General features: G+C 48.6%; 3 protein-coding genes and 1 long non-coding RNA gene across 8 annotated transcripts; 2 read left to right on the top strand and 2 right to left on the bottom strand.

The window, feature by feature from the left end:
- The first annotated feature begins 24,990 nt into the window (after positions 1–24,990).
- ECHDC3 (enoyl-CoA hydratase domain containing 3) lies at positions 24,991–48,656 on the top strand. The gene is made up of 5 exons (XM_025445198.3): positions 24,991–25,151; positions 29,232–29,353; positions 31,572–31,669; positions 37,155–37,355; positions 43,615–48,656. The coding sequence occupies exons 1-5, from the start codon at positions 25,006–25,008 to the stop codon at positions 43,924–43,926; spliced, it is 879 nt and encodes a 292-aa protein (XP_025300983.1). The 5' UTR covers positions 24,991–25,005; the 3' UTR covers positions 43,927–48,656.
- Positions 48,657–88,720: 40,064 nt separating this feature from the next.
- Positions 88,721–92,180, bottom strand: LOC118353906 (uncharacterized). The gene is made up of 3 exons (XR_004813463.2): positions 91,969–92,180; positions 91,406–91,469; positions 88,721–89,070 (listed from the first exon to the last, which is right to left on the bottom strand). It is a non-coding gene; the product is annotated as an uncharacterized LOC118353906 (long non-coding RNA).
- A 1,702-nt stretch (positions 92,181–93,882) lies between these two features.
- LOC125752948 (uncharacterized) lies at positions 93,883–96,292 on the bottom strand. The gene is made up of 3 exons (XM_049096667.1): positions 96,255–96,292; positions 94,814–94,917; positions 93,883–94,655 (listed from the first exon to the last, which is right to left on the bottom strand). Exons 1-3 carry the CDS (start codon positions 96,290–96,292, stop codon positions 93,883–93,885), a joined length of 915 nt encoding a protein of 304 aa, XP_048952624.1.
- On the top strand, positions 94,120–134,530 carry PROSER2 (proline and serine rich 2). 5 transcript variants are annotated; one of them, XM_049100868.1, is made up of 4 exons: positions 94,120–94,166; positions 116,097–116,315; positions 129,364–129,619; positions 131,640–134,530. In XM_049100868.1, exons 2-4 carry the CDS (start codon positions 116,178–116,180, stop codon positions 132,656–132,658), a joined length of 1,413 nt encoding a protein of 470 aa, XP_048956825.1. In that variant the 5' UTR covers positions 94,120–94,166; positions 116,097–116,177; the 3' UTR covers positions 132,659–134,530. The 5 variants fall into 5 exon arrangements, with proteins under 5 accessions (XP_048956825.1, XP_048956819.1, XP_035568898.2 ...); XM_049100862.1 differs by lacking the exon at positions 94,120–94,166 and adding an exon at positions 94,196–94,242; XM_035713005.2 differs by lacking the exon at positions 94,120–94,166 and adding an exon at positions 94,331–94,355.
- The last annotated feature ends 7,374 nt before the right edge of the window (positions 134,531–141,904 follow it).

The raw sequence follows: 141,904 nt of genomic DNA, 5'->3' as shown, positions 1-141,904 counted from the left end.
GGAGCTTCTGGGGGGCACACCACACTTATGCCAGGGTGCTTAAAGAAACAGATCTATCAAATTAGAATCTGTGGGGTATCACTAGTACCTTCATTTTTAAAAAATTTACTTATTTGTTTTATTGAGAGAGAGAGACAGGGTGCAGGGGGAGGGGCAGAGGGAGAAGGAGAGAGAAACTCAAGCAGAGTCCCCGCCCAGTCCAGAGCCCAACACAGGGCTTGATTTCAACAACCCCAAGGTCAATCCCGAGCCAAAACCAAGAGTCAGACACCCAATCAACTGTGCTACCTGGGTGCCCCTGGTACCTCCATTTTCAACAACCCCCCAGGTAGGCTGTAGGTATGATGAAGTTTAAGACTTATTGGCTATTACGGGTTGAATTGTAACTCCCCAAAATTCATATGTTGAGGTCCTGACTCCCAGGGATAGCATGTCCTCCAAGCACAGAGAGCATCACCCACAAAGTTCTTCAAGTGAATTAACCTGAGAGCAACAGAAAAACCAGGGTTTGTTTTCTGGGGCAGGCATGGAGAGATGGAACAAAAGGATCTGGCCCGAGGAGCCAAAAAAAGTGGACAGGAGACAGTAAGATTAAAAGTTGAAAAAGTGAGAAATAGGGATCCTGAGAGAGAATGGGTTTTGTTTGTTATTTGTTCTTAACTTGTAGGCTGATGCTGTAGGGCGTCTTCTTTCCTCCACCTGCAGGAGTTTAAACACTGGGCTCTGTTGGCCTCCTGAGCAAGCTTGCTACTCTATAAATAAATGCTCCCCTGAAGGTCTCCTGGGTGGGAGTGAGCACCCACAGGGTTCTCCAGGATCCTGGCTTGAATTCTGCTCTAGGGTCTCTGCACGGGAAGGTGGAGGTATGGGCTGGCAGCCCTCTGGCCTCCTAGTATCCATCAGAGTCTCTTGTCCCTGACAGTTCTTCAGGTTTCATGCTTCCCTGGAAATCTCGCCCTTGAAAGAAGAGAGGGGCACCTAAATGGCTCAGTTGGTTAAGCATCTGACTCTTGATTTTTAGCTCAGGTCATGACCTCAGGGTTGTGAGATTGAGCCCCATATTGGGCTCCATGCTCAGTGTGGCGTCTGCTTGAGATTCTCTCCCTCTCCCCTTCTCTCTAAAAATAAATAAATCTTAAAAGAAAAATTATCCTCTCTGTCTCCCTCTCCCCCCTCCCCCAAAGAAAAGAAAAAAAGAAAGAAGAGAGCACATGGGCTTCTTAAGAACCATCATATCTGTCCCTAACTTTATTGATAAGAAATACAAGGCTCAAAGAAGTTAAGGACATCGTGTCTTGGACAATTAATGGCAGTGTGACAACTACAGCCTGAGTTTCCCAGATCCTGGCCAGGGGTCAAATTCTAGTCCCACAACACACTGGAGGGTGGGAAGGGGTACGGAGGAGTTCCCTGATCAGATTTGTTTTCAAACCCCTGCAGAGACACCCAGCCCTTGCCCACTTGGGATCTTTCCATAAACTGGCCTCCTGCCTGAAATGCTCCACAGCCACACCCCTTCCACTCGGTACACATTCTTTTTCTTCTTCAGATCTTAACTCGAAACTCATTTCCCCAGATGAGCCATTACCGATTCCCCAGACTCAATCATGTCCTAATGATAAAGGCTCCCTCACTCCCTGCTCTTCCCCTTTGGAGTACTTATTAGTATAATTGCATTCTTAGCGGGTAGTTGGTGATCTCATGCCTGTCGGCTGCTACCATATAGACTTCACAAGGACACGTTTTCCTTATCCCGACCTTTTATGTACCTTGCACAATACCATGCACACAGCAGGCAATCTATAGATAGGTGCTGATGTGAGAGCTGAATTAGCCGTTTAAAGACTCTGAGAAGTTCTGCAATAAAGCAGTCTGTATAACCTTGCTTTTATTCAGCATTTTCCAGCCCCACTGGACCATGGAATGCTTCTCTTGAGAAACGGGAATCTGAGGAACTAACTTATCCATATAACGAGGGCACATTTGGGGATATACTATACTGTGCTACACATGGACTGCCCCCTGCCCCAAATAAAAAGGTTCTGATGCTCCCTGCACCCCTATCCCAGAGAAAACTTAGCATGGCTTCTTGACTACAGATAGAAGCAAATTTGAACCACAGTCCCCACTACCTTCACAGAAAATAAATACATGGCCATCATGCCCAAATTTCATTCTCAGGTCATATAGATTGATCTTCAGAATCTAGGACTCTTTAAAGTCCAAAGTTCCATGATTTGGCTCTGACAGTAGTGAAGAAAGAGATCTTAAGTGCCTCTTGAGCTATATAGCACTTCCAGAGAAGTTGGGATTTTTCTCAGAAACAAGTGAAAGAAGTGTCAACTGTGAGTTCTAGACCAGAGCAGGGCCTGACTCCCAATCAACATGGAAGAGAAAGGTAGATGTTCCAAGTGTGATGGTTAATTTTGTATATCAGCTTGATGGGGCCAAGGGATGCTCAGTTAGCTGGCTAAACATGACCTCTAGGGATGTTTGTGAGGGTGTTTCTGGAAGGGGTTAGCATGTGGATTGGTAGACTGAGTAAAGAAGATGCGTCCTCACCAATGCGGATGGGCCTCATCCAATCCGGTGAGAGTCCAAATAGAACAAAACGTTTGAAGAACCGGATCATTAGGCTGTGTTTTGCACTGTGGCTGGAGATACCCTCAGGAACATCTTCAGGAGATCTCTGAACTTAAAACCAGAATCCGGAGTGCCCTGTTTTCTCACATCCAGCAGCCAGTGGACCCCAGACACCCGCACAGCTCAAGCAGAGTAATTAGCACCCTAGGCTTTCCTCTGTGCACTCCCCATTCTGCAACCTCCCGCTGGCAGCCCCTCGCTCATGCTCTTGGCATCACTCCAAGGCTGCGTGGGACACAGTCATGCCTGGGAATTTTTTCAGTGTGCATGGAGGCACCTCTGGCCTTGAATCACTATAGACAGCTTATGTTTTCTCTCCTGGTTAAAAGGCTCCTTAAAAATCACAAAATCCTTGCTGTATGCATTTCCTTTGAGAAATATCTGCTATTTCGGGGGTCCCAAGGTACCCCGCTGCCCTCTGAGAGGTTGACTGCCATGAAGGTGTCTGCGTATCCAGAACACAAGGTCCGGTAAGAGCGGGCGTATATGCACCGCACTCATGTGACATCACAGGAGCAGGCGTGGAATCCGCAGGAAGCCTAAGCTGGAGTTTGGACTTTGTTTCAACTCCTACCCCTGTGAGTGTGCAAACGCTGGTGGAGGAAAGCAGGGTAGGTGTGGCGGTCCAGACTGCTCACACATTCGCACACGCTCTCAGAGGAAGCCCACAACAGACTTCCACCTCACACCTTCTGACCTTCTGTACCCTCAGCTGGAACTTTTTTTTTTTAATTCTCTTTTTTTCAGTAAGTTCTACACCCAACGTGGAGCTTGAGCTCCGAACCCTAAGATCAGAGTTGCACGCTCTACCACCCGAGCCAGCCAGGCGCCTGCTCATCTGGAGCTTCGTGAGAGTCACAGAGCGCACTGCACATCTACCACGGGAGGTGGTGGAGAAACAGTTTACGACCACCTTTGCAAGACTTCAAGATCTTGGTTGGAAGGACGCCTGGGTGGCTCAGTGGTTTGGCACCCACCTTCAGCCCAGGGTGTGAGTCTGGAGACCCAGGATCGAGTCCCACATTGGGCTCCCTGCATGGAGCCTGCTTCTCCCTGTGTCTCTGCCTGTGTGTGTGTGTGTGTGTGTGTGTGTGTGTCTGATGAATAAATAAATAAAATCTTTTTTTTAATTTTTTTTAATTTTTATTTTTTTATGATAGTCACAGAGAGAGAAAGAGAGAGAGGCAGAGACATAGGCAGAGGGAGAAGCAGGCTCCATGCACTGGGAGCCCGATGTGGGATTCGATCCGGGGTCTCCAGGATCGCGCCCTGGGCCAAAGGCAGGTGCCAAACCGCTGCGCCACCCAGGGATCCTAAAATCTTTTTTTAAAAAAAGATCTTGGTTGGAGAACATTCCTGTTGGGGCTTAAGGTGGCAGGAACAGCTTGGGAATTGGGGCCTGAGAAGTAGAGGCAAAGTGTTGTTTCAACAGTGGCCTGCATCCCCGCATCTGACTGGTACGTACTGATACCTTCCTCTGACGTTACAACCTTATAGCCTGGTAAGCCTGTGAAGCCTTCTGGGGTCTCCCAAACCCAGGGTTCCGGGACCCGAGGAGCGAACCCCAGCAGCCCAAAGGCAAACCCAAGCAGAAACCCCGGGCTTCCCTTCTCCCACTCCTCCCAGCCCTTGAACTGCATCCCAAACCGCAGGGGTGATGACTTAGCACCGCACCCAGGCCCTGGGCCGAGGAGCGCCTCTGAGGAGGGTGGAGGGCAAGCTGAGTGGGCCCCACAGAAAGAGCTTCCTTTCATAAGCGGAGCTGGCGTGGCGGGAAGTGAGAGGACCGAGGCCCGGCTGGCGCTGGGGAACAAGGAGGGAATGTCTGGGCTCCAGGCACCACCCACAAGGAGCCTGAGGGGCCGTCTTTGTGTCAGGCCTCCCAGGGGCCCCCTCCCACCCCATCGGAGCAGGGCTGAGCCAGTGCCAGACAGCAGGGGAGCCAGAAGGAAAAGGCGGTCCAGGCCCTTGACCCAACCCCACGACAGAAGTGCCCTTGACACAAAGATGATGAACCAAGTCCTCTGCCAATCACGGTACGTCCGATCTCAAAGAAAAAGAATGCACGGAGAAGGGAAAATGTACGAAGAGTAACTTTTTTTTCTCCAAAGTCTAGAAAGGGGGGGTGCTTGGAACCAGCAAACAATGACGAGAGAGAGAAGTAATGCTCATGGGTGTCATCCAACGAAGAAAGAAGCATCCGCTGGCACCTGAGCCGGCACAGGATGCACCTGCTGAGAGCAAGGTGGGCATCACTACAGAGGACCCCGTCTGCAGGTCCCATTAGAGTGGACGGAAGGCCAGGGAGGGGTGGACGGTCAAGGTCCATGCCAGTCGTGGCAGCCGCAGGACCTGACCTGGGGGCCCAGCGGGCGACGGCGGGAGGAGGCCTCCAGCCAAGAACAAACAGCAGGATCCAGGATGGGGCTGGGCTGGGCCCACCCCACAAAAACCAGGAAAGTGCCTCTGCGGTGGGGAAAGTGGGCGGGGAGGAGCCAGCGGGGGGGCGAGGAGAGGCTCAGCTGTCACAGGACGACCTGTAGGGACCCGGACACCCCACCCGACTTCGGCTACCCAGCAGATGTTCCTGTCTAGGGAAAGCCACCCTAGGCCCCCCGGGGTGAACAGCGCCAATAAGCGTCTCCTTTTCCTTGGGGACGCTGTGCAGTCACCTGAATGGGGCCTGTTGTCCACCGAGAAGCTGACTTTTCAGCTCGGTGGTAGAAAAATGTGTGCACAGGGGCAGCCGGGCTGCGGCAATAGCAGGATTTCCTTCTTTTGAGGCTGAATGAGATGCTAAGTGACAACAGCCAGACCCAGAAGGACAAATCCCGCGTGATGCCACTGACAAGGGGAAACTAAAATAGTCCATCTCAGAAGCAGAAGTGGAGTGCTGGTTGCCAGGGCGAGGGGGAGGCAAATGAGGACAGGATGGTGGAAGTTCCAGGGCAGGCAGGGTGGGCAAGTCCTGGAGATCTACCCTACGGCAGCGTACTGGTAGCCAACAGGATTATTTTGCACACTTGACATCTTGCTATGAGGGTTACTCTTATGTTAAATGTTCTTATCACCAAAAAACAAAACAAACAAACAAACAAAATACCACCAAGAGGGTGGGAGAGAACTTTTGGAGATGAGGCTATGTTGAAGGCATTGACTGCGGTGACGAGTTCATGGATGCACACTTACCTCCAAACTCATTGAGTTCTACACATTAAGAATGTTTACATTGACAGGTACAAATAGGGACAGCTTTTTGTGTGTCAATCATACCTCAATAAAGTGATATTTTTAAAGAAATATGTGTACACTTCAGGGAAGGCCATCAAGACCCTGTAGACGTGGCACTTCTTTGAGAGAAATGCTCCTTTTCTCTCCCTGGGTTTGGAGAACCCTTTGCAGGAACTGTTGCTTACTCTCTTGTTTCGAATGTGGGCTATTTTGTTGTGTCGTCATTGTTGTTGTATTCTGTGAGTTGTTTCTTCCTACAGATGCCCACCTCCTACCAGAGGAGAGGCTGTGAAAGCCACCAGGTTGTCCTTGATGCCCAAAGGACTTGGAAGGGGCTGGTTTGGATCACTGGGTCCTATTGGAAGTTGCTGGGCAAGACCACGCCCCCTGAGCGAGGGGTGGCATTCGGACTGTCCATCCCCCTGGAAGAGGTCCATCCTGGGGTGAGGAAACAAGGACCAAGAAGGGGGTAGGAGGCACAGCTTCCTCCCATTGGTCCCTTCAAGGCTGAGGTTGGGCCCAGACTGCAAGGTTGGGATTGGTTCAAGGGGACATTGGTTCCCACCTCACAGAACCTCACAGGCCGGGAGTCAGACAGTGTAGGCTCCGGGCTGTGGGCGAAGTTCATTTATTCAGCAAATACCCATTCAGTACCCACTCTGTGCTGGTCACTGTCCTGGGGTTACTCTCTGTGTTATACTCTCCTAAGAATAGCACCATGCCAAATTCACAACCTGAATGGAATTGGGGGACAGGGGAGGGGAGCAGGAAGGGGTCTGTGCCCACCTTGGGCAGAAGTTCCAGAAGCTACGGGAGGTACTCCCACAGAGTCCCACAGTGCTCACGACTCACCTCAGGGTTCTGGGGCAGGCCCTAGGCACCCAAGGCCCAGGAGCATGGTGAGCCTCAGCCTGCCTGGGTTTCTGGGACGCACTGGGATCCTCGGAAAACTCGAGAGGAGCCCCTAGAAAAGAAGCTGATCTAGGAAAGCAAGACAAAAATGCAGCCATAATGCAGGGGAGGTACGAACACATATAGGAGGCCTCACCTGTAGGCGATGGTTGGGGCCTACCGGCTATAACAGGAAGGATAGTCTGTTTCTGAAGGAGCATGAAAGGAGGAAAGCAGTACATCCAAACACACACACACACACACACACACACACACAACCTAGTTCACAAAATCTAAAACCTCCTACCGGGACCGATGGCAGATACGTCTGCAGCTCTCAAACCCCATAAAACGGGAAAGGGTTCTTGACACGTGGGTGACACATTCTACTTGGCCCCCAGTCCCTGGCCCCTCTGCTGAGGAAGTTGGTCTGGGAACAACCAGGTGACCAAGAGGAAGTGACAGCTGCAGCCGGAGAGCCGGGCCACCAAGCAGCAGCTCGATTTGCCGTGACCTACATCCCGCTGTTTCCCCCTCGCAGTGAGTGGTGTGGCCACAACCACAGGGGCAGCCGTGTGTTTGTTCCCTTGGCCTACAACATCCTTGTGACTTGATAGCAGCAATGAATCCAGTCACTTCCAGGCCACCCACGTGCATCCCCTGGCTTCCCAGTCACTCTGAGTCAGTCGGATGATGGGCTTTTCCTTCCCTTGCGTCTGTCCAGACAGAGGTCCTCTGGCCAAGAGCCATAGGCCGGGGAGAAACGGGGCCTTGCGGAGACGTCACTTGCTCTGGCGGTGGTGACCTCTCCCCAGGGCTTGCTGCCTCCTTGGGCTTCTCTAGATAATCCAGGCGCAAGTCATTTCTGCCTGAGAACCTTCCAAACCTTCCTCAAATTTTGCATGCTGAAACCTTTTAAAGTGTCATGAAATACACATAACTGAAAAAATACCATCTTGATCATTTTTTTAAAGATTTTATTTATGAGAGACACAAAGAAGCGGAGACACATGCATAGGGAGAAGCAGGCTCCGTGCAGGGAGCCCGATGCGAGACTCGATCCCAGGGCTCCAGGATCACGCCCTGGGCCGAAGACAGCTGCTCAAACACTGAGCCACCCAGGAGCCCCATCCTGACCATTTTTAAATGTACAGTTCAGTGGCATGAAGTACATTCCTATGGTTGTGAAACCATCACCATCGTCCACCCCCAGAACCTTTCATCTTGCAAAAATGAAACTCTATTCCCAAGAAACAATTCTCCATCCTCCCCTCCCCCAAGCCGCTGGCACTCACTGTTCTATCCTCTATGTATCTATACATTTAACTACTCTTGATGATCTCACGTAAACGGACTCATGCCGTATTTGTCTTCTTGTGACAGGCTTATTTCACTGAGCGTAACGTCCTCAAAATTCACCCATGTTGTAGCAGAGGTCAAGAGTCTGCATCCTTTTTAAGGCTGACTAATATTCCACGGTGTGGGTAGACTCTGTTTTGTTTGCCCCTTCGTCTGTTGATGAACACTTGGTTTTACTGCTTTTTGGCTGTTGTAAATCATGCTGCTGTGAACATGAGCGCACACATACCCCTTCAAGCCCTCCTTGCCACTCTTTCCGACCCATACCCAGAAGTGCAGCTGCTGGATGGCATGATAATTCTGGGTGTGATCAGTTGAGGAGCTGCCGTATTGTTTTCTGTGTGCGCCGCCCCATTTTTACAATCCTGCCAGCAGGGCATAGGGTTTCCAATATAGCCAGTCCTCTCCAGCTCTTGTTATTTTCTGGCTTTTTGGTAGTAGCCATCCCAATGGGTGTGTCCTCATGTCTCATCGTGATATTATCTTGAATTTTTAAAAAAGTACTTCCAATCCCCTCCAGGCTCCAATAGGGAAAGCCCTGTTGAGGGCTATTTTCTGCTGTCTAGACATTATTTTTTGTATCTTTTTTATGGGAAACCTCACTCTGGCACCAATGGGATCCATCCCAGTGTCTTCTTTATTTGGCAGAGCTGCCTGACGTTGGGCAGCAACCAGAATGAAGGAGGTAAGACATTGATCCCTTCACCCTTTAGGTGGTCAGTCCCCCTGGATGGGTGGCAGTGGTATTGCAACTAGACTCTACAAATAAAGTATTGCCATATTGGAGGGGGGGAGGGCAGCTCTGCCTCCTGGTATAATCTTTGCTGTTCTTGGGGCTTTGCCTTCTGGTGTTCAATGTTAGATTTTTGGAACTCTAAAATCCTTCCCCTTTCAAAAAAATCTGTTTTTTTTTTTTTTGTTTTTTTTTTTAAATCTCAGTTCTTGTAGATGAAGTGAGCCTGGGCTTTAAGTCATGAACTATGACAATGAGTTTAGGGGTTACCTGAGGCACCAGGGTGGCTCAGTTGGTTAAGTTTGTGACTCTTGGTTTCAGCTCAGGTCATGATTTCAGGGTCATGGGATCAAGCCCCACACTGGGCTCCATCCGTGCTCAGCATGGCATCTATTCCTCCCTCTCCCTCTGCTCTTCCCCCCTTCTCAAGCTCTCTCTCTCTCTCTCTCTCCCTAAAATTAATAAATAAATCTTAAATGTCATCTGAAACTCAGTTGACTACTTGGTTGTCTCTGGGCTATTCTGTGAGGTCCCTCCCTTTGGAAGGAAAGGCAGCAGACTCTGGGGAGGTTGTGGGTGGGTGGGGGGTCAGTAAGGTGTCAGCCGTCACTGACTGGCTCACAGGACAGGTGTCATCACCCTCTTGGGAGCCCGAGAAGGTGTGTCTCTTGACCCTGGCTCCACCTTTCCAAGCCCAGAGACTGCCCTGTTGGGCACAGCAGCCAAACTGTGCTGGCTGCTTTCCCAGAAAAAGATAAAAAGAGGGAAGCGCTCTGGGTGCCATCAAGAGATCAGAAAAGAGAAATGAGTCTCCTCACAGTAGGGTAGCATTTAGCAAGAAGGGAACCATTTTTAGGAAGTCCTGGTCCTTATTCCCTCCCTCGGATACACAGGGCCGGCTATTTGAGATCAGCTGCTTATCCTTACTTTGAGTGTCCTAGTTTTTTGTCTTCCGCAGAAAGACACTAATCATACTACAGCATGTGTTGTGGAAATGGATGAATAATCAGGGCCTCCCACAGAGGATGAATGCCCTAAAATGCAAAGTCAGGAGTGGGGATGAATACTTATCACCGGGAAGTAGGAGAGACAAGCTCCAATACCGAATTTCAGTGTCAGCTATGTAAATGTGCTTAAAGGAAGGGTCTGTCCTCGAAGGGTGTGCTTCTCACCAAAGGCAGCCTGAGCAGAAGTAGTTTCTGTAATTCATAAAAAGCCTCTCTCCCTCCTGCAGAGTTCCCTGGGACGTCTGTGAGGATGAAAATCCAGCCTTTAGCTCCCTGGAGGCCTACTCGGAGTCCTAAAATGGTATGTCTGGAAGTATCTTCTACACCTTTTGTGGTTTCATGGTCTTCAGAGGTTGAAGAAAAGGTTCTACTGATTTCAAAAAACCAACGCATTTTGGATAGAAAGCAATACCTCAGACAGCTAAGAGTGGAAGGATTGGGTTGACAGTGAGATTGGGGCCATCCATGGGGCCCCTGGGCACCGCCCCCTGGCAATCCACAGCCCCAGGGGCCCTCCTCAGAACTCCCAGGGCTTCTCAAGACACAATGTGAAAACATCCTAGCGAAGATTCGCTCCTCAGCCTAACCTTCCCACCTGGCTTCAGCTTTCTGACACCCATGTTTGTTTGTCTCTGTATTGTCCAAGGATCCTGCTAATTTGGTTTAAGGAGAATCCCCAGCCTTCATACCTACCCCCTACCCCCACCCCCCACCCAGGATCAGGTCAGGTCCTTCATCCTCCGGGATGCCCCACCAGATGTTAGACCACCCTGGCCTGGCTTCAGCGAGAATCCTGTTAGGTCAGTTCACCCCTGATGTTTCTTCACAGTAATTTCCACCCACTGAGCCTGCCCCTGCCCCATGGCTAGAAACCCCCCTCTTGCCCACACTGTATTCAGATTGAGCCTGGCTCTGTACTAAGGTCTCTCTTCCCCTATTGCAATAGTCCTGAATGAACTGTGTCTTACTGCTTTACCTGCTGTCTGGCTCTGGTTTTTCTTGAGCCACCTCAATCAAGTTACCTCTCCCATTTGACAGATGAGGAGACAAGTCAACTGAGGTTAGGTTCCCAGAACCTGAATGTCTTGATTCCAGGCCCCATTCATGTCCCTTTAAGTGATGCTGAGCATGGTGGAAGCCATTGATAATGGTGCAGTGGAAGAGGTGATGATGGCTGGGTGTCATAGCAGCGAGGCAAGGGGAAGAGAGAGAGAATGCAAAAGATGGATATGAGCAACATTTCTGCAACAAAAACAACAACAAAAACCCAGATGGCATATTTGACTGAAGAGGTCAGAGGTGGTTTCTTCATGTATAAGAAGCAGTACAAAAAAAAGAAAAGCAACCCTTTTCCCATGAGTTGGGAAGAGGGGAGATGATGCTGTGCTGTTTCTTTGGGCAAAAAGATCAAATCTCTTGTGTTTACAAAGGAGCACAATTTTTTTAAAAGATTTTATTTATTTATTCATGAGAGACACAGAGAGAGAGAGAGGCAGAGAGAGAAGCAGGCTCCATGCAGGGAGCCTGACGTGGGACTCGATCCCCAGTCTCCAGGACCATGCCCTGGGCTGAAGGCAGGCGCTAAACCGCTGAGCCACCCGTGCTGCCCCACAAAGGAGCACAAATTACTGAGACTGCCAATTACTGAAACAGGCATTTCTCAAAAGTATTTCTTTCTTTTCCTTTTTTTTTTTTTTTTTTTTTTTGAGAGAGTGCAAGCAGGAAGAGGAGCAGGGAGAGGGAGAAAGAGAATCTTAAGCAGGCTCCATGCTTACTGTGGAGCTCCATGCAGAGCTTAATCTCACAACCTTGATACCATGACCTGATCCAAGATCAAGAGTTGGATGCTTAACCAACTTTGCCACCCAGGTGCCTCTCAAAACACTTTTCCTTAAATCAGTGACCATCTAATCTGGAAGTTACAACATTTGGCTCTTTCTCTGGAGCTTTTGCTAATTAATCTGTGAATTATCTGGAATGGTTAAACAATGCAGAAAGGTTGTAGGGATACTTGACTTACCTGTTCACCCTCTGCCCATCCCATTGTGTGTGCCCACTAAGCCATAATTTTCTTAGTTGTTATTAATGCAGAGGAAGTCTTTAAAATACCTGGAAAACCTGGGGATGCCTGGGTGGCTCAGCGGTTGAGCATCTGTCTTCGGCTCAGGGCGTGATCCTTGGTCCAGGGATTGAGTCCCACATCGGGCTCCCCACAGGGAGCCTGCTTCTCCCTCTGCCTATGTCTCTGCCTCTGTCTCTGTCTGTCTCTCATAAATAAATAAATAAATAAATAAAATCTTTAAAAAAATAAATAAAATAAAATAAAATAAAATACCTGGAAAACTCTTTATTCTACAAAGTTGTATGTACCTGTCAGTGTAAAGGCATCCAGTAGATGTTTTAATCTTTGTGGAGCCAATTTAACTATATCAATAGGTGATTTCTAAGTCTAACCCAAGGTCACATTCTCTCCTTTTAAAAACACCAGAGAGGGACACCTGGGTGGCCCAGTGGTTAGGCGTCTGCCTTTGGCTCAGGGCGTGATCCTGGAGTCCCAGGATGGAGTCCAACATTGGGTTCTCTGCATGGAGCCTGCTTCTTCCTCTGCCTGTGTCTCTGCCTCTCTCTGTGTCTCTCATGAAAAAATAAATAAAATAAAATAAAATAAAATAAAATAAAATAAAATACACGAGAGAGAGGCACCTGGATGGCTCAGTCAGTTAAGCATCTGACTCTTGGTTTCAGCTCAGGTCATGATCTCAGGGTAATGGGATCAAGCCCCTTGACAGGCTCCATGCTGCATAAAAGTCTGCTTGGGATTCTCTCTCCTCTCCCCTCTGCCCCTCCCCACTCTCCCCCCAAAATAAATAAATAAAATCCAATTTATTGATTTGAGAGAGAGCATAAGTGGTGGGAAGGAAGGGGGTGGATACAGGGGGAGGAAGAAGCAGACTCCTTGTTGAGGACCCTGAGCCACCCAGACGCCCCAATAAATAAATATTTTTTAAGTTTATCTTTCTTTTTTTTAAAGATTTTATTTATTTATTTGAGTAGGAGAGAGAGATAGAGAGAGAGCATGAGCGGGGGGGGGGGGGGGCAGAGGAAGAAGGAGAAACAGAGTCCCCGCTGAGCAGGGAGCCAGATGTAGGGCTCAATCCCAGGACCCTGGGATCATGACCTGAGCCGAGGGCAGACGCTTAACTGACTGAGCCACCCAGGTGCCCCCAAAACATAAATTTAAAAAAAAAAAAAAAAAGCCAAACATCAGATAGAAGAGGAACAATGTTTCTGCATGACAATTTGGCAACAAATACCAGAGGCCAACAAGTATGCTTCTAGAAATTCAACCTAGAGAAGTATCAGAGATGTGCAGAGAAAATTTCCAAAAGGTTGTTCATTGTGGTATTACTAATAACACTAAAAATTGGGAACAGGGCATCCAGCTGGCTCAGGCAGTGGAGTATGCAGCTCTTGATCTCAGGGTCATGAGTCCGAACGCCATGTTGGGTGTAGAGATTACTTAAAATCTTTTTTAAAAATTAGGAACAAAAATTAAATTAAATTTAAAAATTAGGAACAATTTAAATGTAGGTCAAGACAGATTGGTTGCATAAATTATGGCAAAGCTCCATGATAAAGTAGCATGATGTTCCTTAAGCCATTTGTAGGAGAATACTGTGTCATGGAAGTATTTGTAATTTATTAAAGAAAAAAGTAAGCGGTGAAACATCCCACTGTTCCAAGTTTATGTTTTATGTTATAGAATATACACATGTAGAAAATATGTGTACCTTAGATATAAGCTGGGACTTCTCTGCTTCTCGAGATGTAGTTATAATTGGTTTGGTTCCGCCTGGTGAATTCCACGGATTGTGGAAGTTCCAAAGCCTTCTCCGAGATTCCTGCAGCTTCCAAGTAGGAGGGGAGGGAGAAGACACATGTTTTCATGGCCACATCATGTTGACCCAGATGTGAAACTCAGCCCTGTCTTTAATTTATATACACATATGATTGCGCACAGACACCCACACCCAGAGACACATGCACACAATAGCATGAGGCACTTGGGTGGGTGGAGGGAGGGAAGAGGAGGAATGAAGAACAGGAGAGGAGTCGTTTCCATTTCAGCTTGTAAACCACTTTAAGTTGCACCTGAGACTTTTGTTCATTACATGCCTCTGAATTCTGCGCATGTATTCAGCTTTTTCAAATTCAGTTTATCCAAATAAATAAACATGTGAATGTAAAAATGTGAAGGTCTTAGAGTAGATGAATGTGATGAGAAATCAGGAAAACAATGCTCTGACATCTGTAAACCCACGCATAACAAAGTGCCCCAGGTAGCAGGGAGGTGCTATTGGACATCCCTGGATTGATTACAGTTGACCCTAGAACAATGTAGGAGTCCGGGGCACAGGCCCAGTGTGCAATCGAAAATCTACATATAACTTGATTCCCCCAAAAAACTTCACTACTAATAGCCCAGGGTTGACCAGAAGACTTAACAATAGCATACACAATAGATGAACGTGTTTTGTATGCTATCTGTATTATATACTGTATTCTCATAATAAAGTAAGCTAGAAGAAAAAGGTATTAAGAAAATCATGAGGAAGGGCAGCCCTGGTGGCTCAGTGGTTTAGCGCTGCCTTCAGCCCAGGGCCTGATCCTGGAGACCCGGGATCGAGTCCCACGTCAGGCTCCCTGCATGGAGCCTGCTTCTCCCTCAGCCTGTGTCTCTGCCTCTCTCTCTCTCTCTGTGTCTCTCATGAATAAATAAAAATCTTTAAAAAGAAAAGAAAATCATGAGGAAGAAAAAGTGTATTTACAGTACTGTGCTGTAAAAAATCTACACTTAAGTGGACCCACACAATTCAATCTTGTGTGGTTCAAGGATCAACTGCATAATGAATGCTTTGCACATTTAGACCAACAGTGGGGGGCAAAGTCAGTTTAGCCAAGGTAATGGAGCTCAGACTACCCATTTCCAACATAACACCCTGACATTAAGAATGGAAAAGAGAGCCGGCACCTGGGTGGCTCAGCGGTTGAGCAGCTGCCTTTGGCTCAGGTTGTGATCCCAGAATCCTAGGATTGAGTCCACATTGGGTTCTCCACAGGGAGCCAGCTTCTTCCTCAGTCTATGTCTCTGTCTCTCTGTGGCTCTCATGAATAAATAAATCAAAAAAAAAAAAAAAAAGAATGGAAAAGAGGGGCTCCTGGGTGGCTCAGTCAGTTAGGCATCCAACTATTGATCTCAGCTCAGGTCTTGATCTCTGGGTCATGAGTTTGAGCTTCACACTGGGCTCCTGGGTGTGGAGTCTACTTTAAAAAAAAAAAAAAAAAAAAGGGAATGATGACATTCAAAAATGGAAGTTAAAGTCTGGCCCAAACTAACAAAAGAGATCTGCCACTGACATACTGTTAGGAAAGAAGAGAAGAGTGGTGCTTTCTTATTACATGTAAGAGAGATTGTCAAAGCACCACCGCATATATAGTAAGAAAACAAAATCAGAGGCTCATAGGAGCTTGAAAGTCACTTGTCTGTTCCTGACAAATGTTTCAGCATTTTTTTTTTTATCAAAATATCAAACTGTCCGTGGAACAGCACAGAGCATGGAAGGCAGCCCCTTTCTGCACGTGACATGTGGTAATCTTCCTGGGCTGCCATAACCACATGCTCGGACTGGGTGGCTTCAACCACAGAGATTTACTTCATACCATCTGGAGGCTGGGCTTTGTAGATCAGGGTGAGGCAGGAGGGCCAGGTTCGTGGTGGGGGCCCTCACCCTGGCCTGCAGACGGCCACCTTCTCACTGTGTTACGCACAGCACAGACCAAGTTCTGGTCTCTCTTCCTCTTGTAAGGACACTAATTCCACCTTGGGCCTCACTCCTATGACCTCATCGAAACCTACTATCTCCCAAAGTCCCCTCTCCAAATACCACCACGCTGGGGGGTTAGGGCTTCAACATAACAATTTTGAGGGGGCACAATTCAGTCCACAGCACAACCCCCAGAGCTTCTTCATTTGGAGGACCATGACCTCCATAGTCTGTGATCACAGGACCCTTCACTCAGAGAGAGCAGGTGTGTCTGGCCTTGTCCCTCTGACCATACGTGGTCTCTGGTTTTGATTTACTAATCTTACTTTGCCCACTAAATTGTCCTTTGCCTTTCCTTCCTGTCATCCACAGCTGATCAATACAACCAGTGAGACAAGATTCAAAAGAAGCCTCATCATCTTTAAAATAATTTAGAAATGAATCCACCTAGAGCAGCCCGTATAGTTTTGCTTGGTTAGGGCACCCCCATGTGTAGATAGTAGGGAACTATCTACAGGAAAATGTCTACCTTCTAGAAAAACTCCCTTAGAAAAATCATCATCCCTTTGAATCAATAATCCATAATAATTTCTTGCCTTCACTTAGATAGAGCACCTGCAACAGCGGAAGCATTGTGGGGGCAGATACAAAGGTGATTAGAACATGGGTCTCGCCCTTGAGAAATTCACGGTGTAGTAGAAAATCAGACATGCAGGAAGAAACTCGAAAAAAGAGGTGGAACGTGACAAATTTCTCTCATGGCCACAGAGGAAGTGCTCTGGAAGCTCAGAAAAAGGAAAAATTCATTCCAGCTGGGGGTGTCTGGACGGCTTCATGGCAGATGTGACATTTGATGCCCTTGAAGACTGGGTATGATTTAGAGACAGTCATTAATTCACCCATGAAATATTGTAAGTAGTGGTAAAAATAAAGCCCTCAAGGCAGAAATGTGCCGGACCTGTGAAAAGAACAGCAAGGAGCTTTATGCTACTGGAGTGTGGATTTGTGAAAGCTAATGATGTGAATTTAGATCAAGCAAACTTAGGTTTTTCTGGGTGATGTAGCGGGAGCCAGGGAAAATTTATGAGCAGAGGAGAGATGCTCATCTATTCTTTGATTTATCCAACAGTCTCATTTAACAAATATTAGCATGCCTACCTGTGCCAGGCACAAGGCGTCCAGTACACAGAGGTAATAAGAGCACACGCGGGCTCTGCTCTCACGGAGCTTATAGCAGAGAGGTGACAAAGAAGTATTCATGCAAGAAATACCTGATTCATGATCATGATAAGGCTGATAAAGAAGAACAGGACCTTATTGGAGAATAATGAGGGGCTGGGGACTTTATTGGGACCAGAGGTCAGAGACCCCCTCCTTGAGACAGTGACATCAGAACTGAGATCTGAAGGTCACTTGCTGTCTGCAAGGTAAGGATTCAGGAAATGAACCTTCCATATTGGTAGAAAGGCCCTGGAGAGGGATCCCTGGGTGGCGCAGTGGTTTGGCGCCAGCCTTTGGCCCAGGGCGCGATCCTGGAAACCCTGGATCGAATCCCATGTCGGGCTCCCGGTGCATGGAGCCTGCTTCTCCCTCTGCCTGTGTCTCTGCCTCTCTCTCTCTCTGTGTGTGTGACTATCATAAATAAATAAAAAATTAAAAAAAAAAAAAGAAAGAAAGAAAGGCCCTGGAGAAGTCAGGAGTCTGCTGAGCCCAGGAGACTGGGCAAAGGCTGATGTCAGTGAAGGGTCACAGCAAAGGAGGGGGCAGAGGGAAATGGCGCTCGCCTGTGCTGACCTTATAAGTCAGGGCAATGACCTGGGTCATTGCCATGGAGAGCGGGGAGCAGAACTTGACCACACTTGCATGTATAAATATCACTCTGGTACAGTATGAGGAATGTACCAGAAGGGGGTAGGGGCAGCCCTGGGACGCCACTGGTAAGGCTTCTGCAGCTGCCAGGGCCAGTTGTGCCAAAGCAGCTGTCGATGGGGGCGCAGAGAAGGTTCCCAGAAGGCTGATCTGGTCTCAGTATAGATTTCGAGGCGGAAAGGCTAGAGGCAGGGAAGCCACTGCAGCTGTCCTAGTGCAGAATGGGAGCGAAGCATGAGAGGGAAGATGGGCAGTTTGTAGTTTGGAAAAACCCCACCCAAACTCCCAGGATGGGGAACCCCCAGCCTAGGGGGAAAGCAAGGTTAAAACAAAAAAGGCAAAATAATAATAATAATAATAATAATAATAATAATAATAAAATAAAACAAAAAAGGCATTCATGGAGATGCGAAAGCTTTGAGACTGTGCAGGAATAAAAGGAAGAAGTGGGATCGAATGAGGCCAGAGGATGAGTCTGAATTGGATCTCCCAACCCGGGAGGAAGGATGACACCCGACTAGCGACCTCCAGGAAGGGGTGAGGAATGGGGTGCTCTGCTGAGTTGTAATTCTTTATCTTCCGACCAAGCTGAAGTTCCCTTGGGGAATGGGACAGAACGATACCCTTTGGGGAGGAATGTGAGGGCACCACTGTGGGGAGGGTCTGGGGTTCAAGAGAAAGACAATGCAAAGGCAGCTCCAGTGGAAATTACCTAAAATAACTGCCACCTATTTTGAAATTCTATTGCATTGTGATAGAAAAACACCAGCAGCTAACCATGTCCTGAACTTCCCAAGCTCCTATTACATCCACATGTGCGTAAATACATTACATATGTATCATTTAACATAGAATCAGCAAATATTTATACAGAGCTTGCCACACACCTGGCACCGCTCCCAGTGCTTTACGTTTATTCTCTCCCTGGCACCTGGTAGGTGGTATTGTCAGCACCACTTGGCAGGCCCAGGCACTGAGGCAGAGATGTTAAGTAAAATGCTCCAGGTCACTCGGCAAGCCGGGGTGAAGCCAGGACCTGAACCCGGCCTGTGTGGCTCTGGGTCCGGGCCCATCAACAATGTTCGACGCCACTTCTCAGAATATAGAATCCTCATAACCGCTCTTGGCATAAGATAAGCGGCTCGGGGCAAGGTCCGCAGGCATCCCTGACTCCTCTCCTTCCCTCACAGCCAGGCTGACCCATCCGCACCCTGTCCACTCTGCCTTCAAAATATATCCAGACTCTGCTGCTCACCTTCCCCACCACTGGCGGCACCCTGTCCCTCCTTACCTCTCGGGGGGATTAGTGCCACTTCCTTGCAGCCTGTGCCCCCCCACCCTGCTCAGAATGAAACAGCCAGGGGCTCACTGTCACCCAATTCAAAGGCCAGCGCCAGGCCCGCCACCTCTGCTTCTGCCTCTACTGCCCTACAAGCCTTCCTGCGCCCCCCATCAGCCTCTCTGCTTGCCCCCCACCCATCCACCCACCCATGGGACACTTGCAGGACTCCCTCTCTCCCTCCCTTCTGGCCTCTGCTCCAACATCATCTTATCAAAGATTCCCTGACTCCCCCCCACCCGCCCTCCTGTAATAAAATAGCGCCCCCTCCCTCCTCCCTTACCCTACCCTATCCTTCCTCATGGCATTCACCACCATCTGACACACTACTCACAAGTCTGTTTCTTTTCCACTCCCCTGCACTAGAGTTCAAGCCCTCTGGGCTTAAGCACTGAGATTTATTCATCTGCTGTTAGCTCAGTGCCTAGATCAATACCTAGCACACAACACGCTCAACGGATATTTTTTGAAAGGATGAAAATATCATTTCCCCCATTTTGCAGATGAGGAAGCGGGCTCCATGGTGATGTGCTCAAGGTCATCAAACTGGTGATCTAGAGACCATCAAAAACTAAACCTGCCCCCCGCCCCCCCACCCCACCCTAGCAACCAAGTGGAAATCATCCCTCTTCTTACAGTGAAGCAAACGCCCCCTCCTCCCCTCTCCCCACCACTCCCTCCTTAACTGTCTGCTGGGGCTATCTGGAATATTCAGGCAATAAAGAGATCTCTCCACACAGCGGCATGTTCCCCTTGGCTGGTAGTTAACCTGCTTGAAGCCAGGATGTCCAAGGCTTTTCCTTTCCTCTCAAAATACTGAAATAATAACGTAACCTTCTTTCCATGTGGCAGGATTATAATTATTTTTTTTAAGATTTTATTTTATTTATTCATGAGAGGCACAGAGAGAGAGAGAGGCAGAGACACAGGCAGAGGGAGAAGCAGACTCCATGCAGGGAGCCCAACACGGGACTCGATCCCGGGTCTCCAGGATCACACCCCAGGCTGAAGGCGGCGCTGAACTGCTGGGCCACCTGGGGCTGCCCATGGATTGTAATTATTGCTGGGTGTGGTGAGAGGCAGGCGGGGCAGCAGACAGCAGCCACTGGGTTCCCTGCCCTGCAGTGGCTCTGTGACTTGTCTTCCAGAAGCTGGCTTGCTCTGTGGCCTCTTGTCCCTTCCTCATCAAGGGGCATGAATAGGGATGAGCCGCATGGCCTAAACTTCTCTAGCACCATTTAATGGATCCGATATTGAACACTCATCTCCCAAATGACCTCATGGCCTCCAGAAAGGTGCTATCAATGTGCACCTATCAATCAGAATCCTTTCACTTAGCAGGCTCATTCAAGCTGGTACCTCTAGCCCCGACACAGTGCAACACACGCCCGTCCAGCCGGACCCCTCTTCGGGAGTTACGCAGCTCCTTTGGTTCAAGGCATGGGAGCAAACTCAAGAATTTGTGCAAAGGGGGGATAAAAGGAGCTTAATTTCATCCATGCACTCCTCCTCCCCCCGTTTAGTTTCTAAGTTATCAACCCCACTTGAGGTATGGATTCTTCGAAAAGAAGTTTCAGGCTTGGAAAAGGCATCGGGATAATGACCGGTGGATTTTAAATAAAATATAAAATAATAAAATCGGGGCATTGAAAAGCATCTGCAGCTGCGTGAGACACATTTCTGGTTTGTGGGGGACGGATGTGGGGAGAATCGGCGGGGGGGGGGGGCTGGAGGGGACAGACCTGTGGTATCAGCCCGGTTCCAGGGGGACCTCCACTGAAACTCGGTCCCGCTTTCACATCGTACCTCTGAACTGTGTCATTACACTGCTTGCCTTAGAAGAGCCTGAAATCAATAAAAAGAAGAAGTTCAAAAGCCCACTCCATAAGCTGCAGAAAATCTGCCCTTCACTTTTCTTTCTCTGCACCCGGAGGAGCTCTAAACCTTCCTTCATTCCTACCTCAAGCCCGAGACAACCAGGCTCCCTAGAACTCTCTTTTCTTCTGCATTATTTCTGCAACGTTTTCCAAGCATCCGCGGGTCTTTAAAGCAAATGTGAGAAGGTAGCAAAGACACAGCCGTATGGCCAAGACATGTGGCACAGGGAAGGCGCACATAAATCAAAGCCGGAGAGAAGCCTGCTAGCAACCTGGAAATCAAATTGTGTCAGGGAGAAGGCCCGTGTGGAAAATAGATTAGAAGGGCACTGAACGAGAGAGAAGAAAGACAGGCTGCCCCTACCGAAGTTAATGAGAGGCAAGGAGGCCTGGAGAAGCTGGCTGGCGCTGGTTAGGGAGGGATGGGAGGTGCTCTGAGTCCCCCTTGGATAGGGCGATGTCTGTCTCTATGCTCAGGCCGGGGCTGCAGGCTCAGAAAGAGATGAGGAGAGTAAGGAGATGGGAGAGAGGGAGGGGAGAGCAGGCCTAGGAATTTCGAGGAGCATAGAGTGACAAGCGCAGGCCCTGACACCGAGGGGGTGGGGGTGTGTGTCTTGAAGAGCCACTGTTACTATTATTAAATAAAATCTAGGGGATCCCTGGGTGGCTTAGCGGTTTGGCGCCTGCCTTTGGCCCAGGGTGTGATCCTGAAGTCCCGGGATCGAGTCCCACGTTGGGCTCCCTGCATGGAGCCTGCTTCTCCCTCTGCCTGTGTCTCTGCCTCTCTCTCTCTCTATGTCTATCATGAATAAATAAATATTTTTTTAAAATAATAAATAAATAAATAAAACCTAGAAGTGGTGGACATTGTTTCTGGAAACTTCCATCTTCTTCTGTGACTTCCAGGCCCTGAGTGTTCTCATGCTTCCTTCTTTTTCTTGAAACCCTAAACTCCAGATCTCTCCTGCATTCCAACTGCTATGTGAGGATACGGCAGGCAGTCTCTTCATCTCCCCACCAAACTTCCCACCCTGCCAACAAAATCAATCTTGGGGAGAAGGTGAGCAGTGTCTCCCGGGGGTGGACTTTGGCTCATGGTGGTGATCATTCTGATCTGGCTTTTGGATCCTGCATGATCCGCTGCCTCAGGTAGCATGATCTGCCTTTTTTTTTTTTTAAATGATTTTATTTATTTATTCATGAGAGACACAGGCAGAGGGAGAAGCAGGCCCCCCTAGGGAGCCCAATTCTGGACTTGATCTCAGGACCCCAGGATCACGGCCTGAGCCAAAGGCAGATAGATGCTCAACCACTGAGCCACTCAGGTGCCCCTGATGTGCCTGTTCTGCGGGACTCGACATGACTAACGGAACAGATACAAATCCCAAGTGCACAAACCCAGTGTTCAGAATTCTAAGTTCATTTTGCATGTCAGCTTAATTTCTCAAATCTCCATTCTGCCTGGAGGCAGAAACTTAACCTAAGCCAATTTGGAATTTGATCACCAATCCCTGAATAAATGTAAGTTAGTTTATAACACCAAACCGAGGCTCTGTGCCTGGGCGGTCATGGTAGTCATTAGGAATTCATCGCTGGAAAAGATTCTGGCTCCATTCTTCCAAACTCATGGAGGATTGTATTTCCCTACAAGCTAAGTGTGCCCATGTGACTTGCTTTGGCAAGTGAAACATAAGAGCAAGTGTCATTTCCAGAATGAATCTTTAAATGCCAGTTCAAGCTTTTCCTCATTCCTTTTTTTTTTTTTTTTTTTTTTTTTTTATCCCATCTGCCACAGAGACTGGCAGCTTTCCACCTAAACACTGCTCCAGCACTTCCTGGGGTAAGGACAGTGCTGACCCAGCACAGAGCTTTCCCTGATCTTCAATCAACCTGTAGTGTGAGAAAGGAGTCTTTGTTATTTGAGCCACATAGACTTGTTTTTGTTATTTTTGTTGACCTGGATATATTCTAGCCAACCTGAAGGGTACAGGTGATGCATCCATCTGAGACATCCTCATTCCCACCTTGTCTTCAACTTGGCGATCAATCCCGAGCCATCCTGCATTCCTCACTCAGGGCCTCCTGGTGTCCAGACCTTTGTCAGGTGTTTCTGAGCTCCTCTCCGAGGACAGGAACCCATCTGTTGTCACAGCATCACACAGTGGGCCACGGGCAGTTCCGTGAGGTGTTCAGGCCCACTGGCTCAGACATTCCATGCCACCTGGAGTCTTGTGACTCCCCTGGGGTGTTACCAAAGAAGAAGAGCAAGCCTGCTTCTGTCTTAGCTAGGGTGTCTCACCATTCCCACCTCTCCTCCAGGAGGCTTTGGCCCAAAGCTTTTCCTAAATTCCATAACAGTTGCCTCTTCTGGCTTTTCCTACAAGTCCTACTTGCCCTATCCTTTCCCCCCAAACGTGGGGGGGACCCAAATCTGGCCTCAGGCTGGAGGCCTCATTCTTACTCACCAGCACCACCCTCCCAATTCTATTACGCCTGTTTGGTGTTCTTTCCAACCCCCAAATGCTTACAACTCCTAAGCCAAAATGTGCCTCCCCTTTGTCTCTGTGTACTGCCAGACCCCCCTCTTCCTTTGAGACGATGAATAAGAAATACCCCAGCTGCCTAAGGACCAGGGAGATGGAGTGGTGGTGTAGTGCTGATGCAGATCTCAGCTGGTATTTCAGAATATTGTTCTGTCCAATTATGAGGCTGAGAATTAAACCCAAGTGCATGACTATTTGAAGCCACTGTGCAACTGCAATGGCCTTATTTGAATAGGCCTTTTTAGAATTGTGATCCTTGCAAAGCTTCTCAGTGTGAAGGGGTGGAGGGTCCTGGGCACGGTGTCTCCCCTAGAGACTGTAAGATCCTGGACAGCTGAGCCCGTTTCTCCCATGTGTCCTGCCAATCTCCAGACTTCCATCTGTTGTGTGCCTGGCGCATGAACAATAGCATAGGACAGGCTGAAGGAGCAGGGGCCAGATGTTGCAGCAGGAGGCAGAGAAGTGGCCTGATCATATTTTGAAAAGATGACTTTGTTGACTCAAATACTTGGGACAAGAAAATAGTGGAAGATAGAAGTCTATGTCCTGTGACCAACGTGAGCGACTCCGTCAGAGGATATCTACTTCTGAAAATGAGCATGTAGTCAATAAAAATTAAGTATTTAAGGAAATGTTTTTAGACCCCTGGACTTGGAGAATTTAACTAATAAACGACAATGAGGATATTCTCATCCAACGTGAGCTTTCAGGGACAGGTTATGCTCCGTCTCTGCCTAGTGCCAGCCATTTAGATCCTGAGAAGATCTCCTTTTCCCTCCCAGATGCATTTGAAAACCCGAGAGATAAGCGTAGAGTTTTCCAGGAGAGGACACAAAGCCCTTCAAAAGTCAATGCCTGGGCACCTGGGTGGCTTTGCCTCTGCCTTTGGTTCAGGTTGTGATCCCGGAACCCCAGGAGCGAGCCCACAGGGAGCTCCCCGCAGGGAGCCTGCCTCTCTCTGTGTCTCTCATGAATAAATAAATAAAATCCTTAAAAAAAAAAAAAGAACAAGAACAAAAGTCAACGCCTGTGTGGGATACACCGCAGGTTGTGACCTGTGATGGTCTGCAAGGCCAGAGGGGTCTGCTGGGGCTGGGGTGCAGTGACGTAGCTCACGAAGTAGCTCACGAACCAGTCAGCGCCTGTGACACTCCCTTCCTAATCTTAGGCAAACCACCACCTGGGGTTGGGGCGGAAAGGAACGGGCCTCCCCCGAGCTCTTTATCTGGCCTTGCCAGGGCAAACACTCTCCGCGCCGCAGCCCAGGCCCACCCCTCGGCTCCACGGGGGCGGGGCGGCTCGAGGGGGCGTGGCGGCGCGGAGGGGCGGGGCGGCTCGAGGGGGCGGGGCGGCGCGGGGGCGTGGCGGCGCGGAGGGGCGTGGCGGGGGGCGTGGCGACTCGAGGGGGCGTGGCGGCGCGGAGGGGCGGGGCGACGCGGAGGGGCGTGGCGGCTCGAGGGGTCGTGGCGACGCGGAGGGGCGTGGCGGCGCGGGGGCGTGGCGACTCGAGGGGGCGTGGCGGCGCGGGGGCGGGGCGGCGCGGGGGCGTGGCTCCGGCCCGCGGGACGCCTGGAGCGGACGGAGCGAGGCCGGGCGGGGCTTGGCGGTCCTGCGGGCGGCGCGGGGGCAGCGGCGGGCAGCAGCGGCCCTGGGGGCGGCCGGGCCTCCGGAGCAGGTCCCGGGCTGCCATGGCCGCCGCCGGCTTGCGGGCCTTCGCGACGAGGGGGCCGGGCTGGCGCTGGCGCGGCCGGGGGGCGCCGCTGTCGGCGGGCGTCTGCAGCAGGTCGGAGCCCGGGGCGCGACCCACCAGCGCGCGGCAGCGGGATGGCATCAGGTCAGCGGCGGGGCCGCGGGCGCCCTGGGCCGAGCGGGGCAGCTCCCGGGGGGGGGGGGGGGACCCGGGCGGAGGCCGGCGGGGGCCCGGCCAGGGCTCCTCTCCGCCCTCGCGGACCCGCTTGTCGGTCCCGGCCGCATCCCGCCCGCGGCCCGGGGTTGCCTGCCGCATTCCGGCCCCTGCAGGACACGGAGGCTCTCGAGTGCGACGCGTCCGAAGGCGCAGCGCCGCCCCGGGAGCCCCAGGCCGCGGAGCAGCCGTCGTGCGCTCAGCCTGGGCGGCCGGGCAGGCGCCTCCCCGCGGCCTCCGAGGAGGGCTCTGGGCCTCCCGCCTGTGGGCCCGGTTGCCAGGCCAGGTCCTCAGCCGAGCTGCTCCTTGGCCCTCCCCCAGAAGTGCCCGAGTCGGCGCAGGTCAACATGCAGGATGAAGGACACATTGTACTGAGCTCTGCCCTTTGGCGCAACAAGCCTAAAACCCTTAAATCAAAAAACAAACAAAAAAGCCCAGTGCACAAACTCGAATTGCAAGACGAGGTAGCAAAGGCTGAAGGACCCCTAGCCCCATGCGGGCCTCACCCTGTTGTTGCCGGGCCAGGGCCAGGGTGCAAAGACAGTCCTACCTAGAATGCTAAGTATTTAAAAGTTACGAATCAAACCAACAGCTATTATGTTTTCTTTTCTTATCCTGCCAAGTGTACCTTCCCAAGACCTGGAAGAGCATGTTTGAATTTATAATCCTGAGGCTCCTAGGAGTTCCCCCAAAGCAGTGAAGAGCCAGCTCCTGGCCTGCAACTTTTTTCTTTTCTTCTCACCCTATGCTCACCCCTTCTCGCCTCACCACCCTTCCTTCCTGCTGCTTTGCCAGGGACTTAGCACACAGGTCTGCAGACACCCCATCCAGCATGCCTATGTTCTCTCTATCCCCTCCCCACCTAGAAACAATTGCTCTTGGCCACCCCATGGGCTTAAAGATGCCCCCTGCAAAGCCAGAGAATTTCAGAGTCTCAGGTAACTGCAACAGGGTTTAGAAGGGGGTGGTGATTTCCAGGTGGGCACATCATACTATTCAAGTGGACTCCTTGCTCACCTGGCAGCGCACAGCTGGAAGAGGGCCAGAGCAGCGTCCTCGAAAGTGCAGGGCCCAGGTAGGGGTCCTTCTTCCCATTTTCAAGGGCAGTTCTGCATCTGCAAATCTGGTTCCATCTGGTCAGAACTCTGACTTCTGGCCTGGCAGCCAGTTGATCAAACAAAGAAGGTCTGGTTGAGTTCTCTGGGTCTAAACATGAATCAGAGAGGGAGACCATGGGAAGAATCCATCCATCATAAACGCTCGCAATCAGTACGTAGGAACCTCCAAGTCCATCACTAAATCAGTCGTATGTTAGGCGTTAAGTAGGTGAGCTTGAACGACTCTTTTCGAAGAGTTGGCATCCCTCTGTTCCTCTCAGCAATAATGCTGGTATGGAGTGAAGAGCAGCCAGGAATTGGGTACTGTGCTGTCACTGTCCAGTCGCTACCCCTAACCCTTCCAAAGCCCGCGAGGTAGGGGACATTGTCCCCATCCCACAGTGAGGAAGCAAGTTCAGAGCCATGGCAGCCGGCTCAAGGCCACACAGCCGGTAGGAAAGAAAGCCAGGAGGCAGGAGAAGATCGGTCTGCCTCCAAAATGGTTTCCACTCCGTGATACAGCTCAGTGTACTCACCAATGAGATTTAAAAGAAGTGGCAAAAAAAACTAGATGAGGTGAAAATTTAGTGATGAACTAGTGGAATTGGCTGTGAGAAATCAAAATGCTATTTGGGGTCATTAATTTGGTCAGCAGGTGTCTATTGAGTGTCTCCTCTGTGTGTGAGCATGACAGTTCCTCATCTCAGGGACCTTCTGGTGGTTTACAATGATGTGTTGGGCTCCAGGGGGGCATCCCCAGGGTCCATCTCTTGCCTTGCAAACAGAAACATTGCACCTTTCATCACATGCTCTGGTGGTGACCTCACTCTTAGTGATTTCCCTCTTTCAAGTGGTGACATTGCTGTAGCTATAGGTGCAAGGCATCCCATGTTTTGGCCCAAGACAGCCATTGAGGGGCTTCAGACTGGTAAGATCTTTAGGAGGTATCACCAGCCAGGTTTGATGGCCACTTGACCAGGGAAGAAATAGCAGTCTAAGATAGCTTTCAATTTCTGGCTTGAGCAACTGAGTGGTAGCATTAAGATAAAGAGAAGGGGGGGGCAGCTTTGGGAGTTGGGGTGACGTTGCCTTGGAAGAGTATGGAACAAGTGGAGCGCAGTAGGGAGCTATGAGGATCATTTAGGGGTGAGCAGAAGGTGAGGAGCCCCTTGAAGAACTAGAGAAGGACAAGCAGACAGAAGGAGAGCATGATCCAAATGGCCATTGGATTTGGTTCTGGCAGTTGGGAGATTCTCGGCGAGGACAGTTGAAGTGGAGTAGCAGGGAACGAAGGCTGGCTGCACTGGGTTGAGAAGGGAACTTCGCAATTTAGAGCACTGTCAGGGTGTGGAATGCGAGAGCCAAAGCAGGATTAATGGGCCACATGTGAACAGACACCGCCGTGCAGCAAGGGCATTTGGGCACTGGCATCTTTTTTACACAATTTCACCTGAGGCCTTAGAATTTAATTTAAGCATATGTCACTGATGGGATGGCAGCTCTTGGGTTTGCCACAGAAAGCACACTCGTTATCTTTCTGGAAGGTTCATCAGCACTTCTCTTACCGCACCCCCAAAATGTGGGTTTCATAGCCTATCAGCTAGCTACAAGTCATTCTGGCACTTAGGAGGAAACAGGTTTATGAGAAACAAAACGATGACTGTCACAGCCACCTGAAGATGGCAGCAAAGCCGGAATGATGTTCCAAAGAAAATGGTTATTCTTACAGCGCTGAAATAAAGTCAGTCACCAAAGTGGTTTTCCAGAAACCAGTGGCGCAGAAGGCTACCTAAGGATGATCCGGGCCAACACGTAGCAGTAGGAATGTCAGATTCAAAATGAAGAATGAGAAAGGCCGAAAGCATGTAGATGGAGACCCAGGGGAAGCAGATAACCTATAGAACAATAGTCTGGTGTTTGGCTCCCCGCCCATTCCACATACTAGCACAAATAAGACATTTCTGTGTACAGGCAGCCAGGTGACAATACCGGTTATTTTCATGAGCGTGTGGGATACCTTAAAACCTTTGCACGGCAGCTTTGTTGGATGACATGTCCAGAAGGGCCCTCTTGCTCTACGCTTCTGTCCCTCTGTTCTTCACACGCAGCCTGTTCTCTGCATGAATTATTCTGCAGAATTTCAAGATGCCACTACAAAAACCAAAAACGGAAAAATGTTGTCTATATAAGACATATTGGTGTCTATATAAGACGTATTGGTGGCTGTAACTGCGCTGCCTCCTCTGTGGGGTGCATGGGAGGAGATTTGGGGCATGTTTTCATCCTCACCTCCTTCCCTAGCCTTATTCTTTTGAAGAGCAGCAGAAAGAAGTGGAAAGGAGCCACAACGTGGTAGCTTCCTCTGGCTCTGGACGACCCTGTCTTACAAACCTCCCCACCCCTCAGTCCGGGTGTGGTGATTGGGGGCTGTCACCTGCCCTTTCTGGGGAACTGGCAGTCATTGACAGCAAACATGGAGAAAGAGAAAATCAGGGAAAGAGGGAGGAAACCCAGCCCACCTTTCAGATAGTCTCCTTGTTTTTTTTTTTTTTTAATTTTTTTTTTATTTATGATAGGCACACAGTGAGAGAGAGAGACAGAGAGAGGCAGAGACACAGGCAGAGGGAGAAGCAGGCTCCATGCACGGGGAGCCCGACGTGGGATTCGATCCCGGGTCTCCAGGATTGCGCCCTGGGCCAAAGGCAGGCGCTAAACCGCTGCGCCACCCAGGGATCCCTAGTCTCCTTGTTTTGACTCAGCTGTAGCTCCAGATAGTTGGCAGGCCCTCTGAATTGCCTCTGAGCACCTGTAATTCTCTTTTCTGGTGTTTTAAAAATAGGCCCCAGGAATTAACGAGGGTCCTCACTTATTTTGACTCGCGCCCAACCGAGTAATTATAACATGTTCTTCCCAGGAACATTGTCCTAAGTGATCCCAAGAAGAGGAATGCGCTGTCATTAGCAATGCTGAAGTCTCTCCAGACTGACCTTCTTCACGAATCTGAAAGCAAAGATCTCAGAGTCATTATCATTTCAGGTATTCATCTGATGTCCATCCTCAGTGTTCTTGCAGGACCTGGAAGGGGGTTCCCAAAATTCTTTGGTTAGCTGAGGCATTCCCATACTTAACGGGAGAAGTGTTTTTCGAAACTCCTTTACAAGAACCTTTTGAAAAACTCCTGTGTAGTTCACTGTGGAAATTATAAGATTACCGTGCAGTGAGAATAGGTCTTTTTCTTTTTGTCGGATGTGTCAGATACGAAACCTTGCCACCCTTGGCCGTGCTGGCCTTCTTAGCAGAATCAGAGAACTGATTTCTTCATGGGCCTGATAAGATGGGTTTAATCACAAAGGTTTCTGGTAGACTACCTAGTTGGCTAGGACAGGCTGCTGGGGCACTTGATCGGTTTGTTGGTTTTTGTTTTTTTCTAAGATTTATTTATTTATTCATGAGAGACACACAGAGAGAGGCAGAGACACAGGCAGAGGGAGAAGCAGGCTCCCTGCGGGGATCCCAGTCCTGCACTCGATCCCAGAACCCCGGGAGCAAGCCCTGAGCCGGAGGCAGACGCTCAACCACTGAGACCTCCAGGTGCCCCCAGTTGGTTTGTGTTCTTACTAAGCTTTCAACTGAGATCTGTGGTCTTCTTCAATGGTGCCAGACAGCATGCTATATTTTGCTCATTTCTTTCCTTGCCCTTTTTCCAGTAAGAATTTTTACCAAATCATCTGGTGATGATGACAATGGTATAAATAATAACAGTGCCAGCATTTTAAAACCACCACAAAAATAAAACAGATGATGTCCTATGATGCAGTTTTTTATTTTTTATTTTTATTTTTTAATTTTATTCATAGAGACACAGAGAGAGAGAGAGAGAGAGGCAGAGACACAGGCAGAAGGAGAAGCAGGCTCCATGCAGGGAGCCCGACATGGGACTCGATCCCAGGTCTCCAGGATGACCCCTCGGGCTGCAGGCAGTGCTAAACCACTGCACCACCAGGGATACCCACATTTTTTTTTTTTTTTTAATTAACAATTGGTGTTCTGGAGGCAGATACTCAGAATGTTACCTTCTTGTCTGTGGTTGAATATAAATTTTCAACTTAAAATTTTTTTTTAATTTTATTATTATTTTTTAAAGATTTTATTTATTTATTCATGAGAGACACACAGAGAGAGGCAGAGACACAGGCAGAGGGAGAAGCAGGCTCCATGCAGGGAGCCTGACATGGGACTCGATCCCGGGACTCCAGGATCACGCCCTGGGCTGAAAGCAGTCGCTAGACTGCTGAGCCACCGGGACTACCCCATTTTATTTTATTTTATTTTTTTGTGAGAAAGCATGCATGCATACATGAGCACAAGCAGGGGGAGGGGCAGAGAGAGCTAGAATCTCAAGCAGATGCCATGCTTATCATGGAGCCCGATGTGGGGCTCGATCTCATAACCCGAGATCGTGACCTGAGCTGAAATCAAGAGTCAGACGCCTAACCAACTGAGCCACCCTGGCGCCCCCAAATTTTCAACTTTTTATATGGCAAAGGGAAAAGAAATAGAACAAATATTGTCCATATGGGGTGTAACCTGGATACAGTAAGGCAGCGAACTCTGAACCACATGATTTTCTCACTTGTTTACAGGGATTAATATGGTCTGTCCCAACAGCCACAGCAAAAGGAAAATGAGAGGGAGTGTTACCAGCTGATCAGTGCAATTACGTCTGGTTGTTGTTGTTAATAACAACAGTAACAGTAAAAGCACGTCCTCAGATCCCTCGTAAAAATAAGGGGTTCTCTTCATACTCTGACCTTCCTGATTCCAGCCTGTGTGGGTGGCTGTTATCTGTGGACCAAAGGACAGGGACACTGTGGGAGGCACAGTGGACTCGATGGGCCCACATGAGTTTACACACTCAGGCCAGACCACGTCCAGAAACAAAAGTGTGAAACCAGAGGGATAACTCTGCAAAGAGTACCTTTGTACGGAGTACAGAGCCTTCTCCTTGTTGGGATTACATGTTCTCGCTGGTTCCACCAAAGACCTTTGAGAACAGATGCCTCACCTTATTTTGTCACCACAAAATACTGCTCGTCCCTTTTCAAGCTAAATGGAATTAATTCTTCTCAAAATTGAGCCATGAACTTTCTCTAAGTGTCCACAGCACCAATACGATTGCTCGCTGAATAAGTGAACATTGAGGCTCTAGCCATTTACATTTCTTTTTTCTTTTCTCAACTGGAAACATTTGCAGCTGAAGGACCTGTATTTTCTTCTGGGCACGATTTAAAGGAACTGACGGATGAGCGAAGCCCAGATTATCATGCCGAAGTATTTCAGACCTGTTCTGAGGTAAGCCAGGATGAGGGTCGACATTGCAAGCCCAAAAATGATAGCTACGTAAAATACTGATTTAGGCTTCCTATTTACAGATAAAGTCTTATCTATGCACCTAGTCACTGCAGACTGGTCATTGGTGCATCCTTCACTCAAGCCACCATTTGATTTTGATTTTTAAGAAATGATCATGGTTTGTGATTGATCTTGTTATACACAAAAGAGGTGCTAATTGTTGCCACCTCCAGGATCAGGGGGTGTGTCTTGGTAGCTGTGTCTTAAGAGGTAAAGGGTGGGAACATATATCTTTAGAGGGGAAGAACCTAAAATTAGTATAGTTTTTTAAAAAAAAATTAGTATAGTTTTTTTTTTTAATTTTAAACTAACACAACTCTGTTAATGTGATAGAATATTTGTGAATGGAATAACAATAATGATCTTAAAGATTCTTTCCAAACCGTTCTCCCAGCCAGCCTTTGTAATCACCACCTCCAGGTGGGAAAACTAACCCCTTCACGTTTACTTCTTACTGTCTGGCTCTTTAACTATATGTGAAGGAGAGACATCGCCAGCAGAGAGGAGGAAGAGGAACAAAAAGTGTGTGATGATTATAAATATACTAAGTCACCCCCTGGATAATCAAAAATTAAAGATAGAATACAACTTTATTTTATTTAAAAAAATTATTTATTTATTCATGAGAGACACAGAGAGAGAGGTCGGGACACAGGCAGAGGGAGAAGCAGGCTCCCTGCAGGGAGCCCGACGTGGGACTCGATTGTGGGTCTCTAGGATCACACCCTGGGCTGAAGGCAGACACTCAACTCCTGAGCCACCCAGGCTGCCCAAGATAGAATACAACTATCGCTCATTTCATAACTCTTTATTGAGCACTACTGTATGCATCATACTTGCAAGGCACTCGGAAAAAGACAGGAAAACAGGTTTCCTGCCAAACTGGAAATGTAGGTGAGAAGCAAGACATAAAACAGTTTCAGGGCCACCTCGGTGGTGCAGTCGGTTGAGTGTCCAACTCTTGGTTTCGGCTTAGGTCATGATCTCAGGGTCGAGCCCTATGTCGGGCTCCATGCAGAACATGGAGGTGGAGGTTGGCTTGAGATTCTCTCTCTCCTCCCTCAACACCTCCCACTTGTGTGCTCTCTCTCTCTCTCAAATAAATAAATAAATCTTAAAAAAAAAAAAAGACATAAAATAGTTTCATACCTGAAAACTTAAACCTAACTTTTCATTCATTCATTGACTTGCTCATTTATTTAGCCATTCATGATTCAACAATATTGAATGATAACCTTCTACATAGACTAGAGGGAGGGAAGCACCAGAGAGGCTGACGGGAAGGTGACTAAGACACCCTCCTGACCACTGTTTGTTTCCCTTGCCCTGCTAAAATGCCATAAGGAGATCCAAGTATAGTTTTCTCATCTCATGGAGGGACAAGCCAGAAAAGCAATCGACTTGAGGCTTCATGAAGAGGCAGAAGCAAGCAAGAGCTGAGGCTTAGGTCTTTTGTTTCACGTTAATGATGTTTATGTAACATTCTGCTCTTGCGTCTGCCGTGGCATGGCACTTTGAAAGGTTTTTTTCCTACAAATATCCAGTATGTTTGGCTAAAACAGAAAATTATCGAAGAGAACCACTAGAGCCCTTCCATCCTCCCTAAAGAGCCTGCTTTTATCACTGTGCTGTGGTGTCTTCATGAACCGAGGTCTAAACAGGTTAGCAAAAGGGCTACAGGGGAGCCAGAGCTTCTTCAGAGGATAAAGGCCAGATTTCATGGAAACTTGCAACCCATGGATGCCTCAGGCTCCCTGAAAAAGACAGTGCATAAACAGGACCTTGTCCCAACACAGGGAGGTAGGAGTGAAAGTGTATTGATTTCCTTAATGCTTTTTCTAAGGAAATCACATTGTCCTGGATAAAAATGAACATCATTAACTTGTGCAAGATTTCAATTTCCAAATGTAATCAACAGACAGACTGGCACAGAATGAGCTAGATATTTCACTGTTGGGTTCACGCATGAGAAAATTTGACTTTAGAGAGGAAAACAGAGAATCACGAATTGGCTTAGCATCTAAACTGTAGCAGATTCCTTACAGACCATGAGTACCACCTGCTAGTTAATTATTTACAGATCAGGAATAGGGTAAATTGAGAATGAGAAGAAAGACTTGGCTATGGGAGAGCAAAAGTAACCCTTTGTGGAGCTGATTTGACAGATTTCACTGGAGACCTACCCTTGGTGTCTCTTCTTTTGTCCTGTTGAAGTTTGAGGGTGGAAACCCCAGTCCAGAAAGAGACTCTTCTCTTTCTCCTCACCCCCACCACTGAAATGGCCATGGGACAAGGCCTCTCACAGAGCTCTCGATAATGCTGTTGAGTGAGGCTAAGGTTTATGTCACGTTTTGAAGCAGGCAGAGTCCTGGAAAAATATTTAGTTCGAGAAGGTAAACTAGGACGGATAATGACTTCTTAACTACCAAAGGACTGATTGCCCCTGCTGATTTATTATCTAGCTTGCCCTTGTCTTTCCTGAATTGCTTTCTAACTTTATTTAAAATACATTTTGGGGGTGGCGTGGTTGGTTGGGTGTCCGACTCTTGCTTTCTGCTGGGGTCATGATCTCAGGGTTGTGGGGTCAAGCACCATATAAGGCTCCTCACTCGGTGAGGAGTCTGCTGAAGATTCTCTCTCCCTCACCCCCAGTGGTGTGCGCATGCATTCTCCCTGTCTCAATTTTTTTTAAATCCTTAAAACAAAACAAAACAAAAAAAACAGGGGCACCTGGGTGACTCAGTCAGTTAAGCATCTCCCTTCAGCTCAGGTGATGATCCCAGAGTCCCAGGATCAAACCCTGCATCGGGCTCCCTGAGGTCTCAAATAAATTTTTAAATCTTAAAAAACAAACAAACAAACAAACAAAACAGGGACACCTGGGTGACTCAGTCAGTTAAGTATCTCCCTTCAGCTCAGGTCATGATCCCAGAGTCCCAGGATCAAGCCTCGCATCGGGCTCCCTGCTCAGTGGGAAGTCTGCTTCTCTCTCTCCCTCTCCCCCTGCTTGTTCTATAAATAAATAAACAAACAAACAATCTTTTAAAAAATATTTAAAAATAAAATACGTGCTAGGGTGCCTGGCTGGCTCAGTCAGTAGAGCATGTGACTCTTGATCTCAGGATCATGGGTGCAAGCTCTATGTTGGGTGTGGAGCCTACTAAAAAAAAAAAAAAAAAAAAGGTTACTTAAAATACATTTTAATTATACAAATAATAGGCACCTATTATGGAAAACTGAAAATCTAGAAAAACAGAAGGAAGGAAAATAAACTGCTGGCACTAGACTATCATCATACCATCCAGAGAGAATGCTAATATTTAGTATATTTCTTTCAAATCTTGTCCCATATGGACCTATTTGTCTGAATAATCATACGTAGATGCAATTCAATTATACTGTATAATTGTATAACAGGATTATAACACTGAATGCTTACCACATGCCAGGTAATGTTTTGAATACCTTAGACATATATAATTCTCATGTCCTATATGGTTGGTACTATTATCATGCCCATTATTATACCCAGATGTGAAGAGTGAGGGTTAGGCAGTGGGTAAGTGGCAGACTGGGCATCAGACCCCAGGAGCCTGGCCCCAGCCCACTACACAAGGCCCAGACCACCACCGCACCGCACTGATATGTCTTGTGGAAAATCTCATAGTGAGAACACACCATTCCATTAAATGGACAGTTAGTTTACATAACCATTTTTCATAATTTATTTTTATGTATTTACATTACTTATTAGTTTTTCACTATTATAAAATAATTTTTTGACCAGACAGCTTTTTACCCTATCTCAGGATTATTCTTTAGAAGTAATCCCTAGAGGAGATCCCTGGGTGGCTCAGTGGTTTAGCGCCTGCCTTCAGCCCAGGACGTGATCCTGGAGACCCGGGATCGAGTCCCACATTGGGCTCCCTGCATGGAGCCTGTTTCTCCCTCTCTCTGTGTCTCTGCCTCTTTCTCTCTGTGTCTCTCATGAATAAATCTTAAAAAAAAAAAAAAAAAAGTAATCCCTAGATGAAACATATGAATATTTTTAATATTGTTGGAAGCTACTCTAAGTATTTTCTCGCCACATTATATAGAATCCTAGTGCTTTGTACATAGATGGCGCACGGGAGACACAGACTGTTCAATGCTAATCACGGCCAAATGACTTTTCATAAGGAACCAGCTCATTAGGTGACAGATGACACTCAGCCAAAAAAATCTTTCTTTGCTGCAAGACGTTAGAAGTTCCTGAGCGTTTTTCTCCTTGCTGTTGCAGGTCACTGAGAATTAGCTCACCTCACCCTCACCTAGAGTACTTAACCCCCCCTAAATCCAGGAGCCGTTTGGGGTGTGGGTATATTTATATGTATTCTTCCGAGAGGATTATGAACATTTATTAGATTCTCACAGGTGACTCCCCTAAAGAAAGTCTAGAACCACTACTATAGAATAGGATATCGGATCCCTCAATATATAATTAATTATTTTATAATAAAACCGACAAATATAAAATATTTATGGGTGCAAAAGGCTGAGTTCCTTGGGCAAAATCTTCAAATCAATGAAGGCCATGTTTTTCGGAGTTGCCACAATGGGAAACAAGCCCAGATGTAGGAGTTCCTTGCCACCTGCCCTCCTTCCCTGCCAGGGTGCAAAGTTCAACTCTTTCTACATAGAAGTTACCATAGCAACACAATCTGTTTAGAGCAGCATGAAAAAATGGAGAAATAAACCAAGTTATTTCCTAAGCTGCAAAAGTAAGTTAAGGTTCTGGAGATTTAATGGGGTGGGGGCAGGTAGGGGTCCTATGAGCGAGCTTTCAAGCTGTTTTGGGGATTGTATTTATTCTGATGACAGCAGGGTGGCCCCCACCATTGTAATAGACTTGGGAGAGTGTTCATGGCCATCCAGCTCCTTTTCCACCTTCGTTTTTCAAGGAAGTGCCAAATACCGGTTTCAGACTCCCAGCAGGCACAGGCCCCCAGAGATCACAGGCAGCTCTGTGCTTCGGTGGGGCTGCTGGGGAAGCAGGCAGAGGGGACCAGGGGACCGTGGCCTCACAGAGGTCCTGCCGGCCTGGAAGGACCGGGGCTATGCAGTCAGCCAGATGCAGGTTCACACCCCTCCGCCTCTGCTTGCGGATCCCGCCACCTGGGCGAGTTACTTCCCCACCCTGAGCTTTCATGTCCTGGGTGTAACGGAGGCTTCCCTCCTGCCGTGGGTCTCAGGAAGACCCAACAGTCCAGTCTGGCTTACAGTTGCTATTTAATGCCCAGTCAGTTCTCCTTAGGCCTCCTTTCACCCTTTTTTCGAGAATCTGATACAGTGATGCGCAGCGTAAGGGTGAAGTCACATAAATGATACGTGTTGATGTCACCTTTCACTCTTGGATGGAAACGAAGTGGTGTGCTTGCCCCTCCAGGTCATGATGCTGATCCAGAACCACCCGGTCCCCATCATCGCCATGGTGAACGGCTTGGCCACCGCTGCCGGCTGTCAGCTGGTCGCCAGCTGTGACATTGCCGTGGCAAGCGACAAGTCCTCTTTTGCCACTCCGGGTGTGAACATCGGGCTCTTCTGCTCCACGCCTGGGGTGGCCTTGGGGAGAGCGGTACCGAGAAAGGTAATTGAACTCCAGTTGTGCACGGGATGACGGGTTCCAGAATTTGCTTGTTACAAGCACTGTTCGAATCAGGACATCCTGCCTGAGGCGTAGTTGGCTGGATGTGCCACCATGGCCCTTCTCATGTGTGGGGGGCGGGAAGGGCCAGGTGCCTGCTCCTCCGAAGCTTCTACCGTGGGCTTGTCTGTCACTCCCCGCATTTCCCTCTTGCCTCTCCCTCAGTACAACTAGTTAGGTCTCCTACTTGTTTTGTTTTCATAAAGGCACACGTTCTTGTAATCTTACTGGCAAGACAGTTGAAACTCAGTTTGATTGTACCATCAGGTGGCCCCACGAGATACAATAGCATGGTGACCTGTGCCCGTATCAAGAGGCCAGGACACTCGTGTCACTGGCTTATTGTTTGCCAGCAACCTGTCTTGTTCCAGAGAGGATTGAAAAGAGCTGATACACTGAGTGCGCCAGGTGTACAGTGGTTACATTTTAGGAGCAGGACCAGCCTGTGCTTTGTTTATAGGATCTGCCCCAGAAGGAGCCATATTACAAAAGGTATTTTGTTGTCACCAACCACAGTGAAGTCCATTTCTTCACCAAACTTTCTTCCTTCCTGTTACATCATAAAATAATATTTACTAAACATCTCTTAAGTATAAACTAGGAGTTTCCTTGTTCTAGAAGAAAAAAAGTCCTCATTCTCAACTGGAAATGTGTTTTCAAAAAGGGAAGGGGAACAAAGCTGTGTACCATTGCATGTGGGGGATCTAAACTGCTTTCTAGAGTTTATTATCCATTTTAGCATCAACTACAAAAATTAGCAGTTGCCCATGTACCTGAGGCACAAAAGAAATGAGACCCAAGGGAAATCCGGCTGCAGGATCAAGAAGTTTAGGGAAGCACTCCTTTCTTTTCCGGTGCCTTCTTGTTAGTGTTTGCAGAAATGTGTATTTGTGAGGAAGGTCTGGAGACAGAGGCCTGTGAGTCTCAGGCACACTGGCTGACAGTGGGCAGAGGTGAGCTGCCAGACAATTGCTTGCTCCAAGGTTTGCAGACTAAGGGGGTTTTATCCTGTCAGGATACACGTTCACCTTAACTGTACATACGGTAATTCAGTAAATGCTTCCTAAACCCAGGCTTTGTGCCAGTACCTAAAGTTGAGGAGCATTTCAAGTAATTGCCAGAGCTCATTAATAAACTACCTTACAATTGTGCAAACAAAATCTCTCTCGCATAGTATAAGGCAGTTGTCCTGGTTACCCTATGTGCAGCTGTTCATTTTCTTTAATGCCTGATATTCTGGAAGGTTCCACAAGTAAGGTATTTAAATCTTTGTATCAGCCCTGCTGTCACAATAGGAATCCATTCTTTCTTAACACAAACTATTCCAATCAAGTCTTCCAGCTGAGTCCTAGAATTGCAAACATTGTATCACATTTGTTGAGTTTCAAATTTGTTTTTGAGAAAAGGGCAAAAAAAAAAGAAAAAAAAGACAAATAGAGGCCTTAGGTTTCCCGGAAGTCCCGTGCTCAGAACCACCTTGCATAACTGCCCAGCATGACCGATGACGGGGCAGGACGTGGCAAGAACCAAAGTAGCTTTTGTCCTCTGCAGACAGTTTTGGCAAGGACCAGGCCTGCCTGGAAAATAAGGGCAGAGTCTCCAATACCGTCCCACTCAGCTCCCTCCTCTGTGCTCCTTGTGATCTGATCCCCTGGGTTTCATCCTACTTAGCAGTCTGAAAGTAGTGGAGAGCTGTCAATAGATGTCCTTGCCCATCGGGTTCATTACTGCACGGAGGCATGAAGCGGATACACGGGTCGGGGTCAACACTGATGATCTGAGATCCCCATACCGATAAGGGGAATTCAGTAGGAAGGAATGTCTGTCAGAACTTAGGGCCTTCGCCAGGTTGCAGGAGCTGCAGGGCTCACCTGTGTGGCCCCTGTTGGAGGCAACAAAGAATTCATCAAAATCTAATCCTAACCACAAATACCCCTCCCTGGCATCATTGCTTGATTGCAGCCCTATGAACACACCCACTCGCTGGCCACAGGGCCCCGGGGGGCGGTGGGCACACCCCCACCCCCCATGCTTATCCACAGGGAAGCAAGCAGGTGCTTCTGCAAACAACCTGGCCGGGCAGCCCTACCCTCCGGGCCTCGGCCGCAGCCACGTGTGTGGGCCACCAGTGCCCTCTGCTGGTCCCCGGAGTCGGAGGGCTAGAGGGCTGCGGCTCTTTCTGGGGGCAGAAAGGATGGGGTGCAGCCCTTGTGTTCAAGCCACACCCAGCAGGGCAGGAACAATTCACATTTGTGTGTGTGTGTGTGTGTGTGTGTGTGTTTTAAGATATTATTTATTCATGAGACACACAGAAAGAGGCAGAGACACAGGCAGAGGGAGAAGCAGGCTCCATGCAGGGAGCCTGACATGGGACTTGATCCTGGGTCTCCAGGATCACACCCTGGGCCGAAGGCGGTGCTAAACCACTGAGCCACCAGGGCTGCCCAGTTCTCCACATTTGGAAAGCATTTTTCTCCTCAGGCACAAGTAAAATAATGCACCTTCGCTGCATCCTATAAACAACCTGCCTCGTTCAGGCACGGGGGGCCAGTGCCTCAAGCAGTTGGTGTCACAGGGGAGCCTGTGAAGGATGCGAACCCCCCCTTCCCGGCCCGTCATCTCTCTGTGGTGGGGACGTTTGCTTCCACTGCTTTGCCCACGGTAACTTTGTGTATCCGTGGAATCCGATTTCCTCGCAGGCCAATTAGAACAGAGTGGAACTTCCAAGCTGGAAAGAGGGTTAGAGCCTTGCTGCCACCAGAGAGCCTGAGAAATGCAGGGTCCCAGGCCCCCCGGACCCACCACATCAGAGTCTGCACTTTGATGAGATTTGCACAGCCACCGGCCTCGGCACCTTGGAGAACATGCAGTTCAACGCCCCACTTTACAAGAGGGCCTGGGGGCGGGGGGGGGGGGGTGAATCAGGGCCTTACCTTGTGTCTCCCAGCAACGAGGCTAGCCCCTCGGGGAGTTTCCTTCCTTCCCGAGCTGTTCCTGCATCTCTAGCCAAGATGCTGAGCCACTACCAGCTGGTTCTTGTCATAGATGTGACTCAAGGGCCCCCAAAGACCCCAGTGCTATATAGAGTCACCCCCTTTCAGGGCTGTGGTACCTCAAAGCCAATAAGAGATCCATACCCGGGGACCCTTTCCTCCCTACTCCTGTCTAGTCAGATGCATCCATCTTTCACAAGAAGGAAGCCACTCAGCCAGCCACCTATTCTCTTGACTTCCTTGCTTTCAAAAACTGGGGCGCCTGGGTGGTTCAGTCAGTTGAGCATCTGCCTTTGGCTCAGGTCATCATCTTGGGGTCCTGGGATCGAGTCCCACATTGGGCTCCCCACAGGGAGCATGCTTCTCCCTCTGCCTGTGTCTCTCATGAATAAATAAATAAAATCTTAGGGAAAAAAAATACAGAAGGAAGGGTCAGAAGGCTGGGCTTGAGGACTTGTGCCATCATGGGGACAAGTGGACTGGCAGTTAGGGGCAAGTATGCTGGGCCCCAGCTTCCCCTCTGCAAAGTTAGGGGATGGACTACATCCCAGCATTATCCAGTTTGGGGAATGTAATGACTTTGCATTGGGGGCAGCAGGTACGTGATGCCTGTGGGCAGCTCCAGAGACCACATGTTAGTTACTGACCAGGAATAGTATCCTCAGTCCAAAGCAGGTTTGAAGGCCCTGATTGAACACAGGGCTAATAACCAGGTCCTACTGATGCAGGTCTGGTAAGACCCCACTGAAGACACCTGGTGGGCCACATGTGCTTCTCTGCCTGAGAAGCACATGTCAGCGGGGACCCAGGTGAAAGCAGGCTTCACTGCACCTTCCAGCCTTTCTTTTCCTCCATTCACGCGGGTGCCTCCCAAGAAATCCCCGTGGGCCACACCGGCCTGCCCTGCTACTGTCTGGTGGGTGTGAGAACTGCAGTATTGGCTCGGGGGGGACATCCGGCAGTGTCTGGAGACTTTGGTGACAGTCACCGCTGTTGGGGCGGGACGTGGAAGTACTGGCACCTGGCAGATGGAGACCAGGGAGGCTGATAAACATTCTACAATGCACTGGACAATCCCACACTGCAAAATATTATCTGGCCCAAAATACACAACGGCACCAAGGTTGAGAAGCCTCGCCAGTAGCACTATCTAGATGTTCAGGACTCCCCAATTTATGTCTCACGCTAGTCCCATTATCTGTTACTGCCCAGCGAACCACCCATAACTTAGTGGCTCAAAGCAACAACCGTGATTTGTTGAGCTCAGGAAGCTGCAATGCGGACGGGGCCCAGTGAGGAGGCTGGTCTCTGCTCTGCCACGTGTGTGGCCTCAGCTGGGGGGGACTGGAGGTGGGGGAGCGACAGCGGGGGGGCGGTCGTCTGAGCACTCCAATGACACACCTGCGTGTCTGGCTGTGAGGCAGCCTCTTGGCAGGGACCCCAGCTGGGCTGGTCACTGGGACGCTTAGCACAGCCTGTCCCATGCCTTGGACCTCCCCGCACTCGGCAGCCTGGGTCCAAGGCTGAGCGGCCCAAGCAGAGGAGCCAGGCCGGAGCTGTCACCACCTCGCCCAAGCCTCTAGAGAACGGGAGCATCCCTTCTGCTGCACCGTCTGCTTTCGCTCTCCCTCCCTCAAATGACTCATCGATAAGTGTTCAGTAAGCTGCCCACTGGATGCAAGGTGCCCCTCTGGTGCTGATGGCACAAAAACAGTGAAAAACAAAAATCTCTGACTTGGTGGAGTTTACCTTCTAGCAAAGGAGATAATACAGTAAACAAGATAAATGTGCCCAATATATAGTGTGTTCATGGGCGCCTGGGTGGCTCAGTTGGTTAAGCATCTGCCTTCGGCTCAGGTCATGATCCCAGGGTCCCGGGATCGAGCCCCATGTCGGGCTCCCTACTCAGCAGGGAGTCTGCTTCCCCCTCTGCCCCTCACCCTGCTCATGCGTGTGCTCACTCTCACTCTCTCACTCAAGTAAAATCTTAAAAATACATATATATACAGTGTGTTAAATGGCAGAAGCACAAAGGATGAAGGTATAGCCAGAAAGGGGGACAGTGCTGGGGTTTATGTTGCAGATTGAACAGAGTGGCCATGGCGGAGCTTGTGGACAGGATGACAGGGGAGCTGAGACCTGTAGTCATGAGGACGCTTGGGGACGGAGCACGGCAGGTCGGGGAACGGCCGGTTCAAGCACCATGAGTGACAGCAGGCCTGGCATGTCCGAGGAACCGCAGAAGGGTGCCCCCCTGCCTGCGTCTTCCATGTGCAGCAGGAACCCCTCTTTTTATTTATTATTTTTTTAAAGATTTTATTTATTTATTCATGAGAGACACAGAGAGAGGCAGAGACACAGGCAGAGGGAGAAGCAGGCTCCATGCAGGGAGCCCGACGTGGGACTCAATCCCGGGACCCCAGGATCAGGCCCTGGGCTGAAGGCGGCGCTAAACCACTGAGCCGCCAGGGCTGCCCGGAACCCCTCTTTTTAAATCACGAATTTAAATCTCGAGAGGTGGGGCTTGGGAGAATTACAGAATCAAGGCACCGTCCGCCGCAGGCTATGGAATAGAGCAAAGCACAGAGCGTGGGGCACCTGCACCTGTCGTTCTGCAGGCCTGGAACACGGGGTGCGACAGGAGCCGTAGGAGGGAGGCAGCATCCTCGGCGACTTACCCGTTGGTTAGTGACATCGTGCAAGGCCCCTGCGTCTGGTCCCCGCAAGGCATCTCCTTTCAACCCCTCCTCCTCTGGCTTTGGGAGGCTGCCCTCTCAATCAGGCTCAGGTGGTGGCATCTGTGAACATTTCCTTCTGGAAAGCAGCCACTGCATTGGTCTGTGGCAGGCCTGGGGCTCGCTGGTGCGACGGTTTCGCTCCCCCCACCCCCATCAGATGTGGCTCCTGTCCCATGCCTGGGGAGCTCCTGGCTTGGCGGGGGCTGGGAGATCAGCTCTGGGGAAGGAGCAGGAGAGCATGGATACTCAGGCCCCTTCCTGGGCACTTGTACTGTCCTTGCTCCTGGAAGGTCCCAACCCTGTCCTGGAGGAGTCTGGGTGTGTGGCAGGCCTGACGGATGGCATGTTACTTGAGGAAGCAGAGAACTGGGCTGAGGTTATAGGGAAATGAGCTGGGTAGGAGGGAAGGCAGGGCATGGCGAGCAGGGGCTCACAGGAGGGTACCTCAGTGACACACGTTTCTTCCCTCAGGTTGCCCTGGAAATGCTCTTCACTGGGGAGCCCATCTCTGCCCAGGAGGCCCTGCTCCACGGGCTGCTCAGCAAAGTGGTGCCAGCAGAGCAGCTGGAGGAAGAGACCATGAGAATCGCACGCAAGATCGCCTCCTTGAGCCGTCGTGTGGTGTCTCTGGGCAAGGCCGCCTTCTACAGGCAGCTGCCCCAGGACCTTAGGACGGCCTACCACCTCACCTCCCAGACCATGGTGGACAACGTGGCCCTGCAGGATGGGCAGGAGGGAATCAAGGCCTTCATCCAGAAGAGAAAGCCCATCTGGTCGCAGTGAGTGGCCTCATCAGAGGAGGGGAGGGCGAGTGAGCCGCCACCCCAGCTTCCAAGGCCCAGACACTGCTGCTGCCTCGAGACTGTCTCGGGGCGGCCGGCGTCCCACAGAACTAGTGGTTTCCATGCACATGGGCCGTCGGAAAAGCTGTGATCCCACGGGGGCAGGGGGAGCTGGAGAATCCAATGCTGGCTAGCTGCGCTGGGAGGCCTGGTCCTCCATCCGCTCCTCCAAAGGCCTTGAGGGAGGGATCGCCTGACCTGGGAGACGGTGGGGATACCACACAAGCTCTGCCTTCACAAGTGTCCCCAGAGGTGCCCAGGGGCGGCCACATGTTTCAGATCTCCCCAAGATGTTCTCTGCGCTGAAAATCTTCTCGATTCTATTTCTCAATAGAAATGGCCTTGGACTAATCTGGTGTGATTTTTTTTTTTTAAGATAAAAGATTTAGAGGGACTGGTAATGTTATTCTTTCCCCAACCAGACAGCAAGCTGTCCGAGGGGGGAAAAAAAATCATTGAACTCCTTGTGTGCCTGTATGCATGGGCGTACACCAGGGGCCCGAGGTTCCTGTGATGAACGTCCTAGCCTGTCAAAGATCCTGAAACCGGGACCCTGGGCCGGACCTGAGGGAGCGACAGAGAACACCTGTTCTGCCCATGAAACACCACCGGCTCTGGACCCGTTTCCAAGCTCTGCTCAGCCTTGGACAGGCTGTACAAACCAGCCCCGGGCACTTGAGCTCCCCAGCTGAGCAGATGTGTGGATTAGGGCTGAAACCTGTTCCTCTCTGGCTTCTGGTCGAGCATGGCCCAGGGCACGTTCTAAATCCCTCGTCCTCGAGCTTTCCCATAGGGCTTACTGTTTCTTAAAGCCAATTTCTCTTCCTCAGAGTAGAATGTGGCCATAAATGTGGTCAGTACCAAGACTGAAACAGAAAAGCATGTGGCTCTACCCCGTGGTCCTCATCGGGGGCTCGCACACGCCGCAATGGATGTCCCCCAGTGTTTCCATAGGTTTCTGTTGAGATTGACAATTTTTTGCTTGGCCTGAGTTTAGAAAGGTTTTTTGTTTTTGTTTTTTTGTTTTTTTTTAAAAAAGAGCGTTTTCTTGGAAGGAAGAGCTTGTGCTAAGATGCTCATCGTGTGCAGAGGTCATCAGAGCTACCATTTACCAGACACCTGCCAGGTGCCCTCTGTGCATTCTCATTTCATCCTCAGCAGACTCAGTGGAGCAGGTGCTACCATTGTCCCCATCTTACAGATGAGTCGCTGAGGCCCACTTTTGTCCTAGGTCAAACAGCTGACACTGGGTGGAGTGAGGGCTCCAAGCACTGTGTGCCTGAAAAAAGCCACAGACACACTTGCCCCTGGCCACACAGCCTCGTGGGAGAGCCTGGGCTGGTGGGACACCAGCCCTGGGCAGTGACTTCCCTGCTCCGCGGCAGCTTCCAGGATGAAGGAACGGACCACATGCTCCATGCCACAGAACTCAGCGAGGGCCAGCGGATTGGAGTACTGGCCGGCCACGAGTGGAGTTTTTACCACGAAGCTAATAACAGGCTGGCTGAAGTTTAGACTAGACTGTGAAGGACTGCCTGGGCTGCCACGGTCTGCCCCAGGATGCTGCTGCTCGTGGGGCTCCTGCTGAACCTTCCCACCCCAGCGGCCCGCCGTGGAAGTGCCTACTGGACAGATGACACACGAGCGGCAGAGGGTGAGAAAGTGACAAAGCCTTCTCACACACACGTGTGGCAAATGAGAATCAAAAGTTACTTCTCCGTTTCTGTGCAAGCATGCATTGTACCCGGAAACCGTGAAATCCTCGGGGCTCTGGGCCAGCTTCCCAGCCCGAGGTGCACTCAGGGACCACCTATAAATCTTAATCCTTGGCTGTGGAGAAGACAATCCAGGAGGAAGATCTGCCCCCCGCCCTCATATAATTCATCCTCAGGCAAATATAAATTCCGGGTTCATTTGCATCCCTGCTCCCCTCCATCGAGACACCGAATGAAATTTTTCTGATAACCACACACGATGATTCCTTTTGGAAAGTCTAGTATATTTGTCTTTCCCTCTGTACAAATTACTTCGCAGGGAGCTTTGCTGAGCTTGGCCCAGCGGACTGCAGCCCCGCAAGGCAGGTGCCGGGGTGACAGTGGACCAGGGACCCCTCCTGCTCGCTCTGCGTGAGAGGCCATCCCAAAGGCTAGAGCCCTGCAGGATGCAAACAAATGGAGTGATGCCAACCCCCCGACTAGCTTTACACCAGTGAATTTGGGGTGGTGGCCACCCAGGAACCAGTGCTGATTTACGGAGCCGATTCCTGCCAGGAGCCCTGTAAGTTAGCTCTTACTCCCGCCCTGGGTAGGAGACCCAGAGAAGTGAAGGCATGGGCTGCCGTCAAGCCTGTATCTGGGTTCAGACCTGTAGGCCCCCGCAGTCTGTGCTCCTGACCACCACACGATATTCCTCCCAAAAGCTTGCTGTTCCCGCCTGGGGAGACCATGCATGTGCTCAAGGGGAACCAATCAGAAACTCCTCCTGCTGGGCGCCTGGGTGGCTCAGTCGGTTGAGTGTGTGCCTTCAGCTCAGGTCATGATCCTGGAGTCCCGGGATCGAGGCCCACATCGGGTTCAGCATGGCGTGGGGGTGGTGTCTGCTTCTCCCTCTCCACTGCCCCCCTCGTGCTCTCTCACTCTGTCTTTCTCAAATAAATTATCTTAAAGGAAAAAAAAAGAAATGCCACAGCCAAGGGCGGCACGGTTTTGCTTACCGCAGGAGATTGGGGGAAAGCAGGGACCTGAACACCAAGAACGCCGCCTTCTGCTTCCAGGTTGCAGGTGATACAACTCCTTTCACCGCCCAGCTGCTCCATCTTTTTTTTTTTTTTTTTTTGGTCAGTTTTTTCTTTTTACTGGTTTATAATAATCTTAAAAACCCCATCACACCCCATAAACCACCACAGGTGAGAAGATGAGGGAGATGGAGAATGAATGCTACAGTATGTGGACAGCATAGGGAATCCAGGTATTCCCTAGGGGCAGTGTGGGATGGAGGCAGGGAGTGTGGACAGGAGGCCCTGGCTTGGACCCTTATTGCTGGTTGGGGACTGGCTGGCAGAGAAGGGAGAGGGGCTCAGGGTGAACTAGGAAACATCTCACACCAAAGGCAAGGGCAGTTGGGGGGAAGTAAATGGAGGGGGGGGTCACAGTACATTTTCCATGCAGACTAGGGATGGGAGTGAGAGCTTCAGAAATTTGCACCCCTGCACAGGAAGAGATTTGAGGGTTTAAGGTTTTTGTGGGGTTTTTTTTTCTGATTTCAAGGCAAGATTTACTACTTTACAAACACAAACACAATACTTGGTCTTTTTTTTTATTTTTTTTTAATTTTCTTTTATTTATTTATGATAGTCGTAGTCACAGAGAGAGAGAGAGAGGCAGAGACACAGGCAGAGGGAGAAGCAGGCTCCATGCACCGGGAGCCCGACGTGGGATTCGATCCCGGGTCTCCAGGATCGTGCCCTGGGCCAAAGGCAGGTGCCAAACCGCTGCGCCACCCAGGGATCCCGATACTTGGTCTTAATAGAAAAATGACATCAGGTACACCCAGAATATGTTTAGCATTGGGATAGTTGCCAGTCTGGCACAAAACATACGTTTTTAGGAGCAGGGAGGCATGAAGAGATTTGAGGGTTTGAAGGTTGAGATTTGAGGGTAAAAATGATGCCAGTGGACTCTTCTTGTCCTTAGTGGTGACATTCCAGGCTCTGCAATACTGGGATTTGGGAACTTGCCTCGGAACTTGAAACAGGGCTTTTGCTCAAAGGAAAAGCTTTTTTACAAATGGGGAAGGTGAGCGTTCCACCTGGAGAAGCAGCAACCATCGCAAACAGCTGAGCACGTTTGAGACCGAGGAATCCATCACAGATCCTCCGAGCTTCTGCGGCCACATCTGCACCTTTGGGAGGTGTCCCCTACGAGAAAGCCTGGGCCCGGGGCACATCTCTTTCAAATCTGGCAGTTACCTTCATTTTGTCTAGGCGCATTATTCAGCCAGCAAGCCACCCACTTCCCCACCCACCCCCTTTCCTCTCCTTCCTCTGAGAAGTGCCCCGCACTAAAGAGTAGCATTTTCCAGGTGTGGCCCATGGGTGACCTGGATCTTCAAAGGCAGATTCCTGAGCTCCTCACCAGAGCTACTGAATCACAAATTCAGATTTCTGAGGCCCAAAAATATGCATTAAAAAAAAAAAAAAAAAAAAAGGTTTCCAAGTGACTCTGCTGTGTTCTAAAATGTATGAACACCTGCACTGGGGTGGAAGTGACCCAACCTTGTCCAGCCATATCCGTATTATCCAGTTGAGCCAGCACGGCTTTTACGATGAGGATGTGGGCAGTCACTACTGGCTCGGACAGGAATGTGAGGCTTGAGCTCTTCCAGAAGCCTCGTGCCATCCTCCCCGTGGGCAGATTGAAGGGCCTTCAGAGGCCCCGGGTGCTCGTGCCTCCGGATGCCCCACCCCATCTCACGTGAAACCTCAGAATACACCCATGTTCCACACTGAATGTAATTCTTCTATGTAGGGAAAGGAGCCCAATGATTGGCTTTTTAAATCATTTTTAAATATGTGATTAATTATTATGATTTCTTGGCAATCATCGAGTACTCAGGAGTTAAATTCAACATTATTGCCTTGACGTGTTACAGTTAATAAAATATTAAATTTCAGTCTTGCCAGGGTTTTTCTTTTATATTTCTGAGCCCAGAGTGTATTTTTCAGGTCCCAAAGAGAGGCCCATGGAAAGCTGGCAGGCAGGGTCTGTTGGCTGACATGGCCCCACTATCCCCTCCAGCTCCCTGGTGTAGGGGAGGTGGCTGTTCCACAGGGATGGGGTGCGGGGGAAGGGGTTGTGGGCAAATCCAGTGTTACGAGGTCTATGCTCCCAGTGTGGCAATCCTGATAACCTTAGTGATTTTAGAGCAATAGTTCCTTTGGATCATCCTGTCCTGCCCAGGAATGTTTAAGCACAGACTCTGAAACCAGCCTGCCTGTATTTTTTTTTTTTTAAGATTTTATTTATTCATGCAAGACACAGAGAGAGAGAGGCAGAGACACAGGCAGAGGGAGAAGCAGGCTCCATGCAGGGAGCCGATGTGGGACTCGATCCTGGGACCTGGGATCATGCCCTGAACCAAAGGCAGACGCTCAACCGCTGAGCCACCCAGGTGCCCCAAGTGTATTTTTTTTTATGCATTTAAGCAATCTTTCTTTTTTATGTTTTCACTATTTACCTTACCAAAAGAGATAATAATTACCAATTTTAGAAATTTCTAGAAATTTAGAAAAAGAAAAAAAATGCATCAGTCAGGGAGGAATGTGACTTAGAATCCAACAAGACTTAAATTTATGTAGTGATTGCTCTGCACCAGGCACCGTTTGCAGCGTTTTGCAGATATTAATATGTTAATCCTCACAAAATCTCTATGAAGTAGGCCTTCTGAATGCCACTATACAGTCAAGAAACCAAAATACGAAGTTCTTAAGTGACTGGCTCCGTATCACACAGCTAGGAAGATGCATCTTTGGTTACGACTTCACTAAGACTGATTAAGGAAATGTAGTCTGAGGATTTCAAAGACCTCTCTGTATCATGTGTCCTGTACCGGGGAAGTGTCTTTTTTTTTTAATTAATTTATTTTAAAGAGAGAGAAAAAGAGCGCACACCAGTATTCGTGTGTGAGTGGGGGTGGGGGCGGGGTAGGGACAGAGGGACAGGGAGAGAATCTCAAGCAGACTCCCCGCTGAGCATGAAGCCAAGATGTGAGGCCCATCTGAGGACCCTGAGACCATGGCCTGAAATCAAGAGTCAGACACTTAACAGGCTGAGCCCCAGGCACCCCAGTGGAAGCGAGTTTTGAAAGGCAGCGGGTCTAGTTCTGGGGCACGGGTTTGTGGTCACTGCCCACGTGATCCTCCTGCCCCAACTCTTGCTGTTAGGTGACCGCTGCGTTGCATCATGTTGTAGATACTTCTAGTGTGCAGGAAGCACGTTAGGTTATTTCTTTTTCATTCATAGTCTAGTGTCTTGCCCTCCCCGCCCCCCAAGGAAGGTATGAGTTCCTGCAGGAGCAGCCAGTGCTTCCTCAGCTTGTCAATCCTCGGAGGCCAGACACGGCTCAGCACAGAGCAGGCCTTCAGTAAGATCTGCTAGGGCCAGGTAGGCGGCCAGGGCACGGGCTCCATGATGCAGACGGGCTTTTTAAAATTCGCAGTTCACCTTCTCTCAATCAGTCTTGGAAAGTGAAATTGCTGAGCAGAACATGAGTAGGGGTGCCTGGGTGGCTCAGTGGTTGAGCGTCTGCCTTCGGCTCAGGTTGTGACCCCGGGGTCCTGGATTCGAGTTCTGCATCGGGCCCCCTGCAGGGAGCCTGCTTCTCCCTCTGCCTGTGTCTGCCTCTCTCTCTCTCTCTCATGAATGGATAAATAAAATCTTAAAAAAAAAAAAAAGGAACATGAGTTAATTCACTGTTCTCTTTGTAGATCCAGGGAAGCTGGTAAGCATCTCTCTGTAAATATAGGTCAATCTTCAGGAGTCACATTGCTCCACTTAGATGAAATCAGTCCCAGGCGTTCTGGAAAGCCTCTTTTCTTTCTTTAAAGGCAGAGCTGAGGCATGTTTTGGTCTCCAAACACTAACACTTCTGGTGACAAAACACTCTTCACATAGAGGACATATAAAATACATGGTTGAGGGATGCCTGGGTGGCTCAGTGGTTGGGCATCTGTCTTCAGCTCAGGTCATGATCCCCGGGTCCTGGGATCGAGTCCCGCATCGGGCTCCCTGCCTGGAGCCTGGTTCTCCCTCTGCCTGTGTCTCTGCCTCTCTCTCTCTCTGTGTCCCATGAACAAATAAGTATCTTTAAAAAAAATACATGGTTGGTTGGCAAGGGGTGAGGATATCTAATAGATCTGCATTTGATAGAATCTACCCAAATGGTTAATATGCTTATTTGAACCTTAAGCCCAAATTGTCTCGTTTGTTACTGTCGTCACAGTTACTACTCTGATCATGTAATTGTCCCTTCAGATAGCAGCCTGCCTAGTTCTTAGCAATGAAATCTCAAGGCCCCTTAGTTCCTGTATCAGCAACCTCTCCCCATCCCTGAGGGAGGACGGACAGTTGCCCGGCTGGTTGGTTGTGTCCCTCACCCGGCCCATACCCTACAAGGACCATCACGCCCTTCCTCCTGTTAGGCCCCCAGTGTGACCCGTCCTTCAAAGGTTTCCACGTTTCCGTGAAAACAGTTTTAACTTCCTTTTAGTTGTATAGATTTCTACCCCCCTCACCCTTGGATCTATTTCCAAAAGAAACAGCCAAAAGGTGATTTTTAAAACACCCAATGCCTATATTTATGAAGTGTCTACTTAATTGCAAAGTCTGATGCTAGGCCCTATGGGATGGGTTTTGTTGTTTTGTTTAAGTATAAGACAATTCCGACCCTCCAGGAACTGAGTCCAGGAGACAAGATAAATCATGAACACGTTAAAATTCAAATACAAGAGTCATCACGGGACAGGAGTCAGAGCTGAGTGACCTCTGAGCTCACCCTCCTCACTAGCTGTGCGACGTGGGGCTAGTCGTTCAACTTCTTTGAGCCTGAGTTTCTTCGTCGTTATGAGAGGGGTGATAACACATAGCTGCTAAGTGGGTAGGAGGATTACATTAACATACGTGTCGCAACATTGTGGATGGCCTACCCGTAACTCCATATCCCCATGACCCCCCGTTACGGACTGAATTCCACTCCCACAAAACTCATATGTGAAGCCCTACTCCCCAGTGTGACTGCACTTGGAGAAAGGGCCTCTAAAGAGATAGTAAGGCTTAGGAGGTCATAAGGATGGGACCGGAACCTAATAGACAGAAAAAGAGCTGTATTGTGTGTGAGTGGGGGTAGGGGGCAGGGTAGGGACAGAGGGAGAGGGAGAGAATCTCAAGCAGACTCCCCGCTGAGCATGGAGCCCAGATGTGGGGTCCACCTGAGGACCCTGAGACCATGGCCTGAAATCAAGAGTCAGACACCACCGATGTGCACACACAGCGTAGGTGCCATCCGAGGACCCAGCAGGAAGGCGGCCGTCTGCAAGCCACGGATGGAGACCATGGGAGAAACCCAACCTGCCAACACCCTGACTTCAGACCTCCAGAACTGTAAGGAAATAAATTTCTGTTTTTAGGGTCCTCCCCCCCAGTCTGTGTTTTGTTACAGCAGCTTGAGCGCTAAGACACCCCCTCCCGCACTTCCGTCACTCTGTGCCTCTGCGGGTGAGCTCTGGCACCCCGGAGCTTGCTCAGCCTTCCACAGACCAACTGGGGAGTGCGGGGAGTTAAGGCCTCGGGGGACACCCCTGGAGCAGCAGACGCGAGTCCATGGATAAACGCCCCCACCCTGGTTGTCTGAGGGGACGATGCTGAGGTGTGGTGCTATCTTTTCTCAACAGGGCCCAGCAGGCTTGAGCCCCATCACCCACAGCGCCGAAGGTTCCTTTATGTGAACTCTATCAGCTTTTCTCCATCCCTGCCCTTCCCTCCCCTGTCCCACAGCCTCACTTGGGCTTCCTGAGATCACTTTCCAAGTAAACGACCGCCCCCTAAGTCCTTGACTTGGGGTCTGCCTTTGGGGGAAAGACCAAACTTAAGTCAACAGACAGATTGACATTAGCCTTCAGGGAACATCCTCCTCCCCTTAACAGAAAGGTGGAAACAAGGGGCACCTGGGGGAGCTCAGTGGTTGAGCGTCTGCCTCCAGCTCAGGTCCTGGGATCGAGTCCCACACCGGGCTCCCTGCAGAGAATCTGCTTCTCCCTCTGCCTGTGTCTCTGCCTCTCTCTCTCTCTCTCTCTCATGAATAAATAAATAAAATCTTAAAAAAAAAAAAAGGTAGAAACAAGATTGAGCCACAGGAGACAGGTTACAACGAAGCAATAGAGCTGGCTGCTAAATGAACATCAGAGGCAGTAGGGGATTACAGGATTCGGGAGGAAAAAACCCATTCTGACTCACTGGGGCACAAATAGGATCATTAAATAAAGCTTCAGCTTTTCAAGCCTGCAGGGACCTCAGCTCTCAGCTTACAAACTGTGACACTGCACGATAAAGTCTAGGTGGCCAAGAAGACTCAGACCTCGCCAGGACCGGTTCCAAAAGCAGGATCCTCGGGCCAAGCGCTCGAGTGGCCGCCCTGTCCACCTCCCCTCCAAGCCACCCAAGCCCCACAAATGCTCTAAGCTCTCTGGAGGCTTCCTGAGCAGCATTCAGGAGGAAGGCAGAGCAGGTGTGTTGTCCCCAAACTGCTCCTACCAGAGACCCCTGGTGAAAGAATTTATGAGCTGCTGCCTCTCTGGTCCCTTCCTTGACGTTTCTTGGCTTTTTGATGAATGTTGGAGCAATATTGCTGGCAACGGCTTCTCTTTAGGGGCCTGCTCATGCTCCTGACCATGATCTTGCTTAGTCTCAGGCCTGGTCACTGGGAGGGCATGAGGTTGCAGGGGAGCCCACCCTCTCTGCAGCAGTCCAGGGCCCAGCGGACCCCACCAAAGCCTCCTCCGCTTTGCCCGTGGGATGGCTCATCCTCTGGCACCGCGCTGCCCCTTCCTTCTCAGGTTTGATTGTTTCTTTCTAAAATTAATTATGGAGCGCTTGCTGGCAGAGTCATCGCAGGACTTTACTTCTTAGAGGCAACAAGTTCTCGCCGTGGGAAAGTCTGGAGGTCGCAGGGGTAGAAGGAAGGTGTCCCATTTCCCTGATGCACGGTTGGTGGTACAGGAAGGCACGGGGAGGCATCTGGAGTTCCCATCCTTTATCAGCAAGGGTCAACCTCCACATGCCTCCCTCCACCTTTAACCTGGAAAGGCACGTTTTTTTTAAAAAAGGCTAAAAATTTTTTTTATTTATTCATGAAAGACAGAGAGAGAGGCAGAGACACAGGCAGAGGGAGAAGCAGGCTCCATGCGGGGAGCCCGATGTGAGACTCGATCCCGGGTCCCCAGGGTCAGGCCCTGGGCTGAAGGCGGCACTAAACCGCTGAGCCACCCGGGCTGCCCTACGCTTTTAATTATGAACAATTTCAAACACATGGAAAAGTTGAGAGAAAGTGTAATCCACTACCATGTCCTCAGCTTTGACAATTAATACCCAGCTTTAGGGGTGCCTGGGTGGCTCAGTCGGAGAAGCATCTGCCTTTGGCTCAGGTCATCTCGGGGTCCTGAGATCGAGTCCTGTATTGAGCTCCATGCTCGACAGGGAGTCTGCTTCTCTCTCTCCCTCTATTCCTCCTTCCACCCCTGCTCTTTCTTGCTCTGTTACTTATTCTCTCTCAAATAAATAAAATCCAAAAAAAAAACCTCCCAGCTTTATAATAATTATCAATGGAGAATGCATTAATTATCATGGCCAGTCTTACAGCATCTGCCCAAACCCCACTCCTCCCATCCCCAGACTATTTTTATTTTATTTTATTATTTTTTTTAAATAGTGACATTTTTTAAAATATTTTTTTTTTATTTATTTATGATAGTCACAGAGAGAGAGAGAGAGGCAGAGACACAGGCAGAAGGAGAAGCAGGCTCCATGCGCCGGGAGCCCGACGTGGGATTTGATCCCGGGTCTCCAGGATCGCGCCCTGGGCCAAAGGCAGGTGCCAAACCGCTGCGCCACCCAGGGATCCCCCTATTTTTATTTATTTTATTTTATTTTATTTTATTTTATTATTTTATTTTATTTTAGCCCCAGACTATTTTGTTATTTTTTTTTGCCCCATACTATTTTGAAGTGAACCCCAGAGTGGTCTCATTAGAACAAAAGACACTGCTACCATCCAGGAAATTCCAGGGGATTTAGGGGCTCTGTGTCAGGAACCAGGGCCTACGACCAAATATTAGAACAAAAGATGCTCTTAATGCTCTTATCAGGAAATTACAAGAGTCTCAGGAGCTCTGCGCCAGGAACCAGGGCAGAGACTAGCATACATGCTTTCTATTATCTCTCAACAGCGCACCTCATCTACCTTCCCTCCTGTTTCACTCCCCCACTCCAGTGCCCTGGGATCACCTTTCAAAGTAAACCACCTGCTTGTCTACCTGGGGCTTGGGCTGTGCTTTCTGTGGGAAACCCAGGCTAAGACACTAACCCAGCGTGACAGCTGGGCAGGAAGCCTGGAGAGGAACCAGCCCCAACAGAAGGAAAATAGAAGCCTCCAGAAGGATGTGTCCAGGAGATCCACTGAAAGCTCTGTGTCTGACATCAGACATACCCGACCTGTGGAAAGCTGTCCTGAGACCCGAAGGAGGGAATTAGAACAGCGAGCGTGGACCTGTCCAGGTCATCACGGCTGACCAAAGGGCAGCGCAAAGGTAAGAGAAAGTTGGTGACGTGAGTCAACACCCTTAAAAAATGGCCATACCCTGGACCCTCAGGAAAGAACCAGAAAGAGAGAAAAAGCTTTATGAAGAACTGTGAGCCAAGGTGTTAATTATATTAGCATTAAAAACAACAACAACAACAACAACAACAACAACAACAAAAAACAAAAGCAGAATCAGTTTGAGTGCAATACAGTGTGGTGATTTCAAGGCACCTGCTGGCAGGGGTATCATAAAGCCACAAAGCGATCTGCTCAATGCAATGCAGATCCCACATCACCCAGGAAAAGAACAGGAGTCGAGAACTGGTGAGATCTGACTTCAGTCTGTAGTTGGGGTAACAGTACATACCACCGTTCATTCCCCAGTTGCGGTGGAAAAGGGGGATAAGATGGTAACATTAGAGAAGGTGCTGGAAGAAGATACACTATCCTGGAAACTCTCCAGTAAATCTAGAATTATTTCAAAATAAAAAGGGGTGTTTTTTTCCTTTATGCAGCTGTATAGGGATTCTTGGGGAACCAGAACAGATAGGACCGTTGGGTGGACAGAGAGACAGAGATCTCTAGAAAGAGATTGATTCTGAGGCATTGGCTCATGCACATACGGAGCCTGAGTGGTCCCACCCTCTGCAGAACTGAAGGCCTGCAGAGCTAGCGCTAAAGGCCTGGTTCAAGGGCTGAGAGCCACGTCTGAAGGCCAGAGAACCAGGAGCTCTAGGGGCAGGAGGAGACTGATGTCCCAGGTCAGGCAGGCAGGGGGTGCGTGAATCTTCCCTTCCTCCAGCATTTGTACCTCTGATGGGATGAGTCCCACTCGGTCCACTTTACTCAGTCTACCAATGCAAATGCTAACATCTTCCTTTTTTTTTTTTTAAAAAAAAAAGATTTTATTTATTTATTCATGAGAGACACACAAAGAGAGAGAGTGAGTCAGAGACACAGGCAGAGGGAGAAGCAGGCTCCATGCAGGGAGCCCGATGTGGGACTTGATCCCAGGACTCCAGGATCACGCCCTGGGCTGAAGGCAGGCACCAAACCACTGAGCCACCCAGGGATCCCCAGCTAACATCTTCCTAAAACACACTCCAGAATTCATGTTTAACCAGCTACGTGGGCATCCTGGGGTCCAGTCAAGTGGACGCGCATCATTCACCATCACATTAACGCACAGTAGCTGGACAACCCAGCCCTGGAAATATACCCTCAAAATGGACAATGGTCTTTGCGTCTGGGGAGAACATGTGCTGGGGGGTCAGGGTGGGAGGGGGACTTAGTTTTGCACCCGATGCCCCTTTAGTACCGTTCACGTGTTTGTTTGAACACATGCACATGGCACCACATTCAAAAAATTAGAATAGTCACGAGGACACAGGATCTGCTGCGTGGGAGGCAGAGCATGAGAGGGAATTTCGTGTGCAGGGCGTATTCAGCAGGTGCCCTCAGAGGAACAGCCGTGGGAGACCAGAGGGGCAAGCAGGGCCGGGCAGAGGCGCAAGTCCAGGGGCAGCCGACCTCCTGGAGCAGAAACAGCCTCCAGACTTCTTCCCCATTGGGCCCAAATGGCAGGACCCTCGCACCTGTCTCTGCTGGGCCCTGGATGTGGGCTGTGCTGGGAAGATACAGACCTGGCTCAGGTGACTTCTTGTAGCTGAGGCAATCCCTCGGGGCGGGGGGGGGGGGGGGGGGCGCGCAAAGGCAGAAGCCAGGGCAGCACGGCCTTCCCCAGAAACGGGATCGTTTCTAGGTGACGTATCTGCACGTTTCTAGGTGACATATCTGCACATCCCCCGCCCCAGCCCAGGAGCAAAATATGCTCATAATAACATGGAAAACAGGTATGATGTATTTAGAAGGAAAAAAGGTCACAGATTTTTTTTTATCTATAGCATATAACAACTAGTCAAAACAAACAATAAAAACAAGTTTTTAAAAAGTCGTTACGTGGGCAGCCCGGGTGGCTCAGTGGTTTAGCACCACCTGTAGCCCAGGGCCTGATCCTGGAGACCCGGGATCGAGTCCCATATTGGGCTTCCTGCATGGAGCCTGCTTCTCCCTCTGCCTGTGTCTCTGCCTCTCTGCCTGCCTGCCTTTCTGTCTCTCTCTCTCTCTCAATAAATCAATAAATAAATCTTAAAAAATAAAAAGTCGTTATGTTCCTAGAAAAAGAACTAGAAAAAAATACCCCAAAACGTAAATTTTTTTTTTCTGGAAGTGGGACTGCCAAAATTTTTCTTCTTCCTTTTGCTTTTCTGTATTTTGTATACTTTTACCAAGTTTTCTATGATTTTTAAGTAGTCAAAAGCTTAAAAAGAGCACCCTAGGATCTCTTCTGTTGGATCTGCTTCTGTTGTTTGTACCATTCAGCTCTGATACTGTTTCATGAATTTAATTCTGTGCTTATACAGAAGGATGAGGAATATTTAATCATTATCAAATGATGTCTATGGGACGCCTGGGTGGCTCAGCGGTTGAGCATCTGCCTTCAGCTCAGGGCCTGATCCTGGAGGCCCCGGGGTCAAGTCCCGCATCGGGCTCCCTGCGGGAAGTCTGCTTCTCCCTCTGCCTGTGTCTCTGCCTCTCTCTATCTCTCTCTCTCATGAACAAATAAATAAAATCTTTTTTAAAAATGATGTCTGAACACTTGGGTACTATATAAGAAAGGAATTGATCCTATAAACCAACATAAGTCCCACCCTAGTAGGCAATCACAAGCTCAATAACAGGTCAGTGGGTCCAAACACAGTTCATTTAGGATGACTGGCATCGGGTCTCCTGGTGGCCCAGGGGTGGAGCATCTCCCTTCGGCCCAGGTCGTGATCCTGGAGGCCCTGGGATCGAGTCCCGCGTCGGGCTCCCTGCGGGAAGCCTGCTTCTCCCTCTGCCTGTGTCTCTGCCTCTGTGTCCTTCATGAATAAATAAAATCTTTTTTCAAAAAAAAAACAAAAAACGACTGGCATCAAGTGTTTCTTGATCCCCGCATGAAGTGGCCGTTACAAGCCTCTGCAGCAGAGGGCGCCGCTGGCCCACCTCTGGACGGAACCGCCCGCGGCCTAACGGGTTAGGTTACTGTGCGTGGAGAACTCCCATTTGCTTCTTGGCCCTGGGAATAAACACAACTTCTTCAGCGGGTTATATGGTGAACTTAGATGCTAGTTCAGGCCAGGCAGTGGAGAGGAAGGAATTCATAAGTAGACTGTGTTGTTGTTGGTGTTGTTGTTGTTATTTCAATAATAATACAGTTGGCCGACCTCACAGTGCACAGTGAAGATTGCTCCTGATTTTTTATGCTGGGCTCCCCTTAGAGGAACGGCGCTATATCACGGCTTCTCAGGCCTGGTAACTAAGGACACTCTGAGCCAGCTCCTCCCTGCTTGGGGTCCCTCCTGTGCACTGCAGGATGTTGAGCTGCACCCCAGCCTCTACCCACTAGGTGCCAGTAGCACCCTTGCGCCAGCAGTTGTGACAACCAAAATTGTCTCCAGGCATTGTCCACTGTGCCCCGGAGGAGGAGGAGGAGGAGGAGGTACAGAATCACTCCCAGTTGAGAACCACTCACTGCCCTAGATAATCAATAGTCAGTTTACCAATCATGGTACATATGGTACAATCGAGGCAGGCAGTGGGCTTTGGCAGCTTTGTTTATTGAGAGCCTTCAGGCACCGATGCGTGGGGCCGCTGCTTGTGCTCCAGACCCAGCCCCACCCGGGAGCAGAACTCAGCACCTCCCAGGTCCCCAAGACAGACTCAACTCTCAGAAAGCTTTATAGAGAAACGGAAACATCACCGAAGAGGTCCCACGGAGATGAAGGAGAGAAGCCTCCTCGTCAGTCTCCCCTTGACATTTCTGCTCTTGACCCACGCCCCCCAAATTTCTGGGCAGGGGCCCCATCTGTCTTTAGCTCCAGCTCACCCTGCACCTTGTGAGACAAGGCATTACTCCTGCAGCACGCTCCACCCGAAGATGCTCTCCAGATACCCCAACCAAAAAAGATTTTCCCCCTTATGGTGATGCCTTCATCCACCTCAGTTTATAGATGAAGATACCGCGGGATGGCCCCCAAACCTCCCAGCTGGCAAGCGGTGGGAGCGGGGCTCAGGCTCCACTCACGGAGACGGGACCTCTGTCAGGGCTCAGAGGGACACAGGCAAGGACTCACGATCCTCTCACGGGCTCACCAAAATGTTTTCATGTTCATTTCTTTGAAAATCAGAAAAATGCCACTGTAAAATATGTTTTTTTTTCCTTTGGACAAAGGGGCCCATGAAGACAAATGTGCTCAGAGTCCCCTAAAGTCACCCTACAGCCCTAATGTGCTGGCATTTTCGGTGAGGGTGTCACTGGGCCCACTGACCTGGGGCCTGTCTTGGTGAAACACAAAAGCTAACCTCACTGCCAGGGCCGGGGGTGGAGTGTAGAAGTATAGGTCTTATCCATCATGGGGTCAGTGGTATCCTTTTCAGATATTCATCTATTCACTCAACAAACATTTTGAGGGCAGCCCGGGTGGCGCAGCAGTGTAGCGCCACCTGCAGCCCAGGGTGTGATCCTGGAGACCCGGGATCGAGTCCCACGTCGGGCTCCCTGCGTGGAGCCTGCTTCTCCCTCTGCCTGTGTCTCTGCCTCTCTCTCTCTATGAATAAATAAAATAAAATCTAAAAAAAAAAAAAAAAACATTTCGAACAGCCTGCTGTATACATGAAAAAATACACTAAATTTTCACATATCAATAAACTTTTGGTTTTAAAAAATACATGAATTCCAAGTTACAAAAAATACAGAGATGAGCGAGACAGACAAGATTCCTGCCCTCTGTATCCCTCCCCATGAGGACACGCCAGGCACAAACTAGGTGCCCAGTGATTAATTAGGGAATGAACAAATGAGTGAGAGAAAGAATGAATGAATGAGCTCTCCATAAGGAGGAGAAGGCTCTTTACCAGCAGCTTCCATCTTTGCAGGGAGAGCTCTTCACAGTCAGGGGGAGGATTACAAAATGGAATTGAGGCCCATGAGAGAGAATTCTTAACGCAGGGAAGAGAGTAAAGAAAGCGAGACACAAGGATGCCCCTTGATGGAAATTCAAAAACTTCCCCCCCTGGTAATTTCATCTGTTGGTGGCGGAGACTTTTATCAAATCTGTATATTCACATGCCTTGCGCCACGGGGTGCAAGTGTTAGAGTGTGTGCACAGAATCTGCAAGTCTGCTTTGTCCAGGACTGTCCGGCACTAGGAGTGAAAGCAGGCCGCCGGCTAGCTCAGGGCTGGGGTGCGAGCGGGCAGGGGCTCCCCAGGACTGGCACAAGGTCACCGGAGGCTCTGGTATGACAGTCACTGCAATCAGGGGTTCAGGCTGAGCACGAAAAGCAGAAAGTCTAGGCGGGAGCTAATGTGTCGCAAGAAATTGGAACAACAGGGGCACTGGCATTTTCTGTGAGGTCGAAGACCAAATGTGAGAGGCCTGAGAGCCAGAAGGATAAAACCGCAGGATGGGGGAGCAGGGTGTGGCTGGCCGGACTTTCTCAGGTGGAGGCGATCCCAAGATCCCGGGGTGAGTGGGAATGGGGTGCACGCAAAGGGCGCCGGAGGCAAGGGTCAGGACTGTGGGGACAGCGCACGGCTGGGCTGTTTTACCGACACCCAGGCCCTGGCGGGAAGGGAAGTGGATGTGGAGGCTGTACTGCAGGCCCAGGGAGCGAGGACATGAGCTGACCCATGGAAAAAAATGCCCTATGATATTCAATTCTTTCCTTCTTTTTGAGATTTATTCGAGGACGAGAGAGCGCAGTGGGGAGGGGGCAGGAGTAGCGAGGGAGGGGGAGGGAGGAGGAAAGCATCTCAAGCAGTCGTAGCTCTGAGCCCGATGCTGGGCTCGATCTCACGACCCTGAGATCATGACCTAAAGTGAGACCGAGAATCAGACACAACCGCCTGAGCCACCCGGGTGCCCAGGAGAGTCACAGTTCTTGCACAAAGCACAACATCTCTTGAAACTTCCTGTGCTTTAAGCACATAACAAAACCAGATGTCACAGAGAAAAGGTTTTTGCTTTTTTTTTCTTTCATTAAAGAAGGAGTAGGGGAGCACCTGGGGGGCTCAGCGGTTGAGCATCTGCCTCTGGCCCAGGGCGTGATCCTGGAGTCCCGGGATCAAGTCCCACGTCGGGCTCCCTGCATGGAGCCTGCTTCTCCCTCTGCCTGTGTCTCTGCCTCTCTCTCTGCGTCTCTCATAAATAAATGGATAAAATTAAAATTTAAAAAAAAGGAGGAGGTAATGTGCTGGAAGCAACAGTGAAGATGATGGGAGATACAGCCCAGTTCCTCCCCTGGACGGCAGGTGGGGACGAGGAGGTGCCCTCTTTTTGAGAGGACTACCCAGGAAGCATCGTCTTTGGGGAAGAATGGAAATTTCTTTCCCACCGGGAAGATGGCGAGAGCCCCGGAGGAGGGTGGGCATATAGGGGAGGCTGTGGACGGAGCTGCGGAGCCGGCTGGAAGGCAGGCAAGGCTGGGCTGTGCAACCTGTGCCCTGTGCGGTGAGGGAGACACACGAGGCCCAGGCTGCCCCTCGCACGGAGCCAAGCGAGCGTCCTGGCGCAGAGCTGCACCTGCTCAGAGCAAGGGGCACCAAGCGCCAGGGCCCTGCCCCAGGCCGTCCCTCCAGCACCCAGGTGCTCCCACGGCGTAGTCTTGGAGGTAGAGACTGAAGGCTCGCAGGATACGCCGCCCAAAATATGAACATGAGTGTAGGACATGCCACCCCCAAATACGCAGCTTTGCTCTCTTGATTATTTTAAGCCACAAGCACTTGCAAAACAGCATTTGCGGGGAGACGCCTTCTCTGAGCCCCCCCTTATCTGCCTGAGAACAGCTCCTCTGACAGGAGGAGTCAGGGATCGAGGTCAGGGATCCCCTCCCCGGGAGTTTCATCCACCAGAAGAGATGTTCTCATCACAGCAAAGGGGCTCTAGGAGCCAAAGCCACACCCAGACTTTCTCACAAACGGTCACACTTGCATCTGTTCTTCTAAAGCCCCTCATCCTTCCAGATAGTCACTTCCTCTCCCCTAAGATGCCCACCTCTTCCTCCCCTTCCACTATTCGGATGGCATCTGGGCCTGAGTCCTAACTCACCTCGGAGAGATACTCTTCTTTCCCCGAGGGTCCCCCACGTAACACATGAGGTCTACGTGTTAATAAACCTGTTTGTCTCATTAATCTTTTTTTTTTTTTTTTTTTTACAGAGGCCTCAGCCACACATACACCAGAGACAGAGGGACACTTATTTTTCTTCCCCCATCAGGCCAGTGGTGCAAGGAACTAGAGCCAGGAGATGCAGAGGAAAGAGACACCAGGCAGGGGAGCTCAGAGGACAGCCGGCAGCAGGGCCGAGCTGGTCTGCTTTCCCTGCAGGGACCAAGGCTTCTTTCCAGGGTGTGAGAGGCCTGCCTGGGTCACGGTGGCATCCGGAGCGGCTGAGAGAGTCTCATCGGGCTGCTCTGGGAGACGGCGGGCCTGCCCTGGCACTCTGAGGTCTGAATAAGGTGAAGGCCTGGGGCCCGGGGGCTGAGCAGACCCATGGAAAAAAATGCCCTATGATATTCAAAAGAGTAGTGAAGAAATTCAGCTGTTTTTTTTTTTTTTTGAAAGAGAGAGACAGAGAAGATAGTGAAAGAGAGCACGAGCAGGGAGGAAGGAGAGGGAGAAGCAGACCCCATACTGAGCAGGGAGCCCGACATGGGATCATGACCTGAGCCGAAGGCAGACGCCTAACGCACTGAGCCACGCAGGCGCCCCATAAATTCAGCTGCTCTGAACTTCTCAAAGTGGTGTCAGAGGGGATGTGCAAACCTTTGACCCTTCAAGTCATTTTAGAGGAGCGGAGAGAAGAGAAAGCTGATTTCAGAGAGAGCACTCCGGTGACGTGATTGGATTGCGAAACGTGTAGAGCTGCCGCCCCACGACATAACACTGTACAGCACGGACAACACGTGCTTTTGCTTTTACTCGAGAGCTACTATGTGGTCACCTAATAAACTATCCTAGAGGAAAGGCAGTACAGAGAAATAAAAAGAAGTATGCATGCGGGTCCTCGTTAACGAGTTTTCCGAGAGTGGACTCGAATCCCTGGACCACCTCCCGTCCATACCGCGGTGGCTCAGACAACAGTCACTGTCAAAGTGGCCTCCTGGCACCTTCCACTTAGAGTCCCCAGGAATGTTTCACCCCAGATCTACCGACGCAGAATCTCTGTGTTTGGAGGCGTGCAGGCATTTCTAGGTTTAACAAGTGCCTCCGCTGAGTAAGAGGCATTATATCAAGGCTAAGAAAAAAAAATATCTATAATACAGATCGCCTTTCATCTTGCTCTACATATTTCTTCATGAAGCAGCCAAGAAGATTTTCCTGTGCAGCACAGTCCAGTTCACACTCACTAACCCTCCTCCAGGTTGGTGTTTGTTTTGTCAAGGCCTAAAGTTGCTTTTTACTAAGGGAGTAGTGATCCTAACCCATTGAGCTCCCACGTGTTTGTTGTCTAAATGGTGCTTTGATTTCACAGTCAGGCCGTGTGTATGTGACCCTCGGAGTCCTCCCAGAGAGTTTTAGTGCCAGCAAAAAAACGTGTCTGCTTTGCTCCCTCCTTCCCCCTTCCATGGCTTGAGCACGATGTCCTAGGCCGTCCCCAACGTGAGACCAAGAGCCACAGAGAGGCGCACGAGAGCTTGGCTTGGCTAGCCTTCAAGAGCGACAGAAGCAAGTCAAGAGGAAACATCTAGGGAAAAAAAAGACCTGACCCAGGGACACTCGGAGGACGGAGGACGGTGGCAGGGGACAGAAGTCCATTTCAGTAACAATGAAAACCTAGGGCAGTTCTTTCTAGATGTGTTGCATCAATGCTTATTTCTAAGAGAGGGGTGGTCACCATCTCTCTGCTTAGGTTCCCAGAAGGTTAAGGCTTTAAAAAAAAAAAAAAAAAAAGAGGATCTTGGACTGGATGGAAATGCCTTGAAAACGAGCTCTGTTCGGAGTTGTATTACAGCACCCAAAATAAGATACATGTGGAAAGCCTCGCTCATCTCAACAGTAAGTTTTTAAAGATTTTATTTATTTGGGTGAAAGAGCGAGTATAAACAGGAGGGCAGGGAGCCCGGCACGGGGCTTGACCCCAGGACCCCAAGATCATGACCTGAGCCAGAGGCAGGCGCTTAACCGACTGAGCCACCCGGGCGCCCCTACCGCAAGTTTAAATCTACTCAATTCCAATGAGTTCTTTTGGTCTGTGTGTCAGAAGTTGGCAGTCAGTCCAGTATACAGAATGCTCACCCTTCCCACCAGAGAAAGTCGATAGCACTGAACAGCCTGACCCCCAACCCCAGCGCCATTCCACCTACACCACCCAGTGGGTCTCCAACTTCACCAAGAAGCTCCGCCCTCACCTGAACTACATTGGCCTTCCACACAGGATTTCAATCAATAAAGGTATGCCATTCCTTTAAATTTTCTATTAAATGCTTGAAAACTATTGTCCCTAAAGTACAGTATTTGAAACCAAGGAAAAGGGATTATCAAGCAGCTTGTAGTGGCAGAGGTAGGATATTCATTTCTTGTTCTGCTGTTAACAAGTTACGATAACCTCGGTGACTTAAAACGACTTTAAATGTATTACCTCACAGTTCTAGAGGCCAGATGTCCAAAATGGGTTCCACTGGACTAAAATCGAGGTCTTGCCAAGACTGCATTCCTTCTGGAAGCTCTAGGGGAGAACCTATTTCCCTGCCTTTTCCGCCTCGTAGAGGCCACCCACATTTTGGGCTTGTGACTCCAGCCAGCAACCACAACTCTTCACCTCGGCGTTCTTTGTCATCTCACCTGCTCCAGCTCTGACCCTCCGGACACCCCCTTATAAAGACGGTTGTGATTACATGGAGCCCACCTGGATCATCCAGGCATCTCTTCCCATCTGCCAATCCTTTATTACACATGCAAAGTCCCTTTTGCCACGTGAAGTAATATTCACAGGTTTGGGGAATTGGACATCTTTGGGGGACCATTATCCTCCCTACCACATGGGACCAGAACTCCAGTCTGTGGACTTCTGGCCCAGGAATCTCTATGGATTTCAGGTCCTCACTGGGCCATCCATCCTTTTGGGCTCCTCAGTGTCAAGGTCATCTCTGAGACTCCGAGACAGCCACTGGGCTACACAGAGCAGAGCATTTTCTCCTGAGGTGGTGGTTTACCATTGTGCACGCCCCATGTATCCCTGGTACTATGATCTCCCCCCCCCACCCATATTACCTAACTCTTTAGAAGAAAGGGGTACCCTTTGGATCAGTATGTATCTTGGTGGTTCACTGAAAAGGGTTAGGGGGTAGACTCCTCATCCAGGAATGAAGCTAGTTCTGCTTACCTTCTGGTGTAGCTCTTAGGAGCCTGAGTACGGCAGATACCCCAATATCTACAAGGAATGACCCAAGGGCTGGTACAGACGTGCATTGCCTGTATGGACCAGAAACCAACAAACCAGGGAATCGGGAGAAGACAAGGGGACACGCAAGCTGAGCCAACAGCATGGGGAGGTCCATGTGAGGCCAGGACAAGGGAGGCAGTGCCCACGGGGACGGGGAAGGGCTGACACCTGGCACTGCCCGACAGCCGAGTCACCCTGACCTATCTCTCAGAACCCCTGAGCCAAGGCGTCTTGGCTAGAGAAGGAACAGAGGGCCACTATGACCAGAAAACACACGCCAGGCATCCCGCAAGCCTTGGGACTCGTGGCCAGGGCTCCTCCTCCCCCTTCCCACTGCAGGAGGAGAGAATTCCAGCGATGTTACACCTTTGCTCCTAGACAAGCTGTGGGCCCCAGCGGGGAGGAGACAGGCAGCAGCAGGAGACAGACAGGCGTTGGCTGTGATCAGGACTCCAGGCCTCACCCCTGCCTCCCCCAAGGCCGAGCAAACTAATGGGTAACCGTGGAGCCGAAGGCCAGATTTTCCTGATAGCATGGAGTCCTCTGAGAAACCCAGCTGAGAGAGGTTTAATGATAACTAGAAATGAATGATGCCGATTCTCCAAATGAAGACGAATGATGTAATCTAGGAGGGGAAATAATAGTCAACTGAAAAGTCCTCCTCGTTCCGAGGGCCGGCTTCGTGGGCATGTGATGGGGGCCAGTCCCCCAGGTTCCACACTCAGAAGGACCTCACGTTCAACTTAACATGCTGCTGTCACCATCCTGCACTGGTTAATCATTTTTGAACATTTCCCTCTTGCACCAGGCCCCACAAATCAAGTAGCAGGTCCTACAGGTATATCCTACGTGTGTTTACACAGGACTAAGGGTTAAGACAACAAGATGCTCAGAGTCTCAACTTACAAGGCAGATACCTCATCTAGTCATTGAATCAGAACCGGCGCAGAGCTCTCTCGCACGCTCGCCCCACCCCGCAACACTGGCCCACCCACAACCCCGAGCTTCCCCCTTGCACAACTGACCGCGCCAACCTGCGGTTCCATCATATCCAGGTGGGACCAGGCCGTCCTTTGGAGAAGCTGCAGGGTATTTCATGGCGTTTCAGGGAAATAATTTAGGACTCAGCTGACAGGCTTATACACGTTTTTACCATGGGTCAGGAACTCAAGAGAAGAGCCGAACTTCTAAATGAGTTTGAACGTTTGGAGGTTAAGTTCTTTAACAGCCTCAACCACCACCGATCAGAGTAAGATTTAAAAATCAAAGAGGACACTACACAAGAAGGTGAAGAGAACTCTCCTTAGAAGGTGGCTATTTGAGGTTCAAGGAGGCCCAAGTGAGGCTAAGCAGAGCTTCTAGGACATGGCCCACACGTAATAAATGCTAACTAAATAACTGTAATCCTCCTTTCCTCTTCAAAACACTCTTTGTACACTTCCCTTCTTCCAGCCTTGCCAAGTAAGTTACAACCGTATGTGGCACCTGTCCCTCTGTTTACATCAACATCTCAAATTCAAATGTTGGGGTCCTAACTCCTAGGACCTCGGAATGTGACTGTCTGTGGAGACAGGGCCTTTAAAGATGTAATTTGATTTAAAAAACTAATAATAAATAAGGTCCTATAATGGGCCCTAATCCAACATGACTGGTGTCCTTTCCAGAAGAGGAGATTAGGACACAGACAGGTGAAGAGGGAAGACCAGGGGGAGGAATGGGGAGGAGACAGCTGTCCAAAGCCAAGGAGTGAAAAAGACTGCTGAAGAAACAAAACCTGCCAACACCTTGATCTTGGACCTCCAGCTTTCAGAATCGTGGGAAAATAGCTTTCTGTTGCTTAAGGCACCCGGTTATGAGGTATATTGTTGTGGGGGCCTGAGCGGGATGATATAGCTAACGCCATCAGGATCATGGTTCCTGCTCAGGGCCAGCCTGGTTGGTTCAGAGCAGTGAAGGTACCTGAAGGAGGGTAGCACTGCTCTTCAGGAGTCTGGTGCCTGGACGCTTTCCACAGATATTCAGTCAGGCGTCTCTTCTGGGGAGTCACTGCCTCCTTGTAGACAGAAGCCACTGTTCTCTGTGGAAGGAAGGAGGGTATACATTTGGGTGTCATCTGTCACTTGTGCCGGTCCAACATCCCAAAACTGTCCACATGCTTCTGGGCCCTGTTCTTAGACTTTGCCCTGAGTAGCAAAACGGATTCGGTCTTCCACCCAACATCTCCCACATCTTTAAAGCTCTTTTTCCTTCAATCTTTTTACCTTGTGTTGTCCAGATTGTGTAATTCCTACTGATTTATCTTCATGTTCACTGATTCTTTCTTGTCCATCCCACCTCTGTTCCTGAGCCCCCAACAGTGAATTTTTCATTTCAATCATTGTACTTTTTGGTATTCCAATATTTCCATGGGGTTCCTTTTTCTTTTCTTTCTTTTTTTTTAAGATTTTATTTATTCATGAGAGACAGGGAGAGAAAGAGAGAGAGAGAGAGAGAGGCAGAGGGAGAAGCAGGCTCCATGCAGGGAGCCTGCTGTGGGACTCGATCCCAGGACCCCAGGATCATGCCCTGGGCCAAAGGCAGGCACTAAACCACTGAGCCACCCAGGGGGTCCCTATGGGGTTCCTTTTTCTAGTTTTTATTTCCCTGTTGAGACTCCTTCTTATTTATTGAGTCATTATGCCACATTTTCCTTTAATTTTCAAAATATGATTTCCTTTAGCTCCTTGAACCTGTTAAAAGAGTTGTTTTGACTCCTTTATCTGCTAAATTCCACATCTGGGCCCACTCAGAGTCGTTTCTATTTGTTGCCTTTTTTTTTTTTCTGAGTATGAGTCATTATTCATTTGTCTTTTTTTGTTTTGTTTTGTTTTGTTTTTGTTTTTGTTTTGTGAACACCGAATGTTTCAGGTAGTATTCATTTTAGGTAATATTTTAGTGACTCTGGATTCTGATTTCTTTTCCTGAGGGTTTTATTTTACACTTGTCTGCACTTGAATGGGAGAACCTCCCCTCCTCACATTTGTGTAGCTACCGGTGTCTGTGTGTAGGTTTATTTATTTTTATTTATTTATTTTTATTTTTTTATTTCTTAACCTGATCTCCTCGGGGTCACCCTGTGCCTGTGTGGCTTGATAGTTGGCCAGTGAATTGGGGCAGAGGTTTTTCTCAAATACCATAGGCATGTCAAGCTCCCACCCCTGCACACAGATGTGTGTGAGGGTTGGGGACAGCATCTGATGCCTGGCCAGTGATAAGCCACCTTTCTACTGAGCTCTCTGGGGCACACACGCATCCACAAGCAGCCAGGGATATTCCAGAGCCCATCTGTCCTTCTATGCTCTTCCATTCCAAGATCTTCTGTTACATTTATGGCTGGCCAGCTGCTTACCCCAGCCAGGAACACATTCTCACACCTGCAGAGCTGTGAGTTTTCCCCATCCGCTTCCTGCTGAGTTCTCTGTTACTGTCCACACTGCAGGTTCTGCCCTCTGCCCAAAATTGATTTGCTCCCTTTGGCAGCAAACTCGGTTTTTTGTTTTTTGTTTTTTTTTTTCAGCCCCTTGCTGATAAAGCTAGAGAAAAACTGGGGGAGGGGACAGGGGTAGTAGCAGACAAGACCAAAAGGCTACAGAGCCTTGCTGTTCTTTCCTGAAACTCTTGCTATTTTTCATGAGTGAATGCTTCTCAATTTGTTACCTGCCTTTGGCCAATTTCCAGGTCCTAGAAATGGCTGGGTTTCTTGGGGTTTTTGTTTTCCAATTTTCTATGTGTTCTGTGATGGAGATGGTTTGCTGGACCTTTTCATGCTACCATTGCTGGAAGTCTGGCCTCTGAAAGGCTTTTTAAAAAAATATTAAATGTGATGGGGCATGAATTTCCCAGTTGTCTACTGTTTCCATTGCCCCTAAGACCCTCCACTTATTTGCCTCATTGAATTATCTGCCTAGGCCTGAAGGTACTTGAGCTTATGAATGATAGTGTTCAGGGGTGACACCTAGATAATGTCCTGAAAGTGTCATGGAATATGCACATAGTGTTAGTTCTTCCACAAACATCTGCCTTATAAAAAGGCCTGTGTGCTAGATCCTCTGATATAGAAAAGCCCTCAATAGGAGGTCCTTGTGCTCAAGGCTCCTAAAATCCTGGGAGAAATGAGGAGCGTGGACACAAACAGAGAACTCACGTTGTAACACCTGGTGTACGATACACACAAGAAGCTTCTCTGCAGGCTGGGAAGGACAAAAAGTGATTTCATTTTTCCTTTCTTTTTTTTAAAGATTTCATTTATTTGAGAGAGCAAGCAGAGAGCACAAGCTGGGGGAGAGGCAAAGGGAGAGCGAGAGGGAGAAGCAGGCTCCCCCCCTGAGCAGAGAGCTCCATCAGGACCCCAAGATCATGACCTAAGCCAAAAGCAGACGCTTAACCAACTGAGCCACCCAGGCGCCCCAAGAGTTAATTTCTCAAGTTAATGACATACACACCCTTTACATGGTTCGGAAGGTTTCTCTTCAATTACTAAGTATTACTTAGGTACTTTTACCTAGGCATTTGGAATGAAATTGCTTCAGTTGGAGAGAATAAATTGGTGCATCCTAAGGAAGAAGGAAGTCTGGGGTGCTAAATGTTACAGAGTGCTAGAGGTCATCTTGCCATTGGTGATGGAGGTGGATGGTCAAGAGAATCAAGAACCAGACTCAAAAAAAAAAAAAAAATTAAATAAATAAATAAAATTTAAAAAAAAAAAAAAAAAAAAACAGACTCAGATTCTAGCCCTACCTCCACAACTACCTCACTGTGAGACTTTGGCAAAACATGTACCATCTTGAGAAATCAGTTCCTGCATCTGTAGAATGAGGATGAGGTGGGAGAAAGAAAGGTTTTAGTTCAAATGTTCTGTAAATCTAAATTTCTAGATCTTCTCTTTGTTCCCGGGTCTGATAAGGATTGGTCACCAGATTTGCCCAAAGCAATAATCTCCAGAATGATTAAGTAGGGTTCCTGAAGTCTTCTGAGTTGATTTTAGTAAAATGTTTTGAAAACCTAATGAAAGTTACAACATCTTCATCGGGGGGGTGGGGTGAGGAGCACTACTCATATATGCATGAAATGTTGCTCTCTGCTTGCTCTCTTAAATAAATGAAATCTTTAAAAAACAAGAAAAGAAAAATGAAATCACTTTTGTCCTTCCCAGCCTACAGAGAAGCTTCTTGTGTGTATCGTACACCAGGTGTTACAACGTGAGTTCTCTCTTTGTGTCCACGCTCCTCATTTCTCCCAGGATTTTAGGAGCCTTGAGAACAAGGACCTCCTACTGAAGGCTTTTCTATATCAGAGGATCTAGCACACAGGCCTTTTTATAAGGCAGATGTTTGTGGAAGAACTAACACTATGTGCATATTCCATGACACTTTCAGGACATTATCCAGGTGTCACCCCTGAACACTATCATTCATAAGCTCAAGTACCTTCAGGCCTAGGCAGATAATTCAATGAGGCAAATAAGTGGAGGGTCTTAGGGGCAGTGGAAACAGTAGACAACTGGGAAATTCATGCCCCATCACATTTAATATTTTTTTAAAAAGCCTTTCAGAGGCCAGACTTCCAGCAATGGTAGCATGAAAAGGTCCAGCAAACCATCTCCATCACAGAACACATAGAAAATTGGAAAACAAAAACCCCAAGAAACCCAGCCATTTCTAGGACCTGGAAATTGGCCAAAGGCAGGTAACAAATTGAGAAGCATTTACTCATGAAAAATAGCAAGAGTTTCAGGAAAGAACAGCAGGGCTCTGTAGCCTTTTGGTCTTGTCTGCTACTACCCCTGCCCCCTCCCCCAGTTTTTCTCTAGCTTTATCAGCAAGGGGCTGAAAAAAAAAACAAAAAAACAAAAAACCGAGTTTGCTGCCAAAGGGAACAAATCGACACAGCCCTAGTAGCCCAGGCGAAGGACTCTTGAGAGAAAACAATGAAAAAGAGACCACAAAGAGCCTCAAGTTCTTGGATGCAACTCTGGCTGTTGTAGGCTTCTCATTCTCTTTAGTACAAAGTAAAATGAAAGTAAAGTTCTGAATTAAAAATGAACCTAGAAAAATCTGCTCTAGAAAATGAAAATTGTTCCTCGCTGAGAAAGGCAAACTAGACAATAAGAAATCCTCTCTCTTAATAGACTCCCCAGGCCAAAGGAAGGATGGAAAATTAAAGGCATTAATATTTATCATAGCAAAAGAAGGGAAAACTGCAGGAAATGATTAGTAAGACTGCAATAGCAATTAAAACCAGACAGGAAAACTGGAATGGGAGGCTTATCTCATTAGTTAATTGGAATGCAAAACTACAGGGGAGTATTTGGGCTGGCTGCCTCAAGGGAGCCTTTCATCCTTCCACAGAAAGAGTACTCAAGACATCATCTGAAGTCCTGGGGCTGTCATGCCTCCTCTTTGTGCCCTCTTCCTTCGGGAAAATGGCGAAAGAATTCTGCGAAGTGAAGCAAGCATTTTTTTGTTTGAACTTCTAGAACATTTGTGTTTGGTGTTCATTTGGAAATCTCGATCAGATAATTTTACAGAGAACCGGCCCAAGGACTAAGGTATAAATGTGTCTGATAGGGACCTACGCTGCGAATAGAAGAGGCACAGTCGGGGGTTGCAGGTGCAGCGAGGCCTTTGGTCTCGTGTTTAGTGCTGGGCACACTGCACAGCGCTGGAGGGCTGGAGGTCAGAGGTCACCAAGTCCCCAGGCCAGGGGCTCTCACAGTCCCAGGTAACAGTGTCATTGTCTGCTCCCAACACTACAGTGGCACTTACGGGTTCCCTTAGTCACTTGGCCCCGGGGAATGGCAGGCATCAGGTGCAGAAGGACTGAATCCACGCTGCTTACCGACTTTGGGTGCAGAAAATAAAAAGCAGCGGCCTGTTCTCCTCTTCGAGGGCTGCGCTCTTGCCATTTAGAAGGCTGGCGAAGCAAGCAGCACCCGAGCGCGGTCTGAATTGGCCGGTAGTGGTGGCGAGTGTTGCGCAGGGGTGCTTCCAGGGGGGTTCGTGGCACCTCTGTTCTGTCCCCCAGTTACGTGACTTGTGGATCCCGTACAGGGCATCAGCCCATTTTAGGCAGCTCACTTCGGACTTTCAGAGCCTCTACACGGAGATGGTAGTGAAGACCACCGGTGTTCACAAGGTTTCCATCCACTTCATTTGGTGTTCGTTTTCCACCCGTCACTGAGAGGATTACGATCAGTGGTGGAGCTAAACAGTCTCCCTAACACATTTGCACACCCCTCCGCCCACCTGAGCTTCACTTGTGAATGTCTCATCAGGCATCACTATTCAACGAGTCCGACGCAGAACTCTGGATTCTCTCCCCAAACTGGCTCCTCCTCCAAGGGTTCCTACGGGAAAAACTTGGATGCACCCTTGATCCCTCTTGTTGTCTCCCCTGCCACATCCTATCCACATTCCCTGACAAATTCTAGGCTCTCCTCTTGGGGTCTGACAACCTTTCACTAACCCTGCTGCTATAGCAGAGTCCAGGCCACTGTTTGTCTCACCTGGAATAAAGCAAAGGCTTCCCAACTGGCCTCCTTGGGTCCACCTTTACTCTCTACACACTAGTCTCCACGTAGCAACAGTGATCCTTTGAATGCTAAGTCAGATCCTAACACTCTCTATTCAAAATCCTCCAGACATATCCCATCTCTCTCTGAATTTAGTCAATCCTTGCTAATCCAAGCTGCCTTTCTGATACCCTCTCCCTCCCCCCCTGCACTCTAGGCCACCAGGCTCCATGCTGTTCCCAGAGCACTCTAAGCTCATTCCTACCTCAGGACCTTTGCACATACTGTTCCCCCATCTGGAGTGCTCTTCCCAAATCCCTCAATACCTTCAAGGTCCACCTCCTCACCTTCCTTCAGGTTTCTATTCAAATGTCATCTCATCAGAGATGCCTTCCAGCCATTCTGCCTAAAATGACAGCACATTTTTGCCTCTCCCTTAACCTTCCTTACTTATTTTCATGGGACGTATCATTACCTAACATTACTATATATCTTTTAATTTTAAAAATTTATTTTTTTGAGTGGGAATTTTTGTCTTGTTTCCCCACTATATCCCTAGGACCAAGAATGTGTCTGGCATATAATAGACATTCAATAAATATTTTTGAATGAATGTTATTGATTATTCTGCCTAAATGGGTGTATAATGGTAATAACTATTTTCTTTTTATAGTGAAATATCATATATACAAAAGTGCATGTAATGCATATGCACATTTTTTTTAAGTAGGCTCTACACCCAGCATGGAACCCCATGCAGGACTCAAACTCATGACCCTGAGATCAAGACCTTAGGTAAGATCAAGAGTCAGACATCTAATTGAGCCATCCAGGTGCCCCTGTGTATGTATAATTTAAAGAATAAGTCGGGGCAGCCCGGATGGCTTAGCGGTTCAGCATCGCCTTCAGCTCAGGGCGTGATCCTGGAGTCCCAGGATTGAGTCCCGCATCAGGCTCCCTGCCTGGAGCCTGCTTCTCCCATTGCCTGTGTCTCTGCCTCTCTCTCTTTCTGTGTCTCTCATGAATAAATGAATAAAATCTTTAATAAAAAAGAATAAGTGGATACCCAGATATTACTAGGAAGTATGCCAACAGTATCTTCTGAAATATCAAAATAGTTTTATACTAAACCCAAGTACAAAATTCTTTCACATTATGAATCCATTAGGACTCTCTTTGATATAAATATCAGAAAAGCTAACTCAAACTGGCTTAGAAAATAGAAGATTTATCATTTAAAGTCTCATATAAAAAAATAGAGACATCCCGAGGTAGGGGGAGCTTTAAGCAATGGTTAGCCCAGTGGTTAGAAGATGTCACCAAAGTTACTATTTCAATCTGTCTTTCCATTCTGCCTTCATTGGTATCAACCTCATCCTAAAGCTAACTCCCTAATGGTGACAAGATGACCTTGGGTAGATCTAGACTATAGGCTTTATTCTATGTCCAAGAAACAGTAGGTACTTTTCTCAAGGCATCATAAGCTAGAGATGCTGAGAGCTCTCTGATTGGACCCCTGGACCAAGCACACAGCTAGGGGAATGCAGTGTGCTGACTGGCCTTGGCTGGGCTCAAAGGCTCCAACCCTGGAGCCCCGGATAGAAATACATGGATCCCCCCCTAGAAATCAGGGGCTATTGGAAAGGCAGTAACACAAGCTGGGATGGCATTCATGAATATCCACTGTACTGCTATTCACCAAAGAGCTTCTGACACCTGGAGTTCAGAGCCAATTTTATCTAGTTGTAGATTATTCTAACATATTCTAACATGCTCTCCCAGCCCACCGCAAATGGGAGAGATTCAAGGTACACAGATTGACAAAAATAGGCAATGGCACCAAGTGGATACAAGATTCCAAAAAGTGTCATTTAGCCATAAGGGGAAACACACACACACACACACACACACACACACACACACATTGATGACAGGCTCATTGTTGACAGGACTGAACGATGCCTTAGTGCAACAGTAATATTATGATGACCTATATCCAGTGGACAAAGATTAAGAAGAAAAAAGGATGTTTAATGGATTCTGAAGAGATTCTATCAAAACAAGAACTCTTACGAGGATAAAGAGATAAGTTTCAGTTTTCCCAAATGAAGCCAACAAAATGAGCTGCTGTTAGCTGTAATTACCAAAAATTATAGTGAGATGAGAGCCTTCCTTTCCATGGGTTTAGGGAATTTCTACCTGTTCCAGACCTGTTATTAAAAGAAAATCGTAACAACGTAATGACAAAAGGAATGGTTTTGTTTTTTTCATAAAAAGCAAGAAGTAGACCCTTTCAAACTCAAAACTTCAAAGGGGGAACTTCAGCTTCAGGTCACTATCTCTCCTACTTCTAGGAAGAAGTATGTTGGAGCTAAATATTTACCTAATACTTAACTAAGACCCTGAATTTATTATGGTTCGAATGTCCCTGACGGCATTTTGAGCAAGGAGGCGGTGGGGTAGCGTGGCCCATGGGCTCGCACATGGAGAAATCAGGGCACAAACGAATGAAATGACTCACTTCTGGAGCTCTGTGTGTTCCTCCATGGCACACCTTTTAATTATGCTGGGTTACTGATTTTGTTTTAAAGCACCAAAAATAAAAAGAGAGAGGAATTGAGGCATCTGGGTGGCTCAGCTGGTTAAGCGTCCAACTCTAGATTTCGGCTCAGGTCATGATCTCAGGATCGTGAGATTGAGCTCCACATCAGGCTCTGCAATGTGTGTGGAACCTGCTTAAGATTCTCTTTCTCTCTCTTAAAAAAGAGAGAGAGAGAGAAAAAGAGAGAGGAATCAAGATCTGAGACTAATTAGGAGACAGGACTCTATGTGGGGATTCCATTTTGGGGATTTTATTCCATTTGAAATTCAGTGTGGCATCCCACGGCCCAAAATCTTTTTTTTTTTTTTCATTTAAATCTTTTACTTCTTCAGTAAGGCAGCTTTAATTAAGAGTAGAAATAGCAGGCTGTTCCCCAAGTGATACAATCTGAGGGCCACTTAGGAAAGGCCTTTAATCTAAATTCTCCACCAGCATTGGGAGATTCCACCAGTAGAGGTTACTGGCATGGGGGCAGGAGGGACAAGCTATTGTTCTACCTTCAGGGGGTCCCCGAATAAATGGTACATAATCCTGAGGAACACAGTAAGACCTTGGGCAGCAAGAAACAAGCTGGGCTGTGAAAAAGAGAAGGATGTGTGGAGCCCACATAGCACGAGCAGAGTAAGACTGGTTTGTCACTTTTACTTTAATCCAGCCTTAGGTACAATTATCCTCCATTCCCCACCCTTCTGAGTCTTTCTCCCTCATCTGGAACATTCCACATAAGCCGTCCCTCCAGAGCAATCCTTCAGCCTCTCATCTTTGCCTCCCTCTCCGGGGCCTTGTTCCTGCACCCCTGACGGGTACACTTGGACAGTCCTGCATGAGTCTACCCAGAGACCACAACAAAGTCCCACACCCTGGAAAGCTGAAATCACATTTGTTTTCTCACTGTTCTGGAAGCTGCAAGTCTGAGATCAAGATTTGCAGCTGGTCTCTCTGATCCAGCTCTCTTCAGCCACCTTCTCCCTGTGTCTCTCCACATGGCCTTCCCTCTGTGTCTGGGTCCTGATCTCTTCTAATGAGGACAGCCGTCACATGGATTAGGGTCCACCCTAATGACCTCATTTTAGCTTAATCACCCTGTGAAAGGCCATCTCCAAATTCAGGCATATTCTGAGATATGGAAGGCTAGGGCTTCACACATGAGTTTGAGGGAACACAAATCAGCCCACTATGATACTTTATTTATTTTTTAAAAGATTTATTTATTTGAGAGAGAGAGAGCATGTGTGTGAGCAGGGGAATGGGCAGAGGGAGAGAGAGAGAGAGAGAACCTCAAGCAGACTGTGCTGAGCGTGGAGCCCGATGTGGGGCTCGATCTCACAACCCTGATCACCATCTGAGCTGAAACCAAAAGTCGGACGCTCACCCCATAGAGTCACCCAGGCGCCCCATACCTGACTTTAAAGAGTCCCCTCAAAGTGCCTCGGCTCCTTTCCTAAACACCTGCCCCCGAATCCATTTGAAATTTATCATAACAGTTTTCATCTGAGGTGGGATTTCCTCATCTGAAGCCCTCCTAGAAAACATTAGGCAGGACACAGTGTGTTTAAACTTGGAGGCCAACCGTGCAGGCAACTTGTGGGTTTTTCTACTTGTCTGTTTTTTCAGAATTACAATGGAGTTCTGCGTGGGGTGCCCTGGACCGCCCCAGGGGACGACTCTATGCAGACCAGGCCTCCTTGGTCACAGGCACGCAGGGACTTCTGAGAAGCCGCAGGCCCAGGTGGAGAGCTGCCTCCCACCAACAGCTGCCAACCAGTGCAGCAGACTCCAAATGAAAGCATTTCAGAATTAAAGGAAGAACGGGCTCCACCTGCGAAGTAAAAACAAAGGCCCTTGTGTCCTCCCCTGCCTGCATCCTGGGGTTTCCAGAACTCTCCAGCTGGCAGCACAAGCCCAGATCTCTGAGGGAGGCAATCCCTCAGGCTCTGGTTCCGGTTTCATCACCGGGGTTGCATACCTTTCCAAAAGAATGGCCTTGAGTCAGGTTTGCCCCGAGTCGCTGAGCGCTGAGTGCAGAGCCGAGGCACCTGGGCAATGGCATCACCCCGAGGCCTGCTGGACCAGCGGCTCTGGGTCCCCCGGCCCCGTTCTCGGCTCCGCGCCACCCCCCTGCGTCTAAGACACAGCCTCCCATCCCCACCACCACCTCACCCCACGCAGCCCCTCTGGGCCGGGTCCGGAGTCCAGAAAGTACTCGGTAGATTCTATGCACCCTTAACTAACCCAGGAAAGAGACCTTCCCCAGGAAGGAAAGCAGTAAGATGTCCTTTTCTAGAAATCCTTAGAAGTAGGTGAGAGGCTCATCTGTTGGAGGTAGAGGGCCTGTGGCTCCGGAGTGGACTCCCTCCTCGGGTCTGGGCCTCAGACGGACCCCGAAGCGGGTGTCCGGGTCGTGACTGCTGTGGACACTGTGACCTCTCCCCCACTCAGGGGCACCTGCTGCTGGGATGTGGCTGCCGAAGAAAACCTGCCTGGTCAGGCCGCATTGTCTGCGGATTGGCTCTCAGATGCTGATGCTCGGGCCCAGTCCCCGAGTTCCTGGGGGCCCTTCTAAGGGGCAATATGCACCCATGGCTCAGAATTCAGCACGCCCTGCTAGACTCCCACTGCGTCCTTTCCTCCTGCTTCCAGCAGACTTGCCGAGGCTGCACGCAGGGCTGCCGCCTCTGATGCCGATCTCCAGCCTTCTGCCCCCGCTTCTTGACCCACCAGCCTCTGCTTACTCCCTTCCACTTGGTTTCCATCTCTTCCAAATCAGTTTCATTTTAAAAAAAAATTTTATTTATTCGTGAGAGACACACAGAGAGAGAGGCAGAGACACAGGCAGAGGGCAGCCCTGGTGGCGCAGCGGTTTGGTGGCATCTGCAGCCTCGGGTGTGATCCTGGAGACCTGGGATTGAGTCCCACATCGGGCTCCCTGCATGGAGCCTGCTTCTCCCTCTCCCTCTGCCTGTGTCTCTGCCTCTTTCTGTGTGTCTATGAATAAATAAATAAAATCTTAAAAAAAAAAAAAAAAAGAGACACAGGCAGAGGGAGAAGCAGGCTCCCTGTAGGGAACCCGATGCGGGACTCGATCCCAGGACCCCGGGATCACTACCTGAGCCAAAGGCAGATGCTCAACCACTGGGCTACCCCGGTGCCCCTCAAATCAGGTTCATTTTTGAAACTGAGTTTCAAACTGAGTTCATCCCGTGTGCTGAGGGGAATGAATGAACGCAGGGCCCTGGCTGCAGAGAGATCTGAGATCCATGGAAGGGGGGGGCGTTGCTCAGAAAGGGCCCTGCCACCGAGCAGAACATCGCAAGCACTTTATAAAAAGAGAAAGAGGGAGAAAGGAGGAGGTAGAGATGTTTGGGGGACACTCAGGAAATCTCCACGAAGGAAGTGGGGTTCAAGCTGAGGTCTTTAATGACAGGCCAGGATGCAGTGGGGAGCAGGAGAGCAGAGAAAGCATTGGGACCGCAGAGGGTGAGAAATCTGAGGGTCCGAGAGAGGCACGTGGGGCTGAAGGGGCTGGGGAAACTGCTGAGCCCCTGGGTGTGAGTGAGACGGGGGGGCACTAGCACCTCACCCACTTCCGCGGCTTTCCAGCCCCGCTGCTTATTACAAAGCAATTAGTAACTGAGTCAATCTTACGATTGCAAGATCCCAAGTTCTTTTACGTCAAGCTTCTTGATCCCATCCCGTTCATGAAAACCAAAAAAACCCCATCATCCGGGGGCCTCTTATTGGATCCGAGGCCCCCGGGAGAAGAGTAGAAGCAAGTGCCAAGTTAGCAAAGCTCGGGGCAGAGGGCTAGGTGGCTGCCCCGTCCCTCTGAAAGCCAGGGGACCCCGGGTCTTCCCACCTCGACCCCTTGCCTCGTCTGTTCCGACTTTGAGGAGAGGTGGGTCATCGCTTCACAATCTCGAAGCGGCTGCCAAAAAGGCTCTGTCCCCGGAGGACGGTTTCTGGACGGCAAGGGCCAGAGCCACGGGAGGCCTGGAGGTGGCCCGCAGCGCAGCCAGGGGACAGGGGAGAGCGATCGGAGCCCGGGCTGGTCCCCACAGGCTGGGGTGCTGAAATGTCACCCTGCCTTGGCACACGCCGATCCTCCTGTTTCAGTTACTAGATACTTTTTCACTTACTTAAACATACCCAGCCCATGCCGCCTTACAGGTATCTCTTTGCTGGCCCAGAGGACCGAGGCTATCCATTTTTAAAAGACATTTAAAGATTCTTTCTCCCAGCCCCAATCCGATGTCTAGGGTTTTTTTCAGTTAATCATCTGAAATGTATTTTGCCTAAAATCAAAGCATTTCATCTTACTCCCTTGTTTTAGTAATACATTGCTTTTATAGCAACTCTACCTGCCTGGCAGTGTCCCTGAATCGGCAAAATTTGTTTTGTTTTGTTTTTGAAGAAGGCTACAGATTGGGGATCAGAAGCCGTATCTTTCTCCTGGTTCTCTTGGAGCTTTAGTTTCTCTGTCATCCAGTTAGTGAATTCATGTCTGGAAAACATTGTGAGACCAAGGCACGAAAACCACTTTAGGTCCAGAGTTACAGAAATAGCTCATCTTAAGCAATAGAAGCATTCTTGTATGTAACCTGGATATTCTTTGGATTTTTTTTTTAAGAATGTACTTATTTATTAGAGAGAGAGAGAAAGAGTACATGAGCTGGGGGAGAGGCAGAGGGAAAAAGAGAGAGAGAAAGAGAGACAGAGAAAGGAGACTCCCCACTGAGCACAGAGCCCAACATGAGGCTTGATCCCAGGACTCTGAGATCATGACCTGAGCTAAAACTAGGAGTCCAGATATTGTGGGTTTTTTTTTTCAAGATTGTATTTATTTATTCATGAGAGACACAGGCAGAGGGAGAAGCAGGCTCCCTGCGGGGAGCCCGAAGCTGGACTCAATCCCAGGACCCCGGGATTAGGATCTGAGCCAAAGGCAGACACTCAACCATTGAGCCACCCAGATGCTCCGAGTCCAGATGCTTAATGGACTGAGCCCCCTCCAGGTGACCCTAAAGAAGCCTTTTAGTAAATGCATTTATGAAATGAAAAATTATTTGTCCCTCTTAGAAATGTTTCAAACATGTGGAATTTTTTAATACAATTTTTTTTAACAGGGTGGAAGTTAGAATGGTTTATTCTTTATCATGTCATCCCACTTATTAAATTAGATGAGTCCTTCCTTGCTAGTATATCCTCTTTCGTTCTAGAGTCAGATCTTAATTGCTTAAACTATTCAATTTACGAATCTAACCAGGCCTGTTCCTCTTCGGAGCTCATAAGCACTTCTTCCCAGGAGAGGAAGGGGAAGGGAAAGTCAATGAAAATTAAATGACTTAATTTTGCTCTTTTTAGTAAACTTGGGAAATGAGCTGATGAAAGACAACACTCAAACCTATTATGGAGTTGTTTGTACAGTCATGCCCCTTTATTCATGGGAACGTGTTCCAAGACCCCCCAAGTGGATGCCTGAAATCAGAGATAGTTCCAAACCCTACAGATACTCCGTTTTTTCCTATACATACATAACTATGATAATAAGTTAACTCAAAAATTAGGCACAGTAAGAGATTAGCAATAATAACTAATAATAAAAAGAACAATTATAATGACAGTTCTGTTAATGTGGTCTCTCTCTCAGAATATCTTGTGCTGTACTCATCCTTCTTGATGAGAAAATGCCTACAGGATGAGATGAGGTGGGTGAGTGATGTAGGGGTCATGACAAAGTGTGAGGCTACTAGTGACCTTCTGACCATTCATCAGAAGGAGGATCATCTGCTTCTGGACCACCTGGTGGGCAGATAAAAGTGAGAGGAGAACTCTTGTATACCCATTAGCCCTGAGATCCTCAAACAGTCGCTTGGAAATGGGCATATTTAATTCCCCCCTGAAAATAGTTATTCTCGGGATGCCTGGGTGGCTCAGCGGTTGGGCACCTGCCTTTGGGTCAGGTCTTGATCCCAGGGTCTGGGATCGAGTCCCGTATCGGGCTCCCTGAGACGAGCCTGCTTCTCCCTCTGCCTATGTCTCTGCCTCTGTCTCTCAGTCTGTGTCTCTCATAAATAAATAAATAAATCTTTAAAAAAAAAAAAGGAAAAAGAAAAAATAGTTATTTCCCCACTGTTTTGCAAGGATGGTCCATCTATTCTTCCTGGGAGAGCCAGAGACTGAAGCCAACTCTGTTCTCTGGCCAGCTCTCCTCATCACCTGCATGGCCCACACTCTTTTTTGTCACCCCTGCTAGTCTGGCTAAGGGCTTCCAAGCAAAACTGAAGCAAGAGGTGAAGATGGAAAGATGATAAGGCCTGTGTAGCATGAATCCTGTAGCATTAGCTCTTTGCACTTTCTGGGGTTTGGCTTGAATGCAGGGCTTTAGCGTGTCTGGGAAAGCATGATGCTTTACATGTGTTTGCTTTACTCATAGAATTATCGTGCTTCAGATTTACTTGATATATGGAAGCAAAGAATCTTTTCATAATCATGCAATGGTACTTTGTATTTGGCACTTAGCAATTCTTTATGGAATGCTTAAGGAAAATGCTTGAATCTTTCCATCAAAATCGTAATGGAAAAAAAAAAAAATCGTAATGGATGTAGTTCTCACCCTTTCTTTAGCTGGGAAATGTGGCTTCTATTTTTTGTTGTCCCGCAGCTGACTCCACTCAGATGAACATTGATAAAGGAAGATTTCTAAATTTATCTTTTTAAGATTTTATTTATTCATTTGAGAGAGGGAGAAAGAGAGAGAATGAGCAGAGAAGGGGCAAATGGAGAGGGAGAAGCAGACTCCCTGCTGAACAGGGAGCCTGGTGTAGGACTCGATCCCAGGACCCTGGGATCATGACCTGAGTGGAAAGCAGACACTTAAGACACCGAGCCACCCAAGTGCCCTGATTTCCAAATTTCTGATGCTTATTACTATTCCTTAAACTCTCATGCAAGTCATACTTCTCCCTGATACTAATTTGAAACCTTGAAAATTGTCAACGTCAGGAGCACAAATCCCTCAACTGGCTTTATAGAGAGAAAATGCATCAACCAGGACTGCTCTTCCTTATTGGAAGAACTCACAAAGGCAGCTCCAATGAAGAGCAGAATCCAGCAGACAGAATTTTCACTGGGACACTTATTAATGCTTGAGTTTGAGTAAGTCATTGAACCCATTTGAGCCTCAGATTCCTTACCTGTAAAATGGGAAGAATAATACCTTCTAAGACTATTATGAGAATTAGATGTGTGTGAATGAGTTCTGTAAGCTATGAAATGCGATGTCAAGATACACAGCCCTATTAATACTTATACCCCTGGAATGAGGAAGAGGGTCTCCAGGACTTTTAAAGAGCTTAAGAGAGAAGACCAGGTCTAAGAGAAAAGATTAGGAGCCCAAGAAGGAAGCCAAAACGTGAGGGCAGCTATAGCGACACACACAGCTGGCCCCATGCGTGCTCTGGCATCTATGAAGAACAGGCACCTGATACCACAGGTCCACATCCTGTTTGTGAACATCGTATAATCCACCAATCTCCATGACCTCCTACTTCTTAAGGTCATTGTTTTACTTAATATCAAAATTAGTGACTTAGGTAAGTCATAATGGCAGAGTCTAGAACACCCTCCCCTACTTCTCTAACATATTTCAGTGGCACGGGGCTGTGCTTTCTCACCCACAATGCACCTGATTTCTCTGCTGTCCTCTGACTCCAAACGATTACAGCTGGCTCTGTTTTGCTTCTCCTTATTTTCCTGAAAATCATGGCCTGTGACCTCTTTTATCCTCCCAAAGAACCACTGGTGTTAGGAGGTTTGGGAGTAGCAGAGGGAACAGCGCACAACTAGCAAACACTGCAAACTTTACGGTCAGGCACTGCTCTCTCAAAGCCTCATCATTCCCACACACAGAATGTTCTATGTCTGTGTCTCTCCGTAGGCTCTGGTCTTCCATCATGTTGTTAGCTAGCCCTCCCTGCTTCCCACCTCTCTTGACACTTCCATTTCCTCCTTTATTTATTTATTTTTTAAAGATTTTATTTATTTATTCATGAGAGACACAGAGAGAGAAAGGCAGAAACGTAGGCAGAGGGAGAAGCAGGCCCCCCACAGGGAGCCTGATGTGTGTGTGACTCCATCCTGGGATCACGCCCTGAACCAAAGGCAGACACCCAACCACTGAGCCACCCAGGTGTCCTGCCATATCCTCCTTTAGGATCTCCATTTCCTTTCTGAGATGCCAGTGGATCACTCCTGTTTTTGTATCATGCAGAATGATTTAACTGTGTGTGTGTCTATAGTCTCTCTCCCAGCTCAAGCATTCTAAGGAGGGAGGCGGGCCTTTCACAACCAAGGTAGGGTGATGGATGGTGGAGGAATTTAATGAATGAGATGCCCGGCACACAGTTTAAAACAAGATTCCCAACTGAAACCAGTGTAGACAATCAGCTTGTTAAGGGGAATGAATAATGCCCAGAGGTGGAGGTTTTTCAGGTCCTCATCATATAAGTAATATGTGAGGTCAGGCTGATGAATGTCTTTGCCCAAGGAAAGCAGGTGAACTCTGCTGAAGACTCAACTTTGGAAAAAAATACCTAGACCTAATGGACGATCCCAACTGTCAGAGATTGAAAGCCAGGATGGCAACCAAGAGAACACAGCTTCAGAATAGCTGTGGGACTAGCACCCGTTTTGCAAGGGTTTACAAAGGAATGGGAGGTGAAATGATGAAGGCTGTACATCTGTGTAGCCTGCTACATTCTTAGGGGAATCATTTTCAATGTTAGTAAGCATTTTAAGAAAAAGCCAAGGGGGGATCCCTGGGTGGCGCAGTGGTTTAGCGCCTGCCTTTGGCCCAGGGTGCGATCCTGGAGACCCGGGATCGAATCCCACGTCAGGCTCCCGGTGCATGGAGCCTGCTTCTCCCTCTGCCTGTGTCTCTGCCTCTCTCTCTCTCTCTGTGACTATCATAAATAAATAAAAATTTAAAAAAATTTAAAAAAAAAAGAAAAAAAAGAAAAAGCCAAGGGGGAAAAAATTCTCTTTCACCTATATCTTTGCTCCTGTAACTGGTTTATTCAGGAGTCTCAACTTGTTGGGGCATAAGCATGACTCAGTTTTATTGCTGTGAGTCTCTGCCCCCAGCTGTTCTCTGCGAAATTCTCACCTCAAACCGACGAGCAGAACATCAGGGATCAAGACCGGTCGGGTTTAACAACCTCTCTAAGAGTTTTGGTTATAAAACCGGTCTCATTTTTAAGATTCAGTTCTAATGATCACAAACAACAACAAACAGAAAGCAAGTAGGGCTGGTGGGGATGTGAAGAAATTCTCATGGGTGCGTGGCTGGTGGGAATGTGCGATGGCGCAGCCACTGTGGAAAGCAATATGGCGGCTGCTCAAAAGGTCAAAAGTAGAATCACCATATGATTCAGCAATTCCATTTCTGGGTGAAGGCCAAAAACCATTTGAAGCAGATGCTTGGGCAGATACTAGTGCACCCACGTTCACTGCGGCCTTATTCACAATAGCCAAAAGGTAGAAGCAACCCAAGGGTCTACAGACAGATGGACAAATAAACAGAAAGTGGTGTATCCATACAATGGAATATTATTCAGTCTTAAGAAAGAAGGGATTTCGGGCAGGCCCAGTGGCGCAGCGGTTTAGTGCCGCCTGCAGCCCAGGGTGTGATCCTGGAGATCCTGGATCGAGTCCCACGTCAGGCTCTCTGCATGGTGCCTGCTTCTCCCTCTGCCTGTGTCTCTGCCTCTCTCTCTCTCTCTGCGTCTCTATGAATAAATAAATAAAATCTTAAAAAAATAAAAAAAAAAAAAAAAAAGAAAGAAGGGATTTCTAATATAGGGTACAACACGACTGAACTTAAAAACTAGTGAAAGAAGCCAGACAAAAAAGACAAACATAGGGCAGCCCTGGTGGCCCAGTGGTTTGGCACATCCTTCAGCCCAGGGCATGATCCTGGAGACCCAGGATGGAGTCCCACGTCGCAGTCCCTGTGGGGAGCCTGCTTTTCCCTCTGCCTGTATCTCTGCCTCTCTCTCTGTCTCTCTCATGAATAAATAAATAAAACCTTTTTTTTTTTTAAAAAGACATATTTTTCCATGTATATGAGGTACCTAGAATAGGCAAGTTCAGAGACAGAAAGAATGGTGGTTGCCAGAGGCTGGGGGAGGGCGGAATAGGGAGTTCATGTTTAGTGGGGGACAAAGTTTCAGCTTGGGAAGATGAAAAAGTCCTGGAGATGGACGGTGGTGCTGGTTGTACAGCACTGTGAATGTACTTAACGCCACAAAATTGTACATTTAAAAAGGATTCAAACGATGGATTTAAAAATAAAATGAAATGATAAATTTTATGTTATGTATATTTTACCACAATAAAAAAAATTTTTTTTGAAAGATTTAGTCCCAGGCATTTAAAAACTTCCATCTCAAACTCAATTGCCTGGCTTACTGGCCCCCTGGCAGGCATCTTACCCTGTGTCTGCCTCTCAGATAATTTCTGCATTCCTTGAGGTAGAGCCTCAGAAACTCAAAGGTCCCCTTTCCATACACTTTGAGGGACCTGGAGATCCGGGGTGGATGGGGCTGCCCCAACTGCCCCGTCTAGTCTCCTAGGTCACTGCGTTCTGGGCCTTCAAACCGCCATATAGGGACCCCTCCTGTGAAATCCCAGCCTGGGAGCTGGCACGAGTCTTCCAAGCCTGTCCAAACCTCAGTGGGAAAGAGAGACTGTGCCATGCTCCTCGAATCTTGCTATGACCTTGCCCCACTCAGCTCCCTGTGGCCTGGGGGTAATGGAGGGTCTACACCTTAGCAAGAGTTCATATCCCCATCTTGCTGAACTCTAATCCTTTGGAGCATGTGCGTGAGCTGGGAGTGGGGCAGAGAGAGGGAGAAAGGAGAGAGAGAGAGAGAGAATCTTAAGCAGCCTCCATACCCAGTGCAGAGTCAGATGGGGGCTTGACCTCATGACCTGACCTGAAACCAAGAATCGGGCACTTAACCAACTGAGCCACCCGGGTGCCCCTTGAACTCCAATCTTCATGAGTGAGTGTCTTAGGATTCTCTCCAATGCTTGGCTGTGAGAATTAGAGGAACCCTTCTCCTTTGAGCTAAGCAGAATTCTAAGGTCTCCTTGGCGTCACATCCTTATACAATCCTCTCCCCCTTGAGTATCCGTGGGACCCACGAACATGATGGGAAGTCACCTCTGTGATCATGTGGCAAAGGGATTTTGTAGATAACTAGAAGAGAGATTTCCCCGGGTGGATACAAAAGGAATAGGTCTCCCCTCATCTCCCATCCCCAACAGAGGGCAGAGAACAGCCTCCCACCATGAATACCAACCGCACCTCCACAAAGCTTAGGAACCTCCAGCCTCTTCTTAGTTTGGAAGTGGGGGAGGCAGCTGTTGGTCGGGGGCTGGGGGGCAGTTGGGATTTGTCGACTGTCAGTAAATCCTGAGGAGATAGTTCTTGCTTAGTTTCTGGTGATGTCTCAAATTTGGAATGTAAGAGGTGGCGGGTACTGTGAACCCTCCATAGCAACTTTTAGGACAACAGGAAACACATCCCACAACATTCTATTACTCACGGTGAATGGTAGCGTGTGGTGCGATTTCCCTTTTCTTTTCCTGTTGTGATTCTCCATAGGAAGAGGTTTTGTTTTTGTTTTGTTTTTAAATCCTATTTAACAATCTGGAAATTGAAATAAAATATTTATTTTAAGCTTATCAAAGGATTGCCAGTAAGGATCCCCCCATCCTCCCCTCCACCAATATTGCAACTTGGAAATGCAAATGGGACTCTAGTGCCTGGGAGGCTGGTAATGCCCAGGCGGTCCTGATGGGAATGGAGTTGGTGCGTCATCGTCATCATCATTGTCATCTATAAACCTACTGGCCAGACCTCCAGGATTTCACAGTCCCCGACTTAGTGGTCACACATCCTGCTGGGTGACTCCTTTATCATCACTCTGGCTGCAACACAGAGCTTTGAGCTCCTTCACAATTCAGGGAATTAACCTCTTCAAGTTCAGGGTCAGATGAAAGAGGAAGTTCTAACTTGGGTCAGGGTGGAATTGTATTTAAAAAGTCAGCCCTCAAACTTAGCCATCTGGTATAATGAAATATTTTAACTGAAATGGGTCTACGAAAATTCAACGTAGTGGAAAAGTAACCAACTACACAAACACAGTACTCCTCCCACTGTACTCATCTGTCCTTCCGAATGTGGTACCTTCTCCGTCTGGGACACCAACTGGACCAAGTCCCACTAGGTCCTGCTCTTCTCTGATACTCACCTGAGGCAGGTGTCGGCCCCTCTTCTAATCTCCTGACACCAAAAGCACCCAGGGGGAAGCAGGGAGTTAGTGAAGATTTTGTGGGAAGAGGGCGAGGGTTACCACCAGAAGCTTCCTAAGACTCTCCTTGAAAAGTCCTTCCCTTAGTAGTTGTCCCACCACCACCACCACCAGTAATGCCTCCTATCTCTGCGGGTGGGAAAAGGTAGTTTATCTCACTATTGTTTTAATTTACAGAATCACTCAGATTCTATCTGTGGATTAACAGACTGTTCGAGATTAACCATTTGATCACCTGAGTCTGTCTGGGTCTCCCCAACCCCCCCCCCCCCATGGACTGTAATTCCGTGCAGGCAGGGGCTTTATCTATGCTGTTCACTGGTGTACTCCTCGACCTCCCCATAGCAGCGCTTGCCACAGAAGAGCCAGCGAAGAATTTCTGGATGAAGGATGAATGAATGGGTGCCATACACCCTCGTTCCCCGTCTGGACCTCCCCCACTGGCAGGTCCTAAAGCTTGCCTGCTCGGCACTCTTGTCCACCAGGGATCTCCTGGAGACTCGCTTCTCTTCCAGAATGCTTACCATTAAATCGGACGAAAAACGTGTTTACTATGTTCTTCTATATTTGTTCCTTCTACATGTTTCTCCTTCAAAATACTGCCCTCAGATACAGACACCATCTACTTGCTTTCAGGAAGTATGAAACCACCCCACTACATTTTTTTCCTAGTCTTCCTCTAAACGTGTCACCAAAAAACCTCCAGGTCATAAGTTCTTCATCTGCAGAAGTAGAATGGTTATAAATTATAAAATGGTATTATAAATCTAGATTCTATAATTAATATTCATTAATATGTAATTAATATAATAAAGTTATATAATTATGAAAACAAATTATAAAAAGTAAGAGTATTTTTTTAAAAATTATTTCTTTTTTAAATCGACAAACTTCACTAGGAAATCATCCTTGAAGTACGTCAATGTCCTTTTCCTCCGTCATCTCTCAAGTATTTACTGACTGATATAAGCCAGGCTCAACGCTATGCACATTGGCATTTACTGTCTCATATAGAAATACAATTTTTGCTAGTTTTTGTTGATGCATAAAAGTAATATAGAGTCACAACAGAAAATTTGGAACATACACAATACCAAAAAAAAAAAAGAATCATATAATCAGAGTCAGAAACACGAACTGCCATCAATTTGACAGATTTCTAATTTTTCCATACATATATGCATTTTCCATGTATGTGGAAATACAGGTATTTTCCATGTATTTCCATGAAATAATGATTTACATACAATTCTGTACTGTTCTTTTTCTCCCCTTAACCATATATTTAGATATTTTCTTGTGGACACTAAAAATTCCTCATTTCAAAAAGCTGCATGATAGTTTATTTCTAATTTTGGATGCTTTATTCATTTCTAATTTTCTGACATTATAAAAAGGAGACGGTATATATCTTTATGCACAAGTCTTTGTGCCTGTTTCTGACTATTTCTATAGAATCCTTAGATATAGAATTATAGGATCAAAGTGTATAAACAATTTTAAAGCTGGGAAATATTTTTATAAAATTGCTTTCTGGTTAAGTTATGTCAATTTATGCTCCCACTAATAGTACATAAAATTTCCCATTTCATTGCATTCCTGTCAGTATTGAATATTAGAATTTTAGAAAATATTTTCTGATATATATATATACATATATATATACTGTATTATTTTAAATTTTTACTCTTTCAATTACTAGGTAGTTCAGACACTTTAAATATAACACACAGGGAGAGAGCTAATTACTAATCATTTTTGAGGAAATTTTTCCCTTAAGTTATTAATGTTTCTTATCAACTTAAGGGTATTCTTGTATTGAGGATAAGGTTAACTGCCAGATTTGTTATGCAGAGTTCTTTTTGTTGTTGTTATTTTGTTGTTGTTGTTGTTGTTATGCAGAGTTCTGTAGGGTTTTTTTCTTTTCTTTGCAAATTTTGTTCACAATATTTTTAGTTGTCAGGATCTAAAATTTTTATGAAATCTAGTTCAACGGTCACTTCATCTACGATTTTTCCATTTCTTCTCTCCCCTCATCTTGAGGTCACACAAATATTTGCCTAAGTTTTCTCCTAGTTCTAAAATTCTTTAATGTATCTGAGTTTTGTTTTAGCATATAAGGAAAGGCAAGAGCTTTCTTTACATTGAATATTTTTTTCAAATTACTAGTTTTCTCAGGCCTATTTATTGAGAATCTGCCCCTTTTTCATTTATTTTAGATGACTCTCATCACATCTTAAAGTTTACACAATGTCAACGCTATCTTTTTCTGGATTACTGATTCCATTCTATTACCTATGTCACTCAATATCTGTTACTGTTCTATTATGACACTTTTAAATTATGATGGTCTTGGGGATCCCCGGGTCGCTAAGCGGTTCAAGTGCCTGCCTTTGCCCCAGGATGTGATCCTGGAGACCCGGGATTGAGTCCCATGTCGGGCTCCCTGCATAGAGCCTGCTTCTCCCTCTGCCTGTGTCTCTGCCCCCCTCTCTCTCTATGTCTATCATGAATAAATAAATAAATCTTTAAAAATAAATAAAAATAAATAAATTATGGTCTTGTACTATGCTCCAATCAAAAACAGCACAAATTATCATATTTTTCTATATTTTCACAATTTTCTTAACTCTTCTCATCTGCCATTTATTCAAATGAACGTTAAAATAATTTTGTTTTAGGGGGCACCTGGGGTGGCTCAGTCGGTTAAGCATCTGCCTTCAGCTCAGGTCATGATCTCAGGGTCCTGGGATCAAGCCCTGTGTCAGGCTCCCTGCTCAGCTGGGAATCCGCTTGTCCCCTGCTCCTGCTCCCTCTCCCTCTTTCTTTCTCTCTCAAGTAAATAAATAAAAAATAATAATTTTATTTTAGCCTCCCAGGGTAGAGGTTAGTAGCCTCATTGTACAAATGAGGAACTGCATCTCAAGAAACATAAGCAGCTCAAAATCGCACATCTGAGTGGAAGAGGCATAAGGTAAAATCCTTTCTTTTGACATCTCCTCTTTCAGCTCTACAAGGCTATCATGTTTTGGTAAAGAAAACAGGAAAATTACTAACCCTTCTTTCCTGTGTGCCTCCTCTAGTGGCCTTCACAGATACTGCAGTTTCTTCAGCCAGTGTTCTACGGTAATTATTTTTATAAAACAAACACGTATGTTTAGCTTAATTTTTTTTAGTTTAAAGTTTTTAATTTACACAAAGCTTGTAATAACATTTGTCTCATATTTGAGGGGTCATGTACCGCCAGGATTTTCTTAACAAAGAGCAGCCTCAGAAGACATTTATTAAAAACCCCAGTGACTATAAAGTAAAATTTTGTAAATTCCATGGGTTTTAAAGGAATAACAATAGTAGATACAAAGACCCTCCAGATGTTTCTTTGTTCTTTTTTTTCCTCCCTTGACGTCATCTAGTACTTTCATGCATAACTATTTTTAAATCACCCCTCTAACCCTTTTCTTGTTTTCTTACCTCCCTTCCTATTGTTCTAGTCCCTTTGTGTTATTCAGTGAGCACAAAGGTGCCTAGACAGGGGTGCATTGGGGACCGGAAGCCAGCCTGTATTCGGGTTGTCACTCTGGGTCCCTGGCTAATCCACACCAGCCCAGAGGAAGGTTCACCTGTTTGTAATCCCCACAGAGCTCCGGGGTGTGAGACACCTGGTTGAAACCTGTCTCATTTTCTTCCTGGTTCATTCTTTGTCTGTTTTTTGGTGGTGGTGGTGGTGGTGGTGGTGGTGGTGGTGGTGGTGGTGGTGTTTGGAGGTCATTTGTTTGCTTGTCTTTTTCTTTTCTCCTTCTTCCTTCCTAATTCCTTCCATCCATTTCTTCCTTCTTACCTCTTCTTCACCTGTCAGAAAAGATACTGAGTAAAATTTAACTTTTACACAAAAGATACCGTGTGACTCAGAAATTTTAAGTAAACTTTAAAAATTAATTACACGTCATGAAAACCCAACCAAGCCAAAAGCGCATTAATAAAAAGAAAAAAAATTCTGAGAAGCCCTTGACAAAACGTCTTTTTCTTTACCTGAAATCCTTAAAGACAAGGGTTGCTTATTTTACCTCCCTCACCCACGGGTGTTTAATACTCTTTAACTTGTAGTAAGCCCATTCATGCTAAATGCATTAGTATATAACACAATATGGGACACAATTTGGGAATAAAAAAAACATAAACAGCGGAAAGTTTAGACCATTATTCATGGAGGATTAAGGACTGACAGTATTGATTCTTTCCTGGATTTGGTTCAGAAAGAGAGGGATAATAATACTGGCCTAATTAACTAGCTTGTTGGGTAGATTAAAGTGCTTTGTAAACATTAATTAAAGATGCAGGGAGTTGGATGAGGCCAGCGTGTTATTAGCGCAAAAGAGGTCTCCCTCCTTTCATCAGGTATGTCTTCCTGGGGAAATGAGCTAAGGACTAAGGTATTGGGGCTCAGCCCAGAGCACCGCCCGTGACTGTCCTTCCCTGCTGCCAACCACTTCCTTCCTCAGTTTTCTGTAAATGGGGACATGCCACACATGGCATGTTGGGGGCACACTGCACATGGCACGTTGGGGACACACCGCACATGGCGTTGGGGGACACACAGCACATGTATGTTGGGGGGACACACTGCACATGCACGTTGGGGGGACACATGGCACATGGCACGTTGGGGGGACACATGGCACATGCACGTTGGGGGGACACATGGCACATGGCACGCTGGGGGGACACACGGCACATGCACGTTGGGGGGACACATGGCACATGGCACGCTGGGGGGACACACGGCCCACGCACGTTGGGGTACAGGCGTTGCAATGCCTGCCAGCCGAGTCCCCCCAAGCCCCGTGACCCCGGCCTCCTCCCTGCTTCCCTCCAGCGCCGCCCCGAGGAGGCGCCGGCGCCAGCGGCTCCCGCTCCCGGCCGACAGCCCGACAGCCTTCCAACAACCCGGCTCGGCATCTCCAGCGCGCCCAGCAGGCTCGGCTGGCAGGAGCGGCAGGAGCTTCGCGGCGGCCCCGACCGCGGTTTCGCTCCCGGGCTCGGGCCGCGGGCTCCGTGAAGTCGTGGGCTTGTGAACGGCCTTCTCCGAGGCCGACAGCAATTCCGTCCTCGGGAGTTGGCATCACTCGACATGAAATAACCTCTCCAAGCTGAGGGCCCCCGGGGCTGCTGGGGGACGAGCCCCGCCTCCCGCGGAGCTGCAGACGCACCCCCTGCTGCTGCGCCGCGCGCGGGTGGCTCGGCCCGGGGGCGCGGTCCGCCTCCGAGACCCGCGGGCCTGGCCAGGCGGCGGCGGGCGGGCCTGTCCCTTTATTTTAGTTTGTTTAGTTTAGTTTAGTTTAGTTTAGTTTAGTTTAGTTTAGTTTAATTTACTCATGAGAGACACAGAGAGAGGCAGAGACATAGGCAGAGGGAGAAGCAGGCTCCATGCACCGGGAGCCCGACGTGGGATTCGATCCCGGGTCTCCAGGATCGCGCCCTGGGCCAAAGGCAGGCGCCAAACCGCTGCGCCACCCAGGGATCCCCGGCCTGTCCCTTTACATGCCCGGGGCACGCGCTGTGCTTTTTGGGGGGCTGAGCCCCGGGGTGGGGGGGAGCGCGCGGGAGGGCGGCGAGTGGGGGAGGAGGGCGCGCGGCGGCGGCGGTGAGCGCAGCGGGCGGGTGCGTGTGAGCGCGCAGCGGGCGGGGGTGAGCGCGCGGGTGGGTGTGAGCGCAGCGGGCGGGGGTGAGCGCGCGGGTGGGTGTGAGCGCGCAGCGGGCGGGGGTGAGCGCGCGGGTGGGTGTGAGCGCGCAGCGGGCGGGGGTGAGCGCGCGGGCGGAGGTGAGCGCAGCGGGCGGGGGTGAGCGCGCGGGTGGGTGTGAGCGCGCAGCGGGCGGGGGTGAGCGCGCGGGCGGAGGTGAGCGCAGCGGGCGGGGGTGAGCGCGCGGGTGGGGGTGAGCGCGCAGCGGGCGGGGGTGAGCGCGCGGGCGGGGGTGAGCGCAGCGGGCGGGGGTGAGCGCGCGGGCGGAGGTGAGCGCAGCGGGCGGGGGTGAGCGCGCGGGTGGGTGTGAGCGCGCAGCGGGCGGGGGTGAGCGCAGCGGGCGGGTGGGTGAGCGCGCAGCGGCGGGCATGAGCGCGCGGGCGGCCCGGGCAGCAGGCGGCGCGAGGGCTCCGGGTCGCGCACTGCGCGTGGGCACCTGCGGCCCCCGGGGCGCGGCGGGGGCTCCCTCCAGGTGAGTAGGGACTCTCGGGTCCCCGACGGGGTCGGAGCGGCGGGCGGGCGCCCTGGCAGCGGGGGGCCTCGCCTGGCACGTCGGTGAGCGCCCGCGTCTGCAGAGGGCGGACGGAGGCTCGGGCTCGGGCTCGGGCTGGGCGGGCGGACCCCGAGGGCGCCCCCTCTGCCTGCGGCGGCCCCGGCTGCGCGCCCCTCGCTCCTCCGCCGCGCCCCGGCCTCCCGGAGCTCAGGCAAGACGCGCAGCTCCCTTCACCCGCGGGGGAGCCCGGCGCCTCCTTAGTGGGTTCGGGGGTTCGCGTGCGCCCCAGGTCGGGGAGGGCGTGGGGGGCCGCGGCGCTTTTCGGCCGGGAGGTTGGCCTGCTGGGGGGTGAGAGGTGTCCGAGGTGCGTGTGTGACTCCGGGCGCAGGGGCTTGCGGGGTGCCCCGTGCCCCCGGCAGCTTCCCCGGGCGCGCGGCCCCTCCCCGGAGTCGGCGGAGACTCGTCGCCCGCGTCGCCGCCGCGGCCCTCGGGTCCCGGAGTCCGGGGAGCCTGTCCCGGAGCCACCTGTTCCACTCGCGTCCCGTGCAAGGTGACCCTGGATTTTCGTCCCCACCCCCGACCACGGCAGGTAGCCGGATCAGGTGGGAGTGCCCGGGACCCGCCGTGAGCGAGTCGGGGGCCGGGAGGGATGTAAACGGGAGAAGAAACAGTGGCCCGTGCGATGCAGTTTAACAAAAGGCAATACAATAAATTCCAGTATTTCTCCAAGGCTTTGAAAGTTTCCCAGTATTGTTTTACGGAGTCTAAATTTAAGCATCGGACTTTTTTTTTTTTTTTTTAAACCGCAGGAACTAACCTCAGAAAATTCTTAACTCTTTGCCAGGCAGGATAGTTGGTATAGAGTACAAAACTTAGCAGTGAGTAAAGGAAAGTAATTTTTTTTGGTGCCTCTCCCCCTCCCGACCACCCTTCCAAAGAGAGTAAAACAAACGTTCAGATCTGTTGCAGGGAGAAAAGTCCTTCTGGCTCCAATTTTAATGGAGAACTTTTTTTTTTCTTTAAATCTGTATTTCTGAAAGATACAGAAACACCAAGCCAGGTGTCAGTGTAAACTTGAGAAAGATGCTCACGGGAGAAAGGTTTATTAAAGATACGTTTCTACCGTTTTTCTTTCTTTCTTTCTTTCTTTCTTTCTTTCTTTCTTTCTTTCTTCTTTCTTTCTGCACAGCATACTTGGGACCCATGCACTAAAAAGTTAGCCCTCAAATTCCATGCCTGAATGTTAGAGATTGTTTTTCTAGGTGGAGGAGGTATTTTCGTTCATGAGGCCAATGTGGAAATACAAACAAATGCCTTGTTTACTTGGGATTGGGTGGGAAGGACGGAAGTTGCCTAAAATCTCTCCTGCCAAACTTGACGGTGTATGTATGGAATCCAGTGCGTTTTCTTGCCCAGGCCAATAATAGGCACTTTTAAGTGACTGGATAGATTCCTTGGTAGCAGGGTTTCAAATGAGCTTTTCTTTGAAAATTTTGGACGCTGATCATCTAAAAGTAACACATTTTCTGTGTTACTCAAAATCAGAGCAACATTGGCTAGTAATCATTTCGAGAAGGTTGGGAAGATGAGACCTGCTCTTGAGAAGATGTGGGTGTGTCAGGCCCCGTGACGGCCCCCCTTGCCTACGTTAGTGCGGGCACGGAGCACTGGTTACTTCATGCAGGGGTTTTGGAGACTCCCCACCTTCACCATGCCGAGTACTGAGTTCATCTTTGGGCACACAGACGTATCTAGATAACAGCCATATGGCCCAAACTGATTAAAAGCAGATCAAGTGAGCTTTCAATGGGAGCTGAAGACACACCTGGCCCCGGTTCCAAAGTTCTCAGACACCTAAGGAGTCTGTGGTTGGCACCCTGTGTTGATTCTAAAGATCATCTCAAATAACTAACTACGCGAGGTAGAGTGGAGCCTTGAAGCCTAAAGGGAGCAAGGTGAAAGGTTCGGGTGGAGCCGAGCTAAGAACAGGGGAGCCTCTGGAAGAGAAGTTCAGGTGCCTCTTATCTACATGATTGTGGGACAGCCGCCAGGGGCACGGAGGCCACTCAGGGGTAGGTGCCAGGGAATCCTAGGAGCATCCCAGAACTTGAGCTCTTTGCTTTGCTCAAGGGCAGCATTGCATTTCAGTTTCCATCGGCTTCGTAGCTGCCTGCGTGCTCTCGGGAGGATGAGTCTGCCGCCCTGGCCCTGCTGCACCGCAGCTCGTCCGTCCCTCTTGAATCTTCGAGGGACTCTGCTGGCCCTTGCAGAGAAGCCTCTGTCCACAGAGGCTCTGGCACAGCCGGGTCAGTAGAGTGGAATCACTGCTGGTAGCCCCTGTCCGTGGAGAGCCAGCAAAAGGCTGTGCCTCTCAATGAATGCCCTTGTCCCCACCCCCCACCCCACCTCCTCCCAGGCTCGCAGCACCAGTATTGAAACCTATTTTAAGAAAGTAGGTGCTGGGTTTACAATCCATGCAGTCAGGATTGGCGGCAGAGGAATGTGGAGAGCAGAACATTCCACCTTGTTGGAGAGAGCTGTGATAGCGCCTTATGAATGCAGATCTTCAGGCTGGATATTTCTAAAGAGCTAGCAGTGCGAAGACTCGAATCTTTTTTAAAATCGGAGCAAAACATATATAACTTCAAAGTTGTCATTTTAAGTGGATAAGTCAGTGGCATTAAGTACACTCACATCCTATGTGGTAGAGAAGGCTTTAATTTTTTTTTTTTTTCCTGTAGAGGTCCGCAGATACCCATTCCATGACCCTTACTAATTGAATTATTCTTCACTAACTTTGTGTCTGCTTAACAGGCCAGTAATTGAGAGAGGTACAGATGGTCCCCCACTTGATGATGTGTAGACTTTCCAGTGGTGCGAGAAAGTGATAGGCATTCAGTAGAAACTGTCCTGGGGATTTTGAAGTTGGATCTTGTCCTGGTTCAGTCCTCTCTCGATGTTGGGCAGTGAGCCAGAGCTTCCAGGCCGCCAGCGACCACAAGGGACCACCCGTCCCGACACCCATCCTGCACCCATCCCGCTGGATTAGAGGATTTTGCCCAACTGTAGGCTAATATGAGTGTTGTGGGTACATTTAAGGTAGGCTAGATAGGTTATGTGTATGAAATGCATTTTCAACCTAATATGGACTCATCGGGATGACACCCTATGAGATAAATCAAGGAAGATCTGTATATGGAAACATAACACTATCATGGGGGATTTGTCACTCTCTCCTTGTATTTTGAGCTAGAAAATATCCTGAGACACTGTGTATTGAAACTTTGTATGTGAATATGTAACAGTGCACAGCACGTTTGTAAATTTATATTGGTAGCTACACAGGGTCTAATAGGAATTGAACTTTTTACTATTACATACTTTCATCTATTTAATCTCTTTTGCCTGATGTAATATAGCCAGAAGCGGTCTTTTCATTGTTGCTGTTGTGGATCTTGGCTTGATTTTTTTTTTTTTCCTATCACTTTTATTTTCTTTTAAGTCTTTACTGGGGTATAATTGACATTCAGTAAACTACACATATTTAAAGTGTTTTTTTTTTTAAAAAAAAAAAAAAAAGAAAAAGGACATTCACAATGTTGTGCAACCATCACCACTATCTGGTTCCAGAAGTTTTTCATCACCCTGAAGGGAAACCCCATTCCCATTAAGGAGTCACTCTCCATTTCCTCGACTCCAGCCTCCTACTCCAGCCTCTGGCAACCACTAATCTGCTTTCTTTCTCTATGGATTTCTCTGTTCTGGGTATTGCATATAAATGGAATCATACAGTATGGTGACTGGCTTCTTTCACTTAGCAGTGCTCTCAGGATTCATCTGGGGGTGCCTGGGCGGCCCAGTTGCTTGAGCCTCTGCCTTCAGCTCAGGTCATGACCTCGGATGGGGTGGGGGAAGGGGGGGCCTGCTTCTCCCTCTCCCTCTACTCCTCCCCGCTATTTGTGCTTTCTCTCTCTCTTTCTCTCAAATAAATAAAATCTTTTTTTTAAAGGATTCATCCATGTGATAGCATGCATCAGTATTTCATCGCTTTTTATTTATTTGTTTTAAAATACTTTATTTATTTGAGACAGAGAGAGAGCGAGAGAGAGCACAAGTGGGGGCAGGGGGGTGCAGACGCCCCTGAGCAGGAAGCCCAATGCGGGGCTCCATCCCAGGACCCTGAGATCATGACCTGAGCAGAAGGCAGACGCTTCACCCCACGGAGCCACAGCTCAGTCCCTTTTTTAAAGTCCCTGAATAATATTTCCTCAATAGACCACAATTTGCTTACCCATTTATCAGTTCATAGACATTTGTGTTGTTTCTACCTTTCGGCTGTTGTGAGTAGTGCTGCTATGAACATCCATGTACAAGTTTTTGTTTGAACACTTGTTTTAAATTTGGGGGTCTTAGGGAGGCACGGGTGGCTCAGTGGTTTGGTGCCTGCCTTCGGCCCAGAGCGTGATCCTGGAGACCCAGGATCGAGTCCCCCGTTGGGCTCCCTGCATGGAGCCTGCTTCTCCCTCTGCCTGTGTCTCTGCCTCTCTCTCTCTCTGTGTGTCTCTCATGAATAAATAAATAAAATCTTTGAAAAAACATAAAAAATAAAAAAATAAATTTGGGGGTCTATACCTAAGAGCAGAATTCCTGAGTAACACAGCAATGCTATATATAACCCACCAAGGAATCACCAGACTGTTTGCCAGAGCAGCTGCACTATTTTACATTCTCGCCAGCCATGTATAGAGGGTTCCAGCTTCTCCACATCCCGCCAACACTTGTTATTGTCTGTATGCATGTGTGTGTGCGTTTAAATTGCCATCCTAGTGGGCATGAAGTGGTATCTCACTGTGGTTTTGATTAGGGTTTCCCTCGTGACTAATCATGTTGAACATCGTTTCAAGTGCTTGTTAGCCACTTAGAGGGCTTCTTTGGAGAAATATCTATTCAAGCACTTGATTCTCTTCTGTGTTAGCTTTTATGTTGCCAAAATCCTGCATGGGAGTGAGAGTAGTTATTTTTATAGGGCTTGGTTTGTACGATGTTCCTTTTCAAACCTTCATTCTGTTGTTTTAGGGGTTTTTCCTCTGCTTTCTTTTTCAGGCTTCTGCTGCTCCTCCTAGGAGACTAATTGTCTGACTAGTGCTTTGAAATATTTAATATTCTTCCTATGTTAGTTATTGTTCCAAAGGCCTGGGTTGTTCCTTTGTTCATTCAGCAATATTTGTAGACTGGCCACCTGCATTGCACTTTTGCACTGAGCCAGTCATTGGGAATACAAACATACCAGTCCGTATATGCTTCTCTTTTTGATGTCTGCAGATACCTTTTTTTTTTTTTTTAATTAACAGATTAGGAGAGCCTGGCATAAGGAAAAAGAGCAGCCCTCAGCTGGGAGGTGAGGGAGGCTGCCCCATGTTTCATTGGGTTCACCACTTTGTGTTTCTAGAACCTGGTTTCCTGGTCTGTGAAAGTTGCGGTAGGACTAAATGACTTCTAGGCCCCTCAGACCTTGAAACTGAAGATTACAAATTAAGGATTCACACGAGCTTTCTTTTACACACCGAAATCTGTGAGTGTACTTAAAATAGTTTGTGTTGCACAGTTTACTTACAAGAACTGTCTTGTGGGGAGAAAAATGATGCTTGTGCTCTTTTGCACTGGACTACCCAGCTGAGTTTGGTCGATTGCTTCCTTCCAAGCTGGTGCACTTGGGTTTTTTTCTGGAAAGATTCAGAGGATTTGAAGAGCTTTAGTGAGCATTTAAGTTCCTACCATGGTGGGCACAAAGGAATGTAGAGATGGGTAAGGTGTGGTCCTTGCCTTTGAAAAATTCATGGTCCCATGAAGGAGATAGAGTAAATGTTCATAGCAGAGGCCCATTGCTCTCTTTTGGGAGGAGAAGACAGAGATATTCTTTTCCTTCAGGACATCAGAACATGTAAGGGAGAATGTAACGTTGGAGCTGGGTCAACAGGGGGAAGATACTGGAAAATCAGAGTGGTACAATTGTGGCTGTGGTTTGAATGCTGAATTGCTTAGCCTTGTATCTGGGGGCATTAACCATGGAAGGCTTGTCGGTTGGGTTATGACAGCAGGTCTTGTGTTCTGGCTTTACTGTGAAGTAGACTTTTGTATACACAGGGAGTAGCTTGACATTGAACAAGATGTTCAGGGTTGAGGAAGGGAGGATAGAAATAGGAGATAAGATGGTGCAAGCAAGGGCATGGCATTGAAAATGTCAAATGTCAAAGAGATGGTGCAAGAAGAGTTTTAAAAAGCGTTATTCTAGGGGCACCTGGGTGGCTCAGGGTTGAGTGTCTGCCTTTGGCTCAGATCGTGATCCCAGGGTCCTGGGATAGAGTCCCTCATTGGGCTTCCCATGGGGAGCCCACTTCTCCCTCTGCCTATGTCTCTGACTCTCTCTGTGTCTCTCATGAATAAATAAAATAAAATATTTTTTTTAAAAGTTGGATGCTTAACAGACTGGGCCACTCAGGCGCCCCTCTTATTGTGATTTTAGAGGTGTCTTCTGGGGAAAAAACATTTCTGTATTAACATGTAGTAAAATCATACTTAAACCACAATTTCATTTTAAGGATTTTTTGTCCCCATGACTATTTATCAATTCTATTCCAGGAACATTAGGTTAGCCATATAAAATTACTGATATTCAGCTATTTTTGGCCTACACAAATAACAACTTCATATGATTCAATCTAATAATTGTGGGCTGCTTGTTAGACCCTTCCCTTTTCAACCATTGTTAGAACGTAGTCAGCAAACTGGAAAACTCACATAAAAACACAGTGCCTTTAAATACTGTGTTTCTTAGCTAATTCCCATTTTTCCAGGATGAAAGTCCTTACCGATGGTGTTGCCAGGAGGTGTCTAGGAAGAGTCTGGGGAGAAGAAGGCAGCCTCTCTATATACATCCACAGAAGGAGGGCTCCCAAAGGCCTTGGGAGATAGGGCTAAAGATCCAGTACAGTGGGTTGACCAGCAGGATGTCTTGTGTGAGCTTTGCTCCCCCTGACTTGGATCTAAATCTGTTCAACATGAGGTAAGATATATCAATCAGATCACTTCCAATCTAACCAGGTGTTATAAATGCCAATATTAGATGAACATACTCTCTACCTCACCTTTACTTTCGTTGTGAGGATCAAAGAAACAGCTTTTCTTTTGAGCTTCTCAGAAAGAAATCATATTATTTAATAATAAGGCATAATTATTAGTTCTAAGTAAAAAGTATGACATTTTGTCTCACTATTGTAGCATGCAGTGGGTGCTCTGGGAATATTTGCTGAATAAATTCAGAGAAAGCACACAAGCTTGTTTAACAAAAGCAAAAGTTGAGTGGAGATTTTCTTTTCTTTTTTTAATTTCCTAAAGAATCCAGAAATCCAGAAATATGCAATAAGCATATAGAATGTCAATTTTTTTTTTTGATGAGCTAAGAATTAAATTTGAGGTGTCCATCTTGGTATATATTTCACCAGATAGAACTAGATTTTGCTCCTGTCAGTGCTTTTCTGTTTGCTTCCTCGTGTTGCAGGGGTCATTCCATTTTATAACAAGGAACTCACCTGGAATCTAGTCAAGGTTATTTTCAGGTGAGGTTTCACTTTAGGGAAATCCAATTTCGGGATCCCTGGGTGGCGCAGCGGTTTGGCGCCTGCCTTTGGCCCAGGGCACGATCCTGGAGACCCGGGATCGAATCCCACGTCGGGCTCCCGGTGCATGGAGCCTGCTTCTCCCTCTGCCTGTGTCTCTGCCTCTCTCTCTCTCTCTCTGTGTGTGACTATCATAAATAAAATAATAATAATAAAAATTAAAAAAAAAAAAAAAAAGAAATCCAATTTCCACATCTTCTGTTCAGTGATAGGAAACGGATAACAGGAGACTTCTTTCCTTAGGGCCTGTTAGCCCAGCCTCGCTAGGTGAGGCCTCTGCTGTGAACTTGTTTGCTTACGTGTGGGTGCATCATTTACTCTCATGTGCTTTGTGGCCCTAAGTAAATTACCATCTCCTATAAATAGCTGAAACTATTCACAATTGAGACAATCTTGGTTTTTGACATCGTTCAGAAAGAGCTTTTCAAAAGAAAAAAAAAAGTCTAAATGAAAGCATGGTAATTGTTCTGGGGAAGTAAAATTACTAGCCTTTAAAATGTGTAATTGTATTTAATACCCTTGAGTGCCAGTTAGAGTTTAAGGTCCTAAATTCTTACAGAAGACATTTCAGTGGTAAGGTGGGGGGGGAAAACCCAATCAGAGAAAAAACAAAAAGTCATGTATAAGGGATGCTAAACCATTGGCTGCATTAACATTTTAAAATTCCAGAACAAAACTAAGTTTCAAACTCCCAGCACCAACCAGTTCCTACCTGAAAAGGACTTTCCTCTGATCTTCAGGGCTGGGGTCCAGTTGTCATTTTCCAGTTGGCTCAGTGAGTGTTTTTTGGAAGCTTTCTTGCCTTTCCAAGGTTTTTGTTTTCTTGACGTTGAGAAAGAGCCTACAATAAAGAATAGTCACTACATATTTATTTTACTTCAGCTGTTTGTTAGAGGCTTACTTTTTAAGTTAATCTTGGGCATGGATTACACCCATAGATGTACACATGCATGCATTTACACTGATATTTATTACATGTTAATATTGGGAAGCATTACCGGTTTGGTGCGTCTGATGTATTTATTGGGGCTGAGTTTTTAATAGATCATAATTTGTGAAGCTAAGTGAAGCATCTCCTCCATGACTGTATTTAATGTGACTTCCCCTGTGTGCCCCATTTGCCCTTGATTGAAATATATTGGTTGTGAGAGTAATTTCTTCTAAATTTGACTGCTTTGGTCTATGGCTATGATAGGGGGATAAAGGATGGTCACCCCAGTGAAATTAGTGTGTTTGACAGGACTCATATATGTTGAAGCTTTTCTTTTAGATCAAAGGTCTATTGGAAGGATACTCTAATTTAAAAGATAATAATAAGATGGTTTTAAAATTTAAATGTTGCTAAGTACTGAAGAGTCCGTCTCTGTTTTGTGACAAATGTTTTCCAAAGTCCTGTGGCTATATTGGAAAAAAAGAGAGAGAGAGAGAGAGAGAGAGAGAGAGAGCTCTGCCCACAAGGAGCTTGCAGTCTAATTGAAGAAAAACGATTCCTTGCAGGGTTTTAATGTTCTGAGGCGACTGGCTTGCATCAGAGTGACAAAGATTGTGGGATGTCGTCCACCAGTGGTGAAATAGACCCCATAGTGGTGAAGGAGTGAGTGGATAGGTCAGTGATGAGCAACATCAGGAAGCAAGATTTGAGGTTTGGTTGAGTTTTTGAGCGAGGCTTTGGAGGAGAGCCACAGGGGAGGCCGTCAACACCCGGCCCATGATTACGCAGAGTATTAAGCAGACCAGGCTGGATAAAAGGGTTTATATTGTGGAAAACAGGCTGGAAGAGATACGGTGAGGCGGGGTTCTAGAGACACCTTAATGCCCTGTGTTCTTACAGATAGGAGGACCTTTGGCAGTAAAACTGGGGAGACAGAAACTGTGCCAGCTCTCCCAGGCCTGTGGTAGCACAAGTAACCCTGGATCTTGAGAAGCTTCTTTCTGTCCTGGCGATTCACTGGTGAATGTCGGACTCTGTATTCATTTTGTTATTTTTTTTAAGTTTTTATTTATTTATTTGAAAGAGAGAGTACGTGTGTGTGAGCGAGAGGGAGAATCTGAAGCAGACTCCGCACCGAGCACAGAACCTCTGACGTGGGACTCAATCCCACAACCGCAAGATCAGGACCTGAGCTGAAACCAAGAGTCGGATGCTTAATCAACTGAGCCACCCAGGCGCCACTTACTTATTTATTTATTTATTTATTTATTTATTTATTTATTTATTTTATTTTATTTTATTTTATTTTATTTATTTATTCATGAGAGACAGAGAGAGAGAGAGAGAAGCAGAGACACAGAGGGAGAAGTAGGCCCCATGTAGGGAGCCCGATGTGGGACTCAATCCCGGGACTCCCGGATCATGCCGTGGGCCGAAGGTGGCACCAAACCACTGAGCCACCCAGAGATCCCCATATTTGTTTTATTTTTAACATGAGTTTTCAGAGTAAAAAACTTGGAAGACAACATGTGGGACCAACAGCTACTGTCCCCCCCACCCTGCCCCAGACCCGCAGTGCACACGGCATCTCTGTGTGCGTCCGTGCAGCCCCTGTGCCGCTTGTGCAGGGGGAACGGGAACCCAGAGCCGTTCTCAGAACCATCACCTGTTCTGGGACACCCGCTGTGAAGTCATTTTTATGGACTTAATCTGGTAAATTATCTTTAGGGGAGAAGTGAAATGGTGCATTTAGTCTAAGAATTTTGTTAAAGCCCTAATTAAGTTGAATAATAGAAAAGAAAATGTAAGTATTCAGTTTCCTTCTCAATTATGGATTGGGTTAATAAAACAATAGAACGGGCCCCTGCTTGGCTCAGTCGGTGAACATGTGACTCTTCATCTTGCATTTGAGTGTGAGCCCCACCGTGGGGGTAGAGAGGTTACTTAAAAGTAAAATCTTAGAAAAGAGTCGGTGTCATTCATAGCTTCGTCTTCTAGTTAATTTCATGTTATAAAGAACCCATTAATTTTTTATAGACTTTTTAATTTAATTTTGTAAAAAGGTTTTATTTGAGAGAGAGATAGAGAGAGACCACAGCAGGAGGAGGGGCAGAGGGAGAGGGAGATGCAGACTCCCCACTGAGCAGGGAGCCTGACGTGAGGCTCAAACCCAGGACCCCAGAATCATGACCTGAGCTGAAGGCAGGCGCTTAACCCACTGAGCCACCCAGGCACTCCTAACCATAGGGATTAACACAGACCCAGATAGAAATGATAAAAGTAGGACTCCTGCCTTTTTGTTTGAGTAAATCAGAACAAAGTGCCTATCACATGCATTAGTGTTCACATGAATGAATGTTGTCAGGAGCTACTAGCATTAAGGCCGACAAAGGCTATTTTGTGTTTACTGCTTATTTCATGTAGGAGTGTGTACATTCCGGTGAAAATGGCTGTTCTCTTTATTTTCACCCACTGCTTAACCATATGAAAAAGCCCATTCATGATAATGAGCTGTAGTGACTCAGAAACCACTCCCACTATGAAACGGCTTCATTTTTAATGTTCTTGAAGGTCCAAAAAAAAAAAAAAAAACCCTACTACAACCCCTACCTTTGAAAGTGGCTTGGCTGTTAAATTGTCATATTGGGATTGCTCAGGATATAACTTTAAGATTTTATTTATTCATTCATGAGACACACACACACAGAGAGAGAGGCAGAGACACAGACAGAGGGAGAAGCAGGCTCCATGCAGGGAGCCCAATGCGGGACTCGATCCCAGGAGTCCGGGATCACGACCTGAGCCGAAGGCCGATGCTCAACCTTTGAGCCATCCAGGCGTCCCCAGGATAGAGCTTTAAAGAGAATTCCTTTGCTAGGATTGTTTTCCTACTTTTTGGAACAAGTCTTCACAGAACTCCTGTGGATGGAAGTGGGAGAGACTGGGCTGATGGAACAGTGGGACTCAGGTGCGGAGTGATCCTGCTCCTGTTATTCACAGGTGTGCACACTCACCCTCCTGCACAGCCTGGTGTTTCTCAGATAATTTCTACCCCTTTCCCAGCTCAGCTGTGCTTCTGCTGACTGAATCTTAGCGCTGTTGCCAAATGGTGGGACCTAGACAAAGAGTGAGGATCTGTAAACAACAGGTCCCGGAGTTCTGCATCCTAGGGCCCAACCTGGGTGTTTTCTTTCGTAAAGAGTTTACCTTGGCAATGAGCTGGAGCAGGTCTCTTTTTAAAGTGTCACCGACACTTTAAAATTTTTTGCTAAGCAAACATTAGTTCTACATCGCTCGGTGACACGGGTCATTTCTCCATTCACGAGCAGATCGAGCAGAGGCAGGGATCACCCTCGTGATTTTGTTTAGCTTGTCTGCAGGGCATCGAACCCCCGACAGGTAGGATTCCCTTCTCCCCACCTAGGAGGTACAAAGCCCAACAGCTGAACGTGAGGGAACTTACTGTTATTTGTCCCAGCTTAGATTCTTCAGTAAACTGGGTCAGCCGTTCCCTGGTGAAGTTCAGGCTAAATTGTGACCTGGGCAAAGTTTATCTTTGTGGTTTCTCCTTCCTTTGAAAGTGCTTCCCTCCTACATTGCCCTGGGTTTTCTTTTTTTTTTTTTAATAAGCATTTTTTTAAATTTATTTATTCAGAGAGAGAGAGAGAGAGAGACTGAGAGGCAGAGACACAGGCAGAGGGAGAAGCGGGCTCCATGCAGGGAGCCTGACGCGGGACTCGATCCTGGGTCTCCAGGATCAGACCCTGGGCTGCAGGCAGCGCTAAACCGCTGCACCACAGGGGGTGCCCCGCCCTGGGTTTTCTAAATGACATAGGTCTTTTCTTCCCTCATAAATTCCAAACGCGTCTGGATTCTGCATCACCTCTTTTGGTGCTGGACCTTGCAGACATTTCCCAGGTGATGGAATGATCTGATAAATCATGAATCTACAAACCTCCAGCTCATCTACCTTTTCTGTTTTTTCCTGATAAATCATGAATCTACAAACCTCTAGCTCATCTACCTTTTCTGTTTTTTCCTGATAAATCATGGATCTACAAACCTCCAGCTCATCTACCTTTTCTGTTTCTTCCGTCAAAGGAGATAGGTACACGAAGGAAACAAGAAGATATTGTCCAGGAGCACCTGGGTGGCTCAGTCAGTTAAGTATCTGCCTTTGGCTCAGGTCATGATTCCAGAGTCCTGGAACGGTGCTCCCTCCCTCCTCCTCAACGGAGACTGCTTCTCCCTCTCCCTCTGCCTGCTGCTCCCCCTGCTTATGCACATGTGCTCTCTCTGTCAAATAAATAAATCTTTTTAAAAAAAAGTTAAAAAAAAACGATATCACCCAGCAAATGGGGCAGACCAGGTGTGTACTCTAGGACACTCATGTTGTGCCCTCCCATCCCAGCCACTGGCATGTGTTCCTGGATATGGATATAAAATACAGTGGTGTGGGTGTATTACATTTAAATAAATGGAATTGTGCTAACAATCTGATTATAATTTTTCATTCAAAATATTTTAGGACCTATCCATGCCACTGTCCAGTTGATTGCTTCTGACTGAGGCATTAAGCACAGCCAGACTGCTCCATGGAGAGGTCGTATGAATTTCACACTCTCAACAGTGAGTGGTACACAAAGGTTCCTGTTTCCCCACATTTTTGCTGGCATTTGTTATTTTTTAGTTGTCTAATTTTTGCCAATCCTGTAGGTATAAGCTAATGTCTTATGGTAGGGCTAGCTTGTACTTCTTTTGTTTACCAGCAACATTGAATGCCTCTCACATACTTCTTAGTCACTTGGGTTTCCTCTCATTGAACTGCTTAATCATATTCCTTGTTTGTGCTTCTTTCTGATGAGTTTCCTGTCTTGTTCCTGTTGGTGTACAAGAATTGTTTTTTGTATATTCTAGCTAGCAGTTTCTTTTGTGAGACCGTAAAATGTCTTTCCACCAGCCTACCTCTTTTTCTGTTAATGTGGCCTAGAGTGCCTTCCATTTTTACATAGATTCTTTGCAATTTTCGCCTTAGGATTTGTGGTGTTTTGAATCCTAATGGACAGAAATATCAATGGAGCAGAATAGGAAATTCCGAAATAGAACCTACCACATTAGCAGAAGATAACATTTAGTACTTCAAAACAGTGGAGAAGATGAATTTTTCAATTCTTGGTATTTGAGTTACTGCCATTTTGAATAGCCATTTGGGCTTGGGGATGGGGAAATAGATCCTTCCACACTTCACACAAAGATACATTCAAGTTGGATCAGATATTAAAATATGAAAACTGAAACCATAAAAATGCTAAGAAGAAAATATGAGAAGTATTTCATTTATATCCTTTGAATAGGAAAGGCCTTTTTAAAAATTTTAAAGTAGGTTCCATGCTCAGCATGGAGCCGAGCCCATTGTGGGGCTTGAATTCAGGACCGTGAGATCAAGACCTGAGCTGAGACCAACAGTCAGATGCTTAACTGACTCAGCCATCCAGGTGCCCCAGGAAAGGCCTTTCTAAGTTTGCAAAATCCATAAACCAAAAGACTGATGAAGTCAACTATATTAAAATTAAAAAATTCTCAAACTACAAATTAAGAAAACATTTTTGTCATGTGTATCAAACAATTTCTGGGCTTTCTGGTCTGTTCCATGGGTGTATCTGAATTACTATTACTTTATAATGACTCTGGAAGCTTGATGAGGCCAGTTCCTCCAGCTTCTTTAGGACTTTGCTGGTTGTTCTTAGCTCTTTGTTCTTCCCAATGCATTTTTCTCCTTTTTTTTTTTTAAGCCCCTAAGAAGTTTAAAACCCAGCCTGTTGGATTTCCCACAAAACAACCCTATTGTGATTTTGATTGCTCCATTGGCTGCATGGTCCAACAGAACTTACTAGGATGATGGAAATTTTCCATTAATTAATGCTTAAAATGTGGCTAGTGCAGCTGAGGAACTGAATCTTTCAATTTAATTTTAATTAGTTTAAATTTAAGTAACCACATATGGCTAGAGTTTATTGGACAACCCACATCTATAGCTTCAGAGCAATTCAATTTTAGGAGAATAGCTTGTCTTAATAATATTGACTCTTCCAGTCCTGAATGTGGTATCTCTTAGTTCCTTACTGACTTTCAGTAACCTTTTATTATTTGCATTTTTTTTGCAAATCTAAGTAATATAATACATATACATAGGTATACGTTATGCTGTTTTATTTTATGCAATTTTAAGTTTTTGTTATTGTTTATAGTTTAGTTGTTTGTGGCTAGCAAATAGAAATTGACTTTTTTGTATATTGATTTATATCCAGCAACTTTGTAAAAATCAGTTGTTGATTCTAATAATTTATGAGATTCTTGGAGTTTTCTACAAAGACCATAACTATGCATAAATACTAATGTTTTGTTTCTTCCTTTTCAATCCTTATGCATTTTTTTCTTCTCTTATATGTAGGGTAGGACTTAAATACAGTATATTATAGAGGACAGCAGCGGTGGTAATGAGAATAGTTTGTAATATTTTGTCAGTAAGTGTGATGTTTGCTGTAATTTTTATTGGATATTTTTATTGGGTTAAAAGAAGTTCTCCCCTCATCCTGTGTGAAGTTTATTTAAAAATTGTGCCTAATATTAAATTCACCCAGTGCTTCAGTATATTAAATCATCTGTTTACCCCATCCACTTGAGTTTTTAAATTGCTATTAAAAAAAATTTTTTTAAGTTCAATTTGGTTCTTTTTCAAGTTACCCTGGTCATTTTTTTATGACCAGACAGTTACCTTCTGCAAGGAAGAGAGAGTCATAGAGATATTTTTCATACAGCATTCAGCATCTGAAATAGTCTCAATAGAACAGGCAGGCCTCCTTTTCTCCTCCAGCAGACTCTGGAAATGAGAGTTTCTTCAGGAGGCTTGTAACTTCTCTTTTCCCCTTAGCTAATCAGTAGGCCTCTCCAACTCTTAAAAACAAAACAAGGGGCACCTGGGTGGCTCAGTGGTTGCCCCGGGGTCCTGGGATCGAGTCCCACGTCAGGCTCCCCACAGGGAACCTGCTTCTCCCTCTGCCTCTGCCTCTCTCTGTGTCTCTCATGAATAAATAAATAAAATATTTTAAAAAATATATAGGTAAACAAAACCAGTGACTCAAAATACCTTTCTCCAACCCAGTTATACCTGTAGCAACTGCCTTTTTATCTTTCCCATCACACCTTAACTTTTTTTTTTAAGTTTTTATTTTATTTCATTTTTTTTTAAAGTAGGCTTCATGCCTATTGTGGGCCCCAGCCCAGAACTTGAACTCATGACCCTTAGATCAAGACCTGAGCTGAAATCAAAAGTCAGCTACTTCCCTAACTGAGCCACCCAGGCATTCCTTAAGTTTGTATTTTAATTCCAGGTAGTTAATGAACAGTGTCATATTAGTTTCAGGTGTGCAATTTAGTGATTCAACATGCAAAACCTGGTGCTCATCACAAGCCCGTGCTCCTTCCTCCCCGTCACCTGTTTCACCCTTCCCACCCTCTCAACACCCCATCTTCTAAAACGACTCGCTAGGTACCCCACTCCTCCCATCCACGCCTTGGCCCACCGTGGGGGCTTTGGGTCATGTCTACTGCTGGGTCCTTGTAAGGTCACCTCCGCTGGGGAGGTCACTGGACAATGTTTATTTAGCCTTTACTCAGTTGCGGCTTTTGGTGGCCAGGGTTCCCGTCTCTTTTGTTCTTGAAACACACTCCCGCCCTGCCCGTTAGTCATGAAAATTTCACAGTCCTTTCTCTCTCATCTCTCACATTCTTCTGTTCCAACTTTACGGCCACAGTAGTTTCCAGGTCTTTATCGTCTCTCATGTGAACTGGTAACAGCTGGATAGCTGCTCGGATTGTCTCCTGAACCCGACTGGATGGTGAGTATGCGCCGCACTCAACGACAGAAAAGATCATTCGTGCAGGTGCAGGTGTTGTCTTTACCCTCACCTCCTGGCTGTCCCTTCTCCCTCCCCGCGGGTAGCCGCTGCGAGTACTTTTTAATTTTATTTTATTTTATTTATTCATGAGAGACACACAGAGAGAGGCAGAGACACAGAGGGAGAAGCAGACTGTGCCCCAGTGGAGAGCCGTGGTGGCACGGCCCCATGCGGGGAGCCCCACGTGGGACCCAAACCCCAGAATCTGGGATCATGCTCTGGGCCAAAGGCAGGCGCTCAACCACTGAGCCACCCGGGTGTCCCTGCGACCACATTTCTGTCTGTCCTTCCAGAGAGACTCTGCACACAGGAGCACGAACATAGGTATTTTCTCATTTCTTGCCTTATACAAGTGGAGGCAGATGCAACTCTGGTCTTGCCCTTGCTCTTCCCACACACGGAACGTGTCCTGGAAACCACTCAGCTGCCCCTGCCCCAGCTTGTTGTAAACAGTGTGTGAGGGGCGCCCGGGTGACTCGGGTTGAGCATCTGCCTTTGGCCCAGGGTGTGATCCTGGGGTCCTAGGATCGAGTCCCGCATCGCACTTCCTTTAGGGCGCCTGCTTCCCTCTGCCTGTGTCTCTGCCTCTCTCTCTGTCTCTGTGAATAAATCTTTTTTTTAAAGAACCAACAAATTATTTTTTAAAAATAAGCAATGCAAGGTATTCAGTTATAATTACTTCCAGCTCTGCTGCGGGTCCACCCTGCAGAGTGGTGCCAGACTTACCCGTGTGAGCCGCACGTGCCACCACGGCTCTCCACTGGGGCACAGTCTCTTCGCCCTGGTCACCTTGCCCTCTGTTGGCACTTCCCTCCGCGCCTTTCCCGCTCCTTTCGTCCTGTGCTCCAGCTAAGTTGAGTGCTCAGCACCCAGCACCCCTGCAGCCACGTGTGGGGCCGCGCGTTTGCTGATTCTTTTCCTTCTGTTCGGGATGCACATCGTCATGGGTTTGACCGACTGTTTCCTGAAATCTCAAACATCTCAGGGGGGCTTGGCCTTGCTGTCACCGTCTGTGAAGTCTCTGACCACCACCAGGAGGACTGGCACCCCTTGCTCTGAGCTCCCGTGGTCCCCGTAAGGCACTGAGTGGGGCCCCTGCTGTGAGCAGAACTGTGTGCGGTGCCTTTAAGAAATACACCTGCTCAGGCTTTACCCCCGTCCACGTGTTCAGTAGGCCGGATACCTTACCGAATTAAGAACCGGTGCCCACATCAGGTTCCTCTGACTCACGTGTGGTTGCCTGGCACCTGGAATCTGGTCCAGGTGAGATAGGAAAACAGCAAATATCTGAAGAATGTGCTTGGCCTAGAAAGGAAGCGAGGCCTCAAAGTGAAGCGTGTATTGATGGGTAGGAACAGAGGTGGCGTGGGGTGACGGCGAAGGCCACTTCATGCTGGATACGTCTGGGTCATTCTAGATCTTTCTGGAATGCACGAGGAAGACGAAGAAAAAGAGCCGCCTTCCTCTGTTGGCTGCAGGGCACTCACTTGGGGGGGGGGGAGTCACTTGCCTGACTCCCACAGCCCCAGCAGCCCCAGGAGCCCTCCAGCCCCATAGCTGCTGTTCTTCCCACCTGCCGTGCTCACCAGGTGTAGATTTACTGAGACCGTAGATCATCTGTGGCCTTGTCTTCCTTGTCTCTGCTCAACTGATAAATTAGACCCTTCCAAACAAGGAGGTTACTAGTAAATGATGAGGAAATAAACACAGGAAGGGTAAGAAAATAAACAGAAAGTGAGCACGGCTTGGGGGCGCCTGGGTGGCTCAGTCAGTTAAGCGTCCGACTCTTGATTTCAGCTCAGGTCATGGTCTCAGGGTCCTGGGATCGAGCCCCACATCGGGTTCTGCACTGATTGTGGCACCTGCTTGAGATTCTCCGTCTCCCTCGCCCTCTGCCCCTTCCCCTGCTTGCTCTCTCTCTTGAAATAAAGTTTAAAAAAAAAAGTGGACAGAGGCTCAAATTTCTGCTCCTGGTGTCAGGCTTGTTGGGACTTCTTGGTGAGGCTGGTTCTGCCCTCGGGTAAGAAGTCAGCTTCTTCACCTGTGGGGCTAATCTCTTAACCCAACGGGTGAACCCGTGATTGGACAAGGATCCTAAATATTTTAGGATAGTAATGACCATCCCAGCAAGGGGCCACTGCCTTTCAGCTCAAAGGGTTACAAAAGGAGGGACACCCCAGGGAGGCTCAGTTGGTTTGTGCACCGGACTCTTGATTTCCACTCAGGGTCATGAGATCGAGCCCCACCTTAGGCTCTGAGCTCAGCACAAAGTCTGCTTGAGATTGTCTCTCCCTCCCATGCTCATGCTGTCTCCTAGGAGTGGGGGAGTCCCTCCTGTCCAACCTGTCTGCCCTGCTCTCTTCCCAGTGCAGACCAGGAAAGAAGGCCGCTTCCTTTCCCTTCTGTTTCAGAAGACTCCTCTCTCCACAGGGGACCACATGCGATTCCATATTTTTAGTTCCCAGGGAAGTAGGAGTAGGGAGATGTCTTAGGAGATCACAGAGGAGGGTGCCTGGGTGGCTCAGTCGGTGAAGTGTCTGCCTTCGGCTCAGGTCATGATCCTGGGGGCCTGGGATGGAGCCCCGCATCGGCCCCCTGCTCAGCAGGGAGCCTGCTTCTCCCTCTGCCTCTGTGCGCCCCCCCCACTTGTGCTCTCTTTCTCTCAAATAAATAAATAAATAAACTCTTAAAAAAGAGAGAGAGAGAGATCACAGAAGATTGGCACCTTGAACCTGTGAAGGATTTCAGATCAAGGTTTGCACTTTCTCCCCAGCAACCTCTGCCTTCTGGAGAATTCTGGTCAGCTTCCTCATATTCTTTTAAGACAGCAATTTGTAAAAGTCTAAATGTTACAGTTTTACGGTGTCCGAATAACTTTTAAAATTGCAGTAACACAAGAAAAAAGGTGTGTTCTCCAACGTGCTGGGAAGGTAGCGCCCTCCAGCCGAACTGTGAACACCTCAGAGCGCTGCTCCTACGCACAGGCCTGTTGCACAATTCCAGGCCCTTCCCAAAGACAGGGCACTTCCGCTGAGTTCCTGCCTCGCGTGGGGCTAATCAGCATCTCACCGCCCCATCCTCACCCCCCTGTTGTGTTGGGGGAAGACTGACTGCCCCGCATCTCCATCCTTTCCTGGGACCGGTGACTTAGTTCAGGAATGAGAGTCGGTGGGTCTTTTCTAGATTTCCCACCCACCTCACCCAGGCCCCCGACACTCACAGTCCCAGGGATGTGACATGTTATTGGTTACGTAAGACAGTTTAAATAAAGTCTGTGCCTTGTTTAGGCTTGCTTCCTATTAAACAAATTTTAAAGCCTTTAACGTTTTCTGGGGCGCTTGGATGGCTCAGTTGGTTAAAGCGTCCAACTCTTGATTTCAGCTCATGGCATGATCTCAGGGTCCCGGGATCCAGTCCTGCGTCAGGCTTTGTGCTTAGCAGGGAGTCTGCTTCTCCTGTTCCCTCTGCCCCCCACTCCCTGCTTGAACTCTCTCTCTCTCCCTTAAATAAATCTTAAAAAAAAAAAAAAAACTTAAAATTTTCTGGTCTTTTTTTTAACCATTTAGAATAATGGCAACTTCCAAAAAGCATATCTAAGCTCAAAATCTTCTGTTTCCTAGCCTTGCTCTTAAATTGCTTGTTAACTTGGGCTGATTCACCCAAAAAATGAAGAGAAGCCAGGCGAGGAATAGTTTCCTTTTTAAGCTGTTCTCACACCTTCAGGATTTCCCTAAGGAGATCTCACAGTAATTTTTGAAGTTTTAAATGGCAAAGTCCACCCAGAGGTATTCAGTACTGATTGGACTTTCTCCACAGATGTTTGTTTCTGTTAAAAATGGATGCACATGCAAGCGTGCACACACACACACACACACACACACACACACACACTTGTGCCCATGGTTATCTGAGCTCACATGCCCCGCAGAATTCTTACAGGGGCTCATAAGACCACCTGGCAGTATTTTCAGTTTAGGAATGAATGACGTGGGCTCATATCTCTCCACTGGCCCTAAAGCTCCACAAGAGGCTTATTCCCTTATTCCCTATTAATCTTGTTTGGTCTTCTAGAAGGTTTTGTTGAACTCCATTGTCCATTGTTCAGAGACTGAGCTGAATTTCCTGCTAAAAGAGAGTGTGAAACCAAGGGGCTGGTAGGGGAAATTTCGCTGTCTTTATTCCCGAAAGTAAAAATATGAACTTCCTTGTAGTATTAACTTACGGTACCTTCGTATCTTATGTAGAAATTGCAAGAGCATCACGGCCCCCAGAGAGTCTAGAGTCTCAGAGATGTCACCCAGACTTCCATTCGCAATTTGCTAGCTCTTGTCACCTCACTCAGCTCTGAACTGCACCGAAGCTGGAAGAGGAACCATAATTCTCTGGTGTCTGAGGTAGAAGAGACTAGAATCAATAAAGAGCCTGGGGAAATCCTGTATCTGAGTGGGAAAGAGCATGAGAGTACAGGTCCTCAGGGCAAAGGAGGGAACAAGAACCTTATCCTATCCATGTTTCAGCAAGAAAGTAACTGTTACTATGTCCCATTTTTCCCTAAAAATGATTCACCTTGGGACACCTGGGTGGCCCAGTGGTCGAGCGTCTGCCTTTTACTAAGGTCGTGATCCCGGGGTCCTGGGGTCGAGTCCCACATTGGGCTCCCCGCAGAGAGCCTGCTTCTCCCTCTACCTGTGTCTCTGCCACTCTCTTTGTCTATCATGAATAAATAATCAATCAATCAATCTTTAAAAAAATGATTCACATTTCCATGATGGAAAGGGGTATAAAGAAGAGATGAAAATGAGCAAACAGGTTGATCTAGGGGCTCCTGCTTCTCTTCATCTTGACAGCTGAGGCTGCCAATCGAGGTGACCTCTGACCCACACGGAGGCCTTCATTTCAGGGGACCTGGCATTCACTGTGTAGACTCTAACCCCTATGCTTGGTTTCTCCAGACGCAGTGGCTACTTGAGAATGGCACCCTGGCCCCTTCCCCGCCTCCTGTGACCGGGCCAGCGGCCGGGGCGTCTGTGGGGATGCCTGTAAACCGCCAGCAGTCGGACTCTTCGGACATGGACTCGGATGTGTCCCCCAGCTGCGGGCTCAGCGACCTGAGCAGAGGGGACAGCCTGGGGAGTCGAAGCAGCAGCTCCCGCTCTAGGAGTTTGACTTTGGTGAGTGACCGTCTTCTCCGATGCTCCGGCTGGGTGATTTTTGCGCCAGGCCCCTCCCTAGTGAGGAATATCTCACAACATCCTCTTGGGTTCACTAGCTTGACATCTCGGCACACTTCCTTTGCAAAGTGGCATTTTATTTGGAATCATCTTAAGGTCTGCCCAGATGCGGAGCACTCCACTGGGCAGCAAAGGGAATCTCACGCTGCAGCCAGTAACCTGGCTGCTGAGCCCCCCAAGGAAACCATGCCCCTGAAGGCCCTAACACACCAGCTGGGGCCTGCTACCTTTCAGCTCAAAGGACTGAAAAGAGGGGAGCCTGGGTGGTTCAGTTGGTTTGTGCATCGGATTCTTGATTTTTGCTCAGATCATGATCTCGGGGTCGTGAGATCGAGCCCCACCTTGGGCTCAGCACAAAGTCTGCTTTAGATTCTCTCTCCCTTTCCCTCTGCCCCTCCCCCCACTCATGCTCTCCAAATAAATTAATTAAATCTTTAAAAAAAAAAAAAAAGAGTTGGAGGGCACCTGAGTGGCTCAGCAGTTTAGTCCCTTCCTTCGGCCCAGGGCATGATCCTGGGGTCCTGGGATCAAGTCCCATGTCAAGCTCCCTGTATGGAGCCTGCTTCTCTTTCTGCCTATGTCTCTGCCTCTCTCTCTTTGTGTCTCTCATAAATAAATGAATAAAATCTTTATTGTTTTTTATTTATTCATGAGAGACACAGAGAGAGAGAGAAAGGGGCAGAGGCACAGGCAGAGGGAGAAGCAGGCTCCATGCAGGGAGCCCGACGCGGGACTCAATCCTGGGTCTCCAGGATCACACCCTAGGCTGAAGGCGGTGCTAAACCACTGAGCCACCCGGGCTGCCCGAATAAAATCTTTAAAAAAAGAACTCTTTCCCCAGGATGACTGTAAGGACGAGCTGGCCAGCACACAATGTGGCCTTACTAATGCCAGCCTCTTTGGCTAAGGCCCTCCTTGCTACCAGGTTGTGTGGGATCCTGCTTCATCCGGTTGTTGCTTCTTCTTGGATCCATGCTCTCTCTGTTTTGTATCTCGGTCTCATCAGTAGTCTGAGTTTTTCCTTCGGCCCCTAACAATGACACAGAAAGGGAGAACACCCGTGCGTCTCGTGCCCTTCCTATCCTGGCACCTGGCTTTGGAGTGAACACCCAGGATGCCTGTCCTCCACGGGTCTTTTCTCCCTGGTATGTCCTGAAGTGGTCCTGCCCTGTGTGCGACTCCTCCTTGTTCCCCCACAGCACCCATCCTTGCACCCAGTGGAGCATAATTGTGGGAAGGACACTGCAGATTCTCCTGTCAGAAAGTGCACGATGAAATTGTATTTCCAAGATGTGTGTGTGCGTGCGACTGCAAAATCCTGCCGCGTACCTCCGCTTGGCTACCTCTTTCTCGGAAGACACATCCCAGTCCTGTTCTAGCATCTTCTACTTAGACCTCTGCTCGTTTCCAAGCATTTCTCTTTCTGGAAGATCATCGAGCCAATGTTAGCTGTCATCTGTGTCCTCGCACAATTGTGGATTCTCCTTAGAGCAAACTGGCAGGCTGGGAAAACTTGGCATTTTAATTAGGAACTGAACTTTTCTCAACAACCATGCAGCACTTGACTTTTACGAAGCACTGTCTTAGCCGCCGGCCCCTTTCACCAGTGAACTAGCTACACCATTAAAAATCATGTGAACTTTTGGGGAGTCTAAATGCGGAGAGGGGCTCTGTGTGTTTTTATTCTAAGTCACAGGACTTTTTCTGACTCATCTTTTTGGAATGAGACTCAGCCATAGTAGTTGTGCCACTTGCTTCCCTGTAATCCCTGACCTCATGAAAAGAATAGTCAGTGACAGTGTTTTTAGGCTTCTTGATTGTTTGGTGTTGGAAGTGCCTCTTGGAAAGCTCTTTAAATAAGAGATGACCTAGTTCTGACTTAGGGAAGCATTTCTTTTAAGCAACGGTTATTATTTTCTTTTAAAGATTTTATTTCTTTGAGAGAGAGAGAAAGAGAGAGAGAGCATGAGTGGTGGGAGGAGGAGAGGCAGAGGGAGAACCAGGCTCCCCATGAGCAGGGAGCCTGATGCGGGGCTGGATTCTAGGGCCCTGGGATCATGACCTGAGCGGAAGGCAGATGCTTCACTGACTAAGCCCGGGTGCCCCAAAGCAAGGGTTATTTTGTTTAAGATTATTTATTTATTCATGAGAGACACGGGGTGGGGAGGGGCAGAGGGAGAAGCAGGCTCCATGCAGGGAGCCCGATGTGGGACTCCATCCCGGGTCTCCAGGATCATCCCCTGGGCCGAAGGCGGCGCTAAACCGCTGAGCCACCAGGGCTGCCCAGCAAGGGTTATTTTTAAAACAAGATAAAACATTAATGCCTGATGTTAAATGAGAGTATCCGAAAGTTTTCAACCACTAGTTGGAAGGGTTGCCTGGGGTATAACGGATCTTTACTCTATGGAAACGTTTCTCTTGAGCCAGCACAAGCTAAAAATGGAAATAGCGGCTTAAGTAGGGTGGTTCTAGCCCCCCACATGGTCGCTGTGATGACCAGGGCTGTTCTAAGAGGGCAGAGGATGCGGTCTTTATCAGGAAGAGGCTGGTTGTATTTGTATCTGTACTTTGTTTCTCTTGTAAGGAATTTTTCCTCTGAACACTTTTAATGAAAGGCAGAGCTAAAACGAGAACAGAACGGCCAAATCCTGAAATCTTGAGTAAGAGGATACCTTTGGAACTTTTTTTTTTTCCCTTTGCAACCTAAGAAGGACGGTTTCAGTGCAACACAAGGCAGCACATCTTTACAAAGTGGGTGGAGTGGTTCTGGAACTAACTACCTCGGTCAGTGATGCGGATTCAGAATAAAAGTTTCTAGAAGATTCTGGAGATGTTCATAAGTGGTCGCTGTTTAAGGGGACTGAGGAAGCTTAGGTTGTAGGGTCACCTATATTCATGACCCCTCCGGGCTGGGATCTGGAGCACGCATCTCACAGGACGCCCAGGGCTGCCTCCTGGTCCTGCGCTTGGGTGCCGCTGCCACAGCTGGGCCTGCAGCCTGCAGGTGCCCTGGAGCTCCCTCTAGAAGAGAAGGTGACCGCCTGGCGGAAAAGTGAGGGAAACTCTTGACACCCGCTGCTCTGAAGGGGCTTGGTAAGGCACAGGCTTCTGTGAGCGTGGCTTGGGAGCGCCCTGACTCCCCAGGCGTACCTCCTGTTCATCTTTACCTCTGACTTGGGCCAAACCAGCGATCCAGATTTCAATCCCGAGTGTTCGGAGGTTGACTCTGCAGTGGCCCATCCGCCCCCCTCGCTGAGCTAACAAACATCGCGGCCCCAGAGTCACATAACAAGTCTGCGGTCAGACAGCAGTTGTCAGCTCCTGATTACCCCCTTCCTTCCGCGGAGCCTCCGGGTGCCTTTTGGCCTCACCCCTTGTCAAGGAGCAGGAGGGCAGGGCGAGCAGGGGTGGCCTGCGTGGCTGGGTCAGGCGAGGTCTGGCTCCTGGGCAGCGATCGGACACGGCAGGGCCTGGAGGATCTCCAGGAGAGGAAGCAGAACGGCGGAGAGGAAGGAGAAGCCGCCTGGGTCAGCCGGGACCCCGACTTCCCTCCCATCCTGGCTCCTTACCCTCCGGAGCCCAAAACTTACGCCAAAGCTTAAATGGCTTTTAGGGCAGTTCCATTCAATGAACCTTTAATAAACACCTACGCGCAGGAACTGGTGGGAGAGGTCAACACGGTTTTCATCTTTCCAGGAACCCACAGCTGGGTGGCAAGAGTGAAGCTTGGGGACAGCGTGACCTGCTCACGAGGGACCTGGGGTAGGGGGTGCTCAGTGCCAGTCTTGCAAGGCGGTTCCATATGGAACTTTCTAAAACTGCCAGCTGAGGGGTGTTCAGGGCAGCCGGGAGTGCGGCGGTGACCCCTGGAAGCCACGGCTCTAGATGCGTAATCACAGCGGTGCGCACTGCCGGCCCTCTCTGGTTTGTGTGTCTCTTTTCCAGCCAGAAGTATAGGTTTCGGTCCCAGTGCAAAGTCACCATGGTGACTTGCCAACTGGAACCACAATGAAGCCCTTGCCGCCCCCTGTGGTCTCTCTGGGGGGGCCTGGCCAGGTCGGCACAGCCCTTGAGGCCACGTAGGGAGCTCCACAGAGGCTGACGTGGGCGGGTTGCACCCCCAGCCCCTGCTCGGCCTCAGCTGCGGGGCGAGGGGACACTCAAAGCCATGCTCAGGTGCCTGGAAGGTCATTTGGGTGTGTGGGCAAAGCAAACGGGGACAGCAGATCACACTCTGCCAAAGCAAAATACTCTAGGCTGCCGACCCCAGAGGCTGGCATCCAAGAGGTCTTGGTTCATCTCAAGAGTATTTTTAGCCACTGTAATCTTGTGATGACTTTTTTTTTTTTTTGGTTCTAGACTAGAGATGAGCTCTACAAGGTCTTTTTTCTCTCTCACAAGGAGCTGCCACATTGTCTTAGTTGGCAGTTAAGCCACATTTCTTTATTTTATTTTTAAAAAATATTTATTTATTTGTTTATTTATTTGTGAGAGAGCGCACAGCAGGGGAGTGGGGAGGAACAGGAGAGAGACAAGCAGACCTCTGAACCTAGAGCCTGACACAGGACTCGATCCCACGACCCTGAGCTCATGACCCAAACCAAAACCAACAGTTGATTGCTCAACTAACTGAGCCACTCAGGCAGGCCAAGCCAAATTTCAGGGGCACCTGGGTGGCCCAGTCCATTAAGCATCTCACTCTTGGTTTTCGCTCAGGTCATGATCTCAGGGTCCTGAGACTGAGCACCACATCAGGCTCCATGCTGAGCGTGGAACCTGCTTGGGATTCTCCTTCTCTCTCTGCACCTCTCCCCACTTGCACGTGCACTCTCCCTCTCTGTCTCTAAAGTAATAAATGAATTTGAAAAGAAAGAAGAAAGAAAGAAAGAAAGAAAGAGAGAGAGAGAGAGAGAGAGAGAGAGAAAGAAAGAAAGAGAGAGAGAGAGAGAGAGAGAGAGAGAGAGAAAGAAAGAAAGAAAGAAAGAAAGAAAGAAAGAAAGAAAGAAGAAAAAACTTAAGAAATTGATTAACTCAGCACTTTTTTAGTCTATTATGAGTTTATTTTACTATGAGTATTTTAAGCTTCCTCAACTTTTTTGCTTAGCCAAACAAAGGTCATTTTCCTCTCTGCATTTCTGCTGACGTGAAAACCTGTCCCAAATCTGGACTCCCACAGGCATATCTAGGACTGTTGACCTTTAGAACTGTTGGTAGCATTCATTATAACAGTCTGTCATCCAGGGGTGACTGGATGGCTCAGTGGGTTGAGCATCGACTCTTGATTTGGGCTTAGCTCAGGTCATGGTCTTGGGGTTGTGAAATCAAGCCCTCTGTTAAGCTTGGAGAGTTTGCTTGAGATTCTCCCTGCCCCTCTTCCCCTCCCTCATATATCAGGTAGTGCACCTGTTTCAGGTACGCCCATCAGGGGTTTTTAGTAGAGTTGTGCAGTCACCATCACAATCACACTTAGAACATTTCCACCAGCCCCAAAGAAACCCCACACCTACCAGTGATCACCCCCCGTTTCCCCCGATTCACTTACTTCCTGGCCCCACAGATTTGCCTCTTCCCCCAGGCCCACGTCTTCATCTCTCCAAGGGAGACAGCATGAGCATCCCCGGGGGCCCTGAATATGCTGCTCCCCTGCCCTTGGCGCTGGGGCTTTTGTCAACTTCTGCTTTCTTTCCTCTCTCAGGTGTAGGCACAGAGGCATTCCTGTGGAGGGCAGCTTCTGGTTTGGGGAATTAGGCAGCCTGCGGAGCCCACAGCTTTTTTTGGGTCCTGCCTCTTAGGTCAGCGTGCAAGGCTGGGCCAAGCATGGAGAAGGTGTGTAGGGATATGCACCAGTCTCATGGCCTCTAACTCCAGGGAGAGACCTCACATGGATTGGGGATGCAAGAATCTGAGGCCTCTCATCTTGAATAAGTATGGCCTTAGAAACAGAAATGACGGGCAGCCCCAGTGGCACAGCGGTTTAGCGCCGCCTGCAGCCCAGGGCGTGATCCTGGAGACCCGGGTTCGAGTCCCATGTCAGGCTCCCTGCGTGGAGCCTGCTTCTCCCTCTGCCTGGGTCTCTGCCTCTCTCTGTGTGTCTCTCTTGAATAAATAAATAAAATCTTAAAAAAAGAAAGAAAGAAAGAAAGGAAGGAAGGAAAGGAAGGAAGGAAGGAAGGAAGGAAGGAAGGAAGGAAGGAAGGAAGAGAAAGAAAGAAAGAAAGAAAGAAAGAAAGAAAGAAAGAAAGAAAGAAAGAAAGAAAGAAAGAAAGAAAGAAAGAAAGAAAGAAAGGAAGAAAGAAAGGAAGGAAGAAAGAAACAGAAATGAGTAGGGATGGCTGGGTGGCTCAGTGATTGAGCGTCTGCCTTCGATTCAGGCCGTGACCCCAGGGTCCTGGAATCAAGTCCCTGCAGGGAGCCTGCTTCTCTCTCTGCCTGTATCTCTGCCTCTTTCTCTGTGTCTCTCATGAATAAATAAAATCTTAAAGAAGAAGAAACAGAAATAAGTAGAACAAAACAAGATGCAAGATCAGACAAGTTCTAGTCTTGGCCACTCTACTGCGTCATTGTATGACCCTCGGGATCATTCCATTGCCCCCGAACCCGGCGTTTACATCCCCCAGTGAGAGCTGATTGATCTGCATGCTGTGTCTTGCAGCCTGAGGGTCCTACAGTCTGTCCTAGAACACAAAATGGTTGTGTAGGAGCTGGCCTTTCGAAGCCCGTTTTCCAAATGAAAACATTGGGATTTCTTGCTTTGAAGTTGGATTAGATCCATGAGGGTTATATGCCCTGTTCAGACTCTCTGCCCCTCACTCACTTTGAGAAGTTGGCGTGTGTCTTAAGCCTGAAAGTCTGTTACAGGCCAGTTGCCTGTTTGATTCTACTCCCTGTGCACACGACTGAAGTAGAGTATTAAAAAATCTTGTGCATGGTCCCACTGAATCACTGAGTTGGAAAGGCAAAGTGGGAGGAAGAGGGTAGAGAGCATTCATTTATTTCCCCCAACATTTTGTTTGGTTATGCTTGTTATCGTTATCACGTCATCCTAGCAACATCTGTGACGGTTGTAATTATTAACTACAGGGACCTTTGTTATGCTAAGAGCCTTAATGATTTTTAGATTTGCAAGTTTTTTCCCCCCGTTGAATCACTGAGCTGTGGTCGGGTGGGTCTGAGAAGGCGGAAGAATGGATGCCAAATGGATGGGGGGACAGGATGGCCTGGCAAGGATAAGGTGTGTGGAGAGAAGACGAGGCAGGAAGGCCCTGCACCATCCATGGTGACCCTCCAGATGATCCCACCATGTGAAACTCTGGGAAAGTCACGAAACGAATGATGTCCCTGGATTTCGTATGCAGCTTACCTGTTCTGGTTGTCAGAGGGACAAAGCAGCCATACATGGTGGAGAGGCAGCTGACATTCTGGTCACAGTGACAAGGCAGCCTGTGAGCTCTGTGGGTGGTTCCGGGAGACAGGGGCAGGCGCACCGGCTGCATGAGGCTCCTAGGTGTGAAGTCTGGAGAGCCGGAAAGCTGGATGATGAATGACTGTAGTAGAGAATTTTAAATGAGGGGCTGATTCTACGTTTAAAATCTCTCTGAAGCCCCGCCTCCTCCTCTCTATTCCCATCACCCCGGCTCTCGTTTAGTTGACCTTGAAGTCTCATCCAGATTGCTTCCCACATTCCATATTTCCCATGCGATAGCCCATGTCATCTCTCAGACACAGAACTACCTAACCCCGTGTCCCTTTGTTCTTGACTCTCATCCACTTCTCTCAGATTATTGACAGGTATCGTTTCCTCGCCAGAATGTTCCAGGTCAGACCCCTGCCCCCAAGAGTGTGGACTGACACCTATTTCCTTAGCACCCTGCAGTCACCGTGTTGGAGCCATTTCCAGACTCTGAAGTAACTACCTGTTTTCTTATCTTTTTTTTTTCCTGTTTTCTTATCTAAAGCCCTCATGAGATGGTCAACGACACAGTAAGAACATCATTCACGCAATTATATTTACATTGCCTGATGCTTAGGGGATGCTTAAATATTTGAATGTCTGATTCAGTAGATGCTATGGAATAGGCTGGAGGTGTGGTGACATGAAGGATAGACAAGACAGAGCTACGCAGAGACGGGCACTGCTGACATGAAAGCCGGCAGAGGAGATGGCGAGTGGTTTGATGTGATTGGAGTATAGAGCAAGAGTTGGCCAACCACGGCCTGTAGGCCAACTCTGGCCCCCCGTCTGTTTTTGTAAATAAAGATTTATTGTAAGAAAGCTCTTCTTGTTCATGACCACACTGTCTATAACCTTCATACTACGTGGAGAGTTGAGTAGTTACCACCGTAAAGCCTGCAAAGCCCAAATCTTTTACCCTCAGCCCCTTACAGAAAAAGTTACCACCCGTGGAATAGAGGAGAAAGGGGAGAGTAGTAGGAGACGAAATGGGAAAGGTTAGGTAGGGCTGGATCCTGGAATTCTCTGAATAAAGTATAAATTCCTCAGTCACATGCCCTGTAGACGACCATACTGGCTTTTTAAAAAACCCATTTCTCTTTCCCTTGGTCCGGTGCTCAATAGAAAGTACTCAGTCATGAACACGTTGTGCTCATTTTCCCTCACACTAGCCTGCCCCTCCTCTAATGCCCCTCACGCCGACCCTGTTCTTAGAGGGGGTATTGAGGTTCTCAGGGACTGTACAGGGCTAGGTATGCGGACTGATAAAATTACACAGCTCTGGTTAATGTGAATGTGCTCTAATTGCAGCTGGAGAAAAAGTATTCTTAAACTCAGTCTTTCCTCCACGCCCCACCCCCAAAATCTCAGGAAAGGTGGAGCAAAAAGATAAGCTATGAACTAAAATTAAAATCTTAGGGCATATTGTTTCAAAAGTTGACATTTTAAAAAGAAAGGTATACAAAACCTGATCTCAGGGCACCGGGGTGGCTCAGTAAGTTAAGCACCTGTGTTCGGCTCAGGTCCTGACCTCGGGGTCCTGGGATCGAGCCCCACGTTGGGCTCCCTGCTCAGCAGGGAGTCTGCTTCTCCCTCTGCCCCTGCCCCTCTGCCTCACTCGTTTTCTCTCTCTCTCTCTAATAAATAAATAAATAACATCTTTAAAAAAAATAAAAACTGATGTCAAAGAGAGGAAACCTACAGGCCAAATCTTTCTTGTGAATATGGATATAGAAATTGTAAACAAAATATTAGCAAATCAAATTCAGTGATGTCTAAGAACAACGACATCACAACCAGACTGGACTTGTTCTGAGAATGCAAGGTTGGTTTAACTTTTGAAAACCAATCGTTGTAGTTCAGTTCATTAACAGAATAAAGGAGGGAAAATAGATGATCATCTCTCCTCAGGCTCCTCAGCCAGGTCATTCTTTATGTGGGGAGTTGTCCGGTGCCTTGTAGGAGGTAGAGCATCACTGCTGGCCTCCAACCCCGAGATGCCAGTGGCAGCCACCCAGTCGCAACAACCGGAAGTGTGTCCAGACATCACCAAATGCCCTATGAAGGGTAACATCACCCCCAGCTGAGAACCACTGTAACACATAAAAAGATTTGACAAAATTCAAAACCTGTTCATTATTTTCAAATCAACATGCTCAGCAAACTGGGAATAAAAGAAAACTTTCTTAATCTGATAAAAATCATTTTTAAAAAAATCTACAGCAGTGAGCACTTGGGTGGCTCAGTGGTTGAGCGTCTGCCTTTGGCTCAGGGTGTGATCCTGGAGTCCTGGGATGGAGTCTCGCATCGGGCTCCCCATAGGGAGCCTGCTTCTCCCTCTGCCTGTGTCTCTGCCTCTCTCTGTGTGTGTCTCATGAATAAATAAATAAAATCTTTAAAAAAGAAAAAAGAAAATCAAAATGAGACACTGCCATATGCCTGCCCCAGAGGGAGAGCCAGCAGGCCGGCCGGAGGGAGTGTGCGCTGGCCGAGCCCTTCGGAGAGCTGTTTGTCTGCATCTACCAAAGCAGACACATGTCTGTGATGCAGCAAATGTAGGTTTATATCCGGACTCAGCTGCAGACTGGTCACCTTTCCCTGAGTCTTCCTGCCTTCAGGCTTAAACTAATGTAGCCAAGGCGAGTTTGAGAAATTTGCATGTATTCTTGGGTTGATCGTACCAAAAACAAATGAATGCTTTCAACCATCTCTGAATTTGTGAAGCCTGCAGGCTCTGCGATGGGCCTGGGAGTCAGGTGCTTTGAGTGGATGGGCATTTGTGTAACTGCCCAGATCCCAGTGGGAGAAGCATTCTCCCTGCATCACCTCGGTGAACAATGTTTTATCTTTTAAGTAGGCTCTATGCCAAGCATGGAGCTCAACATGGGACTTGAACTCACAACCCTGAGACCAAGACCTGACATGAAATCAAGAGTCAGATGCTTAACTGATGGAGCCACCCAGGTGCCACCATCCCCCTCCCCACCCCTCTGCTGGGGTCAGCTCTTTAATCCTGTTTGCTTCCACCACTTTTTTGGTTGTTTTGTCGAAGTTTGTACTCATAGAGGGTCAAGTAGTTTCCTAGGATTTTGAAAAACACCCTCCTCCCATATCCTACTCACTAGAAGACATGACTTTTTTCTTTAAAGATTTTGTTTATTTGAGAGAAAGAGAGTGAGCAAGAGTGAGTGAGAGAGAGCACAAGGTGGGGAAGGGGCAGAGGGAGAGGGAGAAGCAGACTCCCCACTGAGCAGGGACCCCGATGTGGGACTTGATCCAGGACCCCGGGATGGTGACCTGAGCCGAAGGCAGACGCTCAACCATTGAGCCACCCAGGTGCCCTGGAGGACACAAATATAACTGCCCCCATTTCTTCTTTTTTTGCCTCCATCCCCCTCTCACTGCCATTGTCGACATTTTACTGTGTATACTTTAAGTATTTTGTAGGGGGGGTTATGTTAAGTATGTGTATTTTTTTTAAAGATTTTATTTATTTATTCATGAGAGACAGAGACAGAGAGAGAGAGGCAGAGACACAGGCAGAGGGAGAAGCAGGCTCCATGCAGGGAGCCCAACGTGGGACTCGATCCCGGGTCTCCAGGATCCCGCCCTGAGCCGAAGGCGGCGCTAAACTGCTGAGCCACCTGGGCTGCCAGTATGCGTATATTTAAGTCAAATTGAGACGACTGTTTTTCTATCTGCATTTTTTTCACTTTATATTCTTTTGGAAAAAGAATGGCCTGATTTTCACTCTGGGAAGCTTTCAGGGTCTGGGTCTTTGGCATCCTGAGATTTCGGTGATGGGCCTGGATGGGGGGCTGCTGCATCCTGGTTCATTAGGCGGTTCTCATGGCGCCTTCCCATCTGGAAACTCAAAGCCCTCAGTTTAAGGAGCTCTTCCTTGAATTCTTTTATTTATTTTGATACTTTCTTCCCCTCTGTTTTTCTGATTTATCTTTCTGGAGCTCTTGATGTCAGATGTTGGCCCTCTCATACTTATCTTCTAATTTTCTTGTCTTCCCTGTTTTTTGTTTTTTGTTTTTTAATTGTCTGTTTGTTTTACTTGACTCGTTTTTCTACTTTATCTTGTGGGCATTGGTTTCATTTTTCAGTGCTGCTGTCCTTGTGTTCATTTCTAAGGGCTGTTTTTGGTCCTCTGGATTGTTTTTTTTCTTTTCTTTTCTTTTTTTTAATAGCATCACATTCTTGGTGGATTCGGTATCTCCTCATCTCTCTGGGGACATTAATAGCAATCTTTTAGAAATTGTCATCAGTTCTGCAAAGTTTGTTTTGCAAGTTGCTTTCTTTTCCTTTCTGTTTGTTCGGGTTTGTCTTTCATGGTGAAGGGTTTTCTCAGCCGTTTGGTGATCCTTCGGTGTGTGCACATATTTAAAGAGAGGACATTGAGAAGCTGATTAGAAATTCAACAAATTCACGGGTTTGTTGACTGTGGCCTCTGCCTGTGGGGGGATCTCGCTGAGCTGCTTGGTCGGGGAACCCGTGGTGTCCGCCCCTTTGGGCCCCTGGATGTTCAGACACCCCGGGGAGGACTTCCAGGCTTCTGTGCAGAGGGTGTCGCTTTGGCTTCATATCCTATTTCCATTACGGTCCTTCACGATCAGCTCTGCTTCACATCCCTCTTTTACCTTCTTTAAGAAACAACATCGAGTTTTCTGCCAGGGTGACCTCATTCCTGCTAAACCCATTCTGCTCCTTTCACCATCCTCCTGGCACCCCCATCCCAGCACTGCCCTGCGCCCCAGTGCCTGAGCGTCCGAGTCCCCGATACTCAGCACGTTGGTCACTGGCTGACACTCAGCTCCCTGCTGCTTCCTCACTTCCCACATTTCATTAATGCTGTCTCCTTGCCTATTATTTTTGTCTTTGTGATTTTCACCTTAAAAAAATAATATTAGGGGCACCTGGGTGGCTCAGGGGTTGAGTGTCTGCCTTCGGCTCAGGTCGTGATCCCAGGGTTCTGGGATCGAGTCCTGCATCAGGGTTCTGGGATTGAGTCCTGCCTGCTTCTCCCCCTGCCGGTGTCTCTGCCTCTCTGTGTCTCTCATGACTCAATCAACCAATCGATCAGTCAATCTCATTGTTTTGGTGAGGTTTCCAGAGAAAGAGGACAGAAGTGTGTGCATAGGTGCCACTCTCTTTAACCAAAGATGTGCCCCGCTATGTTGTGGGAAGACGTCTGAGAGCAGTAAGGTGAGACCAGTGTTCCAAGGAGGTCTGAAGAAGAATGATTTCTTTGGTCATTGACTCACCAGGAACCACAAGACTGATGTTGGTAATAGGTCCTAAGTCCCTTTATCTGCTGTAGCTTCCTGACCATGTTCTTTTTCCTGCAGGTTCGATGGGGAGGGGCACACAGGCACACGTTTGTCAGTGGGGCCACCTGAACGGCTGACTCTCCCCAGTGGGAACTTTGAAAGGGCCGTGGATTCCACTCCGGGCTCTACACAGATCCCAGCTCCGTCTTATTTTTTCTCTCCAGACTGGCGACTGTTTGTCTTATCCCTTCTGTGTCTATAGGATGATGAGAGCCTGAAGTACCTGACACATGAGGAAAAGGATGTCATCCTGTTTTTCGAAGAGACCATTGATTCCCTGGAAGATGACTTTGAGGAGCAAGTCGAGTGTGACAGCGGCCTACACTGCCACTCTCCGGGGACCCTGGAGGAGAGCGCTTCTGGAACCTCAGAGCCAGGAGATGTCATCGATTTGGTGCAGCCAGCACCCCCCAAGGCCGAGGAACCTGAGTGCCTCCCAGCTGCGACCGAGACAGCAGGTGAGGAGCGAAGCCCCATGCCCAGGCCTCTAGCTTAGTTCATTAGTGTTTCAGGGGGACACTGTGGCCTTCCCCTGTGTGTGCCGGGATGGACGCCATTGGGCCCCATTGGGTTTTTCAGGCCAGAGGCATGCTCTTGGCAGCTTGAGTGTCCAACCAAGTAGGTGCTTTCCTTACACATATTAAAAAAGAAAAGAAAAGAAAAGAAAAGAAAAGAAAAGAAAAGAAAAGAAAAGAAAAGAAGAAAAGAAAAGAAGGATGCTTGGGTGGCTCAGTGGCTGAGCATCTACCTTTGGCTTAGGCCATGATCCCAGGGTCCTGGGATCGAGTCTCGCATTGGGCTCCCCGCAGGGAACTTTCTTCTCCCTCTGCCTGTGTCTCTGCCTCTCTCTCTTTCTCTGTCTCTCATGAATAAATAAATAAAATCTTTAAAAAAAAAAAAAAAAAAGAAGACCAGCTGAGTGTGCCAGACAGCCCTAGGTAGGCCTCAGCATGCCAGCCATCTAGCCTTTACTACATCCTTAACAGATACCGATCGCAGGCGGCCCAGCACTGCTTGCACGTACATCCATGCACCATCTCCTGCTGCACAACCGAAAGCCTCATCTCACTTATCTCCATCCTCAGAATCTCCTGTCCCACCTGCCCCAGCAGGTACTTACAACTACTGTGAAAACACCACCCGAGGGATGGCAGGGCGGGGCGGCTTTCTCTCGGGAAGTGTTTCCCTTGGCACAAGTATAAGATCTGGCATTTTTAAAGGATCAGCAGTTCAAATTAACTTCAGGAACTAAAAGTATGATAACAACAGGAAGCTCAGTCTCTTCTTTGCCGACAAGGCTGCAAACGAGCGTCCACATGTGGAGTCTAGAACCCCAGTCTGTGGAATTTGATGGAATACGTGGCCTTGCTCTCTCTCTCTTTCTCCCCTTCATTCTCTCTCTCTCGCTCTCTCTCTCTCTCTCTCTCTCACACACACACACACACACACACAGACACAAAGGAGAAAAAAATAATACATCTAGAGGCTTGTGAAAACGGCAGTATTTTGTAGTAAGAGCCAAAATACTCTCCTTTCTGTTTCTGCCTCATCCTTATCCCGTTGCCCATGTTCTTTTCCAGTATCTTTTCCAATCAGAAAAAATCAGCAAGACGATCCCCCCTCGTCCATCCCCTCTGCTCTTTCCACAGGATTCAAAAGACAAAAAGCAGGCCTCTCCTTTGCGGCCGCCCCGAATCAAGCAAACCTACAAGGAAGATGCTGAGCCAAACTCTTGTCCGCTCTTTTCCTGTTTCCCTGAACCAGCTGCGTTTCCAGTCTAAATACTCTCAATTTGAAAAGTCATGCTGTGGAAATAGGGCTCTAAGATTGCTCAAGATCCGAGCTCAAACCCAAAAGCTAAAACATAAGTACATTGTACGTTTTCTTTGTAAGATGAATAATTACACCTGGAAGTCGTTTCCAACTTACTTTTTTCCTTCCTTCTTTCCTTCCTTCCTTCCTTCCTTCCTTCCTTCCTTCCTTCCTTCCTTCCTTCCTTCTTCTCTCTAAAGATTTTATTTATTTATTCATGAGAGACACGGAGAGAGAGGTAGAGACACCGGCAGAGGGAGAAACAGGCTCCATGCAGGGAGCCCAATGGGGAACTTGATCCCGGGACCCTGGGATCACGACCTGAGATGAAGGCAGATGCTCAACCACTGAGCTGAATAATAACCACTGGGTTATTATGCCCTCCTGGTCCACACGTCCCCAGCAGCCTACACACTCCGTGTGTGTCCCAGGGACAGAGCATTGAGACTGGAACCTTCCCCATCACCAACGGACTCCTCATCTGGTGGTGGTGAGACTCACACAGGACGTTCTCCTGGTCCAGGGAGGGTAGGTGACAGGACGTGCTGCTGCTGCTCACCCTGGCCCTGTGTCCCTTGGAGGCCTCATGAATTCAGCAAGAAGGAAATGGGGTGCATTTACTTTTACCTAAGGTGGTAGCTTATGAGGATTCTGTGTCCTTTTCAGGGGCTGGTCCTGTCGCGAAGGAAGACACCCCCGATGTCGTCGTGGAATGCAGGAAACCAGAAGCAGGGGGTCCTCCCTCACCAGGCTCTGCGGCCCCAGAGGCCCCTCCCGTGCTGCCCGCCCGGCCTGTGGCCACCGCCGCGACATCCCCCAGGAAGGAGCTGCTGGCCCCTCCCGCAGAGCACCCCAAACTGCCCCGCTCTGTCCCCACCCCGCTGGTGATCGCTCAGAAAATGTCTGAGAAGCTGGCAGGAAGTGAGGCACTTGCACCCCCGTCCCCCTCCAAGGAGAGCAAGCCTGGGGACTGGAGGACCCTGCCTTCGGGGGCCCCTCGGAATGGGGACCCCTGCCTGTGGCCCAGACCCACGGCGCAGCCCGCGCCCAAGATCCACCGCTTCCCGAGCAACATCAGCGTGACCAACAGCGCAGGCAAGGAGTTCAACAAGACCATCTCCAAAGCGGCCGTCAACGTGCAGGAGCGGAAGGCCCGGGTCCTGGCCAACATCAACGGCGTCTCCTTCCTGTCGCCGGGGGCCGCGGGGGCAGACCCCGCCGAGCTGGGGAGGAGCAGCTCTCTGGAGCCGGGGCCGCGGGGCCCGAGCAAGCCGATGGGCCCGGCCCAGGAGGCCGCGTCCACGCGGGCGGGCTTGCAGCCAGGCACTCAGCAGTCCAGAGGCGTGCAGACAGAGCACTGCTTGCCCCTGGCCAACGGCTTCCAGAGTATTCATGACATGCTCAGGAGTGAGCCCAGCACCTTGGTCTCGACCGGGAAGACTGTCACCTTCCGTGCAGACCCGGCGCTTGCCACCAAACTGGCACGCCAGGATGCCAGCAAGAGCTTCTACGAGCCCCGGCAGCCGGGCTGCGGCCAGGATGCTCGGAAGCGCTCGGGCTCGCTGCCCCGTGCCGTGGGCTTCAGGCCCCAGGGCATCACCGTCCAGTTCTCCGGCCGCGGCTCGACGGAGGAGGCCCGCCGCGAGGCCCTGCGGAAGCTCGGCCTTCTGAAGGAGAACTTGTGACGGGGGTGGCGGGGGTGGCCTCGAATGGATGTGCCCGCGGGAGGAGCCCAGGCTGTGGACCCTGCGGAGGACGACAGATGACAGATGACAGGTGCCAGGACTCCACGGTCCGGGCCGCCCGCCGCCTGCCACCTCAGAGCTCGGTGAGCCTGCCAGGACAGTCCGGCCCCACATCCTGACTCCCTTTTTCCAGGAGCTCAGAGACTAACCCTCAAAACCCTAAATGCCATACCTTTTCTTGGATTTAGAAGGAGGGGGATTGGGTCTGATTTGTTACTGCTTCAGTCGCTCATCTTACTTTTATCCCAAGGACGTGACACCCGAGCCAAGTTGGAGGTCTTACACGCAGTCATCGATGAAAGGGATCTTTCTCTTCCTTTCCTGCGAAAATAAAACAGAAAATGCCCGTTCAATTTCCATAACATCTCAAAGCATCTCCTTCGGTTTTCCTGTTTGTTTTTCAGGGGCCAACGATGGTGTGTTTAGCCCTGGATGTGCCCTTGTTTCTGGATATAATTTGGTTTGCCCATTGGTTGTTGTGGTTGTTTTAATTGAAAACTGAAATGAAACCTTCAGGGTATGATTTACTGTAATTTTGAGTTACGGGAGCGGAATGGAAAGGTTGGATTTGGAAAAGGTGGTAATTTTCAGAAAGCAAGTCTCGTCAGCCTCCAGGGGGCTTTTGTCACTGGGACATACGTGGGTGAGCGTGCACTGTGTGTATACATGTACATAACGTGTTTATAGAAACGTGTGCTCACACGTACATACGTTTGTTAGTCCGCATACACAGACTTCTCACGACCCTATCAAGTCACTACAGGATGGAAGCCCTTCCTCCCTCGACAGGTGCAGCCATCCCCACTGTGACGGTGGCACAGAGATCCGTACCTCTCAGGGCACGTCTCCACAATCAAAAGTGCTTCTTGCTCACCCCCGTGTCGCTCTGTACCCAAGGAAAGTGATATTCCAAGTAGGCTTCCAGAAAAGCAAGGTAGCTCCACGTTTTTAAGGATTTATCACCCCATCATAACCTGATTTCAGTTTATCACCCCGTCTTTGCCGTGCGTGCGCCAGGGTAGCTAGTAAACGGAGGGAAACAGAAACCGTTCCTGAGATCCCTCACGTTCTGTGAGCAGGATCTCTCAGGATTAGTTGTAAAGGGGAAAAACACCCCAGCAAACTAGGTTACACGGTGTGAAAAGAACTGGTCGTCTCCCAGGCTGTGGGTTACATGCTGACTTGTAGCCACGAGTGTTATTAAAACTATTTAAGGCTGGAGTCTTAAGCCTCTAAAAATAGACTGGGAAGGGCCACAGTTACAGTCACGCCCTTTTGTTATTATGTCTCAGCCAGTGTCACAGAATCGGTTTCCTCCTGTTGAGTATTATTTAAATTAAAACTTTTAAATGTGCTGCAAAGCACATTTCATAGTATTCATAGTATTCAGTTCGCCTTGTAAGTTACATAAAATGTCACTTTTTTCCCCCTTAGAACTACAGTATTTAGTGTCTCTGAGTCCTCCTGAAATAATCCTGTAGGTTCCCGATGGTCTTAATTTAAATAGGTGCTTTGATTTTACAGGTTTTTAAAATAGTTTTTATTGTACTCCCATTTATGTTGCATTTGTTTGAAGAGTTCTTGAGGGCTGTATTACCTTTCCACAGAGTGAGATGCCGTACACAGTGTTTCAGAACAGAGGGTCTTGATGTGGCTGACGTTTTAAATATCCTTTACGTACGAGAATTATCTCTTTTATGCTGTCCTATGACTTTGTTGTGATTAAGGTGAACGAGACACTATATTAGTATATTTGTTCTCATAATGACATTTTTGAAAAATAAATTTTAGAGATTTATCTTAAGTTACAAACAGCTTTGTTTTTGCAGTTTATACTTAACGCTCATTTATTTTTCTTTTAAATGGTTCTATCCTCCCCTCCTATTTATTCATAATATACTGGCTATTACCCTGGCCATTTCTTGTGCCCAAAACCCTAGTAATTAAAGCCATGCGTTTTGCACGAGGTTCCAACGATAGTTGCTAATGAAGTAACCTGTATGTGTCTGTATCATGTTAACGCAAACCTCTAGTTTGCAGAGAGGCATTAGTTCCCTCACTGTAACTACGTGATAGGACGCTCACAAGGGGTCATCTTCAAGGTTAAGGACCACATTTCCAAGCAAAACTGTAATGAAAAGAAAAGATCGGGGATCCCTGGGTGGGTGGCTCAGTGGTTTGGCGCCTGCCTTTGGCCCAGGGCGTGATCCTGGAGTCCTGGGATCGAGTCCCATGTTGGGCTCCCTGCATGGAGCCTGCTTCTCCCTCCTCCTGTATCTCTGCCTCTCTCTCTCTCTCTATCATAAATAAATGAAAAAATCTTAAAAAAAAAGAAAAGATGACTTTTGAAGTGTCCAGTTGTTTTTTTTTTCTTTTCAAAGTGATAGCTGTACCTCACTCTCCATTTTTATGCAACTCTTCATCTTACTACTTAAAATCCAGAAAAAAGAATTCTTTGCTTTTAGGAGAGGTACACGCACCCAGCCTGGAGTCTCGTCTGCACACAGTAATACTCCGCAGAGACCAGAGTAACCACATCTGTTCCGAGCCCTCCTCCAACCCGGCTCCACTGTGTGGCTCCTCTGCGCTTGCGAATCTGCACAAAAGTGGGAGAAAGGCCGACCTTTGCTTTTCTCACCCCAACTGGCGTCGTCCTCTTAGGTGACCCTAAGTGGTGGAAGAGGAGAGAAGACACAGGGCGTCCTGAGTCCGTGCAGGTGCACAATGCGGGCCGGGCCTGGCCCTCCTGCTCTTGTGTCTTCCCCGAGCTGCACACGCGGACGTGGACGGTACAGGGTTCTTCACCCCCAACTCCTCGTGGGGGGGGCTCCTAAGGTGGGCTCCCCGTTTTCATGGGGTTGATGCGTGAGGCCTCAGCAGATCCTGAGGATTGGCCTTCTTATCTGTAAGAACTCAGAGAGGGGTTCTCTTCGTGACATTCGTACAGCTCTGGTCACGGGGACTTTGACCCTTCAGTGGGTTTGGTGGGGATGTTTTTGACACAGGTGATCTCAGAAATCAGCTCTTTATGTTTATTCAGGAGGAACGCAGAGCGAGAACTAAGATAAATATGAAAACAATATGCTCTTATCGAGAAACACCGTCGCCCTGATGGAGGTGACAAAAGGAGGCATTGTCTTCTCCAGGAGTGTTTCTCTATGACCCAGACAAGTTTTAATAAACTTTTCTCCCTCGGCTGTTCCTTGGGTTCTTAAATGTTTGTCATCAAACCCTCGAGTTCCCTGAGGGCTGGGGAGCTGTGGCTGTGTTTTTCCCCCCACGGCCCCGCCCGCCCAGGAGGAGGGGGGGCGGGGGAGCAGTGCTCACCTGTGAAAGGTTCGTGTTGTCACCGCAATGACAAGCCACCAAACAGGTTCTGTTTGTTCTTTTCACGGCGAGGCTTTCTTCGGCTTTCAAGTATGGGAACAAGTTGGCATATCCTTTTCTAATCTGCTCCCTGGACAAGCCCTGCTTTCAGATACCTGAGAAAGGAGAAGGCAGGGCCGTAAGCCGCGTCCTGGGAAGACGGGGACTCAGGGACTCAGGGACTCGCGTTGGCGGAGGGGGCCGCGGGCCTGGGGCTGGGCCCAGAATGCGGCCACCTGCCCCCTAGCTGACTGTCCCGGTCATCCAGGCCCTGCTTCCCTGTCCTGCCGGGTTCTCTCCGTTTTCCCCAAGGGCACTGCTGGGGGAGAAATCCACCTGCCCGCAAGAGGGAAGGCCAGGCATGAGGGCATAATGACCCAAGGCCACTGCCCTCAGCGTAAACGGTCAGCCTTGTGTGTGACAGTCTTCGCGGTCCTTCTAAAATGTCTCTTTCTTTCAAAACAGATAATGAAACTCTTCCCTACAGATTCCGAATTCATAAGACTTAAGAAATGCCACCCCCTGCCATCACCAGCAGGCTGGCTCTCTGTCCTGGCTGTTGTCCTTCCAGGGAGGCCCCCGGGGCCACCGACCCCCGAGAGCCCCGCAGAGCCTGTCCCCCTCCCCCCCCCCGCCCCATACCATCTCTGCACCCACCCTGCCAGCCCGGCTTCTCCTTATCATATGAATCGGATGAACTTTCTATCCAACAATGAGCTAAAGGTGCAGAAACATGGTGATTTCCAGAAATGACCCAGAGAGCCAAAGTAGCCAGCATGTGTTCTCGAAGCTGGGTGGGGGAACCACTGGTGGCCCTAAGTTAGGACTGGCCAAGCCTGGGACGCCTCCTAGAGTTGTTTCCTGCCTTGGATGGATTCCTTGGCAGTCCCCAGACCTCTCTGCCTTGGGGCCCCATGGGCCCTTCCACTATGGGGACGTGCCAGGATCCAGAGTGAAGCCAAGTCAGAAGGAATCTCCCTGCCTCGATGGCTGAGTTCCATATAGGTTTCCCTGGTTCCCACTGCTTCTTCACGGTCCTTGAGGCCAGCTCTTTCCCCAGCTGAACAGGTCTCTGAGGTTCAGAGAACATTTCCAAGGGGAAGGCCACCCTAGTTTTGTGGAGGGCCTCAGGGTCTACTTCCTGGGTGCTGGAGCTGCTAGCCTGGCAGCTTAAGTTCAGGACTCGGGGGTCACCCCCACCCCACACCTGCAGTGAAGGCCGTGGCTGTGCTGGTCAGGCCCCGGGCCCGAGGTAGGAATGCACGTTCACAAGCAGAGGTTAATGAGACTTAGTCATTGATCAACACGTCACACTTCATAAACCAGCCTCCCGAGATTTGTGTGTGAGGCACAGCTGCCAAGGGTAATAACCTAAGTCCTGGAAATAACTTAAAGGGGTGGGGTGAGCGAACAAGGAATCTGTGTGTCAGGCAGAGAGGCTCCAGAGGACAAGGGGCCGTGTGCGCACACACGTGTGTGCGCTGGCAGGTGCATGCACGCTCGCTTCTAGGCCACTGGTGGGTTTCCGTCCGGGACATTCGGTGATCACTGCTGAGTGGTACATGTCCCTTCAGCACGGGGACATGCAGCACAAGAGGCTTGCCCTTGTTACCAAAGATGCCTTCAGGTCCCCGTGGTCGTTGTAAAAATCACATAACTCCTCATGAGTTACTGGGATGCTAACGACATAAAGGTCTCTTCTGCTTCCAACTGGTCCTCCTGTGGGACCCGGCTTCCCAGTCCGTGAAACAGGACAGAATTTATCCGGTCACTCAGACATCCTTTGGTGTCTGAGCGTTTTGAAGTTGGGGGAAATAACCTTTGCCTTGTGAAGACAATTTCAAAGAGCAGGAAAGTTCAGGAAGGGCCTCTCCGGGGCCAGGCTTGCTGTGCTGCCTGAGGAGCCTCACCTCCCCGGGACCTGTTTTCCAGCCCCAGCCCGGGGCGCCCCCATCAGCCTCTCCCCGACTCCAGGCCAGGTGTTTGTGAAACTTCTTGTAAGGCCCTTTATTCTTCAGGCTGCATCTCCAAGACCAGATGAGCTCAGCTGAGATGTTAGTGATGGGAGGCAGTTGTCTGAAACTAGTAATTCGTGAAGCTTGGGAGGTGAACCAATTTGGGAGCAATAGGGTAGTCTTGATACCAGCGATTCACCAGGCGAGGCTTTGCATCCCTCCCGTATGGCCCATGGTGCCAGAGGTGCCACAGGTTCCCACCTCTTCCTCAGGACTGCCTGCCCAGTGGGGGTGTGAGGACTGCTTACAGATGAGAAAATGCAGACTTCTGTCCCCCTCACAAGGGACTCCCCGGGGAGGGCAGTGCATCTACACCCTGGTTGCATGGCGTGCAAACTCCCTGCTTCCCGCACCTTCTAGGATACTGCCCATGCGACGCCAGGCCTTCCAGCCATCCCCTCCTCAGAGGGTGGAGAGGGCTGACCCTCCTTGGTGTCACGACCCCCACCATCCCGTTTCTCCTCTACAGAGTCCTTCCTGTCCCCATGGAGCCCCTTCCTCCAGTGTCCTGTCTGCCCCCCACTCGCTAGGCTGGTCCCTGACTTAGAGCTAGGCCTCAGTTTATAGGGATCGGAGGACAGGGCGTCTTCAGGGAATGCAGGGAAGGCAGGTGAGGACCGTGCCATTTCCGCAGTCAGGCTTGGTGGAAGGAGCATTCCAGTGGGCCACACAGAGCTTCTGGAAAAGAGGAAAGGGAAGTGAGTTGTGTTCCCCTGCCTGGGGTTGCTTGAACCTGCCGCTGCATGTGACCTGCGCCTCAGGGGATCCAGTTCAAAGCAGGTCTTTTGGCCCCCTCCCTCCACTCCCTCCTTCAGGACTTGCTTCTGGAATCCGGAATTGCCAGTCGTGGTTTCCAACACCCCCGTGTGCAAAACTCCCACGCACACACAGCCACGTTCGCCGGGGACATTGCCCAATCGGCTCCTTGGCAGTCCTCTGAAGTTGTGGTTGCTACTGGAAAGGCAGCCGGGCTTCGGTGGCAAGTCTGGGACCCAGCTGCCCCAAGCAGCAGTGCTCCAAGCAGGGCAAGGGAGAGTGGAGGCCCACGCCTGCCTCAGCCTCGCCCTCTGCCCAAGACCACCCGGCTCAGGGTGGGAGCCGTGCTGGAGGGTGCTGGGGCCAGACTTGATCCCACCAAGTTAAATCTCTAGGCACGTTTCACACAGGACACAACTGCAGCACGAGCTGGTGGTCTTTCCCTGGTCGTGTTGGAAATTGTTACACGTCTGCCAACATTTGTAGGTGCCATTGTTTGTTTGTTTTTTCTAATATTTTATTTATTTATTCATGAGAGACACACAGAGAGATGCAGAAAGAGAGAGGCAGAGACCCAGGCAGAGGGAGAAGCAGGCTCCATGCAGGGAGCCCAATGCGGGACTTGATCCGGGGTCTCCAGGGCCGGAGGCGGCGCTAAACCGCTGAGCCACCCAGGCTGCCCTGTAGGTGCCATTGTTGACGCTTTGTCTACATTTTACTGGGACACACCAGCTCTCAGAGAACTGGGCATCTCCTTACCTTGAAAGGCTCTTAGCTGCCTCTAATAATGAATGTTGCTGGTGTTTTAAGCTGTGTTTTGGTACCTTTCTTCCAGGAATGACTTCTTTCAGTGCTAATTTGGGCCAGATTTCAAAATCATTCAAGTTTATCTTTCAAACCAGTTTTTTCCTCTTAGCTGCGTCATCCACATGCACAATGATTCCAGATGATCACTTGCTATTTCTAGAAATCAGATCCACTTTCAAAGGTATATTTTGCCCGAAGTGCACTCTGCCCGATTCCAGACTCCACACTGAAACCCAAAGGGCTTCATGAGGAGCAGAGACTGCTGAGAGGACCATGGGAGTCGAAACTGCAGAGAGAAAAGACTTGAGAGGCGATGAGACCCGCCTCCAGAACAGGGAATTTTGTGCAGCCACAGAGATTACACAGGACAGATTTCAGCTCCATACAGGGGAACTTTAGGGGCTTTGAGCTGAGGGAAGAACTGTTCATGGGAGTGTGAGCCCCATCTCCATGGAGGTGTGCAAGCAGAGACTGTGCCAGCACTCTGGGACAGGAAAGTAGCAGGAACTGTACTCGGTGGCACCCCTTCCAAATCTGAGATTTTGTGATGGGTTCATATAGAGTGGGCTTTGTGGTTACCCTGACCTGAGTTTGAATCCCAGCCCTACGACTGTTGGCTGTGTGACTTAACTTCTCTGAGCCTCACTTTCTTCACCTGAAAAAAGTGGGTGGTGACCCATACTCACCTCCTAAGGTTGTTGTAGGACTGAATGAGATCACATATACCAAGTGTAGGCCTGGCCTACCACCACCACCACTGCCACCATCATCACCATTACCATCATCACCATTATCATCACCATCATTCTTACCATCATCATCACCATTACCATCACCATCACCATCATTCCCACCATCACCACCATCACCACCATCATCACCATCACCACCATCATCACCATTACCACCATCACCATCATCAGCACCATCATTACCATCACCATCATCATTGTCACCATCATCATTTTCTTGATCATCGTCATTTGCCCCATCTCCACCTCCATCATCGTTACCACCACAAAATCTGTGCCAGAATTCCTATAGAGCCTTCTGGAATGGCCCTGTGCAAGTCCAGCAGCATGAAGGATAAGCAAGCACCAGCCTCACAACCCCATTCAGATACCACCCCATTCAGATACCCCATTCCTACATGTAGTCCAGTGGTTATTTCAGCAGGGAAGCGAGTTTTAGACTTAAGTTCCACTGCCAATTGAGAAACAGAATTTTGCCACTTTCTAAATATAGGTCTCCAGAGTTTATTTTGCTTCTCCAGAGCTGGGTAGGTCTGGCTTCCTGCTTAGATACACAACATCAGAGGACTCCCTCTTGCAAGTCCACACTTTTCCACGTCTCCTTTCCTTTCCCCTTGGACTCACAGAGCTCCTCTCAGAGCTGGGCTCTCTCACCACCTCCCAGGGCCTCCTCCCAGATGAGGAAGTGCCCAGCCCAGACTAGCGCCCAAAAGGCTCCAGGGAACACTGAAGGATTGTCCAGTCAGAGCCCCTTGGCCGCCTCACTGCCCAGGAGGAAGTGCTTATTTTGAGTTGCTGGGCTGGCCAGACTGCGGCCCTCAGACTTTCCATCCTACCCAGCACACTCCCAGCCAGTTCTGGCAGAGGGAGGTGCCAGGGCAGACTTCAAGGAGGCGGGTGCTCTTCAGCCAGAGCTTCCGGAGAGGCTGCCGGGAAGCAGGTGGAGTGATCCAAGCCCCAATCACACCTGCCTCAGGTCAGGGGGCTCCTGGGCCAGTTCCCTTCCCTTGTGGCACTACCTCAGCCTTCCTCTGCATTCTAGGTGGAGGGGTCCAGTAGCTAGCTCTTCCACCAAGTCACTGTTGCTCAGTGCATCGTGACCCAAGCCAGTTCTCCTTCTGGAGCACAGTACTAGACCTTGCATTCCTCCATCCAAGAAATGTCCTCCTGGAGCCTTCCTCTGTGATTTGATGCCCCCTTGCTCTGACTGGACTCATCGTACGTAGCCTTCTCGGCACTCTTGTGGTGGTGGGGATTTTGCAGGTGCCACCCAGTGCCACTAAGAGAGGGGGCAGCCTCCCATAGGAAGACTTGGGCTTAAGAGCCCACCTCGGCCCTCACCAGCTGTGTGTGCTTATCATACTCGGGCGAGAGATTCTGAGAGACTGAACAAGATAATGGATGTGTAAACTTCTGAAAACTGTAAGAGTGGTGTGGTCTTGGGCAGTGGTTCTCAAAGTGTAGTTCCCCTGGCCGGCAGAACGAACATC

This window comes from Canis lupus, chromosome 2 (genome assembly GCF_003254725.2).
Source record: "Canis lupus dingo isolate Sandy chromosome 2, ASM325472v2, whole genome shotgun sequence".
Lineage (NCBI taxonomy): Eukaryota > Metazoa > Chordata > Mammalia > Carnivora > Canidae > Canis > Canis lupus.
This window is presented reverse-complemented; position numbering and strand designations above follow the sequence as displayed.

Bases quoted from the DNA above. Each gene is read 5' to 3' on its own strand.
- ECHDC3 (XM_025445198.3), top strand. From the start codon at position 25,006: ATGGCCGCCGCCGGCTTGCGGGCCTTCGCGACGAGGGGGCCGGGCTGG. The intron at 25,152-29,231 runs GTCAGCGGCGGG...TGTTCTTCCCAG, and splicing joins CGGCAGCGGGATGGCATCAG to GAACATTGTCCTAAGTGATC. The intron at 31,670-37,154 runs GTAAGCCAGGAT...TTGCCCCTCCAG, and splicing joins TATTTCAGACCTGTTCTGAG to GTCATGATGCTGATCCAGAA.
- LOC125752948 (XM_049096667.1), bottom strand. From the start codon at position 96,292: ATGGTGAAGGTGGGGAGTCTCCAAAACCCCTGCATGAA. The intron at 94,918-96,254 runs GTAACCAGTGCT...ACCCCCCAGCAG, and splicing joins CTCCAAAACCCCTGCATGAA to GCCAACCTCCCGGCCGAAAA. The intron at 94,656-94,813 runs GTGAAGGGAGCT...CGCCCTCTGCAG, and splicing joins GGCGCCGGGCTCCCCCGCGG to ACGCGGGCGCTCACCGACGT.
- PROSER2 (XM_049100868.1), top strand. From the start codon at position 116,178: ATGCCTGTAAACCGCCAGCAGTCGGACTCTTCGGACATGGACTCGGAT. The intron at 116,316-129,363 runs GTGAGTGACCGT...CTGTGTCTATAG, and splicing joins GCTCTAGGAGTTTGACTTTG to GATGATGAGAGCCTGAAGTA. The intron at 129,620-131,639 runs GTGAGGAGCGAA...TGTCCTTTTCAG, and splicing joins AGCTGCGACCGAGACAGCAG to GGGCTGGTCCTGTCGCGAAG.